The 127,828-nt window shown below is 38.1% G+C and overlaps 7 protein-coding genes across 8 annotated transcripts; 2 read left to right on the top strand and 5 right to left on the bottom strand.

The window, feature by feature from the left end:
• Positions 1–14,803: 14,803 nt before the first annotated feature.
• On the top strand, positions 14,804–16,116 carry LOC115631281 (ras-related and estrogen-regulated growth inhibitor). Its single transcript, XM_030527995.1, has 5 exons — positions 14,804–14,912; positions 14,989–15,125; positions 15,185–15,343; positions 15,417–15,569; positions 15,643–16,116. The coding sequence occupies exons 1-5, from the start codon at positions 14,804–14,806 to the stop codon at positions 16,069–16,071; spliced, it is 987 nt and encodes a 328-aa protein (XP_030383855.1). The 3' UTR covers positions 16,072–16,116.
• A 57-nt stretch (positions 16,117–16,173) lies between these two features.
• Positions 16,174–21,404, bottom strand: LOC115630936 (armadillo repeat-containing protein gudu). The gene is made up of 4 exons (XM_030527504.1): positions 21,313–21,404; positions 17,936–18,615; positions 16,505–17,756; positions 16,174–16,434 (listed from the first exon to the last, which is right to left on the bottom strand). The coding sequence occupies exons 2-4, from the start codon at positions 18,544–18,546 to the stop codon at positions 16,294–16,296; spliced, it is 2,004 nt and encodes a 667-aa protein (XP_030383364.1). The 5' UTR covers positions 18,547–18,615; positions 21,313–21,404; the 3' UTR covers positions 16,174–16,293.
• Positions 19,676–24,130, top strand: LOC115630938 (MTOR-associated protein MEAK7). Its single transcript, XM_030527505.1, has 6 exons — positions 19,676–20,076; positions 20,895–21,119; positions 21,825–22,140; positions 22,215–22,588; positions 22,650–22,847; positions 23,636–24,130. The coding sequence occupies exons 1-6, from the start codon at positions 19,951–19,953 to the stop codon at positions 23,735–23,737; spliced, it is 1,341 nt and encodes a 446-aa protein (XP_030383365.1). The 5' UTR covers positions 19,676–19,950; the 3' UTR covers positions 23,738–24,130.
• On the bottom strand, positions 24,113–32,173 carry LOC115630935 (neither inactivation nor afterpotential protein C). Of its 2 annotated transcripts, XM_030527502.1 has the most exons (14): positions 32,041–32,173; positions 29,923–30,271; positions 29,007–29,870; positions 28,007–28,944; positions 27,475–27,767; positions 27,148–27,419; positions 26,793–27,088; positions 26,576–26,725; positions 26,411–26,508; positions 26,285–26,332; positions 25,443–25,630; positions 24,969–25,384; positions 24,610–24,892; positions 24,185–24,553 (listed from the first exon to the last, which is right to left on the bottom strand). In XM_030527502.1, exons 2-14 carry the CDS (start codon positions 30,205–30,207, stop codon positions 24,185–24,187), a joined length of 4,500 nt encoding a protein of 1,499 aa, XP_030383362.1. In that variant the 5' UTR covers positions 30,208–30,271; positions 32,041–32,173. The 2 variants fall into 2 exon arrangements, with proteins under 2 accessions (XP_030383363.1, XP_030383362.1); XM_030527503.1 differs by lacking the exon at positions 32,041–32,173 and having other exon boundaries at positions 24,113–24,553; positions 29,923–30,207.
• A 747-nt stretch (positions 32,174–32,920) lies between these two features.
• LOC115631280 (protein Wnt-10b) lies at positions 32,921–61,058 on the bottom strand. The gene is made up of 7 exons (XM_030527994.1): positions 60,937–61,058; positions 60,705–60,812; positions 47,636–47,783; positions 47,501–47,579; positions 36,627–37,009; positions 35,131–35,575; positions 32,921–33,108 (listed from the first exon to the last, which is right to left on the bottom strand). The coding sequence occupies exons 1-7, from the start codon at positions 61,056–61,058 to the stop codon at positions 32,921–32,923; spliced, it is 1,473 nt and encodes a 490-aa protein (XP_030383854.1).
• On the bottom strand, positions 48,842–49,514 carry LOC115631818. The gene is made up of 2 exons (XM_030528655.1): positions 49,504–49,514; positions 48,842–49,444 (listed from the first exon to the last, which is right to left on the bottom strand). Exon 2 carries the CDS (start codon positions 49,349–49,351, stop codon positions 48,893–48,895), a length of 459 nt encoding a protein of 152 aa, XP_030384515.1. The 5' UTR covers positions 49,352–49,444; positions 49,504–49,514; the 3' UTR covers positions 48,842–48,892.
• A 22,460-nt stretch (positions 61,059–83,518) lies between the features above and the next one.
• On the bottom strand, positions 83,519–107,342 carry LOC115631777 (protein Wnt-6). Its single transcript, XM_030528612.1, has 4 exons — positions 106,691–107,342; positions 87,830–88,050; positions 85,317–85,792; positions 83,519–84,184 (listed from the first exon to the last, which is right to left on the bottom strand). Exons 1-4 carry the CDS (start codon positions 106,750–106,752, stop codon positions 83,723–83,725), a joined length of 1,221 nt encoding a protein of 406 aa, XP_030384472.1. The 5' UTR covers positions 106,753–107,342; the 3' UTR covers positions 83,519–83,722.
• Between the last annotated feature and the right edge of the window lie 20,486 nt (positions 107,343–127,828).

The following is a 127,828-nucleotide window of genomic DNA, read 5'->3' as shown; positions in this document are numbered from 1 at the left end:
AGTAAGATAAAATTAATAAATAAAATTAAAAAAATCATTTAATTCCGTATGATGTTATGTTGACAGGCTAACAACAATATTTGGTAATTGTTCTTAATTTTGACTAATTTGTGAATGAATTTTAAAAATCTGCGTATGTGAAGGTTTTCTAGGGTTTTACATATCAGTTTATCTTCTATACCTAATCTACAAAAAAAAGTTAGATAAATTAAGTAAATCCTTTGAGAACTACTATAACTTGCATTTATGTTTAGCACGCGATCAATATCGGACAATTTTTTTCATATATACGGCTTTATGTAGTCGCTCAGGAATTGTTTTCTTAGCTTTTTTATAATTACAAACAAAACCTGGTTGTTAACTTTAACAGGCCATTGATGTGGCCAAGCATTAAATAATTAAATCAGTTTTAGAAACCCTTCTTTGTTTTGCTACTTAAACTCATTTTAATTGTTAAATTACATTTGCAATTGTCGCTGCTTGAATCGCAATTAGCACAGGCTTTAGTGTTAAGCTTGGGGCAAATCAGTTAATAAAACCGCAATAACAAATGTCTAGCCTTATTCCAGATCCCAGAGTTGGTGAGGCACGTGGGCGGGCGAGGAAATAAGTGGGCGTTGTGTACCTTTTGGCACCGAAAGAGCAACTTACTTTGGACCGCATTGATGCGTAAACAACGTAAATGCAAAGTGACGACGACAGCGAAAACATTAACAACAACAACAAAAACAAGCAGAGGCCCAACAGGACACGCTCTGGCAAAAGTTGACCTGCGGGCGTTGGTGGCTGTGGGTGGATGGCCCAGAACACTATTCGAAAGCGTTTGGGGCTGGGCGGTGGTCGGTAGTCGGGGTTTTGGGACCAACCGAGTGGAATGAATGCACGCGCAGAGCGCCAAAATTAATGCCAGGATAACCTGCTGCCAAGTCGAGTCGGGCCAAGTCAGGAGCGTTGAGGAGCATGGCGCGGCGACTGCTGCCGTCAGGCCGCTGTCACAAGTAATTAGTTGGCGACAGAGAGCAGAGTGCGTGTTGTTACCAAAACCAGTCCAGCCATTCAAGACCCCCTAGGCCACCCAACCACAAGAATTGGCGCCTAACATAGTTGTCAACAGGTTGTTACGGCATTTGTTTGCTGTTGTTTACGCGAATGCGTGCATATACATACTTGTATAAGTAACCCAACAGTGGGTGGGGTAAATATATGCATAAATCAATAGCTTAGGAATATCTTAATTTGTTAATTGGTTGCTACCTCAATTGTTCTGGAATGTTCGCAAAAATATGTAAAATATTTAAGCATAAAATCCCAAATCCTTTACATGCACTTCGATCATAAAAGTCCCTAATTTCAAGACGTTTTAAAGCGGAGGTCCACTGCTGCTTCTGTTAAAGAAGAGAGCTCTGAAAACTTCTATAGGGGACTAAAGCGGTGAATAATAGTAAAAATTATAAATATTATTTCCAAACTGAATTATATTTTTTTTTTTCTAAGTTATGGTAAAGGTGCATTTTATTTAGCAGGGTCTTTGAATGATAACATTTGAGGTAAACTCTTGATGGCTTATTTTCATTATTTTTAGCTAAATAATATTAATTTAAAGCCCTCAAAACTTAAACAATATTGGTAATTCAACCTTATCTCAAAGTACCTTTTTTTAAGAATTTATAGTACCGTGACAATTATTGAAGATCAAATTTGAATTTGAATAACATAACAAAATAATATAAATTAGGAAGTAAGAATTACCTTAAAGTCTATAATTATATTATATTTTAATAAAAGAGGAGCTGCTCTTGTTTATTTTTCAAATTTAGAACAAGGGAGAATAGTTGCTTTCATTTAAATAACTTGACCAAAAATGGTTCCTTTAAAAATATTAATATAAACTTATAAAAACTTTATAAATAACAGTTATTTTAGTATCTCTAGTACGATTATGTAAATTAAAATGCTTTATAACAACTTTAATAAATAATTAAGAGCTATTATTTATTATTACGTTAAAATGATTAATTAAATCATTCATTTCCTTTAGCAAGTTCCTTAACTGCTAATTCGTTTGAAAGAATACAAAAACTTGGTTAGAATTTCGCACGAAGATATACAATAATTTAGCCTCCAAACGAATTTTAAATATAACATTTTTTTACTAAACATACAAAGACCCTAATTTTAGCTCACTTGAGAGTCTAACTTTCCACTGCCTTCATATCGATTTCAACTCATCAATGGACAGCAATCAATGAGATATGTCACCATACTTTTGTGTTGCAGAGTATGGCGGTATATATTAATGTAAGGTATTTGTTTGCTGTGTGTGTGATGTGTGTTTATAGAGCTGTAAAGTCTAAATGTGTGCTTGTGTGTGTGTACTCGTATGTTTGACGCGGCAGTGGCCATTAGATAGAAAAAGGTTGTGTCTCTCTTGCCAATTACATGGCAAATATTTATTATGAAATTTCTATGTTAATGTTAAGTGAAGGTCAGTCACAGCCACAGTAGAGTCAGTGATGCTAGAATACACCACCACCACCACCACCACGCCAACCATCCGAACTTACTGTATCCGTAAATGAATCCGACAGCACCAATTAATTCAAAATGTTGCTAGTGACATGTTGCTGGCAACATTGGCACATGCTGCGCGCAATACAAACTGTTGCTGCCAATGTTGCTATGGCCAGTGCTCAAGCGTTGTTTTTGTTGTACAGCACATTTTATTCGTTTGTTTCGACGTGAGCGCAACGGACGCGCACGCAACTTTTTTTCAACCGTGTAACGTACATTTTGTGCAATATTCGTGTTGCGCGTAAGAGTAGTAGTTGCTGTTGTTTTTGTTGCTGTTTATTGCTGTCGTTTTTGTAACGTGGGCGTGAACTTCCGCGAACTCTTTTGCATCTTACAACTACAAGTGGATATAAACATACACACACACACACACACACACGCACGAACACATATGTGTGTGTGTCGTGAGTGCCGTGACACTTTGTGGGACTTGGGGTCGCTATCGTCCTCGTACCCGTCCTCGCCCTCGTCCTCGTCCTCGAATCGAAAAGCGATTCTTGTCAGATTTACTCGTGTGTCGTGCATTCGTCGTGAGTGCCATTGTGTTGCTGTTGCTGCTGTTGTTGTTGTTGTTGTTGCTGTTATTGCTGCCGCTTGTTGCGAATTTTCATTATTGTTTTACAATGGCCTGTACGCCGATACGTCGCAATAAACACGCATAGACAGAACAATTCAGGCAGCAGGTCCAACAACAAAGGACCACCGGCCGACCAGTTCAACTTAATACATACAAGTACAAGTATACTACAAAGTATAAAAGCATAACTCCTGTGTGCCTTTGGCTTAATACCAGCCCGGAACGTGTACGTGGCGCTTCAATCGCTCATCGGCTTAGTTGGCTGATTATCTGTTCGCAATTAATAATACGATAAATAATAAATAATTACACGGCTTTGTGCTGCAAACGGTGCGTATACTTAATGCCACTTACTTACCATTCATTTGTGTGTGGTGCTTAACACCGAATACAAATAATTAAATAATATAGTTAATTGGCAAATTTATAGTTATTATAGAAACATAAACAAGAGCATTTCGTGCGTAAACAAATCATAAATAACATTATTTTTCCTTCGCCCTGTGCGTGTGTACGAATATAGTATGTGTGTGTGTGTTTTGAAAACTCAATTTGTAAACAATTATGAATTCACAAATGGATGTAGAGAAGGGGTTAACGGCACTGCACGGACACTGAATAATTGCAGGGAATACAGAGAAACCGAACCTTCAATTCAATGCTCAAAAATTGAATTAAACAGCAATGAATTGAAAAGCAATCAGTTTTATCAAATCAGAAATGAGAAATACCGAGAAAAGCAATTAGGAGTGAGAATTGACGAATCGCAGCAATTTATTTAGTTGATTTGTAGCTTAACAATTATTTTCAATTCATTTGGAAATACATTATTTTTTCCTTTGAAATATGTTGTAGTTTTTTAATTAAATAAATCAATGGCTTGTACAATTTTAATATTTTGCATCTAAAAAGAACAAGAGAACGAGTATATTAGATCAGCATGACAAGGCGAGTCGATTTAGCCATGTCTGTTTGACTAGATCTGAGAGACTCACAAAATTGCACAGATGTTATTTCTGATTTTTAATAACTCTGTTTGTAGGAACTAGATATCAGAGACTATGCCTTAAATGTGTACGCAATACAAGTGTATTTCAAAATAAATCTCCTTTCCTTTCGTTCCATAATTCCAATACTGGCACTTCCTGTTAGATTAGATTCGGTTAGGTTCAATTTCCAAAGAATGAATAAGCGATCAAAACTTTTCAGTTTTTTATAATTTTGTTTATTGCTTAGCTTTTTTAAATTTATTGATTTTAAAAATTGTTTAAATTATTCTGTATAGATTGCACTTATTTTATGTTGTGTGTACATTTTATTTATATAGTGGACATACATATCATAAGTTTATCAAAAACTTGTTTGTTAATTTTCCTACATTCTTTAAACATTGTTATTGTTTCTTTTATCTGCATTTTTCTCAGTGCAGTGGCTTCTTTTTCTGCCCAAAATGTGGTGCGTGCATTTGATAGGTCTGTGAAATTGTTGGCCAAACTGTTCTCGCAGCTTCCCATTTTCTTAGTCTTTTGGACTAGCCTCGGGGCATACGGATTCCATTTGGTACGACGCCTCTGCAACGCTCAAGTTCTCTGTTTATAATAATACTCGAACAGTATATAGCTATTTGTATGTGTTATAAAGTTTTCAAGTGGCCTTGGTCAGCTGCTACATCATAATTTAAGTTAATACTACCATGTATATATGTATACTAGTATGTCTGGTTGCGGCCAGCAAGTTGGTTGGCTTTCTTTTATTTGCTAATCATACCAATTAGTCTTGATTGTTTATGCCGCTTCCTGAAATGTTTTTCATTCACACATTTGACTTTGAAAACAGCGCGAAATCGAAAGAACATATAGTGAGTAGAAAACATTTACAAAACATTTAGAGGTGCTTTTGCGTTTTGCTGGTTGTACATTTTTGATTTGTTTGATAAATTTTTAAATTTGGCAGGAAGGTCAACACAAACATACACACGCACTTTCTATTCTGGTCTCGTGAAAAGTGAATTTTTTGGCTTGCAAAAAGTCATCCGCTCAACAAATTTAAGTGAACAACTTAGCGTTTGGCGCGTGCCTCCGCAAATGTTTGCGCAAAACTTCCAACATCAACACAATACGAATAATGGCGATAAGTCTGCGCCAACACCCGCCCACACCCACCATTCACCATTCACCATCCTCTGCCATTAAGTTACTAGTTAATAGCAGACAGTTCAGAGCACACAGACAGAAAATGACACCCACAACAAGTCGATGGAGACTTTTCTGTGTATATGTGTGTTTGGTGAGGGGAGGGGGGCTGCGGGGTGCGAGTGTCTATTGTTGACGTTGTGGTAGCTGCCGGCTTTAACGTGCGGTGTTTATTATTAAGCCACAAACAAAAGCGTTTTACTGCCTTGCAACGACCGCAGAAGTAGACGGCGTTGACGCCAGCATCGATGTGTCGATGAAAATATAAAAATATCATTGGTTGCGTCGCAGCAAAATACCCTCGATTGTTTTTTATGTGCAACTAATGTGTTCCTTCGTGGTTTGTAAAAAAATGTCGACGGTTACGACCATTCTCTAATTCTTAACACTGTTTACGAAAGATCCACAAAGGTGATTACATCGCCACCCACACTCTTCGCTATCTGTTTACGAAATATTCCACAATATAATTAAATCGTGACCCATTCTTAACACCATGCGACATTTTTTTACCACAGTCTACGAAAAGTGATTAAATCCCACACCCACACATCGCAGTGACCACCATTTTATATTTCTAAGCACTGTTTACAAAACATCCTTCAAGGCAATTAAATCGTGACGCACCATTTTATTGACTGTTGACCATTAATGTATGTATGTAGGTATGTGGTCCTTTTCTTAAGCCAGGAAACATGCACAAGTATAGTTAAGCGATGGTCATAGCTCATTTAATTTCATGTACAAATAAATTTGAATCGAAGACGAATATAATATGCTCCTCATTTATTATCAGAAAATTCATTGCATAAATTTCAATACCTTAGTTAGGAATACATATATATAATAGGAATGTAAAGTCCAAAAACTCACGGTTTGACCATTCGATAGGCCTTAAAAACAGTTCGATACGACAACAAACTTCTCATCAAACTTCTATTACGACTTCATAAGTTAGTCCCCAAGGAAAAACTACATTTCAAACATAATTCTGTAAATCGATTTAATAAAATAATAATTATAGTATAAACGATAGTTACTTCAGAGAATCTTAAACTAGAGAACTTTTGCAAATTTAAGACCTTCCTCGATTGTCTCTAAACCTCAATCTTGAATCCATGTACGTCTACAAACATTTCTGGAAAAGCTGAGAGATGGTTTGAAATAGTTCCTCCATTGCTTAAAGTCTTAGCTCACCCTGATATGTTTTTCGTTTGCCAAAAGTTCAATATGATAATACTGTTTGCCTATAAGGAGGAAGTAAAATATAGTGTTCCAAGACCAAGGCTAAAGGTCTTTAATTTGGAACGATTTTGGTTTTATTCCACTTCGCAAAAGAGGGTCTTAGGTCACATATATCGACTATATTGTCATGCCTAAGTCATCTGACATTCCTAAAAATAATCACACCTACTCTGCGGGAACTCTGTGGGTCTACTTAAAATATTCTTTGCTAATCTGCTGGTATTTCCTTTCATGGTAAATAATGCATACCTAGGCCAGATAGAGACCGATGTTCTATATACTATATTTTGAGTTCAGTTACAAATTAGGTTCAGTTAATCAATTCTTATACATTTCCATCTACTTCTTTTATATGAATTTCTGCTTGTTTCAAAAATAAGTTATCCAAAGTATTAATTTATTTTAAAAATTTTATTATAAAACCGATAACTCCTTAATGATGAGCATATATAAGATTATGTTATAAATATTATTATTATTATTGTTATAATATTGATTGAAATATATCCAACTAATACGAGATTTATCGTACTGCAATTGTGAAATATCGAATTTTAAATCCTACTACAAGTGGTCGAAATGGAAGCTCGAAGGCTTTAACTTTGAAGAGTTTATAATACCCCCAAATTGTTTTGATAGGCTCGGTAACTTTTAACGTACCTCAAATGACCTCCCTTTTATATTGTCCCATTCCCTGATACTTTTGAATATTACAGAGATACCCCCACCCTTGCAATTAACTGTTCAAATTGTAGGTTCATGACTGTTCTGCCTAACACAATATTCCTTTTCCCCTAAATTGTAGGGTATGCCGAAAAAAAACGATACGGCATAATTTATTGTTCTTTGAGCATATTTATGAGTGTCGCCATCCGTCCACGCGTCCCTTTGCCATACACGAGTACGAGGGCTGCTGTGGCAGTTTATGGCACGCCGATCGTAAATACATAACGAAAGTTATTAAAATTTTGCATTACACATACGACATGTGCGCCAAGTCGCAAGTGCTATGAAATTTTCAGTGCTCGGCAAATGTAAACAAGCATAAGTACACTGCTTTATTGAAATTGAAAATTGAAATGCGTTTTTCCGCACGTGCACCAAAAATTATCAATAAATGTGGCATGTTTCTCATAATGAACTAAGAAAAGTGATTCAAATTGGGGGGTAAAATGACAAATTGATAATGGAAGTAAAAAGGAGCAAAAAAAGAAAACAGAAATAGAAAATATAAATATCAAAATTTGTAATAATTATTCACGGCTTAGAAAATATAAATATGAAAATTTGTAATAATTATTCACGGCTTAGAGAATATAAATATCAAAATGTTTAAACATTTTTCACAGAATTTGTTCACCAATTTAACTCAAAACGCAAACTTTTCATCATTGTTTTTTTAAAACGACACCAGTCTGTCTAATCGGTTGAATAAATTCTTATAACAATTTCCAACAATAAAAGTCATAACAATCCTCAGCAAGCATGTAATATTATATCTAGCCATTGGCAAGCCCTTAACAAGAAGCATTCAGACAAATATTTCAAACACCACTTGCCAAGTATTTGTTGCCACAAAAACGATGCCAAAGATTCCCCCAACACTTTACCACAAAAGCGGCTCTTTGGCGGCCCTTCAACATACCTCGTTTATGTCGCAATTCCAAATAAGTGGGCAGCCGGCAGCAATTCCAATTATAGACACCTCCGACTCCAGCTGAAAAAATTACAATTATAATGCCTGAATTGTGCCTATGCCGATGCTTCATTACTCTTGCCAGACAACACGTGGATGGATTGCAATTGAAATATTAATATTTATTTTTACTTTGTTTGGCATTTTTCAGTTTTGTTTTTTTGCTCAGCAACGGCAAACAAATTTCTTTCTTTGTCGTACTCTTGCTCCCAAACTCATTCAAGGTCTGGTGAAAAAGTTCAGACTGTCCGTGGTTACAGAGTCCGTAGCAGTAGTATTGGTCTGTGGGTATGTACTATGTGTGGGTGTGTGTGATGGGGCAGCAAATAAGCTGCCACTTCTTGCCTCTTACGTGTGCGCATCAAAACAAATGCGAATGCGACGCGCCGTCTAACAATTTCGCATTTTCAATTTCAGGGACAGCAACAGCTACAGCAACAACAAAACCAATGGCAACAGTTGTGCTTTATTGTTGTTGCTGCTGCTGCTGCTGCTGCCGTTGTTTGTGTTTTTGTTTTGCATTGTCAGGGCAAAGTTAATGTTAACTCGCTGTTCAATTGTCGATGGTTGTTGGTAATGAAATGACAAGCAAATATGCGATGGCGATGATGATGATGATGGCGTTGGTGATGGTGCTGGTGCTGGTTGTGGCAATGGCAATGGCAATGGGGTGGGCATTGGCGAAGGGCAACAACAAGTTACTACACACACACACACACACACCCATACATGCCCGCTCGAATGAGAGCGCACGTCGCCAAGTGCTGCGCTTCCCATGACCTTAACCAAAGTGGAATTGGCACCATGACTACCCACACAATTGGCTTAGCTTGTTGTTGCTGCTGCTGCTTCTGCTTCTGCTTCTGTTGCGCCACACTCTGGTCATTTGGGCGCGTGCCGTAGCTTATTTGGTCAAAACGACGCATTTGATACGCACTTCTTCTGGGTTTGAGTTTTGAAACAGCATCTCCCCGTCAATCAACGAAACCCAACAACATCAATGGGGGCCACACACGCGGTTCTAACTCAATTTAGATCCGATTGCCCTGTAAGTGTGTGTGTCTGTGTGTTTATATATCGTCGCATTGTCACGCAGCACGCAATATTGTTTTGATAAGCATAGAGTCCTCCACAAATTGTAACAACAACAGCCCCCGAAACCGGGGCACAAGTTTCCGTTTTTTTTTTCTCTCTATGACTTCCCCAAATCAATGTCAGTCCAATGGTCCAAGCGCCTTATCATGGTAACCTAAATACTACAGCAATTCTGTGTAACGTTATTAGACAATATTAGGGTAGTTCATAGGTATATATATATATATATATATATATATATATATATATATATATATATATAAATTATTATACGAGTTAGCTGAGTGAATATTTGAAAGACAATTAATGCAGGCTTTTCTTATCATATTATTTATATCAAGAAACAACTACTTGAAGTCGTGTGCGAAAAATCTCCTTATATAGGAATTCATATTCAAAATGTTTGATCTAACTTAATCACAACCATCATGACCGAACGCACGATTGAACAAATTCAATGCTACCATATAATTTAATAATTGTCCTGCTTAGGTCTGTCCTTAAATCGAGTCGTAGTGGAATTTTGCTGAAGTAAAGGAAAGATGAGCTACACTGCCTTATTCTTCGACTTTGACTCTCTGAGTTCTAGGGAAATTCTGTTTAAAATATTCCGAGTAGACAGCTTTGACTCTAATTTCAAATCCTTTGAGTTGTACAGGAATTCTGTTTAAGATACCTACTAAAAAAGTATGGGAGATTTGGACTTAATTAGCTCTTCAAATTTCATGAGATATGTTTTTGTAACTTAAAAACAAGTTAAAAGGATTGTTTATTCATTTTTTCAATTAAATAATTTTAGAAGCTTCGGGCCAAAATTGTTCATAGGGTGTTAGAAGAATTTGGTTTAAGTGAAAGAAGATTCAAGCTTCAATATTGCTCTTCAAAAATCGTTAAATTCGTTTTTCTTTTCAAATAACTTTGATAATGCAGAATTGTGTTATGAGAAACAAATGACATATGTATTTAACTTTCTTCAAATTATAATTCATATTTTAAAGATTTATTCACTAAGAGAAAGCAATTACTATTTCAAACTACAACATAAGTGTTTTATAGCCACAGTTTCTGTTGAAATCCACATTTTCTGCTGAAATAAAAATAATATTGTTTGTAGAAAATTCGTTTGTTTCCCTTTATAATGGCTATTTTAAATTGTTATCAATAGATTATCAATAGATCAATTCCATTATTCAATCAATTATTCACTTCGTTTCCATATGAGCTGCACTGTAGGTAGCATTCCCTAAATGTAAGCTGTTTTGTGTTGATTTTTCTTTATATTATTCCTCTTGTTAATAGTAATGGAAAACATTTTTCTCTGTAATATGGCCAAGGTTCTTTTCCTTACATTAGGTATAAAATCTGAGACATGAGAATCATTCCTGTCAAGTAAAAGCAAATAATTCAAAATATTTAATGTAAGCAAACGTTTTTGTTATTGTTGCCGAGTCTATGATTCAGTTGCTCAAATAATGATTGATTAATCAAAATTGTGATGGGATTTTTAATGCGTATATGAATATGTTCAACAAATTTTAACGAAATACAAATAGAATCGACTGTAAAATAATCTGTTTGTATTTTAAACATTGCTATTAACTACAATTTTGTTTGTTTATTTTGAATACTAAATAAAATGTATCTATGATCTAAAATCAAAAACAAGTTGTTTTATAGGCTCTCTCATTAATCCTACTTGCACCGGTTTTTTGTAATTGAAGGAGTTCTTAAGCTAGGTCTGTAAATTTGAATGATTAAGGTATGAAATGTAGATATTGCACATACAAGCAAAAGTATTAAGCTCTAGTACAATTACAGTAATGTTATATTCCTTTTAAAATTTTAATTTTCAACTTCATTTAACTACAAATATTTCCAAAGGAATTCAATTACATTGCGATGTTCCATTATTGGTTCATCATCAACTGGAATTCGGCAATGTTATTAATTACGCTTCGCACAGACTGAGATCGAAGTGAAGCACTTTCTTTATTGCTCAGTATTGTATTCTAAGCAATACAATTTGAGTCGCTCAATTAAGCATCCAACTCTCTCCCTCTGGGCCACTGCGTTATTGTTGCCTTTGAACAGCCCGTCCCCGTTCTTGCCCATATTTGTGTGTTTGTGTACACATTTCACTTCTGAGAACTCATTAGTGTGCGATGCTTCTCCTGCCATATACTTCTGTAGTACTACTATGCCTCTACACCCCATTCCATTCTCTCGGACGCGCACCTTGACTACAAAACTTTCTGCGCAGAAAAAAAAACGCACAAAAGGCTCCGGTAGTGGAATTAAATTCTGTGTTGCCTACTTTTAGGCGCGTGCGAAAATCCAAACCCGCAGCGTGTGTTGCCGATGCAGATCTCTCGAAAAGTGTAAGCAAGCGTTGGCATAATTAAATAGAAATTAGCGCGCCACATAAACCTTTCCGATACTGCTGCTGTTGTTGTTGTTGTTATTGGTCCATCCTGCGCCGGCTAATGAGATTAAAAGTGTCTATGGAAGCTGCTGCCAAGGCAGCCAGAGCTGCCAAGGCAGCCAGAGCTGCCAAAGCTGGCCACAATAACGTGCTCTAAACTCCAAGTGCCACTTGATGCACATAAAATCAGAGCTCCTCATCATGTATTACACATACTCGCACATAATGCCACTCAGTGCGCATCATTAGATTTGGCCAGTGGGGCAAATGAAGGCGCCAGCCAATTGCTTCATTAGGCACGCACAATGTTGCCATAGTTGCTCGTCCAACATCTCCTCCACATCTCCTTCAAACAGATTATAATATCTTTTTGTCTATCTACGTGTATACGTTTTAAATCCAACTAATTAAAATCTACGCACTGCGCATCAAGCAAACATAATGTAAAGTCTGGCGACAGTCTCCGCTCTGGCATAATCAAGATTCAGGCACCTGCCTTCAGCGCAGGTGATGAATATTTATCGTGGCATCTGGCAAATCTGCTAGATGTATGCATAGATGCTAACTTTTTAATACACTCAGGCAAACAAGTTTAAAGTCTTTAATTGTTTAAAAGACAAAGCTGTTAAAGGGATGCCCTTCACTTATTGATCGCTGTGGGCAGCACAAAAAACGCTTCAAAGAAAATTTCCTGGTTACCAAAGATGCCAAGCATTTGATAACAAGCGAGAATGAAGCGGATAAGAAAAACAAACTGAGGACAGGCGCAAAGAAATTTAATTACAGTGTCTTGATTGCTATAAATAGGGAGTCTCACAAAAGGGAAAAGAGAATTTAAGTGCTCTATAAAGGGCAGCTAGTTCTCCTTTACGGCTTATAATTCTATTTATTCCTAACTCTGGCTTTTTGGCTATGTAAGTAGTATATCAGAGCACTCGTTGTCCACTTTTATTTGCTATAAAAATCTGGCCCTTTTCACATTGAGTACAGTAAGGAAGTAAGGCTATTGTTGTGCCCGAAATGAATAGAATTTGTTTTTCCGAGTGTAGTCTTACAAGTGTAAATGACGCTAAGGCTTATGCGTAATTCTCGAGCAGGAGGAGGTGGGCCACACGTGTCGTTGAACTGCTCGAGCGTAATATTTGTTTACAAGTCTACTCTGAGCACACAGACACAAATATATGGGCGTATTGTGGCGGCACCCATATCAAGAGCGCCTCAGTGGCATTCCTGGTAAAGTGACTGACAGCTCGAAGGACAAAACTGGAGGAGTAGTACTCGTAGAGCTGTGGCGATATGTACTTGTATGTAGCTGTTGCCGGCACTCAAGTGATAATTGATGTTTTATTGTATTTATTTAAAGCGAATTGTTTCTAAATGTGCTGACAATTGTCAAGGCGTGGCGCCCACGTATCCTGCTGCTGGCGACCCTGGCATTGGCGAGGCATGCCGTGTTTTGCTTTTGATGGCCACCGACGACGTTGTCGACTACAAAGGCGATGAAAACGACGACGCAAAAAGTGTCCAATAAATGTTTCATAGTCATCGCAGTCGTTTTTGTTGCAGACATTGTTGACCTTATTAATGGCACACATACATATATGTATGTGCACACACAAACATACATATCTTTAGAGCCATATATAGAACCCGCACACATGGCTGTAAAAAGCAGTCGCCATCTTTTGGGTAACTTTTTTTTTCCTGCTTCTGCTTTTATCGGCAAAGCACAGTGAAGCGACACACCCACTTTTTGTATTTTTCTTAAAACTTTTAGTTCTTCATCTTTGCCGTACATCTTACCAGTTTTGCTTTACCTTAAGGTCATGCCTAACTTGAAATTGGAACTTAGCTTTCTTTATAGCTTTATTATTGTTTCGCTAAAGCTACTAATAATATTTTCTGTTCATACAAAGTCAGAAAAATTTTGATTATTATTTATATTTCTTGGGAACAAGATAAAAACTTCCCCATTCAAAATAATACCCTATTATGAAATTGTTTATAGCGTATTGAAAGATTTTAATACTTCCAATCTAATAATTGAAAAAATTATTAGAGGTAGGAATAATTTCAGGCTATAAAACTGTTTTTTTTTTTTTGAATAGAAGAAAGAAAAGAAAAGAAAAGAATACACAAGGTTTTAAAATAATAACTTAAATTTGTTTTCTCATAAACAAATAATTTTGCTTTTAATAATTTTACTTTTTACTTATGACTTTTTTTTATAATAATTATTCATATTATTTATTTGTTGATTTATTGTGTTGTACTTTATTATATTAAACAATTTGCTTCCTTCTTATAACAATTATAATATTTTATCTTAAGGCTAATTATGTATATTAATTTATTGTTTATCTATCTTGTTTTAATTATTTTATTCTTTATCTATTTTAATTTAATTCATTTATTGCACTTTTCATATATATTTGATTTAATTTTTATATTTTTATATTTCTTTAAAATTGTTTTTCTTAGTTATATTATATTAGTTATATTATATAAGTTACATTCATTTATTAAATTAGTATTTTTTAAATACAATTATTTGTATGAATTATTCTGTATATTGAAGATCTAAGTATTATTACTTTTTATTTAATTTATTTGGCTCATTTTATTTATTTCGTATTTAATTTTATTAGTTTATTCATTATCATATAGTTGTATTAGTTCTATTGCTTAAAAGCAGACTTAATATTTTTTTGCCTGTTTCACAAGACTGCAACCACTGTACGACTCTGAAAGATATGCAATATTGCTGCGCTAAGCAGAAGGAGTCGAGTTGGCAGCTATTGTTGTAAACAGGCGCATCTAAAGTGGGATCGTTATTATTTCGGTTTTGACACGGGTTATGGTTTAGCTGCAACAGCAAAGGTTACTTTGGGTTAAGGATATGCAAAACAGAGTTTTCCTTTTCATAAAGTTACTTAGTTATTCGGGCGAGACGAATTGACGAATTTAGCAACTTGAACCTTTTATTCACTCAACAGCGGGCCGCCATGAATGCCACATCGCCCAAGTCGTCGCTGGTTAAACTGGGTCTGCACACCAGCAAACAGAAGGCCCTTAAGGTGATGGTGCTGGGTCAGAGCGGCGTGGGAAAAACGGGTAAAGCATATAAGCCGGCATGCCTTCAAACTGACTTAAGCAGCCTCTCAATGAATGAACCATTCTGATTCCTTAGCCATGGTTGTGCGTTTCATAACACGTCGCTTTATCGGCGAGTACGATCCGAATCTGGAGAAGATCTACACCTGCCACACCACACTGGACAAGGAGCAGGTTCAATTTGACATTTTGGACGCCAATGGACAGCTTCACGTAAGTCTGGATATAATATGTTATCTTGAAACTACTCAGCACACTATTTGTCTGTTTAGGAGCTGGATGGCGTTAGCTTGGAGGCTAACATACGTTGGGCAGATGCCTTCATACTTATGTATTCCATAACGGATAAGTGCTCCTTCGATGAGTGCAGTCGGCTGAAGTTTCTGATCAACTATAACAAACGACGGCGCAAGTTGGGCTCCACAAGCAAGGTGAGTATCTATGGACTGTTATCTAACTAGCTACATAGTACGAAAGTCCTATTCTATCAAGTTTTTTTCACAGGACTGCACATTGGACATACCCGTCATATTGGTGGGCAACAAGACAGATCAGCCCGGCGATCGCATGGTTAGCTTAGAGGAGGGGCAGCGCAGGTTTCGAGAGCTTTCCTGCGCCTGCTTCCATGAGATCTCAGTGCGTGAGAGCGTCGATCAGGTGGGTACAGTAATTGGAACCTCACATATAATATACGATCAAAATTAACACGCTCTCTATATGGCCTTTTCAGGTGCAGTCCGTCTTTCGTGATGTCTTTCGGTTTTGGCGCGTCTTCACCAAATTTCCCAAACTTAAACGTTCCACCAGCGATGTGGCGCATGCCACAGATGGGGTACTGACACCAGACTCGGGCTCCTGTTCCTTCTACGACTCTGGTTCGCTGGGAATCGGACGGCGTTCGTTCCTAGTGATCGGTGGCACCTGTGTAGAGGAGAACAGCGATCACACCGAGTCCACAGATGAAATAGCAAGCAGCAGTCTGAGCAGTTCGCGCAGCGACATTGAAGCGCCCTTTCGAAATCGTGCCTCCACAGATGGCACTTTATTGTCACGTCCAAGAAGATGGCGTTACCCGCCGCCAGGTTGTCTATTGCCGCACACAAATCGGGTTGAGCGACGCATGAGCATCTCAACACGGGGCAGCAATGCCAGCTATTGAAGCATCGGGGGGTGATGGGATAGTTGGATAGATGGGTTGGGCCAGTCCAGGGGTTAGTTAGTGCAATTTATGTAGCGCCATATATAAATATAAATGTATAGCTAGATGTTTTCAAACAATCCGATTACGTTTATTTGCACGTGCAACAATTTGAACAAGAAACACCAAACTTTCTTAATGATGGGGGGATGATGAAAGGCCGACCGACCCAGCAACTGGCGTCTAGTCCTCGTCAATCTTAAGCATGTACTCCTCAGCACGCAGCGCCAGTTCGCGTATGTTCCGCAGACAACCAGCAGCAGCCAACTGCAGGTCCTTGTTGGTGGAGCCGACGCACTCGAGAAGGAAGGGCACAACGCCGCTCTGTGGGTGGAGAGAGAGATGGGTATAAAGCATGAAATGGCATACCCAGATTCTACCTTAGAAGTCTTACCTGGTGCATGGTGATACAATTTTGTGGATCCATAGATAACTTCTCCAGTGCCATAGCCGTGCTGCGATGCACCATTGGATCATCGCTGGTCATGTAAGTGACAATGGGGGTAACAGTGCGGAGGCGACCCAGCTCTTCGGTATTGTTACCAAAGGTGGCACAGGCAGCCACAGCAGCGGCCAAATTCTGCCGGAGCAGGTCGTCGGTGGTGTTAACCAAATCAGCCAGTTTATAGATGACACGCAGATCGGTGAGAATTGCTAGATTGGTTTGATCGATGGCTATAGTGGCAATGGCTGCACACACCGAGGATAGAACCATCATATCCTTAGACTTGAGGAGGCCCACCACAAGTTCCATGGCACCCACTAGACTGCGTACCAGCTCCGCCGATTCGCGGGCATTCTTCACGCACGGACAAATGGCATAGGCAGCGTAGGCCTGCACGCGAGTATTGTTGTTCTTGAGCAGAGACCAGACTAGGCGCACTGCATCCAAATCCTCTAAGACGCGCATGCTTTCCGGATCTTCAGCACACTCTTTGATCGCCTTGGCCAAGTTCTCGAGCAGTGGTGCGTGCGAGGAGTTGAGCAATGAGACCATAGATGGCAATCCATTGGCCTGACGCAGTGCCTCACGATTGTTCTGGAAGCGTACGCATTCGGAGAGTGCGCCCGTTACGTTGGTTAGCACCTCATCGCACTCATCATTGAGCAGGGCCACCAAATGATTGACTGTACGAAGGGAATCGAACTGCTTGACATTCAAATCCGACATGGCACACATCCAGATGGCACCAGTAGCCCCACGCAGCAGCGGTTTATTATCGCGTGACGCCTTATCCTTGATGATGGTGACCAGCGGCTCCAAGCCGTTCGCTTCACGCACCAAATCGCGTGTGGTATTGTCGAAGGCACACTTGTATATGGCCGTGCTGCCCTGCGTCTTCAGGTCCGTGTTCTCTGATGCTAGGTGCAGCACAATGTCGGCTATCATGCCCTCCGTAGTAATGGCTAGCTGGAACTTAGGCTCCGATGCGCATTTCTGCACCGTGCCCATTATCGGAATGACCACATCGATGTGCACGGACTTGAGGAGACGTGCCATGAGCGGCACAATGCCACTCTTCCGCATCTGCTCCATGTTGTGCTTCGAATCGGCCAAGGTCCATAGAGCACGGGCGCCAGCGCGTGCCATATCCAATGATTCTCTTTCCTCGCTAGCAAGTAGTTCCCGTGGAGTTTGTAAAATGCTGGAGAGAGAAGCAAAGTGAACAGGTATAATGGGTTGGAATATTTCCAATCCTAAGGAGGATATGCGGGCTCTGAGGAGTCGAAAGAGTCCGCAAGATTCTTAGTCAATCAGTTCTTGGAAAGTTGCCAAACTTTTAGAGGTAATTAGAAGCCTTTCTGCCAACTCTCCCCCACTTACTTTAACTTAATATCCAAAAGATCCACCAACTTGGGTATACCTCCACAGGTACGCACATATTTTCTAGCTAAGCGCACTTTGCTAACATTGGACAGCGTCTCGGCCGCCATGGTCTTCAGGTCCTTCATGGAAGAGTTGAGGACATCCACTATCAAGGGTACGCCATCGAGATCAACAATCGTCTTGCGTATGTCAATGTTCAGTGAGATCTCGGCGAGCACGCTGAGTGCGCCCAGACAGCACTTGGTATCGTTGCACTCCAAGATGTTCACCAGCACATCGAGGCCGCCAATGTCCTGTATGGCAAACTGATTGATTTGCGTGCGCAAATCATAGTCCTTCAAGCAGCACAGCGATACTATTGTGGCCGTCTGATTGCCCGCCTTGATGTACTTCACCAGCTTCTGTATGTTGTAATAGTCGGCTGGTATTTCGGCGGCTCGTGCCACCTCTTTCCAGCGATCTTCTTCATCAGTGGAGGACTCAACCTCTGTGGTATCCGAGTCTTCAGCAACCACTTGGCGTTTGTCTCGATAGAAGCGATTGGGACAGGAGCCACATTGCTCGCGTTTTTTGCCGACTTGAGTCTTAGATGTAGCGCTGCTAATCATCTTTCAGTCCCTGTACTATATTTATCTCTTTTTTTATGTCCTTTTTTTGAATGGTTCTAGCGCGTTGAGCTTTTGTGTGTAGGAATTTATTTTGTGTTTCCAATGTATAGGAATTTGAATTTGAAGTCATTAATCGATAAATAACAACTGTTGCTGGGCAACGAGTGTACAAAAAAAAATAAGAGTATTGTGCAGGTCGGTTCCATAACAACATCTTTAAAAAAGGTAAACAATCGGTTGAGCTTATCAAGCTCCTTGAAAGAATAGAGCTAGAAGGTCAATTAGCTTTCAAACGACTACTATAATAATTTTTATAATAATATAAAAAATGTTATACAGAAATATTATTTTATTTTACTATGTAAAGGAGGCTGGTTGAATTCAATTTAAAATCAATTTAAAACCATTAGATATGTGCCTCTCATATAATTAATGGCTTTTATATATATTTTGAATGAAATTTAATGCATTTTTTTAATTCATATGCTCTCTAAACCATTTTTTATAATTTAAATATATATTTTTTATTTTTGTGAAAAGGAAATATAAATGAAAAAGAAACGATTAATATTGTTACCAAAACTTTTTTTGCTTAAATCAGCATTTGATAATGTTATGCAGCTAAAAAAATATGTATGATTGAAACTTATTTACAGACAGCGATTACTGCACTGTTTAAAACATTTTCGTAAACACTTTTCTAAACAGATCTGAACAGCTCAAAAGATATTTCTTCACTCCATTATCCAGTGTGATAGTTGAAATTAGACAGTGTTCGACTTGTAGACAAAGTAAGTGGCGATTCAATGTAAGTATGTAATGCTTTTCAATCGAAAGAAGACGCAGCTGCCAACATAAAATATAAAAAAGGTAGTGAATTAAAGTTTATAGTAAGAAACAATCTCTTATCTTTAAACATGTTTGTTTTCCAATTTGAAAAGCAGTTTGTTTTGATTTAAAACGTTTCCGTTACTTAGAGGTGATAGCATTTACGCAGTAATCGCACAAAAACATCGCATGTCGCGAGCTATCGATAACAACATTGGCGGCATATCGATGTGCTACAGCTTCCACCACTACATACATCAAAAACAACAGCGAATTGCGTTACAACCGAAAGGGAAAAGATAGTGGAAATCAGCGATCACAGCAGGAAATAAATATAATCCAAGTACTGAGTACCAGTCAGCTGCAAGTGCAGTTATATGCCGCCCAGGCGACGGCTGCTGCAATAAAGCGGCGGCGGCAGTCAGTCGAACAGCGACTGCTCACGTGTGTGTTTGTGCATTAGTGTGCGTGTGTTGTGTTTTCGTTTTCAATTTTCTTGCGAGAGTCGCGTCGTCATTAAGCCGCTGAACATTCAAACTCGAAGGCAACGAAAAATTCGGCGGTCAGTCATTTAAAATGGGAAACTCGAACGGTAAAAGGGAGTCGGACTTGTATACGGCTGAGGAGCTGCGAATGTTGGAGGCTGCCTACAAAAATGCATCTGGCGGTGCATTGGAAAAGCTGAATGCAGAACGTTTGGTGGTAAGTTGAAGGACGGCCACAGCTGCAATGGCATCTACATATGTATATGTATGTATGTATGTATGTACATGTGTGTATGTTCATAAGCAAGTGCTTGGGGTAAAGGGTATTGAAAATCAATGCGTTTGCCTGCATGCTACGGTCACAAGGTCAAGGCCAATTGGCCGCTATCATAAAAGTCACTTGACTTGGCCGCAAACAGCACAACGTGCCACGCATGATTAATGCACGTCCGAGCATTTCTTCATATCTACATACATATGTATACTACTTGTATATGTACATATATATGTATATAAAGTACAAATACATTATATGTTTTTTATATTGCCAACAACTATAGGACAAGGTATATCTATTTGGCTTATACTGATAATTGATAACTCACGCGTTTGCGTTTATGAGGCCTGCTGTTTTATCAACTCGCCTAACTTTTGTTTGCCGTGCGCTTTCGCGGCTCTTTCCTATTTGTTTGGTTAATTTAGTCACTTACTAATGAACATGACGTTGCTGTGATTTAGTTCGTGCGCGTTCGCGTTTGCGTCCAATTAATTTCAATTTGGATTAGAGACAATCCACACACTAGAATTGAATTAAAGTAAACAATCGACTTTGTAAATGAGAGTGGGAATGGGAATGTGCCGTCGCAGCACATTTTTCTTTTGGGGGGGTTTTCGGGCCGGGCTGACTAATCAAATTCTGCCTGTCAGTCAGGCTGAGTTTAAAAATAAAACGAATGGGCTCGCATCTCATGTTCATGTTCATGTGCTGTGGCCTTTATTAATGCGCACAAACATTTTGTTTATAATTGGAAACAGGAAGCATGGTCTCAAACAATAGAACGCTCGCTGGCAGAGAGCACGGCACAGTTTTTGTTTATGGCCCCAAAGCCGGGACATCCTTGCGTCAACATACAAGTGAGAAAATTTGCTGAGCCCTATTATATTATGGAGCGCGGCACGATTGATATGAAGATGCATATGCTGTTGTCATCAATAGAGCGTGTCGGACCGGATAACTTTAATACTAAACAATTGGAACAGGTGAGATATGCATAATAACCTTATACTAAGTATATTGGAAGCTCTTCAGGGAAACCGCTTCGTTATTATTCAAATTAAATCAATATCTTGAACACTTGTTACATCTTCTGAGTGGAATGTTGACTATGACAAATTTAATATTCAAGAATTTTAAAGAAGCGAATTGAAAGAGTTTATTAAACTATATACTTACCATCGAACTGTCGGCCTAATACTAAGTTTTATCAGTAAGTTATTGGCGCCGTTCTATTAGATAGTTATGTCCAAAAACCTTAAGTACTTTAAAATAAATCTATCGATAGAAAGCATTGCATTTTTAGAGTTCTTTCATTAAGTTTCCTTAAGTCTTTGCTTCGACTTTCATTATATAAATCATATGTGTTCTGTTAAGACTCTTCTTGCCAAATCTATGAAACCCACTAAATCTTCCACATTGGAGATTTATAAAATCTTCCACACTTTACCTAAAATGTCTGTCAAAAACAATACCAGCTTATCAAAATTCTCAAACAAACACAGATAATAAATAACATGACGTTTTTCGCCCTGATACTCAGCTCATACAATGTCTGAGCAAATTTGAGATAAGCAGTTGGTGTTGGTTTTCTATAGCGGATTCTTCATAATGACAAATAAATGTCACTTTATCAACTTTGATTGCAGCTATTGTTATCTGAAACTCATTAAAATGTTCTCAATTTTCAGTACATCTATTCAGTTATCAAGAGCTATGTACACCTGGAGTCCACATCAAAGGGCTCAAACATTAAGGACTGGCAGGATTTGGGCTTTATTAGCACAGAGCGTTCGGCATGCACGCTTGCGAAGGGCTTGCTGCGTAATCTGGGCAAAGATCTGGAGCACACCATGCGTGGTGAGACACTGGAACGTTGGCTCCATTTGACACCACAATTTTTGCAAATATGGCGGGAAGTATTCGTGCAGTTGTATGCACGTCATGGTGGCAGCAAACGCACACATTTTAAGGAAATGGAAATTCCCATACTACCGCAGTTGTGTGGTGAGTGCAGACGACGCGAGACGACTCACAGCTGTGTTTGCTAATTTAATTATGATTTTATTGTGCTCCCGCAGATGCCCCGGTAAGCAGTCATTACAGGCCGATCATCGAATTGCCGCACGTGCTTTTCGTTAATGCCCAGCTGCCACGTGAGCTGCGGCACAAGTGGCGTTTCCTCTTCTCATCGAAAATCAATGGTGAAAGTTTCTCGACTATGTTGGGCAAGATCATGGATAAGGGACCAACGCTCTTCTTTATCGAGGATGAGGATCAGTACATATTTGGCGGCTATGCTCCGGAGTCGTGGGCATTAAAGCCTCAATTTGGTGGCGATGATAGCTCCGTTTTGTATACGCTAAGTCCGGCAATGCGTTGTTTCAATGCCACGGGCTACAACGACCATTATCAGTATCTGAATTTAAATCAGCAAACAATGCCGAATGGCCTGGTATGTACAACAAATAATTATTCATTCAAGTGCACTAATATTACTTTTTATTATTGCGTAGGGTATGGGCGGTCAGTTTGAATTCTGGGGCCTATGGATCGATTGCATGTTCGGCGACGGCCAAAGTGTTGAGAGCTGTACCACATATCGCGACTACGTGCAGCTAAGTAAACGAAAGCAATTCAAAATACGTAACTTGGAGGTTTGGGCCGCCGGTGATTTGCCGGTGAAGACTGAAGACCAAGATGGCGATGGCCAGGTGAGTAATAATTAATGTTGTAAGCGGAAATGAGATTATTTCATGGTTTATAAACATATCATAAAAAATTGGATAGTTCTTGTTTGAGTCTTTGAAAAGCAGTTTGCGTAAATCTAATATAACTTTATCAGTAGTGGCTTCTAAAAACTTAGTAGATATCCATACTTAATAGTTTTAGTATATATATATAAGATTCGAAGAAGCATACTTCTTCTTTTCTACAATACAAATCAGGAATTGTAACGGTTTTAATTCGTTTTGAAAAACTGCATGCTACTGTACACCCAAAATAAAGAAAAATGTAGAGATTATATTAAAAATATATTCAATAGAAAAGTAATGGTTTAAGAATTATAAAATTATATAATATAAAAAGAGATGTTTCCTAGTCTGAAGAAAATTGGATTAAAATAGTGTGACATAACTAAAAACATTTCGATAAAATTTTAAATTTTTGGTTACAAAATATATTTCGTTTTTGGCATTTTCAACATTCTTGAAGGTAACATTGCAGAACAACTTTATAATATCGATGAAAACAGAACTTAAAAAACAAAATACAAATTAATTATAAAGTTTTGTGTAAAATAAAGTATTCTTTCTTAGGGTTGCTCTTTCATTATGGGCTTTTTAATAAAAAATATTTTGAAACCATGACTATTTTAGCTCGATAAGTTACACTAGTCTTCAATGCTTTAAATATATTAAGTCTTTAAGTTTGCAAGCCTTCCAAATTTGCTTAAACATTTCACTAATATTACAAATTTCTTTTCCTTCTATCTGTGCAGAAACGCTCTGTGTTGGACAATGTGGAGGAGCGAGCGATGCTCGAAATAGCTGGCAAAAAAATGCACTCGGAAGGACTGCGTGAACCAGGCATGGATGATTGATATTGTCTTACACTCAATGAACGCTTAAAGCAGTTTTATCATATTCAAGAACTTATAAACTTACGCCTGATATTCATGGGCAGCTAGAATTTAAAACCTAATTCAAATTAACTCTTCCCCCAATTTATCAAAAGCAATGTTCTCGATGCGTGGAACAACAAAGTATTTGTTATGTGAAAAACTCCATTCCTATATAAAACTTACTTAGATTATAATGTTTATACACACCCACATATATGTATTGGTATAGTTTATGTAATACTGAGAGTATTCTTGTTGCGTTTAGGACTACAGTGAGGCGTATAAATATATAGTAATATTAATTTAATGTTAACTCGCAACTTTTTCGTGCGCCAATAAATCGCAAAGTCGCAATTGTTTGCTGAACTACAATTTTATTGCTTATCTTTAAACTAATGCCAACAATTACAATATGTTTTAATTGATTTAAATGTCTACGGCATAACCGGAAAGCGTAACGCCAGGCGCAATTTCCTCCTCTACATAGGAGCCAGCCTCCTCAAAGGAACGGGCATTGTTATCTTCAAAGCTGCGCCCCACCGATGCGGGCGCCTGTCGTAGCGCCGGCGCACGTTGGCCGAAATTGCGAGCTACGCCATAATTGCCAGCGTTGGAGGAGCCACCCTGATCGTCATATCGCCGGCCCGTGGAACGTAGCTTGGGCGCCTGAAATGTGTGCTGTTCGGTGTCCGAATCATTGCGGTTGTGGAAGTCATAAGTGCTGCTCTCGGCGCCACGTTGATAGTTCGTCTTGCGCAGCATGGCCTTAAAGTTAAACGGTGGGTCCTCAGAGCTCTGGAAGGAAGGAGAGTCAGATAATGTTTTGGGTAAGTTGAATGCAGCCTGCTTACATCGTCCTCATTGCGTCGCGCCATGTTCTGCAGCTCACGCACCGGATCCGAAGGCGGATAAGAGGAGCGCTGTTGATAATTTGGCTGCTGATAGTTGCGCTGCTGACTGGGATTATTGCGATAGGCGTTGGAAGACGGCATGGGTGGTGGAGGCGGCGGTGCGGCATACCCCTTGAGTGAATTGCGACGCGAACCGGGACGATGCGACCAAGGGCTGCTGGTGTAATTGTTGTAGCTGTTGTAGGCGTTATTGTAGGCGTTCATGTTCATTTGCATCTGATTTCTGTGGATGGATCAAATGGGTTAGTCCCTATCGACTCTACTTATAGATCCTGATCAGCCTGAGCAGCATTTCTCACCTTTTCAGCTGCTGCGGATCACGGAAGAAGCCCTGGTTATAGATGTTGTCGCTCTCCCCCATGCGGTCCCAGTTAGTCTGGCAGGCCTGCTCCTTTTTATAGGCATTGTATGTCATCAAGCACGATGTCATGGATGGGTTGCGTTGCAATGGACTGTCCCAGGGTTCATCGTCCTCGGTTTGTGACAAGAGCAAGTGATTGGGAAATGTTTGTCGCGATATGGAATTGGCTGGATCTACCATATATTGCGTATCATAGAATGGAATCTGGTCCAAGCGGAATGGCATCTTCTTCATCGGCACAGGAAGTGGTCCGAGCTGGGATGAGTTCACTTCCCGCATGTTGATGCGTTCAAATGGCACCGCGCGTGTGCATTTGTTCAGGCCGGCCACCATGCGTTGGTTGTAGATGTGGACCTGAAATTGGAAGAGTAGTAGATGGTAGAGGTGGCTTTAGAACTGGCATGGGACTTACCTGTTGCGACAAGTTGACAAAGTCTTGGAAGCGGGCCGCTCGGTAGTGCAGCAGCACTTGAAACAACGACTTTGCGCGCCACTTCTTCGCGAATGGTCGTATAAAGTCCCTCGTGTTCTCGTTCAGCTGTCCGGTCTTTTCGTTGACTAGGGGCGGCATGCGCACCTTATCGCGAAAGCCACGGAAAGCTGTAAGGCAAGAGGAACAGAAAGGGAGTGTGTTAGTCTCTGTACTGCTCTAACCGACTGCCTGTGTGCGGACGAATCGCGGTCGGGGCATTGTACCGAACACATAAAAACGATGTCTCCTTAATTTAATTAAATTTTCATTTATTTTCTATGCAGCACTTATAATTCATCTCTGTCAAGGGTTCCCTCCCCTTCTCATGTACGTGGCGTGCTATAAGCCGATTGCGAATAGTTTCAACCGTGTAGGCCCGTTTCGCAAGAGGGGGGCTCGGACTGTACTGCTGTACTGCTACTGCATGACGCTAAGCTGCTTAAGTTGTTCTTGTGGTTGGACGAGACCAATGGGCTACACCCTGGGAAGCTCACTATACGAGTATGTGTAAACGTAGGTCTTGGTTACTTTGATATTTTATTGGTAGTAGCTTCTTTATACGTATATAGGCATAGTATGTTAATATAGAATAGTAGGTAGTGCTTTAGTTCTTTAGTTCTCATCGTCGACCGATGCCTGCTCGATTTTCGATATGCGCACAGCAGCTAGTGCCTCGTCTTTGCGCGCCTCCAGAAACATTTCCTCAACCTCAGATGCCGTCTCGCTTATATCGATTTGCTCCTCATCGTACTCTTTAAGTTTATCTACTTGGGATTTTTTACCTTTTTGGATTTTCGCCGCAGCCTCATCATGTCCGGCCTTTTTGCCCACTGAATGAAAATATGAAAGATTTTGAGATCAGACTGGGATGTTCGATGGATAGTGCGATCTAAGTGGTGGCGACTTACGCTTGAAGACTTTGCCGCCCTTAACCCGCTTGCGTGCGAGCAAAGCACGCATCATGGACTGCACTTTTATGACTTTTTTCACCTGCAGCTCGTACAATCTTAAAACACAGACAATTTTGTGGATCAGTGAAGGGCGGGGGGGATTTGGCAGGCAGCTTATCTTACCTTGCTAAGAACTCATCGTTATAGTAACGTAGAAATACTTTGGTCTTGCCCAAAGCCCAACCCTCCATTTTGAGGCGTAAGAAGAGCAAACGACAATTGTCCTTCGTCATTTCCACGGTTTCGTCAAAGTCGAAGGCTAGGAATTGGTAGCTGAGCAAGTAAATAGAAGGAAATTAGTTAGAGAGTCCGTAGAACTTTCTGAAACTGAGTTACCCACCGCTTCAGAAACTCTTCGAAGGGCAGACGCGTAGAATAGCCGCGCTGTCGTGCAATCACCGTATCCAGGACGCCGAGGGCTTTCATTTGCTGCTGCACCACATCGGCGTGGAAGGCGCGTGGCTTGTACTCCAGATCGGCCCGTATACAGCGAACGAAGTGGACGCCCAGATTGTTATCCTGGATGTTCTGGCTGAGCGTTTTGAGGAGCGTCAAGCAGGTGAAGCGGAAATTGGCAGCCAGGGTACGTAGATTGTTTACTTGTGAAATGCAACCGGCGCTTAGTGTATTAAGTGCCTTTAAGAGTTTGGATTATAGGAAGATATAGAAATGGAAATCTAAGGCCTTGGACTCACATATGACTTGCGTTCAGTTTCATCCTTATGCTGCACAGCTTCAAATGGCATGGTGAGATTGCCAGCCTTTGTCAACTGGTTGGTAAACATTAACATAATGCTCTCGTCCAGAGAGGAACGGAAGGTCTCGATCATTTCCGGTGGCACGAAGTCACGATTGATGTCTGTGAAGGCGCGTGTGTCGTAAATGATCCGACCCGTGTAGTGAGCCACGGATAACTCGGTGGCAGTGTGCTTTTTCACGAACTGGCTGTGCTTTTCAGCAACGCGATCTAACAGTGAGAGAGTTGAGAGATCTGGCATGTGCTTCAAATGCTCAATACACACCCATGATCAAGTCCTGATCCTGGCACGAACGCGAAGCATCGTCAATTATGTAAAATAGCCCATCTGGCTTAGTCAATAGATTGTCCAGAGCTGTCTTGTTATCATAGAAATTCAAATTGATGCTATCAATGTCCTCGGCCTCCATTTCCAACATTTCGCTTATGAAAATGCGCTGATTATAATGATATTGCATTTGCTCGTTCAGGGTGTTGATCATCAACTGCTCCAGACCATTGTGATGGAAGCATTCGAACCCATACATGTCATGGATGACAATGGTATTAGTATCCCCACTAGAAGGAACATTGATAGATTAAAGATTAGAAAGCTACAAGATCGCAAAGTCTACTTTGCTTAGAGAGGAATGGTAAGGAAAGGTTGGAGTGTAACTTACAAAAGGGGTAGAGGGTCGTTGATGGTCTTAGAAGAGGAATCTAAAAGAAATCTTCAAAGGCATGAACAGTAATGAATGAGTGGAATAAAGGATTCCTAAAAAGGTTTTTGGGAAAAGTGTTATTGGAATGTGACTTACAAAACGGCGCGTGGGAAGGACATGTTCATATTGATCCTATTGATGATGAAGTCAACTAGGCGTGAGAAGAGAGTGGAAGCTACGGCATCGCGTGCATCACGTGCTTCTTCCGATGTGTACTGGCGACGCTCTGCAATGCCCCCCTTAACCATAATAAAGTTGGTCAAGGACCACATAAACTTTTTCTCATCGACCCGCAAGAGCTCCGCAATGCGCGAAACAATATCCGTATTCTCCACTTCAGCATATTTTCCCAATGACCGGAAGCGTATGTTGCCAATGTTTAAGATGGCTGCTAGAACTTTACGGACCGTCTCCAACTGCTTGTGATTGAAGTCCAGATCGCGCAAAATACCCTCGAATTCTCGGAAACGTTCCACGTTGCCATCGGGATCGTCGCGACGGTACTTGAGCTTTGTGGGCGGTACATCTGGCGGGATGCGTAGATAGCGATAGCTACGATCCGACTTCAGATTATATTCCTTAAGCAAATTCTCGTGATTCATGTAGTCGTAGAAATAGTAGAATATGTGGAAATTGTGCTGGCTGCCATCCGTGGTGGCCACACGCAGTTTCTCGAGCATGTACATATTGAAAACAGCGCCACTCATCTTGCCCGTTTTGCCAAACGTCAGATAGTACTGCAATACACAGCGCGTGGAGTCGTTATTCACGGGGGTGCCCGCGTTCACCATCATAAGTATAGCCCTAATGGAGCTCTCAACACGACTGGTGGCTCCACGATTGCCCGCACCCAAGTAGCACAGATGCTTGATCATCAGGCGGACGTTAGTCGACTTGCCCGAGTAGCTTTCGCCCGAGAAGACAATGTGCTGGGGCGCGTGATGATGCAGCATGTCCTGGTAGGCGATGTCAGCCACCGTGAATATATGTGGCTGATTCTCCGAACGCGACTTAAACTTATACTTGGCATGGAACTGTGTCCGGAGAAAAGATAAATTAATACCCTATATACTCGTATGTAGCTACAAGTACTTACTTCTTCGGTATACTCCTCGCTGAGGTCATTCGAGTTGAGTGAGAGCAAAATATCTCCAATGAAACTATACGAACCGCCCAAGGCCATGCGATTCCTTAACGAGTCCAAAATGGTCTCGTCCACAGGATTCTCCAGAGCAGCCAAGTCCTCTGGGTACATGCGTTCCGGTTTCTCCTCGAAGCGCTTAATATAGCCACGATCCACAAACACCTCTGGCTCCTTGTACAGGGATTTAACATCGCGAGATAGCTCGAGCATTTCGGATAGGTCTGATTTCATCTCATCCTCGTTCTCAATGAGTTCGGTAAGGAATGGATGCTCGACCATTTCCACCATCATTGGACGATTTTCGGCATTCTTCTCCAGACACTCCGCAATGAAGTCGTTTATCTGCTGGGACCAGTTCGTGGGACGCGTTAGAGTGGGTGGGGGATTGCGCACGATTTGGAACATGGCGCGAGTGGGATGCATGTCGGCAAATGGTGGCTTGCCATCGGCCAACTCAATGGTTGTGATGCCCAAGGCCCAAACGTCGGCACGCACGGTTATGTCCGGCTCGCGTGCCTCCATGGCCGTGACCACCTCGGGAGCCATCCAGCAGGGCGAGCCAATGCAAGTGCCACGCTTGCCCAGCGTCGAGTCCACTTGCCTGGACAGACCGAAGTCGCAGAGCTTCACACGTCCGTTCTTCGTAAGCAGAATGTTGTCGCCGCGTATGTCACGATGCAGGACATGATTGCGGTTCAGCTCGATGGCTGCACGGCAAGTCTCGCGTATTATATAGGCGATGTGCTCCTCACGCATCCTGCGATCCAATTTCAACAACTTATTGACCATATCCACGGCTGTGCCGCCAGCGCAATACTGTAAGCAACAGTTGTTAGTCCTGAAACTGTAATTTGTGCTCAATACCTACCTCCATGACGAACCAGATCTCATCGGGCCCATTAGGCTTGCTCAGCTTGTAGACGCCATAGAATTCCGGTAGATTCGGATGCGCACAGTAGTCGCGCAGCGTGCGATACTCCTCTTCAATGGACACCTGATGCTCCTCATCGTAGTGCTGTATCTTCAGCGCCACTATGCGATCATTCTCCAACTCCTTGGCCCGAAACACCTTGGCGTTCACACCCTGCGCTATCTCCTCATAGATCTCGAACTTTTCCGTCGGATCCGGCAATTGCGAGTAGGGTAGATACATGTTGACTTACGTGCTTAACTTGGCCGTTCCTTCTACGAGTAGTCTTCGTTGGTTCGAAAATGTTCTGCAGTTGAATGCGCCAGTTATGTAAAAGGTAAGAGGGTGGCAAGAGGGGGCTAAGACTAGCAAGTGGCGTTGTTCGTGGTTGGCTGAGCTTAGTTGATGCTGCTGCAAATTGCATTAGTGTCTAGTTGCGTAAGGCAGCGCGAATATTGGAAGCTCTGCAAGTGCTAAGAATACTTGTATATGGGCCAGTACAGGGACAGGGTTGGTCGCGCTCTCGGGGCAAGTCAAGTGGAATTGGAATTTGTGACACCGCCAATTGGTATTTGCGGTAACACTAGGTGCCACTGCGGTTATATAAGTCTCGAAAATTCGAAAACAATCAAATCTAGTGCACTAATGGAAAAAGAAATTGAGTGGCTCAGAGAAGCAGGACCTTAAGTTAAGGCATGTAAGATATTGCATTTTGTCAGATCTAAAAGCAATTATTTAAATGTTTGGAAAGAAGAAGTTGTAAGGACTATAAATATTTTCTGACCGTTCATTGTCAGCTCATCAAGAGAGAACGATTTATAGTTATTTATCGAATTATTTCGACGCTATATAAGTATGATGTGTCTTTTTGAAAATAAGTTTTTCTTTTGTTATTCTTGGCTGTTTCTTGCTATGCCTGCAATTCATTAATGGAGCGTTGTTTCTTACCCTGACCTATACGGACCAGTCTTGTGGGTGTATACATTTATATTTTAATTAGTACTGATCTACTTATATGGATTAGTGTTGGAACCTTAGAAAAAATTGTGATTTATGGCAATACCTATCCTATGGAATTTTATAAAAATGCTTGATGTTTATAAAGTTTTATTTTAAATATATTTATAATACCTTTTAAAATGTTTATTCTGCAACATAATTCTTCGCCGATTTAGATATCGTTTAAATTAAAAACTTTGCTTACAATAAAATGAACATAAATTAGTCGTGTTTGTAAAGTAAAATATTTAATAGTCAAGTTAAAAATTGATTTAAAAAAAATGAAATTTGAAGAAAATTAGCTTTAAAATGCGAAAATTGCTTTATTCCTTAAACAATCATTTTCGCTCTGCTTAGAACTTAAATAATTGCTGATTCTAGGGGTAGTGTCTTAATACCTTTAACTACATATCGCCTCGACTTTCTAATGGCTAAAGAAATCATTGCCATCAAGCCATAATTTGTTGAAGGCAATCATAATCATATCAGTATATCTGATCCTAGATTTTGTAATGAGAGAAATGAAGTAATGTTCTAATATATTCGAATACGTAGCGACCTATCTTACATACAAGAAATAAATAAGAAATATATTAAATTCGGTTTTAGTATAGCTACTTGTTTTAGTAATAGTTTCGGTCCTGTTTCGACCATAGTTACTGTACCACAAATCTTTGTCTGAGTAAATTAAAAATATGATGTACGTACCTACAGTTTAAATATTTAAGACGAGCAGACAATTTGTAAAATTTCCCTTGAGCATTCTTTAATGAAATACAGTATTCTTCTGCTGCAAAAATTTGGGAATTTAGTTCATCGCCTTAGACTAAAGAATCATTTCAGAAGGGTGGAATAGTTTGGAAAGATGTTGCCAACAGTTCCCCAAAGACTTATCTGACACAGCATTTCCTTTCGAAGTGTTTCTTTGAATGCTACCAACATTTCGCTTAGTGCTTAGCCATGTCAATTGAAATTTGTGGACACTGACCTATGACACTCACAACTTGACACGATTTAGAAGCACGAGGCACCAACATTTAGCACACACCACCAAAATATTGTCCTTTTGTGACAGACCTTTTGCTCTCCAGTAATTTGGTTGGGGACCTTTTGTTCAAATGTTTTGATGGGTTTTCCAAAATTGTCCGAACCGATCGCACCACATGCAGCACGTAGCGCTGCAGAAAGCCAACTGAAAGTTTATCAAATGCGCTCAGTGGCTTTTTACTGAACACGGGAAGCCCTGCAAACGCGCCAAGGCATTATTCGACGACGAGTCACTTCTTGGACACTGGGACAGGCCGAGACTGAGAGCTGCGAGTGTGGCTCGTTCTGTGCACCTTGGCGCCTATTTAGACACAATCGCAATCTAATTGAATTAACAGCTCAGCGGGCAGCGCGACATTCACGTGCAATGAGCAACAGAAGCGGCAAGTAAACAAATAAAGAGACGCAATTAAATATGTTAGACTAAGTGGGTGGGGCTGGGTGGAGGTAGGGGGGGGGGGGGGGTCTAAGAGTGAAAGTCAGCTGATTGACAGACTAGTTACATATCGTATTATGCTTTGTATTTACAAAATATATATGCAAGTATTCAAATGTTAATTTCCAAATAGCATAGTTGTTATAAATCTAATACTAAACACAAAATGTACAAATGAATTAATAGGGTAGACATGCTCCGAGACCTTTAGAGGAATACTGGAATAATACTATAATACTATATATAATTAATTGCAATACTTATATAAAACTGATTAACTTATTCGGCTATTGCAGAAAATTCTCATTAATCTGTTCCTTGCCTGCCACAACTAGCCTAGTTCGTATTAGTTAAAACAAATTCGCGTCATTTTCTTTATTAAATTTTCATATTATTGCAGTTTTTTTTAAATATTGCTGTGCCTGCTGCCGATGTTGTGTTCTGAGGGGCAGAAGTCTTTTGCTGAGTCTGCATTCAGTTGCAAACATTAATCCATTCCTCGACGTGGCATTCCTCGCACTCCACACTGCAGCACCATCGAAATTTACAACGACAACGTTCGGCTCGACGCTCCTTCACTTGGCTATGGCCACGCCCACAGCAGAGGGAGGAGCAGCCATCGCTGGTGGTGGTATTGCGATTGCACTTTCGACCGACAGTTCCTGGAAAACAAATGTTAATAGTTATTATTATTTGTCGATGCTTGAAAATAATACATTCATTTCATAATGCTTCTATTACATATTTTGAAGAATATTGTTATTAACTATAATGTTAATTATCTATTATATAATATTAATATTATTATTACTCCTTTGGCCAAATTGTATTGGCTAGTGTTTGTAAGCCACAACGTGCTTTTGAACTTTCATATTTATGCAAAGTGTAACAAGCAGTAGAAGGCCTTGAAAGAATCGATTTAGCGCTGTCTGTCTCTCTATCCGTCTGTCTGTATAAACACCTAGATCTCACAGCCTATACATTTTTGTACTACTTAACTTTATCTGAAAATCCTAACCATAAGCCAAACTATACAATTCTGCCCAACTTTCCAATGCCAAGAACATCCCAATGCGCTTGCAGGGTTCACAAAAATGTTTATCTGCAATTTCAAAGCCGTCGTTGTATTAATTATTAATTGTATTATTAATTAAAATTCTGCGCACTAAACTAAATTAAATGGTAATAACGATTTCAGCAAATCTCTATACTTTATTTTAGTTGATATGTATTATTATTTTAATATAAGAACATGCTCTTCAGCTGCATGTTAATTTTCAATTGTTTTATTACCAGAAAATATTAATTTGTAATAAATTTCGGTTTTAATTGGTTTTTGTATTGGATCAATAAAATAAATTAATTGTTTTTAGTTATGTTACTTTATAATATGCATATATTTTAATGCTGAACTGTTTACAATTTAAACTAAAAATAGTTTATTAACGATTTTAGTTTAATTTTAATTTGTCTTAAGCTACACATTCGAGTATAAATAAAATAGATGATTGGGCAATTGTTGAGGCAATATGAATTGTGTGAACTGAAATATCTTTGGTCTCTTAGAATAATACTTTGAGTTTTCCTACAATGCTTTCCTTTATTGTTGTTTTGAATTTTTGAATCTATATACTTTATAATCTCAATATATCTTTGTCTGATCGCAAGAAGTCTCATAAAGTTTCGTGCGGTTTCAAAGAATTTTTGAATAGTGTCTCAACTCAGTAGAACGGCTGAATTAATTTTGAGCATTCCTAACTCTATTAAAATGCTCTGGAGTAGCTGGGAAATTCTTAAACCTTAAACCCATTTGAAAATCTAAATTTTCAAGAATGTCGTGTGTGTCATGTAAATCCTTTAAGCCTTTAGCCATTTGATGAGATGAAATAAGTTTAGCAACAATAACTAATTTTAAATTAATGTTTTGTTTAGTTCCATTCGTAGCATGGATGATAAAGAAGAAGATCGTCTAGCTTTAATTGCTAATTTAAATGGTTGCCTTGTTCGAGCTACTATTTATAAAACAATTTGCATTGTCCATTTCAGTTCTCGAGGTGTACATGTTGAGGCTATTAAAAAGCCATAAATAAACAATTAAATTAAACTTTCAGCAAAGTATCATAATTGTTAGACGGTAATTGCCGCACTTAATTGCCGCCATTTGTCTAGACATGGAGCATGAATCAAGCGTCAGTTTTGTGGGCTGCTCGGGGCGTGACATGAGTCGCGGTAGTCACTAACGATTAATTATAAATTTGCCTCGTAATTAACACTTTAAACTGGCTGAGCAGCTAGCAAATGTGTCAACAACAGCAACAACAACAGCCACGGCAGCAGTGGCAATAAAAACAAAAGCAAATGCGAGTGGTAGCAGCAAAATGGCCAACGAAAATTGCAATTGGCAGTTAGACGAGACGTGCCCGTGTCGAGCGCATGCGCAGCTGTTGCTGACTGGAGGCTTCATGTTGTTGCTGTTGTTGTTGCTTTGTGAGTTATGTGGCATGTTTGGAGCGCAGTTGTTGGGTATCTTACAATAAATTGTTGTTATTAATTTGCATTCGTGATTTATACATTCAGACGCAAATTGCAAATCAAAATTATGGCCAGCAAGTGTCAATAAATCATTTTTAATTAGCCAACAACTTGGCAATATACTATAATGTTCTACCACTCGTACTACTTACCCTGTATATCGGCGACCAGATCGCGCTCACAAAAATTTGGCGAGCGCTGGTAGTAGAAGAGCGATGTCTCCAATTTGCGCGCCAGACGCGCCGCATTTTTATCCGAACTGGGCTTTCGATTGCGCGTTCGTTCCAAATCCAAATCGCGCATGGCATCGCCAGCCAATGCGCCCACACCGCCACCCATATCGATGATGTCCACATCATCGGAATTGGAGCCGCCACTGCCTCCATTCGATTTCTTATTGCGCGCCCGCTTCAGCACCACAACTGGCTCCCCATTGCCCAGATTCGATTGATCCACCAGTATAGCCTTGCGGAACTGATGCTTCAACACCTTGCCGACGGTGTGAAAGTCGGGCGCCGATTTCCAACAGGTCTTCAGCTGACAGCTGCCCGACATGCCGTGGCACTTGCAGCGGAACTCCATATTGTTCGAGACGGCCTGAAAGTCAAGGAAAAATTACGCGCTAGGTTCAATTTGTTGATTCGATTATATTATTGATTTAAATGCTGGCAAAATGGCTAACTGGCCAATACTAATATTTCTGATACAACTACTTAACTAAAGCTAATGTAAGTACAGGGTGCGCCATCTTTTAAGTCGGTATGTAAATATTGAATAACTTTGTCATTAGTGAACCGATTGACTTGACTAGACCAGTTTTCAAAAATTAGTCTGAAGAAATTGTACAGATTAAATAAAAATATCTCATACTTGAAAATCGGTTGTTTATTTTCAAAAATATTCAATGTTTACATACCGACATAAAAGATGGCGCACCCTGTATAGACCAGTAGGAAAGTAATACTAATACTAATATATCTGATACAACTACTTAACTAAAGCTCAGCTAACTAAAGCCAAGTAAGAAAGGAATACTAATATATCTGATACAACTATTTAACTAAAGCTAAGCTATAATTAGCTTAGTTAGCCAAGTACAAAAGGAAGCTCAGATAACATGTAATAATGTCTCTTTAAATTAAATCGTTTCTAAAGGCTTAGCTGATCTGTGGTTGGTTTCTTCTTTTTTAACACTAGTTAAAACATCATTTTTTGTAGTGTTGTATGCTATTTTAGTTCTAGTTAGGCTACTATCCCGTAGGCATCCCATCTAACGATAATGCAGAAACTGCAGACAGCCATGAGCACCTCCTTTCTGAGTGTCCAGCTTAGAGCAGACTCTTTCTGCAATCCTTTCTAGACGACCTCGCCGATACAACAAACCTGGAGATCGCCAAGTAGATTAACAGCTAAAAGCCCATTGCTTTAAATGACCTCACATTATCACTTTTTGGCTTAAGAGTAAATCTATAATGCTTCAGCTATAGCTACCTAACCTATATTGTTCTAGTTCTAGCATTGTCTCTATCCAGCAACATAAACTGCACAAAAAAATTATTTATTTTTAAATTACACCCTTCAAAGTTAGCAAACATTTTAATGATGTCTTAAATATGTATGTTCTTATTCCCCGCACTTTCTCACTTACCACACGTCCCGCATGATTGTTATGCAAATTGATTTTCGACTGTATATCGCCGGCCTTTTCGCGACAGTCCAAAAACAATTTCGAGTACTCGACACCAAAGTCCATGTTGTGCGAACAGCCGCCCCATTTCCAGCGACTTGCTATTTTGGAGCGCTCGTACTTCTTCTCCTCCTCGGGCGTCAGTATTTGGTTTGTCTCCAGATACTGCAGAAATTGTTTCTTCTCCTTGTCCAGTGATTGGCGCAAATTCTTGTTCAGCGTCTTGCGATTGATGGTCGGATCACAGCCGCAGGACATCAAACGACCTTGGCTGCAGGCGCGCGCTACGCTGTGGGCCACGCCAGCCGCCGATATGGCGAAGGCAAAGGCGCTCTCACGGTAGCCTGCAATGTGTGTGATACAAACAAAGTTTATACAAAATACAAATACGAAATAAATTTGCTCCTGGGACATTCCAACTATCGAACTACGTCCGGCACACAGTGCCAAGTTATGCGGCGTTTTATTTTGACGCTGCATTTTATTAACGCGGTCTTTGAACGGCACAGGGGAATAGTTTGTCGGCCAGGCTTTGACATGCAAGCACACTAGCACTAGGAAAGTGTTATGGGCCATAAGCCAAGCCCCAATTGTCGTCAAATGCCAGGCTACTGGCGGGTGTGTGCGCCACAGTGGGCAGATTTATATATTTAATGTTTAAATCATGTTGTAAATCATTTAATTTTAAATTGTTTGATATATGATTCTGGCTGGCACTTCAAGCGGAACTAAACACAGTTATTACCAACCTAGAATTATTTAATTATATTTATTTAAAATAGAAAAAGTACAATTTTGTAAATATAAAATTTCACCTAGAAATTGCTGTGAAATTAATTTATTAATTCAGTTCCTCAACAACAATAAATCTCAGGCGGGTAAACGGAAATTCAATTTAATTTTTTTTTACTAAAAATATTATTATAATCTTGTCGTGACTGCAGCGTCGAACCACAAACGAAACGAGACGTTTTAAATTAAAACCATAAAGATAATGATATAACGTATAAGAAAAACAATATGGCAGCATCTTAAAAAAGGACAAGCTGGCAACTCAAAATGAGGAAGAAGGGGAGTTGAGTACGCATGTTTTAAAAATGAGAGCTGCCTAAACAAAAATTAAAGTGTTACAAAACTTAAAGCATAAAGTAAGCAAAACAATAAAGAACCCAAAGCTTTTTATTCACCATTACATTACCAACCTAAGTTTGGAGACCGTATACCTCCACACTAGTAGCACAGCCCTTATAGCTTTATTCAAAAGGAGGCAAGAATTTTGTGGTAGCAGTAAATAGTGGCGGTTTGGCAGGCTGATTATATAGTTAAATAATAAATAAAAAAATAAAATAAAAAATAAAAAAAATTAAATAATAAATAAAATAATAATAAATAATGAAAAGCTTCACAAGACTTGGCTAGTTTTCATGCTTTTTTGTCTATTTCCTTAAATATTTGTGAGCTCATGTGGAAGTAATTGAAGCAAGAAATTGTAACTTTTCTTAACTTTTAACATCGTGGAAAATTTGTTCGCAGCACTCACATACATAAGCTATTTCAGTATGGATTAACATAATTTGTTGCTGTACAATCATACTTTTTAACATTTGGTGGAATAAATATGTGCACACAGTGCACATTCAGCAAACCTATAATAAACTTTCAAGTCCAGAGGCTAAGCTTCAATCTTTGCCGCCATGATTATAAATCAAGCCTTAAAAACAACACTTAATGAAGCAAAATTGTAGACATTATGGAGGCAAACACACCTACACCCACACCCACACCCACCCTGGGCGGTCAATTGCAAATGCCGGCAATCGGCAATCAACAATCGGCGATTGGCGATCAGCAATCATTTCGATCTGATGCTTATGCAACAACTGTCAAACGGCTGTCAGATATTGACGTTAATCATAGCTGACATATGCTGGCAACGACAAAACGTCAGCATCAGCGTCAGCGTCAAATACGTAGTTGCTGTCAATTCATTCGCATGTGTAGCATTGAATGACCAAAGTGGGCAACATTTGTCAATCGGCTGGGAGCGATTGACATGCAAATTGTCAGCGCCACTTTGCATATGAAAAGCCAAAGCTGGCCCCCAACTCCAGCTGATCGTGCGGAGACAAATGCGCGACAGTACATATGTCAAAGTGACAGGCGTGCATCATCATCATCCTCATCAGCATCAACATCAACATCGGCAGTGGCAGCAGCAGCAGCACCAGCAGCAGCAGCTTGAAGGCAAGCGAGTGCTACAGCTGTCAAACAATCAGTCACCCAGTCAGTCAGTCAAGCACTCAGGATGCGCTCGAATGCAAATGTCAATGTTGCGACAACTTGTCGAACGCGCGCGCCTCCAGTGATGTATTTGGGCAGCGATTGCAGTGGCAATGCCAATGGTTGTCCGCCTGCAATGCAAAAGTGTAGTGGTCGCGTTTGATGAACGATCAAGACGCCATCAATCAAGGCATCAACGAGCAGCAACGAGCGAGCAGCAGCAACATCAGCAGCAGCAGCAACAACAGCCATAACAACATCCGATGGCCAGCAGTGCTGCCGCCAACAAGCCAAGTTAAGAGCACGAGCAGAGCCGCTCAAACTTGTCGTCATTCAACCCTGCCCAATATTGGCAGCAGCTTGATTTATTCACGCATTGTTTCCACCCGTTCAGGCCTGGCCATTTGCAAATCCAAATCACATCATTGCTCCGAGTGTGCGCCCAACTTACATTTGACGATAGAGATGCACGAATCTGTGATTTTCATTTCACAGCCAATCATGGTGGCAATGTTTTCCTATTCAAGTGATTGTAAAAACTTTCACAATTTATGACTATTTTAAATATTAATTATGCCATAAATACAAGTATACACGAATTCTGTCTTTAAACGGTCTATTTTTAAACGGTTTGAAAATTAAAAAATTGCATTTATATTTCTTTAGAGATAAGGAACCAACACCTGTTTTGAATATGTTTCTGGAACCAATCTACCGTGTAAAAACAGAATTAGGTATAATGTTATTTTAATTAAAACTAATAAAGCTAGTTTTCTCCAACAACAAAACCTATTTTCAAAGTCTACCTGAAAAATCACATAACTACTTGTATGTCATGAATATGACATATTTCAAAGAAATCGAATAACGTTACTATACTAAAGTATAGTTTTTTTTTCACCAAAAACTACTCACCAAAGCTGTCTTCTAAAATATAATTAATTTGTATGCTAAAAACTAAAACTTGATTGGGGATCGTTGCTACTGATCTGACCTACAATTTAATTCAATAGAGCTGCTTATATGTAGGGAATATTTCCCAACTAGGTGTACATATAAATGGAAAATTATTGTTTATCAAGTAAATATTAAATACAAAAAGTGTACTAATAGGTTTTAATATTCGTCTATTGATGTTATTAAAATACTTTGAAAATAGCTTAATCTTTTAAAATTTAAAGGACTTTCTTGGTTTTTCTGAAACAAATACTCAATTAAAGGTATTCGATCTAAAATTAAATACTCTTTTACATTTGGTTTAGGTTTATAAATTTGGCGCTACAGTGCGTATGAATAATATATTGTAACACTATATAAAAAGAGTCATCTTTTTATTGTAATTATTTCAATTAATAACCTATAAATAATAATTACTTAATCTGCAGAAAAATGAAATAAAGTTATTTGTTTTCGCAACTAAAGATAAAAAGACTCATCTTTTTATTGTAATTATTTCAATTAATACCCTAGTTTTAATTTTTTGATTATAGCTAAAGTGTATGGTTAGACATGATAATACTAATAAATTTATTTATTTTTTTATTCTAATAAACGCTTTTTAGAAAAATTAATTTTATTAAAGCCCGAATTTTTGGCAGAATTTTGTCACACAGGGTGCAATGTTTTGGAATTAATGCTGAAAAGCTTTAATAATAAATGCAAAGCAAAAGAGACAAGTAATGGATTAAAGGATAAATAAATTTTAATTAAACTTCTCCAATAGTGCTGAAATGCTGCTTTGATGGCAGTTTAATATTTCAAGTTTTGTCATGAGGTTTTTCAGATACGAAACACAAACGCGCACAAACGAAGTTATAATAAAGTTAATTTAAGTGACAACAATCTGCTGGTATTATAATGTCTTTATTTTATCGGTTCTAACATATTCGTCGAGAATCAGCGATGATTACAATCATTATTTCCAAGCCATGCCTTTTTGGTTTATTGCTCAACTAACAACGATTTAACACACGTTTTCTTAATCGAACTTCCTATCTTCTTAATGAAAGCAGTTTTTAACCATTTTTTTTGTTTATTTATGCCAGTTAAATATGTCTGCTTATAATGCTTTAATTCTTACTCTAATAGTCCCTAATGGGCACTCTAGAATTTATTTAAAGTAATATACATTTCGTTTTTCGAAAACCTATGCTAATATTACTAACTTTGGAAGTTGTTGAAAAAAAGAAACTTTAATCAACACGTAATGAAAATTGGCCAAAACAAACATTAGTTATAATCATTGTGTAGCCTTCTTTATGTCGGAGTGTCTTTCAGGCTTGATGCTGCAGTTTGTGTATAAACTTTTATTATACAAGTTTTAATTTTATTTTCATGAAATAGCTTTGTTTTCGTTAGCCTGTAACAGCTTGTAGGCCCCTCCCTTTGGTGGCAGATAGCACAGTTCCTATGAAATGTCAAAATTTGGGGCCACTCTGCTGAGCTGGTTGAGGTAGGTCTGAGCGTTGATTTGGAGATTTTTGAAATACTGCTTATTGGGGGAAAAAGTCACGGACATGTGCATGTAATTATTGCTCATCTCTAATTGAGAATGCCTTGGGGCCTGGTGACTGTCAGGGGCTGCTGCTGCTGAGTGCGCATAAATTGGCGAACCGACTGGCCGGCCGGCCGGCTGGCCGAGCGACCTGTCTCTTGTGTTGCAATCCCAAGTAATTGTTTGCGACATACGTCGCTCGCTTGTTGTCACATGCATTTGCTTGAAGAGATCGCAGTCGCAGTCTCAGTTGCGATAAAGGTCGATCGTCGACGTGGCTCTCGATGATCGCCAATCGTACGTAATCCTTTTACTACTTTTGTGCACGGCTGCTGATCTTAGCCAGGCAGCCAGCCAGCCAGCCAGCGTTCCCCAGCCTCACTTGATTGACAATAATGCATGGCGAAGTAGCGGCAGCAATAACAACAACAACAAACGGTGACTACAACGTGGTCGACGACCACGACGACGAGTTCCATAAGTTATAGTAGATGTATGCAAAATAGTTGACCTGTCCATGCGCCGTTCGATTGTCAGTCATTGTGCCTCTCGACTTGATTTGTTTCGTTTCACTTGGCCGATGTTTGTTGCTGGTGCCTGCCAGCCAGACAGCCAGCCAGACAGTCACCCAGTCAGCCAGTCAGCCTGCCAGCCTGGGCTGCCCTTATAAGTCGAGTTGTTGTTGTTGTTGTTGGCTGTCAATATTGACTCTCGTTATGTGCAGTTCAGTTCGGTGTTTCCTTCCTTATTTAATGGACGCACGAACGAACGAACCAACGAACCAACGAACGGGCGAACGGGCGGTTGACAAACAGACAGGCGTGCAGACAGTAGGACGCACGGACGGACAGACTGGACCCACAGACATGTCACTGACATAAGCTTGGGTTTACCATATTGGTGCACCGCTGAAGGCTAGTCGTTGAGTTACTTGGAAGTGCTGGTATGCATTTGGAGATTTATGGTTTGGCATTGTTTTTTCCCAGTGCCGCTGTTAACTTTAACCCTGTCACAAGTTTGAGCAATTTTTGGATTGGACAACATTCTGTGCACTTGACGGCAAAATGAGAATAATGGCTTAATGCCACATGCATTCATCGTACACAGCTTACAACATTCAAGAACTTGCTCTGGAACTGTACGATGCATGTTCTTATGGCAAAGTATAAACAATTAATAATTAAATGAAATAAATAATGAAATAGGACTAAACTCCTAGTTGAAGGTGTATTTGTATTTTTCCACAAGTTTAATTTAATTTAATGTAAATAATAACAGTATAATTAAAGTTTTACATTAAAAAAATGATTATTAAGGTTTATAACTAATTGAAAAGTAATTGTAGACCATTTTGATAGTTCGAAATTTTCCATTTTAATTACTCATTAGGTGGAAATAAAACATAAATACAATTAAGAGCAGCATACTTTTAGGGTGACATCATCGGTTTTGTTATCGCTTATAATTAAAAGCAGTTTTAACCCAAAATTATAAAAAAATAACCAATTCAGAGTTTGATTCCGATGTTTCTATTAAAGCTCTTAAAAATACTAAAATAATGAGTGGACACATTTTCTTGATCTACACAAAAATACAAACTTTTTGTTTGTAAATCCAGAAAGAGTTTTAAAATGGAAATGTATTCTTTATCCCCCCCAATAAGGCCCAGCTAAATTGTCTAATTAAAATGCAATTAAACATTTGGAAAGTAAATATTGTTGTTGAAGAGCAGGAAGTTAAAAGCAACTTCGGCTTAACAAACATTTATTTGCTCACATTTGACAGTGTTAGTCCAATAACTGAAATAATGGTATTAGGTCTTTTTGTAAGGTCTAATAACGTCTCTGGCTACCCTCTGCTGTGAGTCGGGGTATAGCTAGCCGTTTGGCAAATAAAATTCCCCCACCAAGTCGGATTCGCTTTTAGATATTTTTGTAATTTCTATACGCTTTTTATTCTTCAGTTTTAATTTATTGTCATGACGGTTTTCTTCAGTTTTTTACATCGACAGCTCTGTTTGTCGTTGAAATAAGTAAATAAAATAAATAAAAATAAAATAAAGTATTTTAGAATTTCAATTTGCCCCTCAAAATATTTATTCATGCCAAAATTCGTAATTATAGAGGATGCAGTCGAAAAAATTCGTAACTGGATCATAAACAGCCACAGTTTTCAGTGGAAGTCATGAAAAGAGTATTATACTATATACATACTATATACTGTATCTGCAAGTAAATGTTTCCTTGAATCTTTATCGATTCATTAAAGGCCGAGATATAGAATTCTAGTCTTAACATAGTCCTTTCTATTTCCTAATAAGTTTCAAGTTTCGAATATGAGTTCCACACTTCTTGAGATAAAGACATATGTATATAAAAATAAAAAAATAACTTAAATTTAATGAGATTTCTGATAAATTCTGATAAATTTTAATCAGCCTAACATTTCGGCTGATCCTCATTTGGCGGAGTTTTGAATTTATGCAAATTTCACTTGTTTTCGGCCTCATTTGGGCCATAATCACATCGCCTGGTCAACAATGTTCAGAACGATGTTGCTGTTGGCATTATTATTGTTGTTGTTGTTGTTGCTGCTGCTGCTGTCGACATTCACGTCTGCATGGCTCCCAAGCCGTTTGTCTCTCCTGAAATGTCTCCGCTGTCGCTTTGCTGTACGTTGTCAGCGACCGCGGCAGCATCCGTCAACTGAGATAACAATTTTTTAAATTGAAATTGAATGAAGTGGCTTGCTTACAATATAATTTATACGAGAATGCAAATAAATTACGCCGTACTCCGATCACGCTGACCATTGCCGAACCGTCAGCCTTTCCCTTTTACTTGCCTACTGGTTCCTCCTTGACATTGTCTGTCGTCGTTGTCTTCCCTTCCAGTTCCCTTATTCATATGTGTGTGTGTGTGTGTGTGTGTGTTTGGATTCACATTGAAATTTGTGAGAAATCTTTTGTACAGTGCTGCGAGTATATCGTTTGCATCTCATTGGATGCCGCCATTTTGCCATTTGCTCTGAGGCCATTGTTTGCATTCTTACAGCGATTGTATGATGCATAATTTAGCTAATGAAGCCTATGGGAACACGGCGTATAAGTCCAAGGATTCTCAAGGACATAAACCAGATGAGCAGTGCCAGTGCATTGAGAGCTGACATTAACTGCTGCCCGAATTGAACTGCATTGAACTTGATACTCACAGACAAATTCCTGACTTCCACTTTCGTGAATTACTTTCAGTAATAATGGTAATTTAGATTTCTGATTAGTGGCTAATGATTTTGCCTGATGATTGCTGTAACATGTGATTGTGATTAGTAAAACGGACAATCACAAAAAGGCAATTTGAAAGATAGTGTAATTGCTTCACCCTTTTTTCTGAATTCAAATAAAATGTTTACTTTTTACCAATCAGACACTTAATTAGCAATCGTTATACAATAACAACAAATTGATAATAGACATTTAGAAATGTGAAAATTGTTTTAAGAGATACGATACGAAAATTCTATAACGACTGAGTTTTTTATGAATGCGGTAAGTAGCTATCAAGATGAATTAACTCAGCCATCTAGAAATCCCTTTATTTTTTTTGCAACTAGTAGCTTCTAAGAAGTTGACTAAAAGGTTAAGTGTTTATTGAATACAGTTTCCAGACCGGCAACACATAGGAACTGAGAAGTTTAGAAATAATATTTTTCTTGAAATTTAATTACAAATTCTTCCTGAAAATGTTAAGAGGGCGAGGATATACTGGCCTAGTTCTATATGTTTTTTTTTTTGTTTCAATTTAGTAGAAAATTTTTGTAAAGAAAACTGTTTTATTCTTAAAGGTATAGGGTTCGTAATTGATTGGAGCTTATAGTTAATTTTTTATTTAGCATAAATTTCTATTTTCAAATATCCTCTTTAATCTACACAATCGAAAGGGAGTTAAATACTTTATTTCCAAATCAATGATACATCGATTTTAATTGAACAATAAAGTCTGCAAAGCTGTGTTCTGATATTTTTGTACATTTTAATTAAAGAGTAGAAGAAATAATTAATAATTATGATCATTTAAATGTTGTGCAGTTGCATAAGTTGACGAAATAACTTTGCCAAATTGTACAGATTTTTATTCTAGAAATTACTTGACTTGATTTATCCCTATCATACTATATACATAAATATAGGGATATATATACATATGGATGTATATTCTTTTCTCATCGGTCGAAACCTGTTTTGAATTTGTGATAAAAATGGAATTTGGAATTCTATAAAAAACGCTCAGATATTTGCGCCTAATAGAGTTGGTGTAATTTTTTAAGCAAACTTAAGTTGTTTTCTAATAGCACTAATTTTGGAAAGCTAATTGATTTTACATTGTATCTAAAGATGATATGAATGGTGCTTTTATAGCATAAAGCACGGATTGAAACTTGATAGCGGTATACGTTTATTTTAACAGAACAAATTGCACAATAAATTATTTCAACGTATTCAATAATTATTTTTTAGAGTGTGGTTCAATTGGAGGAGACCCTTTTTATACCCTGTACCCGTAGGGTAAAAAGGGTATATTAGGTTTGTGCAAAGTATGTAACATACAGAAGGAAGCATCTCCGACCCCATAAAGTATATATATTCTTGATCAGCATGACGAGAGAAATCGATCTAGACATGTCCGTCCGTCTGTCCGTCCGTCTGTCCGTCTGTCCGTCTGGATGAACGCGAGGATCTCAGAAACTATAAAAGCTAGAATAACCAAAGTTGGCATCCAGATTCTCCTAGGTCCGAGTAAGGACGAGTTTATTTAATTTTTTGGAATTTTTCCCCCCTTCCCCCGCTACAGAATTTCGTCAATACCGTCCACATTTCAAATGCTACCTAAACCAAACTTTGCACACATAATTAATATATAATTGTCTACTGTTGTATAAAATTTTATTCAATTCGGTCAATTCTAAGAAAAGTTATTAGCAAAACAAATTCTCGCCAGTACAACCTCCCCAAACTGCAGCAACAAGTTCGCTCTTCTTCTTCCTCTTTTTGCTGCTGCTATGGGCGCATATAACTCAGTGACGGAAGTTTACATGGGTACAGGGTATTACACTGTCGGGCTTGCTCGACTGTAGCGTTCTCTCTTGTTTTTTGCAACATTTATGCTATTTTAGCGTTTATTGTACACATTCCATCTTGCATGGAATTAGGATACCTAAAACCAGTTAAATTTTCGACTCAAGTATTGAAATTATAGTTACAAAACAAATCATTGTATGGCGTTGCTATTTCCGCTGATTCATCAACACTCATTAGGTAGCAGTACTACGAGTCTGTAGTTGCCAGATTGAATGCACAATCGAGGCTTGTGATGATCACAATTACCGCTAGCTGAGAACAAAGGCGTCTTAGAAAGCGGCAACTGTTTTGTGTGGAGAAGCACTCCCATTGACAAGATCATAAGGCACACGCCGGCATACAACAAGCGAACATGTAATACAATGCCCGAGCCAGGCATATAGATATCAAAGTTGAATTTCGGACTGCCGCCCAAAGTGCACAAAGCTGTGACAAACGGCGGGCCCAGAACAAGCCCACAACACTCTTACTTGGCTTAGAAATTTGATCCGTGCAGTGGAACTGGACCGTTGCTACTCCACTCCCGAGTAGCATTAGACATTAGAAGGCCTCGAGTGCTGCTGCTGCTGCTGCTGGGCATGGCGTGTCTAATAATGCGCCGGCTAATAGCTTTGGACTTTGCGAACAGCACTTGGCTGCAATTTTAATTAGACTTCGACTTTTTGCCTAGCGGTTTGCGTGTGGGCCGCAGCCGTCGTTACTCGCAGCCACCATCGGGCAACCGCAAACTCGTTGACAGTTGTTGTGGTTGATGTGGTTGCTGTGGCTCATGTGGTTGCTGTGGCTATAAACCGATTTTGCTTGCGTGAAAGCTGAGCCACGCTCAGTTGCTCTTACTGGACATTTTAGTGTCAACTTAATGGCTTTTGGCAACGCTACTTGGTTTTTAGGTTTACGGCCTGGGAAAGCTGCACACTCACTCACCTTTCTTGAGCAGATTGGAGGCATGCGGATTGCGACTCTTTGTGCTGAGCGACGAGCAATTCCAGCGATGCCATTGAAACTGCAAAGAATAGGAATAAGCCTCTCACCATCTTCCAGATGACAGTCGTCCCTCACCTGTATCTGGCACTCGCGTATGGCCATGTCCAGACCCTCCAAGGCGGCGGCAGTCACATCACTGGCTTTGTAGCACAACTCCAGCTGATCTTTGGTCAGACCAGGCACCGAACGACAAGTGGCGCGTCCATCAGGCAATCCATAGAGCCTGAAACAGGGGAGAGATCATATTAAATGCAATACATTTTTTGTAGAGAATGGAAATTGGAAACTGGCATGCGAAAATTGAAAAGTTGAATGAACGTTCATTGTGGAAACGTGGCGATTTATTTCTTAACTTAGTGTCTTTTTAGCCCGATACGACTTATTTAACGCGTCGGAAAAATACGTTTTCTGGAGCTCTGTAAGTTACGGCGATAGCCCCCTCATTCGACATTCCGGCACGTGACTTTTTCAACAACAACTTTGAAAACAAAAGGAAGTCTAGCTCAAGATCTAGGTGATTAAGCAAACGGCGTTACAGAAAAACTCTTACAGGGGGGAGTGGGGCGGTGCTTCAAAAAAATAAAATATGCTTTGGTGTCTCTAGCTTTTATAGTCTCTGAAATCTAGACAGATAGACAAGATTACTCGATCAAGAATTTATATACTGTACCTTCCAGATACAGCGTATAAAAAGACGAATTCAGTTTGTTTTGAATTGATTCTTAGTCCAAAAAAAAATCCCTAGAACTGTTTTATTTATTTGTCTTATATTATATTATTTTTTATTATTATGAATCGGCCTGCGGATTTAGGCCATAACATAATATTTTGTAACGTTGCTCTGGCCCGGGTATACTCGTCGGCCAGAGTCGCTGCAAAATTCTTGGTTTGGTCCCCCAGAAATAAAGCGAGCCCGCAGTTACCACTCAAATAGGATGATTTATCTTTTATTTCAAAAATCTCAACATAGGAGGATGCGCTTCAATGCGCGTTCGTTTCCCTCCCCAACAGAACTAACTCCAAAAAATCTCTTCAACTTCCAACTACTTACACCTACTTAAAAACTACTCATCGCATTGATATACGGGACAAAAACTTTACATAGTTTCTGAAACCTATTTTCTAGCTGTAAATTGGCAAAAGGAAAACAATTGCAATATGAATTTATTAAATAAGTTAAGCAAGTTGGTAACAAGTTGGAGTTTTTGTTCAGAATTGAAATTGTTCTGCTGGAAGACCGGATTGTTTATGCCAATAAAAAACACTACAACATTTTTAAACTAATGTATGGAATAGTTATATTTAGTTAAATTATTTTTTTTTACATATTGATCAAAAGTTATTCCTGAAGCTCATGAATCTCTGAAACACCGGATCACGCCGAGTAAAGTCCGTGGTGTCCACATAGTTCTGCAGAGCCTCAAAGAAGTTGTCTTCGAGCGTCACAGCTTCCGGACTGATCTTGGACTTCATTATATGGGAGCCCTCGACAAATTTCTCGTAGAACTCATCTTCCTCCTCTGCGAAGCTCTGCGCCACGCCCAACAGACCCAACCTGCTCATGCCAATGGTTTGAGATTCGGTCTCTCGGCGGTCCAATATCGAGCGCAATCTGTCGAAAAGGTCCTGCAGTTCATAGACATATTCCATTTTTTGTCGCGTAGTGCCCTTCTCTAGTATGGGATTGGCGCGATCGATATAGGCCTGAAGAGCAGCAGTACTGGGTCCGCGGGCTGCCGCGGGCACATTTCTCACCACAGTCTCTACAAATTGCACATTAATGGCCATCATATTCTCAGCCTTTATGTTTAGCAAATGGTCCACGTATTCATAGAACTGAACAATGATTTCATCGTCGGATTGCGGAAAGGCGCTTAATTGGCTCTATATATAGAGTTAATAGCTGGATGTCATTAAATGAGTCTGAAGAGATCGGAACTTACCAGCGTAGCTAGAATTGTCAGCAGCAAGTAAAACATTTTCAAGAACTGAAGATTGTGGCACAGCTTTTTTGTTTTATATACCAAGTAGACATCATAGAGTACGACCAGCAAGGCATATTTATATTTGTAAAGATTGTGTAAGTGCAGATAGTAGATCGATAAGATATTGTTACATTTTGGAAATATAAGGGTATATTGGTTTGTGCAACACACAGAAGAATGCATCTGCGAACCTATAAGGTATATATATTCTTACTGAATATGAGTCATATGATTTTTTTCTTAGTTATTATATAATTACTAATGCCGACCTTAAAGAAATGTTTCAAAAGCTTTCCATCTAGGCCAGGATTACTGAAATGCCACCTGTAAGAATATGACTTGTATCTGTGCTGATCAAGCTAGCTTTAAAATAACTGTTGATCAGAATATTTAGTTTTGATTTAACAAATGCTGAGCTTTTGTCCACATCTTTAAAACAATTTCAAAGGTTTCATTTATGTCAATCCGTGTTTTGTTTCATTCTGTAAGTCATAACTCTCTCTCTCTCTCTTTCTCTCTCTGTTCTATCAAAATTATTCTTTATAATTATCTTCGGGGAAATCTCTGGCCACATACTGCTGCGAGTTGGGGCATAGCTTGCCGGACTGGCATTTTAAAATTCCCCCTCCGGGTTGGAGATTTCCCTCTTTTTCTTTTCGTCTCTCTCTTTCCACCTTTCTCTTTTTCTGCTTCTCTATTTCTCTATCTCTCTTTTCTTCTTTCTTTTTCTCTTTTTTTCTCTTTCTCGTTCTACTTCGTACTTTTTCTAAGTAGTTGTTAAATAGAATTAATTTTTCACCTTTATCTACTTTTTGTATAGTTTTTTGGGTCTTTAATGTCTCTGACCACATATGGCTGTGAATCGGGGCATAGCTGGCCAACTGACAAATAAAATTCCCCCATTCATTGTACAGCTTTGTGTTAGGCTTTCTTATCTTTTAAGTTTAGTTTAAATTGTTATATTAAGTTTTATAATGTAATCGACAGTATTATTGCTGATATTCTGAATAAAAATAAAAATAAAATAACGAAAAACCTTGAACTCTTAGATAAAAGTACATAGATCTGTATACACATGTAATCAAAATTAATTTATTTGCTGACCCATGCTGCAATTCGCTGATATATTTTGTCGCCTGGTATTTCAAATGTTTGCTAAACGAAATTTGATTGCTGGCCGTAGACGGTCGAGACCACAGCAAGCAATTAAATTGAGTCAGCACGAAAAAAATCCATTAGCCTTGGACGGCAAAAACCGCAAGCGGAGCAAAAAGCAGAAAAAATTGCTTAGCAACTAATTTAATTTAATTTATTTGTGTGAAATTTAATTTACCTTTTCGCAGATCTAATCAAATAAGCAGTCAGTCGGACAAATTTTCGACTACTGTGGCACAGCCAAATGAACTTTTTGTGGTTATAAATCTGAGTGGGGTGAGTCTTGAGTCTGAGTCAGTCAGATTAGAAGTGGCCAAAAACGAGAGGAGCAGCTAAGAGATTGCCCCGCTTACTTGCCTGTTTTCTGCAAGAGCTCGATTTGAACTCATTTAGAGCGCGCCATGGCATTCAAGGTCAGGCGAGGTGTTGATCTTGCGCCACAGATAGGCTGCCGACTGCCTGCCAGAGACGAAGACGGCTGGCTCTGGCGATGGATCTGATGATGGGACGTGTGGAAACGACGCCGTTCATGGCACACATTTTGAGTGGTGGTGTCAGTTGACGTTCAACAACTTCATCAAGTTGGCTCGTAGACGACTGCCAACCTCAACATCGTTGCCACATCGTACGATATCGCCGCTTAGCGCGTACGATCTACAACACGCAGCACGCTGCTGCTGTCGTCTTCTCTTTCTTCATCATCAACTTAATCATCCACATCCACATCATCATCATCTTCATGTTCATGTTCATCTTCAACCATGCTTCGCTTCCATGCACAACATGGCGTATACGTGTCGCGATCTCAAGTGGCGCTCTTTTGTAAATATGTACATTTTGACTTTGTTCATCTTAACCCTCTGCAGATGCCCAGCTCACTCACTACCACTCTCTGGGGTTAATTGTGGCACGTCGCATATAAAATACTCAAAAGTTGAAACGTGCCATTTTCACACACGTTTCGTGCATTTGCATTTCAGCGCATCATTGGCATCATTTGTATGCCATTCACATCGCCGACAGCCACAGATAGTGCTGCCGGGGCATGCAAACGACTGCCGGCTCCAGTACTGGATACTGCAGATAATTATGATGATCCCTAAGCAGTTTCGTTATGCAGTCAGCAACCAGCAGCTGCTGCCTTTGTTGCCGCTCTCGATCCTGTTGGCGCACTCTTGGCGGCACTCAGAGAAGGTAATGGGGCGTGGGTTGTTGTCGGACAAGTGTAACATTATAGAGTCATGTATAAGCTCGCCGATTTGGGTTTGTTAACAACATTTAGACAAGCTCAATGCCTTTCTAAAAAATGGGGAATGCCCTTACAAAACTATAAGTACCAAAAACTTTTGTAATTCTGTAACTATCCTCCACATTCTTTAAGACGAGCTTACTTTTCTAAAATAGTTGCCACGAAGAAACCCAAAAATACATAATTCTATTACAATCTCGTAATGAACATGTACATTTTTGTTACTAAGAGTGCTGGTTGCTATTACAGCTATAAGATATAGTGCTTTGATTTTGATGAGACATCAAGAGTTTGGTGAGCTTCAATAATAACTTTCAGAACTTTTCCTACTTCGAGCGATTTTTTGAACGAGATATATCAAGAAATAGTTCCGCTAATTATGGCTTTTTATAAGACAAATACAGTTTTCCTAGCTGTTATGGCTTATAAGTTATTTATGTTTATCCAAACAGATTGACATGTCAAGTCCTTATTTATGATCAGCCTTCCTTACGTAAATTAAATCGGATAATCCTATTTCAAGTATTACTTTATGTTACTTAAAACAATTCTTACAAATAAATTTATGATCAGATTTGTTTTAAGTCTATAAAAACTGAGATAGACGAGCAAAAGACTGTAAGACAAAATCTATAACTAGAGGCAGAAAAATACATTATCTACACTTTAAAATCTATACATCTATCTATACATTATCTATCTTTAAAATGTTAAAGTATGCAAACAGTATTTGTTTAACTAAAGGTACAGTCAAAATACAAATACTTTGCGCACAAAATTCGTATTATTTTACAAGTAGGAATTCAAAACTGAATTTGAAGGAATTTCTAAATGAAACCTATATTTTAGTATATTTGTACAAATTGTTTAAGTTTTCGTAAACACAAGATATATAGGTATAATTTGACAAATTGATGTGCAAATAATTTAAAAAAATTTTAATTAAAATGTGGTTTTCTCAAATTTCAAAAAGAGTTATATTTATACATTTTTCAAACTTACGGCGAACCAAACTCATTCTTTGGGCAATATCTACCAAATCTACTGAATTACAAAATACAATTGGGAGCTTAAGATATATGTAACAAATATATATATAACAAATATACATTGTATTTGAAGTATGAGTTATGATAAATGTAAAAAAATAGAATCTTGTGTACCTTAATCCTGTAACACTGTATTGAAGTTCTTTTGAAAATTAACAAAAAATTTACTGTGTTAACAGATTAAATTCATTTTCACAGTTTCAAGAAAATATATTTGTAAATTTTACCAATTTCTAGCGCCAACACACTTAAAACTATGAAAGCTATCATTTCTTGTCAGAAAGTAACTTTCAAAATAGCATTTTAAGGGGGGATTTTTGACATTTTCTGAGTTTAAATAAATTGCAACATATTCATTTATTTATAGCTTACTTAGTTTTACAACAATTTCCTGTCATTTTAGATTATTCTATTCGTCCATGAATAAAATTTGAAAGCTTGCATTTCGTTGACTCATATAGTTGCCTCCTCAGAAAATAAAAGCCAACTACGTATAATTAACGTTGCGTGCTTGATTCGCATTAATCTTGGCTCTCGCTTTTGTCCAAAATATTTTGCTTATTTCATTAACAAAATGAAATATTTTTAAAATTTACTCAATTACACAACAGCTGGCTGCAGAGTATGGAAATGCGAGTCTCTGGTCTGCTGGCGGCGCGTCTATCGATTTGCCTAACAACCGCCACCGGCACCCTGTATGGTCGCGTCGCTTCAGATCAAAGGCATTCCTAGCTATGGCTATGGCTATGGCTATGGCTGCGGCTGTGGCCCCAGCCTGGCAAGCAGGAATGTCTCGAAAAGATTTGCCAACATAGTCAACCCATGAGCTGTTTGTGTGTTGTGTTGTGTTGGTTTGTGTGTGGGAAACATTGTGAAACATTTCTAGCTACAAATACATATTGAAACATGCTGGAATATTCAGTATAGAGCATGCATTGTATTGTATTGTGAGTTCGCAAATCCTTGATTTATGCGTGGGCTACTGTTTGACACACAGACAGATGGACAGACGGACAGACAGACAGGCGGGCAGGCGGGCAGCAGTTAAAGTCAGGACTGAGTGGCGACGATGGCGGCGCCTATTAAAGCTTCAATCTTTTTATGGCGTTTCAATAGAAAGAATACCCCGGTTTGCGACCTCACACTGGAGCGTGAGAAAACAGCCAACAATATTGTATATTCGCTGAAATTATTAAAATGAGAATTTTAAAATCTTTGTGCGCTTCAAGCTGGGCGCTTTAAATGGATGCGGTTAGTCCGGCGGCTTTTATCTTGCCAGAAAAGGGAGGCAACACTTTTGCGCCTGATAAGCGGCAGCCACTCGGAGCTGAAGTCGTTGTTGGCAACATTTTAAAGCCAGCAGATCGATAAATTTTATAAGCGATCAATTGCGCTGCTATCGCATCGCGTGAAATACGCACGATGTCGATGTCGATGTCTGTCTCAGTTGCCGTGCCGTTCTGGACCAGAGCCGGACACATGACTCAGCGGCAGCGGCAGCGTCTTCTGGTCTTCTGCTTATCAGTTTTATTGAATTTTTTGTATTTTAGTTTTCCCCTTCTTCTTCTTATTTTGTTGCTTTATAAAGCTGTTAACAAAATGTGCATCAGTTTAAATTCTTTATCTGGCTGGGGCAGACGGGCAACTCAGATACTTGGCATTGCATATCGGGCAACCAATTAAAATGCATTTTGCGCCAAGTTTTCAAAACAGCTCTTTAAATTGCAGTTTTGTTCGTTGATTTCGACCGGACGATAGCCAACAATACTTGTATGTGTGAGTGTGTATTGAGTGCTTGTTGCGGTTGGCTTGAATGGTCGTCTCTTGCCTCTTAAATGTTGTTGTTGTAGACCGTTCAACGTTAAGACTTGAGTGGTTGTTTAAGTCCGAGTATGCCAAGATTGGGAATAGAGAACCAGCTATCTGATGAGAATTACTTGTCTGACAATGCTGATGAAAGTGATGAGAGTATGTGCTGGACATACTTACCTATAAACACCATGTGGCGTTTGTTATTTACAGCTGTCGGCACTATCTTTGGATGGGTGTTGATATTTAGAAATACCAAGTTAAGGATTGGCTGTTCAGTCTATTCGAGTTGCTAACTGCTTTTGGCGTTTTCTTTGCCGATTTAATAGGTTGTTAGAATCTAGTGTGGATTTTTTTTAAATACTGCTAGTGGGATGCTATTTACTTGGCACTGTTCTTGTGTTTAGAATAAATGGTTGCTCTTTATTTAGTTACTTGGCTTACTAATTTCACAAAAGGAATAGCTTAGCTATATTTACTAAGAATTTTTTCAATTTAAATAAACAACTTTTTAGTTCCTGTTCCTATAAGTTGTTTTCAATCACATATTTATTAAAGGACTCTATCTTTTGGATTCCCATGCCAACCTTATGAGAATATATTGAAGCCAGTATCAGGACGCATCGTCTGCGACTCTGAGGTAATGCCATTGAAGAGAGCTAATTTCCATTTCTTGTTTCCAATTTTCTTCACAATTCACGTGCATCTTGAAACGTTAATGCCCAGAATTACATTTTTGGGTAAGAGAAAAAAATAGTTTATTTTGGGATGCTATCGGCAAGCTTATGGCTCCCCGAAATTATTATTTTTTATTTTGTAATTATATTGAGCTAAGACGGTCCATGGCAACTGAGTCCTCCATGACAATACTGCACCATATTTTTTCCCATTGGCAGAAGCTGAGAGAAGCCAAGCTAATAAATGGGGGATTCTAAAAAAAAATCAACTAACAATACGATCCGTGGGCTGTTTTTTGATTAATTGTCTTGGGCGCTTGAGTTACACAAAAAAACAGCTAAGTTCGATATGCTCTTTAAATTGTCGAAATAGAATTCGCTTAGTTAGCTTTTGAAATAACACATAAGAAAAAAATAATCTAGGACCAAAAGAGCAAAAAAGCTGCTGGGAAGCAGACAGTTGCAGAGGCTCAAGTATAAATATATATATTAGGTTTTGTAAGATATATACAAGTATATGTAAATGGCAACTGTACATATCTATACGAATGTACGAGGCCACGCGCGTATTCTAAAACAAGTAGAGAAGCTAAAGTCGGGTGTTCCGACTTTGAAATACTCTGTACATATGTGAAGAATAATCATAGAAAGTAAAAAAATTAAGAAAATAATACAATTTTAAACTGGAATAGAAAACAATGTTAATCTAAGTTTGCAGTTTACAAGTATAAATTCCAAATTCCATTTACTGTGAAGAAATAATTTTGTTAAAGCCACCTACACCTATTTCCACCAACTACTTAATAAACTTCCTTATTTAATTAAGCTAATGCCACAACTTACTCAGTCTAGTTAAACAAATTGCATTTCACTTCCACCAATTCACAATTCTGCCATATCAGTTAAGCAGTTGGTAACAGCCTTAAACTGTCTGCTGACACTGCCCCGTTCACTTAGCCATGCGAGCTGCTTCTGCCCGTCAGTTCTGGGACAAATTTACACATTCAGGCTTTATCTGTCGTATCGTCTAATGTATCGCAAGGTGAGTGCTGTAAGTTGCAATTAAAAATTGGCAAGGCAACTTTCAGTTGCATGCCAGCTGCCAGTTGCCAGTTGCCAGCATTCCCAACCGTGCCAGCTGCTATCAACGCTACAAATATCATACCAAAAATCATTTGACTACCAATCAAAGGGGCTTATCGCCAGCTCTGGCAGATAAGACGAAATCGTTGCGAGATCTTTAAAAGGAAACAAATTTAACAGGCAATTAAAGACAAGGTGAGCAGCGAGGAGTGCAGAGTGTGTATGAGCGAGAGAGAGAGAGAGAGAGAGAGAGAGGGGGCGACTGCCAAAGTAGCAACTGGGCGCACATAAATATCGGAGGCAAGTGAGCTCGTTGCGCATACGCCATGTTGTGCACACATTGCCACATGGCCACTTCGTCGTGTGGCAAGTCGGGCGTGCAGGCGTGAAATTTGCGAATGAAGTAACACTTCAAAGTTGCAATCATGTATGGCTATGTATGTGTGCTATATAATAAGCAATTGTGTGTGTGTGTGTGTGTGTTGTGGTGCACCCAATTAGGTTGCTGCACATTATGCAGTGCACTTGCTGCCTGTGCTGCAGCGCTCGCTTCATTTGCATTTCAAACGAAAATTGTGGCACCGCAGGGAAACACACCTACTTTAACGTCCAAGCGCCGCAGTGCATGCTTTTCTTCATATGCAGATGCACTGAAAGAAAATCAGTTTCCAAGAGCATTTTCAGATTTGGTTCGAAAAGAATGGCAATCGTTTTTGAAAGAACTTTGTACCATTTTGCTGAAGAGATGCGGCTAAGAAATTTTTTGCAGCTGATTGAATACACGGCGTAGCTTATTGTTTATAAGTTTTTAACATTTTTCGAATTGGCTTAATCATTTTACTTTCTTGACTTTCCTTCTTCTCTTACCTACTATGTTTATTTTGTCAGGATTAAAAAGGTTAGAGAATTGTTGGGGGAAGATAGAGAAAATGCTGTCCCTGAAGGAAAATAAATAGGCCATCACAAATTGCAGAAGCAAAGAAATTTGAAAATGAATGTTTCTTAATTTGATTAAAAATATTGGCTGATTTGTTTATTTCTTGATTAATTTATTTTCTGCATTATTTCCATATATAGAATTTGTTTAAATATTTAATTGTAAATTTGTAATTTTATAGAAAAATTATTGTCCCTAAAAGAAAATAAAAAGGCCGTCAGCAATTGCAGAAGCAATAAAATCTGAAAATGAACGTTTCTTAATTTTATTAAAAATATTGGCTGATTTGTTTATTCTTTGATTAATTTATTTTCTATATTATTTCCATATATAGTATGTATTTATGGATGTATTTGTGTATTAATTTAAGGCGATACAAAGAACTTTTGTACAAATTGTAATTCTTAATTTTATAAATTTATACTGGGCTGCAAAATAAAATAAAATAATATTCATTATGTTTGCTTGTTAATTTTTCAAATAATTCGCTTTCTTTGATGATAAGTTGTGGAGTTTCATATTAAAAAAAAAAAGACTCATGAATATTTGTAATTGGTTTAGACAGGAGCAAACGAAAGGTATAGTTTTTGATTTGGATGGGACTGATTAATATTGCAATAAATCACTCAGTAAACCAGTTGTTCTTTAAATTGTTAGGTAGTTTGTCAAAAAGATAAAATTACGAGTTAAGTTCCATTTAGAAACTCTGTCACTAGCTATTCATTTCAATTATAGGTCTTAGTGTCTCTTTAAACGACTGGAATATTTCTCACAGTGCAGTTGCATCACAAATGCTTGTATGTGTGTGTGTGTGCCTCATTATGCGCTGCAATTATGACGTTGCAACTACGCAGGAGGACAGCAACTGCAACGTATAACGTACTACAATGCTGATGACGACGACGATGACGACGTTGACGATGTTGACGACGAATTGCAGGCTGCACTTCAGCTTGCATTTTGTTGTTGCTGTGTCGTTGTCGTTGTCGTTGTTGCTGTTGCTGTTGCATTTTCTGGTGCATGCCGCTGAGCACATCGTCTCGAGTTGATTGCTGCAGTGCTTGGTGCGCCTTTTGCCGTTGTTCCTGTTATTGTTGTTGTTGTTGTCGTGTTGTCAACAAGCAAAAAAGTATGTTGACAACCCCGTAGCAGCAACAACAATCTACCTATAAGATTAACAAGCTCCAACTACTAGGCGAGGCAGCCAGTCAACCAGTCAGCCGTGTGCAAGGCACGCCTGGCCCGCCTCGACCGCCTGGACACCAGGGACGGAGGCACCGAGGAGCGGAGGGACGGAGGGACGGAGAGACAACGTTGCATTTCGCTCGTTGCCGTCTCGCTTTGCTCTGCTTGACTGCGCACGGATTGACAGGCATTATAAAACTTGAGTGCTTGCGACCACCCTGCAATTGAAATCGGCTCAATTGTGCGCAGTTTGTTGGTAGTGTGCTCCACAACAACAACAACAACAACAACAGCAACCACTAGACAACGGCATGGAAGCCTCTACACCATCGCTTGGAAAGTGTTACCAAAATGGCGTAACAAACTTGTAGAGTTGGCATTTAAAGCAATGGGATTCGTTGAAATCAGACAACGATTTAAGTAAGTTAATCAAACGAAACAATGTTATATTAAAATTCAAAGATTCTCCTGACATTTGTTTAGGATGTTAATTACAATAATGCGTTATTTGCGCAAATAGAACTATAGCGATTAATTGTGGTAATTGAATTGGTATTTATATTCTTAATTATAAACAGGATTGGGTACACATAGTTGAAAACCATTTGTTGTTAAAATAAATCTCTCCAAACACAATAATATCTTACTACGACTATGACTCTTTAAGGATCATTATATGTGATTAGGCAACTATAGTCACAGAAGGACTGTAAGTTCAGATGTTCGATACATTAAACTTGAAAAAGCTGCCTTAATAATAAATAGATTTCAAATATTTTATCAAAATAAGAAAAAGAAAATAAGCATTGAATAATTAAATTCTAAACACATTTAAATTAAAAGTTTTAATAGTTCTTTAAACAATTCTGTTAGGAAAATATGAATTCTAAATGTTTGCATATTTGTATATGTTATTTTTTTTGTTTAACTCTGAATGAATTATATTTTTTACAAAATAAGAAAAGATTTTTAATGATTCCAATTAGAATACAAAATGCAACAGTTAATGGTAATCAAATGAAAGCAAATTATAAATGAAAAATAATATTTGCTTCGAAGTAATTGATTAGTTGGATTAATTGATGAATTGGATCCGAATAGGATACAAAAAATCCGTCAGAAATTTGAAAATCGATGATGATTAGGAGAACGCAGCTATTAATTGAGAATTGTTTTAAAGGAAGTGCTCTTTTAACAATTGTTTCTAAAGCCTCTAAGTGAGCTTTGTATAAGTAGAGCTGAAGTAATATTATTATCTGAGCACAAAATGTAGACTAATGTTAAATGTTGTTAAAGTAACAATTTAGAAACTGTCCATATTTTATTTTAACTCATTTGAAGAAGTGCTCTTTTGAAGAAACTTTGTTTTCAATACTTCTCCAAAGTTTGGGAAACTCTTCCTAGATGTGAAGTGAAGTCGTTCTTCAAAACTCAACGTTGTTTGTTTGAACTAATTTTTGAGTAAAATGTAAATAAACCTCTTTTTATTCGATACTTATTCAATGTGTAACAAGAGAGCTCTAGCCAGATCTGATGGAAAGCCGTTGTCCACAAGTTAACTCTTAACATATGTATGTGTGTAGATGAATAGCCAAGTGCCCTCCCATTGTTTTTAGGCTAATTATGTGCAGCCTTAGGCTTAGATCAATATTAATTATGTCAACACCTTCTGTTGACAGCGATTTCTGCCAAGACAACACAAAGACAGCCCCCAGCAACTATGTAAAACATCAGAGGTAGGCAGGCAGGCAGGCAGGCCGGCAACAACAACAACAGTCAGGGTGATTAATCTGTTGTCACAACAACAACGTAAAGTGCTGCTGCTGCTGGTGGTGTTGTTGTTGCCGTTTAATTAATTAACTTGTGCCGACAACATAGACGACTCGTGTAAAGCCTGCCTGCCCGCTGTTGGCTGGTTGTTGCTGGCTGGTTGGGTTAATTTGTTGACAGGCCATTTACACATTTGAGTCTTGAAATTGTGATGGATTTGTCTGTGCCATCAACTTAACACTTACCAGCGTGTGCAGCAGGCCAAGATAATCACAACAATTAAATGCAAATGAAAGCGCAGGCTGCGTGGCGGCTTCCCCACTGAGCTGGTGACAGTGTTGCTGTTGCTGCCTCTTCTTGTTGGTTGTTGCTGCGGTTGCTGCTGTTGCTGGTGTTGCTGGTGTTGCTGGTCGGCCGTTGCAGGTTTCACTTGCCACACACACATCGCTGTGCTTTGATTTGCATAAATTTTCATACAATTGAAGCAAACTTTTTAATTGCTCAACATCTTCATTTGCAGCAAATCTGTTGCCCTCTTCACTGTGACTTGCAGTGCGACTTGATGAGTTGAGAAGCTCAGGCCAAGCCACAGCAGACATTTTGCAGCACACATTGAAACGGAGGATTGGCCTACCAATTGGCACTTTAAACTAATTTTAATTCTTAATTTCTATTCAATTTTTACTACTGTTGTTGTGCATTTTAGAAGCATTGAAGAGTATTGAACATGAGTATTCTTGTTTTATTTTTTAAACAACGACCGTGATTTTCACAAAATTTGCAGTTTTTGCAAATATAATGAATTTCAATTTTTAGTTATTTCATAAGTTGTTGGTTATTGTAAGCATATTTCGTATTTAAATTCATTGTTGGGGAAACAAATTATTATTATTAAAGAAAAATTAAGTTTAAATATTTATTTAAATTTTTTTGTTTTATTTTGAAAATTGTACTTTTTAATAAATATAATATGCATAAGTTTTATAGTCTTTAATACTTTATTTATTTTTTTGAATTTATTGTTTTTTATATTGCCGTTATTATTTGTGATTTCTTCTTTTCAATTTGAGAAATATAATATCGTCTTTAATAATCTATTTATTTTTGAATTTATTGTTTTTATATATCCAATTTTATTTGTGATTTGTTGCTTTTCAATTTGTTTAATCTGTGTTATATTTTGCGATTTTAAGAGGTGTGGTGGCTTAAACATTTAGTGCTATTATTAACTGTCCTTGACTGTTTTCGGTTAAGTTCTCAAATTTAAGCCAAATTGTCTTATTTCTTCAATTATATTGCGTGTTAAGTTATAAATAACTCCAACATAGCTATATTATAGAGCGTATATTTATATTCTTTACTGCTTCCAGCTTTTATAGTTTTATACATTTTTCATTGCATTTTATATATTATTAAGTATATATGATTAAATGTTATGATTTGTAAAATAATGTTAACAAAATTCAATTTATTTCTTCAGGCTTTTATAAACATTTTCTCTTCATTTATTGTTTTAAACAATGTCTTTGAAAGTTTTACCATTCAAGTCTTTAGAACTTATTTTTTTTGTTTTATGCACTTTTTTGTTGCTGTTTTTTTTACAAACCCGACAGCGGTTTTCTCCGTTTGATGACAAAGCTTTGGAGGCTGCGATCGCAACACCATAAGCGTTGCCCACACGGCCTAGGTCTTGACGCTCAGCTCACCAACACACTCGGTACTGGCTACTGGCAACTTTTTGCTATAATAGGTTTTTGTAGAATAGTTATTTTTATCGCTTTTGTTGTTTGTGTTTTGTGTTTTACAATCGCTTCAACCTGTCTTGGGCCATGGGCTTGCCAATGAACGCTGCTTTGATTGGCTTGCGATATTTTTCACTCTTTTATGGGCCCAGGCTTAAATGTTTCTTTGTCTTGCACGAACTTTGCTTCTGGGCGGCTTGGCTTTTTCTTAATGGCACGCTGCACTTTATTTTTTAAATGTTGTTTCTAAGGTCTGTTGAGTTTTGTGTAGGCTTTCAGCACAGCTTGCCGCTGTAAAGGCGATTTCGAAATTATAGACATTGGGAAAATGTAACTTTTCAAAGAAAAATAAAAAAAGTGAAAAATTGTTATAATTTACAAAGAGTGTTCCGCAGATATATATATTTTCAAAAAACAAAAAAAACTTGAAAGGCAATTAATACAACATTTTGAAGTATTTCTTGTTGTTGACATGCCTGTACTAAAGGCTTTTTTCAAAATATGGACAAATAAAGTTTATAAGGCAGTTCCTGAATTATTGGTACTCGTGTATTAGCTCGTGCCGACATTTATTTTCTGATACAAAAATATACTTTATAGACGCAAAGACAACTAATTAGCTAAAAGTGGTAATTCATAATAGCTTTATTTGGTTGGGGGATTATTTTGATATTATTAAACGGATTGTTGCTGTAAATTATTTTCAAAAAATTAGAAAAATAAATAAATTCTATTTGATGTTATACACGCGTCTGAATAAACGAAATAATTCTCAACTAAGTATCCTTGCTAGTCCAAGAAAATGCCAAATTTATTACAAAATTATCTTTTCAATTAAAATAATTTTAATCCTGCTTATAATAGATATCAACGAATAAATCCTGCTCTTACTATATAGCAGATTCTGTTAAGGAAAACAGTTAAGTATAATAATTTGACTAGCTTATAAATTTAAAAGAAGCCCAAAATGTTTTTAACCTTTAAAATGTTTTTTTATTGTTTAAATATAATATGATTTATGAAATTTATTTAATTTTTGACTATTTATGTTTCATTAAAAGTTTTCCATTGAAATGTTTATTTTATTATATATTCGCTTCAATTTTTAATTAATTTAGGTTTAGTGACACATTTTCAGCACAACTTTTATGTAAAAATCGTATTTGAATTGCAATTAATTTGAACGCTTTTAATATCCAGTTAGCTGGCAAACAAAAATCGCACGGAAGACACAGGACACGAACGTCCTAACGCCGAAACGCGTCGAGCAACTATGAAGCGAGAGCCGAGCCTGCGAGTCTCTAAATGCAAATTTAAATCAAAAATTGAAACAGAAGCCGTTGCGTCCTGTCGGCTTTGGTAGCTCTATGTGTGTGTGTGTGTGTGAGATATCCTTGCAGCAGCACACGATGGCAGTCGGTAATCGTGTTGTCGTTGTTGTTGTTGCTGTTGTCAATGGCTGAATGCCGCTATGCGCGTGCCTTGACTCGTCTATCCTTTATCGTCCTTGCTGGGCGTTGAGGGTGGCTGCGCAGCGACTGGCTGGCGAAAGTACATCAAAGGCCAGCACACACACACACACACAGGCACACATTGGGGCAGGCTGCATCACATGAGAGAATTTGTTCAATCGCTCCCGCTTCCGCTCCACTTCATTGACTCTTGTTGTTATATTTGCGGCCTAATTAACACATCAAGCAATGTAAAAATGCATTTCAATTACAAGTATTAAAGATTTTTTACAAACACACACACACACACACACACACACACACCCTTCACACCTGCTCTGCTGCGGCCACCCAACGCTTGTTTAAATCTTTTTTAAAGACAAAAATATGGAACTGATTAAGTGGCTTCCTTGTTATTGTTGTTGCTGTTGTTGTTGCTGGTGCCGCCACACAGACACACAGATACAAGGACACACGACCAAGTGGCACTTGGTCTGAACATCAAAGGGTTAAGCGCTTAGAGGGCAGCAACAACAACAAAAGTGAAACTGGTGCAGGCGGTGGCGCAACGGCGGCAACGGCGGCGTCTTCTCTTCAAGGACTCCAATTATTGCATTCGTCGCTTTGTTGTTGCTGTTGTTGCCTTTGAAATATGCTAATTTACTTTGCGGCTGCTTCTTCAACGATGCCGGCAGCGGCAACGGCGGCGGCGTCGGCGACCTTATAAAAACAAAGAACAAGGCAATTGATTCGGGTCTACTTTCTAGTTTGTGTCTATATATGTGTGTGTATATATATATATTCCTATATGAGTGTATATGTGTGTGTGTGTGTGTGGTTGTCTTGGCATTACAAATATGGGTCGCTTATGTGAATTTCTTTTCTGTTCTTTTGTTCAGGAGTGCCTATTTTATTTTGCGTCTTATTTGTTGTTGGCTGTGAACTTAACCCTCTTTGACTTTTCACTTGTTACACACTTCAAAGGGAAAGCCAAGACGACCACTTGTTGCCAGCTGTTTAGAAAATGGCGGCACAGGACATGCAACATATGCGATTCTATGCGCTGTTGATGGGCGCCAAACAGCTGTTGCTTCATAAGAGCCAATCAGCAAAGTGGGCGAAATTGTTGAGCTGCAAGCAAGTTGGAACGAACTAGAAAATAGAAATATCTTAAGCTTAAATATGTGGCATATCTGTTATTCTATCTGAGATAAAAGTCGACAAACTTCAGTTCGCTCAAAAATATTTTATTTTATTTACTATTATTTATTGGCAGTACTTGGCCTTAAGGACCTACTTTACAGGCTGAAGCTGTACAGTTTAGGGCCAAAGATATTACCCCACTTACTTTGTTTAGTTTTTGTTAAGACAGCAGAGCATAAACAAGGCTATAAAAAAATGTCAATATACTGCAATGTTTAATAATAGAGAGAAAGCAAACAGAATAGGACATCAATGTGCTTATTTGTTTCTTGATAGTTTTAAAACTGATTGTACATTGCACATTTTTTCCGCGCTTTATGCTTCATTTATAATAATCATTTCCAGCTGCTGTCAGATCTGCTCCCGCTTTCCTTTCGAAAGGGCTTTTTTTTTTTTGGCCATCTCCAGCATCTATCTTGTTTGCTTATTCATTGAAACTAAAAAAAGTACTTTTAGTTGATTCTAAGTTTCTCTTCTCTGGTAAGTTTTTCTTTTTATTTGGAAAATGTGCTTTTAAAATATGTGGTCTACTTACGCCTGCGACTGCTTTTGCCATATAATGAACATTTTTATCTGTAATTTATTTATTTATTATTATTATTTCCTAGTGCGACAAGAAAAAAATTCTTATAAAGTGATGCACTAGTCACAAGAAACATACAATTTTCATTGAACAAATTCAAGACGGTTTCATTAATCCACTTAACCTATTTTATAAAATTGGAGTTAAATCTAGAAGGCTATTTCATGTTGCAGACACGGATCAAGGCCTGTTGGAGGAGCAGAACAGTTTCTGAAACTCTCGCATTCACACTCTCGAAAGCAGCGCCCAGCCACAACAGCAACAACAACAACAACAGCATAACCACAACAATTTTGTCCACTCCACCGCATGCAATTGCCATGAATCACCTGGTCGGTGCGGTCCAGCAGTGGTTGAGGCTCTGACTGTGGTTGTGGTTGAGACCGAGACTGAGGCCTGGCCATGCACATCCATCAATGTGCCGTTGACATTTGCCGGCCCGTTGACAAGAATTGTCACAATAAACAATACAGCGACAGCAATAACAACAACAGTGCCGTTGAGAGGACGACACGCGACGTGGGAATGTGTTATAATGAGCGATGAGGAGAGGGGAGGGGAAGGGATTGGGAGAGCCTGATTAGTTTGGTAAGTGGCGAAGAAGAGTGCGCATAAATTACGGAAAGGATTAACAGGCATTGCAATGGGCAGCAGGATCAGGAGCCGGACGAACAGACAAGCCAGCTGGATAGCTGAACACTGCATAGGGTTGTTGTTGTTTTGGTTGCCCCGGCATGAAAAATGTTCAGTGAACTGTAAGCGGCCGGGGGAAGGGCCTGGGCTTGAGCATGGGCACGAGCATGTCGAAATTAAAATCAGATCAATTTCACTGATATTAACATACATATGTATATATACATACATACATATATGTATATATTGCCATAAAATGAGTAAAGCAAGTGCTGCTGATGCCTACGAGGGGTTGTTTGTTGTTGGTTGTTGGTTGTTGATTGCTCTTGTTGTCTGTCCTTCTCCGTTGCCTGTTTGTTTCCTCTCGTTGTAATTAAGCAGTTTTAATTTTTTCTCATTTTGCTTTTCACTGTTCAGGGTTGAGGGTTGCTTCATGGTTCCGCCACTATTACATGACAGTTATGTGATAATTTTAAATATAAATAAAAATACAATGCACCTTCGGCAAGTATAACGGAAACTGAAACAAATCAAAAGCGTCCAAAGCTTTTTAAATCATAAATATTACAATGCATAGTGTAATGAATTAAATGGCGCTGGAAAAGGGAAAGTTATTATAAGAAGACCCAGTTAGTAGAGTATCGAAATGGCATTGTAAGTCTATAAAGTATTGCAATTGTAAGGGTATACAAATGAAGGTGGGAAGCGCAATGGAAAGTTCGTATAGTGTTAAAATAAAATTGAATGCTATGAATGAAAGATATCTAGTGTTCACAAAAATAATTATAATATCACAATAATAATTATAGTGATTCGATTGAAAAAATATATAAAGCCTTCTAGCGTTCCAATTAAAAAATTCTGTCCTAGGATTCTGGCTTTTTTCCATTATTTTTCCATTTCTTTTTCCTTTTTGTATTATAAGCTGTGGATTAATAATATAAGAAGAAGAAGTCCTTAAACATTACTAAGAAATTTAGTTTCTTAAGTAATTTTAATCAAATGGGGGTATATCTCAGCAGGGTGGCATGTATTTCATTATTAGTACGGTCTTTAGGTTCAGGTTCCAAGGTAGGATCAAGTCTTAGGAATAGATGTTATACCTATGGCTTTAATATTTGTTTTGCCTTTCTTTGAAGCGACAGCTTACCAACTAAACAAAATTTTAAAATATTAATGAAACTAATAATAAATTAATTTTGAAAAATGAGCCGCAAGAAACACAACATAATATTCCACAAAATTCTCAAAAACACCGAAAAAACACACACACTTATATAACTTAATTACTGAAAGGTTCTTCTGTATAACAAAGCCATTTCCACACCCACAAACGCTTCGTATGCTCATCGATTTCAGGTGCGATTTCAAACCACAACAAATTGCTACCTTCTCGGATATAATTTGTGCTCATTAAATGTACAAAATAAGCAGAGAAGGACGGAGAATGGCAAGAACGGCGAGCATGGCTTCAAAATGGCGTTGTCCAGGGTTACCGGCAATAATAATTTGCCATAATTTAGTTAATTTTGATGGCGCACAAAAACGATTTTAATTAACTACGCAACGTTCATAAATCTTGGGATGAGAAATGCGCGAAGACATTTCAAAATGACGCAAATTTTCGCCAAATATTTGACAGAAGTAAGAAATAAAAATAAAAATTAAGCGAAAATTAATCGAAATAATTTAAAGCGCTGCCAGCGCTACCAACTGCAACTCCAGCTCCAACTCCTCTCTCAGATACAAATACAACCATGGGGCATTGCAGGCATAACTCGCTGCATATCTGACCAAAGTGGCACAAGGCAAAGGGTCTGGGCAGGGTCGATGTTGCTGTTGTTGTTGCTGCTGCTGTTCCTGTGTATGGGAAAAATTCCTTTTGCTCCAATCAGCGCACACAGCTTGCGCAGTTGCTTTGACAAGGAAAAGAAATCAGTTCAACAGTCCAGAGGTTGCTTATCTGAGAGCCCTGTGTATGAGTTTCTGTTTGTATTCTCATTTGTACTCCTTTTTTCGGCTCTGGCCAAGTGTGGGAAAATTTTTCAATTTTAATTGCACGCATGTAGTTGGCGCTGCTAAATTTTAAAGCCATTGCCACTTTTAAAGCGATTCTTCGGCCCACCTACAATTTTGCGCCCAACTCTGGATGCTGGAGAGTTGAGCCGTGGGGGATGTTGGGTGGCTGGGGGCTGGGGGGCTGGGGCGGCCACAAAGCGTCTGCATGCGCGGCATTCCAAGAGAGCAGAGCACTGTCTATGGAAATTCCTGAAAAAGCAGCAGCCCGGCTCTGGCACGCCAACAATGTCTGTCTAAACTATGCGGCAGACTGTGAAGCAGCAGCAACAACAACAATGCTGGCGGTCTGTGCGGTTAGAGCCAAGTTTAACTTTACACTGTGGTCCCGATTCTGTACGAACGCAAGCACTCGGATAACCCAGCATTATGCCATCGCTAGTCTAGTTTTGAGAATTGCATATATTTTCCGTTAAATAAAGTTTGTAGTTAATGTTATGAAGGAAAGAATTACAAATCAGGGATTGCTATTTTAAAATAAACTAAAGGACATCAAAACTGTCGTCTCGAAGTAGTTAAGTCTAGTGCAGATCTGTCCTGCATCTTTATTTAAAACTAATAAGTGACTTATCTTTGGATTGATATATAGACATGATAGACATGAATGTCGAAAAAGGTAGCATATTTTTTTCGTGTATATAAAGTATCAGATCAACATGGGAAATTAAAATAAATAAGTCGTTGACTTAAGACTATCGACTTACGATTATAATGTAGTATAAACGAGTATAATATCATACCTTAAGAATATTTCAGACTATTGTTATTATAGTAAATAGCTGATAAATCAAATAAATGTTAGTTTAAAAAAAAAATAAAATAAAGGCTGTGACTATGAAGGGTAGTCTGTGAAGAATTGACTGATTGGCTTTAAATTTATAAGAAGTTTTGAAATTGAAAGAATGTTCAAATCGCTTCAAGTGGTATTCGGATATTGTATGCAGTATTCTGATACTTACGACCTATCGATTGGCAAGACTTAAAATTAATAAAAAAAAATCAGAAAATTAAAGCATTTCTGCAACTATTAGCTTAAAATAAATAGGTGATTGGAATGTTATGTTAGGAAAAATATATATGTATAAGTATACTAGCGTCCTGCCCCTGGTTCGCACGGGTATTTTTATAAAAATTTTAAAAATTATACTATATACTATACAATTATATTATATATGGTATAACACCCTTAACACACATACACCCTTCTTTTTGCTATGAGTTACTAAGAAGGAGTACAATTTATTTTGAATATTATTATTTTAATGATTTTTTGTTCGTTTTTAGATTCTTTGTTATTCTTTATTAGGTCAGAGGTTCTCTGTAAAATATATTTGCTGTTTTATTTTGTGGTAGCAAAACAAATTGATTTTCAGGAGCTCCGACCCGTGATAGGTCAACAAAATGGGACTACCGGAAATTGAAGCCACATAAAAGATCAAATGGGATCCTCGGTATCCCCGGTATCCTCGTTATATGAGCTGGTTGACCAGTTGCTGGGCTGTTGATAATAGTTGCTACACTTAAATTGTCCTGCACTTCCTGTAGCTTCCCAACAGTGAAAGAATCCATTAAATCGGTCCACTAGATTCGGAGCCTTTTCAATTCAAACAAACAAATCTTTCCTCTTTATAATATTAGTATAGTAGTAGTGTTTAGAGTCTTCAATTGCTTAATTACTTTTTTTACTTTATCTTACAATACATTGCCAAAAAGTTTGTTAATTTTTTTCCGAAATAGAACTCACGTTCTGTCCATTGTTCATTGGAACTCCCTTTTGCTGGGCTTCTTGGGGCGCTTTTGCGCAAATTACAATTAAAAATTGTTTCAAGTGGTTTACAAACCGCACGCACATGCCAGCGACCAGTCAGAAAAAACAGCAACAGCAACAACAACAAAAGGTAGCAGCAGCAACAACAACAACAACAACAGCGGCAGCAGCAGCTTATGGCAAAATGAAAGTTCAAGTGCAACACTCGTGAGCTCAAGCAGCCATCTTTGTTTTTGGACGGCCAGCCAACCAGAAGTTGAGTGAGTGAGTGAGTGTCCATCAACAACAGCAGCAGCAGCCCCATCATCATCTTTATTATTATCAGCATCAACAGCATCAACAGCATCATCATCATCATCTTAGCTGATGCTTATGACGAATGCAATGGCCAACAAGTTGCTGGCAACAGTTGGTGTGGCTGCAGTTTGGCCAGCAATTTGGCGCAAATTGTTGCAGTTGTTCATCAGCCACATAAAAAATAAACCAGAGATGCTGTTGCCGCATTCTCATTGGAGCCCAGCAATCATGCATGGGAAGTTGGACGGACGGACAGACACAGTTATTTTAAGAGGCAAGTCAGAGATTCGGACTTGTTCTTTTTTCCTTTTAGATTTGTTGTCAGTTGTGCAGAGCTTCATTGTATTTTGTGCAGCCTGTCTGAACTGGAATTTTCGCTTTTTTCAGTTTGCCTTTTTTTTTTTGTGCATCCTTCATCTACATTCTTCATTTTGTGTGCTTAGGAAATTGTGTGGATTAGTGCGCATGTGCGGGAAATTCGCAAAATGAATGCACCATGTGGGTGGAGCCAACACAAATGAACGCGGCGCGAGCTTGCAGAGCTTTGGAAAGCTTGCAAGCGCGCAAAAGCTGCGTTTAAGGATGCGGGCATGGCGTTGCCAGATAGCGGGCAAACAAATCATATTGTGAAGCATAAATCATTGTAAATGCACAGCACTCAATACCTTCTACTGCCTTCTACACATACTCGTACGGGTCCGAATGTTGTCCTCGCGCACGCGCACAGCTTATGAAAATTATGAAAGATTTACATTAATAATTCTTACAAAAGCCACACATAAATACCCGGGCATGGGCACGGGCACGGGCACGTACCCATACCCAGACAATCCCAAGCAAGTCTCTGCGCAAACACAATAACCATTTTTATTAAGCGACAATCAGCGCGCGCGCGCGATCTCCAGCTTCACGACCATCGCCTCGTCCAGCTGCAACTAAAGGAAAATCAACAACAACAGCAACAACAAGAACAAGCAGAACCGAGACTGTGAGTAAGTTGTTGGATCTGGACCCAGGGCCCAGCGTCGGGAACAGAGACTGCCCGCTGCGCATGCGTGCGGGGCTGTTGCATGCAAATGGAATCACTTTATTAAACAGCTTACATAATTCATGTGCTGCACATTTAATTTAAGGTCATCAGGCGTGCGGAGGAGACTCGGCTGGGTCCTCGACTTGGGCCTGCAGTGTTGGGCCCCATAATGAAAAAGTCTGTGTAATAATTTTTAAATGTTTGTAAAAATAGGTGTAGACAAGTTGGAATTTATTATGGCGCGCCAATTGGCGTCCGTTGTGGACTGTAGACTTAAGCATTGACAGCGACTGCTGGGTGGTGGTAGCCGGCAAATTTTTAAAGCAAATTATATGCTCAGAAAACGATAATTATGCTAAATTTGTTTTCCATACGAGTATCATATACATACTAGTTACTCAAAAATATATTACCCCAGAGCTTTGAGGAAGCATATTCAACATTTTTACATATTAAGCAAGTTCTTTAATATGTTTTTCCTAGAGATTTATTTAGTGAATAGAAATTTCACATCTACTCTAATCGACCAAGGGAGGCCTCGACTTTTCCCTATTAAAAGACCACTTTATTTTTCATTTTATTTCTTTTTCTTACTAATAAACATTCAGATTATTGACCTTACCAATGCAACTTTATATATGTTTAAGGAGCATTTCCGCACGAGGAATTCTAACCAGTTTAATTGATTTTTAAAGTAATGAAAAGTTTAATAAATTGAACATTCAAACTTATTTCACAAACATATTTAAATTTATTCATATTTTCAGTCCCAAAAAACGAAAAACAATAAATGCATAAAATTGGTTTAAAAATGCATTATCCTGCAATGCAAACAAAAACTCTATAATTTAAATGTTACAGAAATAATCTAAACAAGACTTGCGAAGATATGGAGCTTGCTTTCATCTCTCACTGAACCAATAACCTAAATTGGTTAGAAAGGGCTTGGGAATAATAGCAAGAGTTTGTAAAGGGATACCAAAAGACCCTAAGGAAATACTTACATATCATCACCAACATATAGTATACTATATATATACTACACTATATCATCACCAACATATAGTATACTATATATATACTACACTATATATGAAACATCAGAGCTTGAGGACCATTTGTGTGGCCTTGGCTAAGAGATGAACGAGAAGTTCCAGTCCTGCTCTCACTCGAGTGTATTTTTTGAGGATTGTTAGTTTAATTATAACTGATCCACTTTCGCTCATATTTGAACTGTTAAAGCTTTCAAAAACTACTGGCTTATCCAAATGGGTGGATATACTGAAAACATATTAGTTCAACGTTTTTGCTTTCATTATGCTTTCCGTAGTGAGTCCATTAGGTATATCCATAGGTTCGAAATATTCCGACATTCCTTAGCAAACCAATATTACAAAAGACATACAAAGTTTTCACTCGTCTTATATTACTTTTACAAATCCTATTAGGAATATTAATCCCTTTGGTCATCAATTTTTTTGTTAAACTTAATATTAATATTAATATTACGCCTGCAAACAATATTTATCCAATTTTAATTTACATACGGATTACAAGTATAGTATGAGAAGAGCTTACAAGATATTGAAAAATACATTTTCGAAATGAGTTTTCATTGCTTGTCTTAAAAAGAACCTCTACTTGTTATGCATGATGCATCAAAAGTTCAGTCACTTACTTACTTGCCTGCTGCCCACCATGACTGCATTAAAAATCAACTTAATTTCACTGCCCATGGGGTCAGTTTTATGGAAACATGCCAAAAAAAAAAGAGGGGAAAAAAACAACAGCCCAGAGCATAAGCATCAGCAGCAAAGGCAAAAGCAACAGCAACAGAAAGTTATGAAGACCTCCAAAGTGGCGAAACACGAAATGGCAACAAAAATCATATTTTCACAGGCGCTTGGCGTTTGCGCAGAACTTCGCACTTGAGCAGGAATTGGAATCGGAATCGCTGCTGGGTTGTCGGTTGGTCGGGGAGCCGGAGAGACGGAGAGCTGGAGAGGCGTCGATTGCCCAGACAGGCATTCAGGAACTCAGAAACTCAGGCACTCAGGCAGTCAGTCAGTCAGGGAGCGAGCGAGCGAGTCTTTGCCCAAACATACGCAATTATGTGTTTTTTTATTAACTCTGCCTTATATTCCTGGTTGTGTAAGAGTCCGCGCGTGCATGTGTGGGGCAGTTCGGGAGGTCTGCACACGCACTCTCTATATAATCTTAACACATGCAGCGTTTTTGGGATTTTGGGCTCTTTGTTTTGGCACTGCAAAATTTGCCTTCATCTTAATAACTTCATTTAGCTTAGACGCTGTCTGTGGCCTGACTAAGAAAGAGCCCGACTCTGAGTGCTGTCCCAGTCTCAGCGAGTATTAATTAGTGCGGTAGTCCTTTGTGGCAGGCTCAACGACTATTGTGCATGATTTAGACATAAAGACGTTGATTGATGACCCAGAACTCTACATGAGCTGGAATTGATGCACTGTGCTATTAAGTTTTTGAAAGCTTTATAACTTTACTTCATATACAAATCGTATGTTGAGTTGTTTTGCAGCTACTGGTATATCAGGCTGCCCAATATACGCTGTTCGAGCCTTACCTGGTTTGCTATTATTTCTTACGCAACTGAACTTTAAGCAGTTTCCGCAAAAGTCCCATCTTCGTGAAGGAATTGCTTTCCATAGAGCAAATCTTCTCCCTGTAAACCAAACTATTTGTATACAAAATACCACAGACTTGTCTTTCGTGAGAGAGAACAAACAAACCTCCGGCGCGGAATTATATATCCGGATATGTATATATCCGCCCATAGCAGAAGCACAAATATGAAGAGGAAGATAATGCTGTGATGAAAAATAGTTAGTTTCGGCTAAACAAGTGCAGCCATTTAAGATTTTATTGCGTGAGGGACTAAAATTTAAATAAAGGGAAATTATTAGCACTGATAGCTCCGTTTCAATAAGATCAATTCCGAATTAGAGATGAGCAGAGATAAATAAAAGCCGTACTTATGTTTAAAACTTAAGGGGCTTGCTTTGCTCAGTGCCAGTAAAAAGTACCTCAAACAGAAGGCAAACAGTTCTTTGAGCATTATTTATGAAGTACATTAATAATACTATTGCCAGAATATAATAGAGAGGCGACTGTTGAGACCTTCAGACCAAGCGATATTAAATCGTTTATTCTAGCATCATAATATTAAACAGAGTTAAAACTTTTCAGAGCAAGAGTTAAGCGAAGTTCTGAGCTGAACAGTGTTAGAGCTTAACAGCATTAACCCCTAATCGATTAAATTGCCATCAAGTCCTGTGGTACAGAATATTGTAACATAACTATGTTAAGAGCTTTACAGTTTAAAGGCGTAACGGGGCTTAACAGTGTTAGAGATTAGCAGCGTTGAGCCTTAATCGATTAAATTGCAATCAAGCAAGGCTCTGTATTACAGAAGTAGAGTAATTGCTAGCAACATAACTATGTTAAGTCTTAAGAGTTTCACAGTTTAAGGGTGTAACAGGGCTTAACAGTGTTAGAGCTTAGCAGCGTTAACCCTTAATCGATTAAATTGCAATCAAGCAAGGCTCTGTATTACAGAAATAGAGTAATTGCTAGCAACATAACTATGTTAAGTCTTAAGAGTTTAAGGGCGTAACAGGGCTTAACAGTGTTAGAGCTTAGCAGCGTTGAGCCTTGATCGATTAAATTGCAATCAAGCAAGGCTCTGTATTATAGAAGTAGAGTAATTGCTAGCAACATAACTATGTTAAGTCTTAAGAGCTTCACAGTTTAAGGGTGTAACAGGGCTTAACAGTGTTAGAGCTTAGCAGCGTTAACCCTTAATCGATTAAATTGCAATCAAGCAAGGCTCTGTATTACAGAAATAGAGTAATTGCTAGCAACATAACTATGTTAAGTCTTAAGAGTTTCACAGTTTAAGGGCGTAACAGGGCTTAACAGTGTTAGAGCTTAGCAGCGTTAACCCTTAATCGATTAAATTGCAATCAAGCAAGGCTTTGTATTACAGAACTAGAGTAATTGTAAGTATTTCTGGCAACATAAGCTATGTTAAGTCCTAAAGCGTTACAGTTTAACAGCATTACAGGGCTTAACAGTGTTAGAGAGCGACATTTAACAGCGTCTTACCTTAACCAATGGAACTGTAATCATGTAATTGTTGTAATTTATTTTCAGCATAATATTATAACAAATCGTTTTGTTGCTATTCTTCAATGATGTGTATTTTAATTGTGATAGAATAACTATTTTCTGTACATACCTGCCAACAGACTTTGCATTGCCGAGCCCCTTGGCGAGGCACTCGCATTACAACTCAAATTAGCACCTTTAGGAGGCCGCATGAATACAAATACACGCCACATGCAACAATTAAACAATTCATTTATCTTAATTTGTCTGCAATTTTTTCTCTCGCCCTCTCTGCGCCTCTGCCTGCTGCCTTCTGCATTATCAGGCAATACGTCTGTGTCGACATCTGTGTCTGCCGCATGTGGCATGAGTGTGTGCCTGTGTTTGTGGCTGTGTCTGTGGGCATTGTGAGTTGGTAAAAAATTTGAAATTAATTGCTGCGCCTTTGCTCCTTGGCCTGGCCAACCAAAGAGTCGACGTCCTCGTCGTCGTCGTCATCTCTGGCCTTTTACGCCCTGCTGCCTTTCCGCATTTTGGGTATTTTTTTTCTGCTGTGTCATAATCTTCACACCCATAATGTGCACAAGGATATCTCGATCTCATGGATCTCAGTCAGTCAGTCAGTTAGTCAGTCAGTCACACAGTCGCTCTCTCTCTCTCTGTGTCTGTGGTATTGGCATTGGCTGGGGTGATGATCTTTGGCTGTAATCTTTTAATAATTTAAGCCAATTCGGCGTAAACCGTTAAAGGCGCTGCCTGCCTCCTCGCTTCATTGCCGCTCCCTCTGCGGTTGCTGCTCTACTGCTCTGCCGCTCTGTTCTGCGGTTGCTGTGTTAATATTTGTTCATGATGATCGGCTTTTAAAGATGGCCCGGCAGACAGAGTTAATGTTGAGAAAACCCTAATTACCGCATTAAGGTGTCAAAATGATGCGCATCTTCGCTTTGGCGCGGTATCCTCGCACCGTCTGCGTTGCAACAATGTGGCAAATTTAATGAATATGTCAAGTAGTCAGCGTTTTGTGCTCCAATGCTTTGTCTGCCTATAGCTCTCGGTGATAAATCGGCCGAGTGTGCAAGGCCCAAAGTGATGAACTGGCAGCTGGTTGGTTGGCCATTCGAGCTGTTGCTGAAACATTTCAACACGTCATTCAACAATAGAGCTCACTTTAAAGAACATGTTTTCCTTTTATTTAATTTAATATGTATGTATGTATATGTATAGTGTAAAACAGAATTGCATATGATGATTCATCAAGGGGTGGCATCGGCCCCTTTTATATCCAAGACCACATCGACGCGATTTTTATATTTCGTGTAGAAGTCATTCCTTACCGTGTCCCCTCCAGCATAGCAACCGCCATTGCAGTTGCAGCCAAATATGTTGCACTTTCCCCTGCCACAAAATGGGGTGGGCACCTTCGTCTGGCCGCAGAGCTTCGTGTAGCAAAAGCTCATGTAGGACGCACCGCCTGGAAATGATTTGCAAGGATGTTTCGTTTTAAAATATATCTTCGTCGATCTGCAGCACTCGGAGTGCACAGAGGATGCCAACAGGCAGATTCCCAACAGGAGCAGTAGATAATGCATTTTAAACTGTTTCAAATGTATTATTTATTGCCCATTTTGTGTTGAAAATGGTTTTACATAATCTGTGTTGAAGCAATATCTTTAAGCGTACAAAATGGATTCTTTGTAGCCGATTTTATCAGTCATGCTGGATGGTTGAATTCTATTTGTAAAATGTATTTAAAGCATGCCTTGAATAATGGTTTTATATACTCGTACTCGTATACTAAAGAAAACGACACTACAAAAAATAATCTGGCATTACTTTAAAAAGTAATTAGTAAGGGTATTTGGAACTATTTTACAATATCTATATTTTTACACGTTTTTCCATACATTCTGAGCCCTAAAAATACTTACCAAAAATTAATACAAGCTGGCACGTCCTGGCCTGCGCTAATTTGTGTTCTTTGCCTACAGGGTTCAAGATACTCTAACCAACTAAATTATTTTGTTTATTCTTAGAAAAGAGACTTCAATTGATGGACATTACAGCATAAAATTTATTAACTTCTAACCACTTCGAAATGTGAAAAAATTCATGGTTAAAAAAACAATTATTAATCAATCTCAGGTAAAACTATTTTTTTTATTTATTTATTAAATGTTCCCAGGGGATGTGAAATCGCGATAAAAATATTGTTTATTGAAAGAAAAATATTAAACCAACCATCTTGTAAATCATAAAATAATATTTTAAAATTAATTTTTTTTAGTATAAATATCTATATATATATTATTATAGAACATACTTTAAAATTCAATTGTTAAGGATTGTAAGAAGTGCAAAAAAAATGTTGTCAAGGTACAAGGTTTTGAAATAAATTCTTCATTTATTTTTAATTAACTTGAAAGAATTTAGAATAAAATTGTAATACTAAGATTGGATAAATAATTACTTCTATTATTTGTGTGTATTTTTGAAATAAATTGGTATGCACGTATATTGCTTATTTATTTATCAACTTTTTTATTTCATTTTGTTCGTGCAGAAATAAAAATGAAAACCATCCTTGGGTTCGTAATGCGCAGCAACGAACCAACCAACTAACTAACTTAGAGACTAACCGAGCAAACTATTGAGTGGCCGGCCCTTTTTGCCACATTCTTTCATTCTTCTACGCTCGCTCGTTCGTGTGTATTTTATTTTAGTCGTTTATTCTGCCGGGACGGAGACTGGGCCTGCTGCCTGCTGCCTGGTCCAGTCGAATGGATCCAATCGGTCGCTCGCCTGTTTGGTCTTCAGTTTGTCGGTCGGTCGTTCGTTCCATTTTAATAACATTAATTAAGGTGTTGCCTTCGTTGGTGTTCTTCACGCCTTTCCTTACAAATTACGCAGGAATTTCATGTTTCAGGTTTTGTTTCTGCTGCTGCTGCTGCCGCTGCTGCCTTCCCTCGGTCGGCTGTTCTCTTAATAGTTGTTGTTCTTGTTGTTATTCTTGTTGCAGCGCCCGGCTGTTGTTCTTCAAAGACGCCTGCCACATGCAATTTGGCTAAAATTGTTTGCTGCGTTTATTTTCACTTTGCCAGCGATCGAAATGATAGGCAATGTTGTTTCTCCCGCTTGCTTGCTTGCTTGTTCATTCATTACGTTGCCGATACTGATGCCGATCTTCTCTATATCTCAGTATAGCGTATAGTCAGACGACTGTATGTAGGTGCAGGCAGTTTGAAAATTAAGCCATTAGTTAGCCATAAAATGCACAAAAATATACTTTTCGGACAGTGTTCTGCAGCGACTATATGAGTATCTAGATTATTATCAGGCGCCATTTTAAGCGCCACATTAAACAGCGCCGCGCCCGCATGCGCCATATAGCCACAGAAAATGTCGAGCGCATAAAAATGCATTTTTATTAACATAAAAGCCACATTTATTGGACAATCGGAAAGAAGAAGAAATTGAGGCTGTGGCTGTGGCTGCGGTTGCGGCAGCGGCTGTGAGAGAATTCCAACACAGAAGTTCCGTATCACACGTCATTTAATTTGTAGCACGGCTCTCCCTCCAAGGTCAGTGCGGGGTCAATGGCAGCGGCACGCACTACCAACGGCTCAGTGGCTAGGAAAGACCGACAGACAGACAGTTGGGAGTAAGTGAGAGAGAGAGAGAGAGAGAGTTTGTTAGATGGATGACTAATAAGCGTCGCCACAATTAATTGAAATCCACTGATATGCATCTGCCGAATGGCTTCAGATACAAGCAAATCTCATTAACGCGCCCAAGATAAAGCCACTGTATGATATGGCCCAGAGAGTCGGCCGCATTCTTGCCAGTATTCCAGCTCAGACAGCCACAGCCACAGCCACAGCCACAGCCATAGCCAGAGTATTTCACATACATTTTGTTCAGTCAAGTGTACCCTCCTCGGTGGCGATGCGACGGTGGCATTGGCGCTCAAATCGGCCTTTTATTTGGTTTTCTTTTTTGAATAGCTCCCCAAAAGATACGGGCATTGTGGCTTATAAATGCATGCAGATACAGTTTTGGAGTCAAGCGGTTTGCATTTGTACGTGTGTACGATAAATAAAATGAATGCGATTGTTAATTAGTTGTTTTTGTTGGAGCTCAAGTCGGTGTTGTTGTTTCTTATCATGGCATGAGCTTGTCTCTTCTCTTAAGCCAAATCGAGCAGATCAGCCGATCAGCAGTAGGCAATGGAATGGAATTTTGTGGCTCGCAGATGGCAGCTAGGGATTAACCATTACACTTAGCAGCTTTCATTCAGCAAGCAAATTAAAATATGCCATATAACAGGACTGATATATGTTTTTATTATACTGCATGTAAACTGTATCCGTGTGTATTTGTTTTCCAAAAATTCCACAAGAGTGCGATTAACGACGATAAATTGGGGCACATTTCATTTGCTTCAACCATATGACTAATTGTCTCCAATTCAAGTAATTACTTAACATAAATCTAAAATAGAAATATGCGCCTAGACTCGGAAAGTTTACGAATATATCGCAATGGGTTACGACCGAAGCTCAGCAGCAGAAATGGAACAGCCTGCAAAATTGAAAGTAAAGGGGAAATCATTCTTAGTCGGACAACTTATCGGTCGCTTCAAGAATGACCGAATAATGTGCAAATTAGTTATAATGGAGCTGCAACTAACAACCCATAGGATGTTCTGGATCTTCAGAGTATAAAGATTGATATCTTTTTGCGTTTGATTGGACAGTAGACTTACGGGAGGATTAAACTTTAACATTCCTTTCCGTGTAATAATGTATGTTGTAACAGCTTGGCAGTAGTTTTAGGCGCTGTTTTGTGGCTAATGCACTAATTATAACGAATTTTTGTAGCAACCATAAACATTTCAGTTCATCTCCAGCTTTCCTACTATATTCATTTTTCCCATTTTTGATTGAAATTTCATTTTATAGGATCTTTTTGCTGAACTATAACTGGAACATGTTGACTCAACACTGTAATATTCCGGCGTGGTTCTTACGAATCCAACGAACAATACATAAATATAAGTATTTTATTCCACATAGTTGATATTACACTCTTATTTTTGTGGTGAAACATTATGAGGCCTATATTGTGATAAATATAAAATCTGAATTGCATCATTATCATAATACCCCACCTGGTATGATAAATATAATCCGCAGGATATTATTATGTATACGGGCCAATCGACTGATGGGGCCCCCGTAATATCCTCAATAAAAATTCATTGCCTAAGCATTTATGCTGGATACTGAACTAACAATTGAATAACTGTGAGGCTTGTCCATTCCATAAATTCTAGTCGCTCCTCAATAAAAATTCATTACCTAAGCATTTATGCTGGATACTGAACTAAGAATTGAATACCCGCGAGGCTTGTCCATTCCATAAATTCTAGTCTTTCAAAATGCCTCAAGGGCACCGCATCAAAAATATTGAAATTGTTCGAAAAATGGAGAGTGGACAGGAGATCAAAGTGAACTCTTGGATTTTTAGCAACATTATTAGCTTTACAATCTGGACTACCTACTCCGGTTGCCTTTTCATGGGACTCGGTCGGCTTAGATTCGACTACGAAAGATATAAATTAGTTTTGGCAGAGCCACTACGGACTTTTCGAATAATTTCCTGGCTTTTGAGGGTCATTGCGATCCTAATTGACTACCCATATATTTTTGTAGTCATGCAATATATGTACTGGAGACTTGCTGAGAGCATTCCGGAACTTGCAGACTATGGGACATTATTTGGAACCACAATGTTTATTGTCACAGTCTGGCAGTATTTTCGTTTGTTAATTTTGGCTAAAAACAAAAACTACAACAAACTCCTGATAGTGACTATCAATAATTTAGTCGAACTTCACCGAGATGTTTGCGAATGTTTTGGCGACAATCATTTTGAGTGTGAGACACATATTCTGTTTATCTCTGTATTGAAAAGTGGAGCCACCTTTCTCCAAATCTACAACTCAGTATTGAATATACAACCCAAAATAATCATGTTCCAAACGATAATATTCGACATGTTCTACTCTGCCTATTTTGCTTACCAACTCCTTCTAATGGCGTGGTATAAAGCGTTTCAAGGTTTTGTCAATCAATATTTGGACTTGCTGCAGAGTGGACGAGTTCCGGGTCTACGTATGCGTAAAACTCTTCTAGAGACTTATAGTATTCACACACGCATAAATAAAGAGCACCGCAATGTGGTTCTTCTCTGGCTACCCATCTCTACTGTTCTTTTTACCGCCATAATTGGCTTAACATATGATTTATCTGATGTGGCGTACACTGTTCTGTTTGAAAATAAAAAGAGTAGAACAGATCGATGGATATATGTTGTGCATAATGGGCTAGGTTCTTGTACTGCTCCTCTCCTGAAAATCCTTCTTATTGGACTGTGCAACGATCGGATTGTCGAACTGAATAAGCGTTTCATGGACACTATTTTTCTGATCGAGTTGCTGCATTTGCAAATGAAAGCCGCATATTTCTCCAGGCTCCTGAGAAGCAAAGTAAGTGGTGATAATAACTGATAACTCTCTAAAGTCATCTCTTTTGTAGAACACTTGTCTCGGACTGCAATAGCTTGTGCAACCTATAAGAAATTACATATGGACTTGGGGATATACCTGTGATCGAAAATTCGTATTGCTGTTCGCTTGGTCCGCCATTTTGAATTCAGTATCGAATCTGCAACTTTTTGAATCCGGTAACAATAGATTCTTTTAGACTAAAACAAGTGGAAATGCTAAAGTCGGGTGAAATACTCTTTACATATATATGCGTAAAAAAATGAACATGTACCTGCTTCGGGATTAAAAGTCATGTTGCTTCAGAAAAAAAAACTTCCACGCTTAGTATAGGACATCTGTGAGCAAAATTAAATATCTAGAGAATATATATTCTTGGCGGGCTCTGCCACGCCTCCCGAAACCTAATATACTATACTTCTATACCTTTTAATTACTGAATATAAAAATCTGAAAAAATGGTTCGATTTAAGATATTCGAATGTATATATATGACTAGCTTTCTGCGCATTTATCCCGGACTTTATTTATTTTGTTGTTTAAAACCAATTAACAGTTGAACCTGAAAGGAAATCTTGTTTGCCAATTTTTATTTCTAATTTAGCAGCATTCACTATGCTTATTTGTATCTCTGCAGAATTAATATTTGTGTAGCAATTAAACTGCCTTTTATATGGCTTTGCTGGTCTATAAAACCATTCAATAGAGTCCATCAAAGTGTCACAAAATTTTTATTTGGGTTTCTTTACGACAATTTAAACGTTTCTTGGCTTAGGTTTTTTTTACGAGTTTCGGGTTGCCTTTGTCATATACGAGTATATTTTAATTATCTGCATTTGGCGACATCTATTTGATTTTGAAAATTATGCATTCAAATCGAAACTAGAATCATTTGGCAATTGCTTGTGTGGACTGAAATTTATGCGCACAAGCAATTCAGTTTTCATTTTCATGTTGTTTAAATGCCTTTTTGTTGCTGTTTAGGCAAATTTTTGTAGATGTTTATCTCGTGTCGACAACAATAAAATTGTGTTAATTTATGGGAAAGTATTGCTGCTCTCGTATACCTGCATGTACGGGTATCTCTCGGGTAGATGCGTGCCACTGATAGCGAGCGGCTTTAAGCGCCAATCCAACTCAGACATCTGTAAGATATCGAGAATAATAAGCGCCGGTCGCAGTCCATGAATGGGGGACTGGGGACTGATGGCTGAACTTGTTTCTCAGCCGCTTGTTTTTGTGTCTTCATTAAATTACGTTTAATCATTTATGCAGATTTCAATCAATGAGCGGAGAGTCAGTCAGCCAGCCAGACGGCCATCGATGCGATTTGAGATACATTTCCGTTTTGCATAAAGCTTGTTGCCATTTGAATTTCAATTTGTTGCAATTAATTAGTTTTTGGAGTCAGTCTGTCGTTGCTGTCTGCCCGATAATAAAAGTGAAGCTTCAGATATTTATCTATTCATGAATACAATAAACAATAGATGTTTTTGTTTTTTCTGAGCGTGTTCTTTTTTGTTCGTTTTTTTTTTGTTTGTATATTTTTATTACAACTATTTACAGCTTAAATGGTTAAGATCGCTATGCTATATACAAACTGCTAAGATACTTTCGATAATACTTAAGAATGGACTGCAGCAAAACGTTGTTTGTTACTGTGGTTATCACGCGAAATGGAAAGCTTTCAATGTTCATGACTACTACGACTACTCCTAAGTGGTTCCTTTCTTATTCTTCCGCTTCTCCCCCCCGATCTCCGATCCTGGTGGTGTCTAGAGGCACGTGTTGACCTCCCGATGTTCGATACACTTCTCGCAGGTCACCTCACAGCACCATTTGAAGACGCACTTGCAGTTGGTCGACTCGGGCACCACCCGATGTTTGTGGCCGCGACTGCAGCACAACAGATCGCAGCTATCGGCCCCCGTCGATGTGGCATTACATTCCCGATCCTGAGTGCCCAGGGCGCCTGTTTTCGGGTTGGGCGTGCAGAAGTCTGGGGAATCATCAGCATAGACCAGTTGGTATTTGTTCGCCTGCTTGGTGTGTGGCGTGTCGGGCATGAAGCTGTTGCCATCGTTCCGCAGGGCCACCTTCCGGGCATTGTCGTATCTGTCGCGCAGACGTCCTGCCACCTCGCGAAACGGTGGCATCTTCAGCCAGCAGGTTTTGACCGTGCAGGAGCCGGAGAGGCCGTGACACTTGCACTCCAGTCTCATGGCGTCCCGAATGGCCTGCAAGAAAGGAGCAGAGAGTTGTAAAAAGTTGAAAACAATTAAAATGAAACCAACTTAAGACTTTTAATGTTAAATTAGCTTTGAATTTTTAACACGCAGTTGTCAACACGTAGAAGAATCAAGCCTCTTTCTAGGTCTATCTATCTATCCATCTATCTATCTATCTATCTATCTATCTATCTATCTATCTATCTATCTATCTACCTACCTATCTATATATCTATCTATCTACCTACCTATCTATATATCTATCTATCTATTTATCTATCTACCTACCTACCTATCTATCTATCTATCTATCTATCTATCTATCTATCTATCTATCTATCTATCTATCTATCTATCTATCTATCTATCTATCTATCTATCTATCTATCTATCTACCTATCCATTTATCTACCTTTCTATTTATGGTGTTCTCTTTGATAATTTTATAGATCATGCAGATACTTTCTTCTTCTTTACAGTGATTTCCTCAATTAGTTATTTGATGCAATAATTTTTAATTTTCCAAAATCAATTTCTAAAGCCAATTTTAAGTTCTCATATCTAGCTTTTGATGCTATATCTTAATTGTATCTTCAATTTAAAAACTGTAATTTAATCGGAATTCTCTAAAAAAAAATGTTGTTTTTGCCCAGATGTCCTATTCATGTGGAGTATAATAATTATTTGTTACTAATCACTTAGCGCTTGTGCATTTCAAACATAAGGAGGTGTCCTATGTAAATGGCCAGGAGTGTATAATAAGATCTTAGTTATGCGTTCATATACATACAATAGTAAGTAACTGGCCTTTATTTAAAGGCTAAACAGCAGGTGAGAAATGGAATAGAAGGCACAGCATAGAGTCTTTTGAGAAACGGAGAAACTCTTCCTATGTTCCTTAACTACTTTATAAATACATTTGGGTTATAATGAATATACGTCTTAAAGTCTAAACTAATTATTTTACAATACGATCTTCACAAATTGTATTGGAAAACTAAACAGTTAATGAGCTTAAAGCAAAACCTAGAGACCACATTTCAAGCATAACTAAAAACTAAATTTTCTAAGTAATTGAAAATACTTGTATTTGAAACATATTTTAACAGCTAATTTTCTCTATATACATCCATTTTCCTACCAGTCGTCCCGCATTGTTGTTGTGCAGCTTGACCAGCGTTCCCAAATCGCTGCGTCGCTGTCGCTGCTTAGCATCCAGGAAGGCGCGCGAGTGTCGCAGGCCGAAGTTCACATTATCGCTGCAGCCGCCCCACTCCCATTCGCCCGAGGGGAACTTAATGTTATCCCAGAATTTGCGACGGCCACGTTTGCCGCCGCCATTTGCTCGATTTCTGAGCCTGCCCATCGCTGTGCTGCCTGCTGTGCTATTCGGAGGATGCTGTTGTGGTTGCTGGCGCAGCAGCGCCGCCTGCTGTTGGCGCTCAAGCGCCGCTTCCGCCGTTGCTGCGTTCACCATTTGGGGCTGGCCGCCATTGCGTCGCATGTGGGATTTGTCGCAGGAGCACTCGACCAGCTGGCCCATGGTGCAGGCCTTGGTCACTGCATAGGTAACACCTGCCGCTGTGATGGCATTCACAAAGCCCGTTTCGCGGGAGTCTGTCGAGGAAGAGTTACAAAGGTATTTAAAACACAAAGTCAATAAAAAAAACGAAAATTGTTCCCTATTTAAAATGTGAAAGTATGTTTATGGTTCAGCAAGTTTTTAGTACGTTTGTAGAACTTCTAATAAAAGCTTTTATTTTTATTCGTTCCATCAGGTGTCCAATTTTTGTTCAGCTCATATATTTAAGCTAAATAATTATACAAAATTCTTCACTTCTTCTTATGACTCAGAACCTCTCAGACAAGTCTATGTCCATTCGTTTCGTACTGCTGATCATATACTTGTATGTTATGTACCCATGATATGAGTCTGGCATGCATCTTTTTGATTGTTTTAGTGTTAAAAGGTACTATTGTGAAGCAGTAGGAAATTACCAACTAGCTTTAGATTCAGATTAAGGAGGAGGAAACAAAGTCTGCTGTAGAGGAAGGAATTGGATTTAACTGAAAAGCCAATTTGGCGATCAACCTGCTGGACAATAGCGAACGGACCAGGAGGCTGCTCAGGACCTATCGTCTGGACCTCCACAGAGACTAGCCGGATACTACAACCTCATCATACATGAAATAAATCAATTGTCAAGTTTATATAACCAATTTAATAATTATACACGTTGGACAGTTTTAAATAAAAACACGCTGCTAATACAAAAAGAAAAAAAAAACTGTGTTAATTTACAATCCAGACCTTGAGCCTCCTAAGCAATCACACAGATTCTCAATAGGTGGCTTCTTAGTGCAACTTCCAATAACTCTTTCAAACACTACACATTTTTCATTAAAAGGAGTAGCTCTCAAAAAAAAAGAAGAAAAGCCCTTTAAAACAGCAGAAACAATGAAGGAAGTCGATGAAATATTTTTTCACAATAATTGCATTTAATCGTTATCTTTAAACTTGAAGTGAGCCCCGATTATGGGGACAGTGAGAACGAGTTGTTGTCATACATGTCGTATGATTGATTTAAATACGTAGCTTATTAATTTGTCATCTTGTTCGCTGATATCGCACCACAATGATTTATGAACACACATTGTCAACGCAATACAACGCAACGCAACATGCAAATTAATGCCGTGCCCATTTAAATAGCTCTCGGGGCGATTTAATTGCCGTCAGTCACGTTCAATGGAAATCGAAAGCGCGGTTTCAGTCACAGTCGCAATCAAAATCGCCAGTCAGTCAGCCAGCCACCATTTACATATGTTTGTAATGCTCGTGTCGTGTAATGCTCGCGCATTTTATCAGCACTTAGTTGGCCGCCAAGCGGTCTGTATGTGTATATGTATTTGTCGTCTGACAGGTGATATGTCTTGGAACAGCCTTCCAAAATAAAATAAGAGGGGGGAGAGAGAGAGAGAAACAGAATGGATTGTCGTCTCATTAGTTGCTCGCATTTACTCATCGACTGACAAGTTGACAGTCGAGGGAAAGCCGCGGCTGCGAGTGCGATTTAAGCGAATCTGTTGGATTTATGGCTTATAATTTGGTACTCGTATGTGTTTTGCTTGCGCATTGTTGTCATTAAGCAGGCCGAGTCTGACATTCCACACAGTCAGTCAGACAGTCAGGCAGTCAGGCATTCAGTTAGAGGGACAGTCAGACACGACACGCCTTGCACTTTTCGCCTTGGTGCGCATTTTCTTCCTTTTTGCGCCTTTTTCGGGCAATAATTTATTAAAATTGACAGCTTTGTAGGCTCATTGCAGGCGCTATTCATCAGCAGCTCAACATTTTTATTATGCAACTTGATGGATGATGCGGTTGCCGTCCCCACGACACTTGCGACGACACTGTAATTAGGCAGCAATGCACTTTTCTGCACTCCTGCCACACTCTCAAGGCACAAAAGTGTTGACAGGCCGCCTTCCATGCTGCATAATAAAGCAGCAACATTTGCCATTTGCCGTTTGCCATTTTGGCTTGGCTTTTGTCAAGCGCAATTCCATATGCAAATTTTTGTTAGCCACTTGCTACTGCCAACACCACCAGCGCCACCAGCACCACCATTACAAGTGCCACTTGCCACTTACCGCGCATTAAAATTTTCCTCATGCTCTTGCGCAGCACTGTGCAGTTCCAGCGACGATTACGAAATTGATATTCGCATTCTCGGAAGCCCAGACTGATGCCATTGATTATCTCTTTGAGTAGAGCGGAATCATGCCGGCAGATTTCGGCCAACTTGCCACGCAGACGACGTGTCTTTTTGCACATTAGATTTGGATCGAGTAAGATGTTTGTGCCCTCGGCCCTGCAACAACAAAAAGAAGTAAAGGTGGCTATAGTGTGTGGGTTGTTCAAATAGATATAAAGATTATAGTTACTGTTGACTTTATGTCGTTCTGTGAACTCAAAAGAAGGATATATTTACAAAAAATCATTTTTAGAGCATTTGGAAAGCTACCTTCCGACTGATAGAGACTTATAAATACTTATGGTTTTATACCCAAGTCCGCAAAATAGATTTTTCCTTCGACTCTTTATTAAAACTAGGAGCTATCTCTCTAGCTTATGGCCATTGTTCAATCAATTGTACTTTTTTTGTTCCAAGCAATTGTTTTCTCTATATTTAATGCTTATAATAGTGTGTGGGTTGTTTAAATAGATATAAAGCCTATAGTTACTGTTTACTTAATGCTGTTTTGTGAACTCAAAAAAGGATGTATTTTAAAAAAATCTTTTTTCTAAGCATTTGGAAAGCTACCTACAATTATCGCTGAACCTTCCGACTGATGCAGACTTATACTTATGGTCCTCCTTCGACTCTTTATTTAAAACTAGGAGCTCCCTCTCTAACTTATGGCCATTGTTCAATCAATTGTACTTTTTCTATTCTAAGAAATTGTTCATCCTATATTTAATGCCTATAATAATCACAAACCGTTTCGTGTAAAGCAACAATTTTCCAATTTAAAATTAAAATTCGAGCTGTAAATATTATTTGGTTGCAACATATTTTCAAAAATTCAAAATAAAATAAATATTTATATCGAAATTAGTATTTCTTTATAAGTAGAAATGTTTATTTAGTTCTCAAAGAAATGCTTAAGATTTGACTTAATTTTCTTATACTTTTTTTGGGGCTTTAAATTTATTTTAGTTCTTTCTATACAGTTTTATTTTTACTTTAATGTGTTTTCCCCTTGCCACATAAATAAGCTGTGGATTTAAGTCCAGAAAATAAATAAACTTGTTCACTGAAATCGCAAAATAAATAATTATCTCTTAATGTAACTGAGGAGTGATTAAAAGTTGGCGCCTTCTTGGACACCATTCAGGAGGCAAGTTCATTAAAAATAGTTTGCTATATTTTTGCAAAAACAGCAACAACAACAACAACAACAAAGTTTATTTGCACAAGTCGAGCAACAAAAATACACACAGGCTGGCTGTAGAGTAGGTTGAACTAATTTTCAATCAGTCAGCCGGCATACGCGGCGTATACGCGATGGCAAGCAGTTAACGCCATGGCTGCAGCCACAGAGCCCGTCCCCACCCTGTTGGGCATCCCACTCGGACAGAGCTCAGATATACACACAATAGGCCCGATTGTTTGTTATTGCAAGCGAAGCTGCGGCGGCGGTCAATAAAATTGGAAGCATACAAACATACTATATATGTAAGTATGTGCTCGTATATAAAGATACTTATAAGCAGATAGGCGTTTGTAGTATAGACGAGTGTTTTCATTTCGTTTTTTGTTGTTGTTAGCAATTTTCCGATCGATGCAATTTTTGCAATTTTCGTTTTCATTTTTAATGCCATTTCGCTCGAGCGGCGTTAAAATTTAATTTAGGTGGAAAATTAATAATTACCCAACAATGTGGGTGCAGTTGAGCATGCGTCGTTCTTCCAGCGTCCGGCCCTCTTCCGCCCTCTCCCTCCGTCCCCTCACCCGGCATGTGTCAGCCACCACTTGGTGGCTGGGGATTGTGGCGTGGAAATTGTTTTCGTGCGCGCCTTTGCGCTGATTTATGTTTTTCCATTTAAGATTTATGACTTTTTAATAGCTCGATTGTTCTTACAGAGTTTCGCATTTTGCATTTCGCATTCGCGTGAAATTTGCTCGTGAACTTTGTGCAATTAAAGTTTACTCTACAGGCATACTTTCCTACTCATATACATACTCATACTTATATATGTATGTATGTGGGCACATGTGTGGTGGTTTTTGTTTGTTGTTGGGGTAAATGAAAGCGTAAAGTGTTTTATAGACTTGTCGGCTACCGATGATGAGATTGCCGTGGAGATTGTGTGATTAATGAGTAGTCTATCGACTGGTCGGTATATTTCCTAGGAATTCGCGCTATTTAAGGCACTCAATAGAATGAATTCACATTGTTCCTATGCTGAGTCATGGCCAGACAAATGGTAAAGTGATACAATTGGCAATTCAAATAGAGCTCTAAATGACAAAAAAACACGCATAGATGTAGAAAATAGTAAGAAAATAGGCAATTAGTGGCAGAGACAATTAAGCAGGCGGTCATATTTTAAAATAGTTGAGTTATGGCTGAGTTATATCTGATACACATGAGAAGATATTGACCTGACCCAGCAATAATGTCAAAAAAAATTGATTAAAAAGCAGTCTACTCCAAACATTATAAATAAGCTACATATTATGATGAAATAACCCAGACTAGTTGAAATTCGATCTGCCTTCAAAAAATGTAATCAGAATCGCATGATAAAGAAAGCTATCAACAGAGAGGCAAATATTTTGAACACAAACTTTGAAATCTTTTAATGAAGCTCATGGTCTTTCAGTTACAATGTTAAAACCATTCCATTAAAAACGACATTTTACTACTGCATTTTTAATTAGTTTTGGGCTTCGTGCTCATATTTTGCTAAACTTCATAACTTAATAAATTCGTGAAATTTAATTGGGCCTTTCTACAAAAAACATGATCATTTTTTAAAAGAATTTGGGCTTAGAAGTACCTTTCTTTTTGCCATAACTTAATATGTGTCAAAACTTTGTAATTTTTTTTATATAAGTACATAAATATATAAGAGTTTATTTTATATACAAGTATACATATATTTATATTTTTTATAATTTTTGAATTATAAGATTTTTTAAATGAATAATTTTTTTTATAGTTTTGTAAGTACATGCAAAATTTTGTATAATTTTAAAAGTTTTTGAATATTTACTTGTGAATATTTTTGCATATTTTTATATATATTTGTTCATATTATGTTATTTAACTATATTTTTTGTGGAAGTTTTTTTTAGAAGTTGAACAAATGTGCTTATAAATGTTGTTAGATACTCAGTTATGGACTTTTCTAATTTTCCAAATTTGTGCTGCTTTTTTGCTTAGAAATGTTGGACTTGTGATGGAAACTTTTAATTTTAAGTCTCAAAGAACAGTAAGTGGTTATTTAAATAATCTGAATGGAATTAAGAATATCAAGATTTCTGTAATGAATAGAAGAAAGGATCAACATTATTTGTTTAAATAGTTTCTTCTATATTAGTAGCACTTCTTCTTTCATTTGCAAAGTTATTCAACTAACAACTTTTTCAAAACTTAGCAACCAAAAGTTGCTAAGTTAGAACAAAGAAGTCTATTTTTTTTCCTTGAACAACATGAGAAGACGAAACTATCAGCGTCTGTTTGTCCGCATGAGCTTTAATTAGAAAACAAAATCTTAGCAGATTAGTTGCAGATTATCCCCTATCTGGAAATATTTTTGAGTTCTAAGTATAAAATAAAGAACTCTTCTTCATAGATATTCTCTGCCTCGAAAGCTTGCCCGAGGAGGACGCTCTTTGCATGAAAACTCTATACAACTTCCATGGGACCACCACTAAAGTATCTTCAATATATCTGTATATATGTATATGCTTCCATGCCCATTGCTGTTGCCCACCTGGTGTTTGCGCAGCAGCGGCGCACTTCAGCCAACAACAGCAACAACAAAAAATAAGATACCATACAAAAGATTATGACAACTTAATAGCTACAAAATAAAAAACAAATAGAGCAGCCTGCCAGCTAGCCAGCCAGCCAGCACACACGCACAACACTTAGCTGGTGGTGTTGCTCCTCATAAGTACTAACAAAAATATTAACTTCAACAACAACAGCAACAACAACAACAACGAAGCAATGCTTGGCCGCCAAAAGTCAAACAGCAGAATTGATAGACGCGCTTGTAAACAAAGTAAAACAATTGAAGTTCAGATGCTGTGATGACGATGACGATGATGATGATGACGATGATGATGAGGATGTTGATGATGACGGCTCTCTTGTTGCTGCTGCCAATGCTGCCGATGCTGATGCTGTTGCTGTTGCTGTTGATGACTGGAGAGATCTAAAGAACTCAAACACCTTTCAAGCGTGCAGTCCGCGTAACCACACAAGTTGCCAGCCAACAACAGCAACAACAGCAGCAACAGCAGCAACAACAACAACAACAGCAGCATTTGGTTAAGCGGAAAATAGCCAGCGTGCGATCGCAAAGACCGATCCAAGCAGCAACGTTCGACACTTTTTGGTTTTGGTTTTGAAGTTGAAGTTTGGTTGGCAGCAGAAGCATCAGCAACAGCAGCGGCAGCAGCAGCGGCAGCGGCAGCATTGGCAGCATCGGCAGCAGCCTCGGTTGGCGGCAACTTGAAAAGAGCAACAACTTGAAGCGGGCAGGCAGGCCAACAGTCGGGCTGCTGGCGAGAGGCAGGCAGGCAACACACTTGGCCAACAAAGTCGACGTATCTTTATTTTGCTTTCACACACCACGCATCATTCCAAACAGAACTCCAACCAAATACATACATACATATATATGAGGTGTGTATGTGTGAGTGCGTGGTGTTGGTGTCGTTATGGGCCTCAATGGATTTTCAGTGATTTTTTGCTTTGATCAAAGTGCCCGTTTATAGCAGCGTGCTGGTGGCAGTGGTTTATCAGCCATCCAGCCAGCCAGCCAGCCAGCCATCCAGCTTGGTAGCTGCAACTGACAAGTGGTTGAAATTTCCCAGCCTGCGGTGTGGGTTTCTATGTAAATAGACAGACCATGGCCACAAGCGTTTGATTATTGACTCATTTTCGTGAGTCGCCAAATAGCGGCATGTCTTGCTTTCTTTTAACTGTTTGAGAGCATCAGGGTGACCAGAAGAGTTTTGAAGAATTTGAAAGAATTTTTTGTGCAAAATATCAGAGATTCTATAACTTATATAGAATGAGATTCGAATCCACTAAAATGAAAGGCACGCTTTTGATAAATACTATACAAATAAAGACAGACTCATTCCAGCCTGAAATTAATGCAAAATTAATTAATATATTGAAGGCACTAAATAAAGCTTTGCATGCTTTTAAAATGGTTCATCATAATTTTGATTTTAGGAATAGAATATTTCTTGATTGAGAACTATTTGTAGTTTGAAGTCTTTCTAGGGAATTAATTGCTCTTAGTGCCAAATTTGCCAGACAGCCCAGGTTTTTAAAGAACGTTTACCCAGATACTGGCTTCGTTTCCGAACAAGTGTAGTCGAAGGTTTGGTTTTCTTCTGAAGAATAAATAAATAAATAAATCATTATCCAATCCAATGGGCTTTTTTACTTATTTAATTCAATGAAATTTTAAACATACTACTTGTAAATGCAACATTTTTTGATTTAAGGCCCAGTTCTAAAACTGCTAAGTCCTTTCTCATGCATTTCTTTATTTTCGACTTTGAGGCTATCAGATTAATGGCTAATGGCTAAAAGGTAACAAATACCGAGCGAGTATAAATATCAATATCAAGCGAGTATAAAGAAATACTGTCTTGACTGCCAGGAGCTCATTAAATAATATATACTTATAATAATAATAAAATAATAATAAACAATATCTTAATGATGCTATGGTCCAGGCATAAGTCCATTTAGAATCAAAGACTACTGCAGTATATGTTTATCATAGTTTTAGTTATGTTCTTGCTTTTGTGAGTTTTCCATTTTATGCTTAGCTGAACTCAAGTAGTCATCTGTTTCTGCTTTCTAATATACTTGTATTGCGATATCTAAGGGCTTTCATCTTGAGGAGCAGCTAGTCCCTGGCGGCTAAACATAAATATTTGATTATTATTTTAACCAATAAAGTAGCAAATATTTCATATAAATAATTGATTAAGTTGGCATTTTTATATGCATTTTTTTATTCGTTACATAAAAACATTGACAGTGCTCTTGAAGCTCCTGTATTTTGTTAGCGAATATCTATTTTAATAACAAAGCATATATAAATATATCTATTAGGATTTTTTTGGTCACCTTACAGCTGACTGCCTGGTTCTCTGTCTGTCTGTCTGCCTGTCTGTCCAGCTGCCTGCTTTGCACAGCACTTAGTGCAAACAAATCAACGACTTAAACCACTTGTCAACATGCGAGCCAAAGTATTTAAACAAAACGTTGACAACTGAATGAATGGCCGGCTGCCTGTTCGCCTGATCACTCGGTCTTTTGGTCGTTACCCGTTTAGTGGTGGTGCTGGTGGTGGTGCTGGTGGTGGTGCTTGTGGTGGTGCTGGTGGTGTGCGCACAAGTCGATTGTTGTTGTGGCTGGTCAGTTTTCAATTTACGCGCACAAATATTTGTCCACGGAATGCCTCGGCGCAAGTGTTGATATTTTGTGCATACATATATGTATGTAGAAGCAGCAGCTCCAGCGTTTGATGTGGGCGGCGGCGTTGACAATTGATTAGCCACCTGCCCTGCCCTGCCCTGGCCTGGCCTGCCCTGGCTGGCCCGCCTTAGAGCAGCATTTGGCAGCTAGCAGTAGCCGGCGGCGCTCGAAAAGGTGTTGACATGAGTTACGGCTGCTGCCTGGGTGGGAGCTGGGGCTGAAGCTGGAGCTGGAGCTGGAGCCGCACCTTGGCCGAAGCGGCAACTTGTGTGGCACAGCTGGCACCGTTTCGTTGGGTGGGCGTCGACGCACACGCCGCATTTTGGCACCTTTTTTGGTGTTTGTCATTGGCCGCGAACACCAACTACCAACTGCCGACTACCGAGCGGGCAACACCTTTTTTGTGGCCAGCAAATTAGCAAATTAACATGTCAACTATTCTCGTACATACTTATATGCATAGGCGCCGTCGCTCATGAATATTTATGAGCGCTGTTTATTAAATGGAATCTGCTGCCTGCCTGCCTGCCTGTCTGTCTGCCTGTCTGCCTGCCTGCCTACGAGCAGCTTTGTACATCCTTTGAGCTGTGTTCAGTGTTTCGAGCGTCATGTTTTGCTTTCCCAGGCTCACAGGCATGCGCATGTCCAATTGCTCAGGAAAAAACTTGGCTAATAATTCAGCCATATTTACTATTTGGCTGGCCTTTGTCATTTGTTTAACAAGCCCGAGAGCCAGAGACATGGCCATGATGCGCGCTGACAAAGACAACATCAATCTTGGGCCGCACCAAGCTCAGACGCGCAAATTGCGACAACGTTTAACTTAATTATGGCTAAAATAGGCGTAGCCGCATTGTGCCATGTCCAAGGTACCAAGGCATCCAGCCAGAAAGGCAGCCAGCCAGAAAGGCACCAAGTGTGCTTAATCACGTGGATGCGGTTGGACAGCAGCACCATCGAGGTGATTGACTTGTCGAAGAGGTCAGCCAGGGTCCAGCAAAAGGGCGAATTCGGGAAGGGAATGTTTCAAATGCAACCCAGCTAAAGAGGCCCTCCTATGCTATTTAATCAGTTTTATTTTCGTGAACTTACTCGATTTAAATCGAATTAAATTCGATTAATGACTAAATAAAAAACTTATATAATTTATAAAAAAAATGCGAGACAAGCATAATCTTATGAAAGGAGAGATCTTCTAAAACTTTAATGTTTTGAGATCGTTCAAGTCTTGACAGTCGGACACATATAGGTTCAAAGTGCAGATAAAAATTTGCAAACCTATAATAATATGAAAGTTTATGGTTTTCAATAAATATCTTTAGATTAAAGCCTTTTTAATTTCACTTTTATTTAATTTATACACTAGAATTTGTGATTTTGTGATTCCATAAGTATAGTTATTAACAACAAGAGATCAGGTTATAAGACCTTTACTACTTAAAATGATATATAAAGTATTTTTTAACATTTATGGGACAACTTCTAGACTGTAACAAAAGCGGGGGAAATTTTCTATAAAAACCGATGGGGGCCACTTCCTTATAAGTCAAACACAGCAGAGGGTTTGCATTGAAGAAGAACTGTTATTTGAACTCCAAGCGTAAATCTATAATCCACATATAACATATAACAAACAATAGGGCGAACGAGAATCCACCAAACCATTATAAATTGTGATATTGCTTGCACACGTCTGCCCGTTTCTAATAAATACTCTTTGAATTATCTCGTTTTTAATATTTTTGCTCAAATATCTATAAAAAATTCGTAATAATCTTAAAGGTGCAAGGGCGCCAAAGATCAATTCAAGCACAATCCCAGATACATTTTGTTAGTTTATAAAATCAAACCCATGTTTAAAAATACTTTTTACTACGCCTTTTTCTGTATGCAACATACATTCGAACTAAACTACGCTTTTTCCGTTTGGCATTTCGGAGACTTGAAATTGCAGATAGGAAACGGCATTTAGAAAAGCGGAGCAAATGAAAAGCATTACGAATTTCCGATCAAAAGTATATTCCCAAGTCCATATATAATTTCTTAAAGGTTGTACCAGCTGCTGCAGTCCCATACGTGTGTTCTACAAACAATAAATGTGATCTTAGTAGCTTATAGAAATCCAGTTATTGATCATACCACCTACTTGGCATTTCAGGATTCTCGAGAAATATGCGGCTTTCCTTTGCAAATGCAGCAACTCGATTCGAAAAATAATTCGCATGAAGCGCTTATTCAGTTCGACAATCCGATCGTTGCACAGTCCAATAAGAAGGATTTTGAGAATAGGTGCAATACAGAAACCAAGCCTATCTTGTGCGACATATATCCAGCGATCTGTTATAGTCGTATTTTCCGTCTTATTAAACATCACAGCGTACTCCAAATCCCCTAAATCGTTTGTTAAGTTCAGCATGCTGGTGAAAAGAATTGTAGAGACGGGTAGCCAGAGAAGAACCACATTGCGGTGCTCTTCATTTATGCGTGCGTAGATTCTACAAATCTCGAGAAGTTTTCGCCGCATACGTAGAGCCGGAACTCGTCCACTCTGCAGCAAGTCCAAGTAATGATTGACAAAGCCTTGAAGCGCTTTATGCCACGCCATTAGGAGGAGTTGGTGAGCAAAATAGGCAGAGTAGAACATGTCGAATATCAGCGTCTTCACGAGGATTATTCTTGGTTCTGTGTTCAACATGAAGTTGTAGATTTGGAGCAAGGTGACCCCACTGTTCAATACAGATGTAAACAGAATCTGTGTCTCGCATTCAAAATGTTTGGGGCCAAAGGACTTTCTTATATTCCGGTGAAGTTCGACTAAATGATTGACAGTCGCTATCAGGAGTTTATTGAAATTGGTGCTTTGGGCCAAAATCAACATTTGAAAATACTGCCAGACTGTGACCGTATATCTTGTCATTTTAAATAACGCATCATAGGTTGAAAGTCCCGGAAAATTCGTTGTAAATCTGGAGTACACGTATAACATGACTAGCATAAGAGACTTTACATCCCATAGGACCACACCGAGTCTGAGAAGCCAGGAAATTATACAATTAGTCCATAGTTGCTCGGTCGGAACTAATTTTAATCCTTTGAAGTCGTATCTGAACCGACCGAGAACCACGAAACGACAACTGATGTAGGTACTCCAGATTGTAATGCTAAGGAAGCAGTTAAAGATCCAAGAATTTACCTTCTTCTTCTTCTTCCTACTATTCTTTATTCGAACAAGTTCGATATTTTCGATGCGATGCCTTCGAGGCATTTTGAAAGACTAATGATAATACTATAGAATGGAAATGCCGCATAGTCATTCAATTATCGTTAGTTGTCAGCACAAATGCTAAGCAAATTTATTCTTATTGAATACATTAGATACGCATTATGGAAAAGCCTCGTTAATCGATTGGTTTGCACGCCTAATATATTCTATATAATGTACAGAGTACTTCAATCTACTTCAATCCCATGTCCCTGGAATCAAAAAGTTGCAGGTTCGAAACTGAATTTATAATGGCGGACCAAACGAAAAGCAATACGAATTTCCGATCGCAGGTATATTCCCAAGTCCATATATAATTTCTTATAGGTTGTACAAGCTGTTGCAGTCGGAGACAAGTGTTCTACAAAAGTATAAAGTAAAGTATATAAATATATACTTTAGTAGCGCTTCTAGAAAGTTATTTACGAATCAACCCACTTACTTTGCTTCTCAGGAGTCTGGAGAAATATGCGGCTTTCATTTGCAGATGCAGTAACTCGATCAGGAAAATATTGTCCATGAAACGCTTATTTAGTTCAACAATACGATCGTTGCAAAGTCCAATAAGAAGGATTTTGAGGAGAGGAGCGATACAAGTGCCAAGTCTAATAAAAACGACATATATCCATAGATCTCTTCCGCTCTTATTATTGTCAATGATGACAGTGTACTCCAAATTAGACAAATCATATGATAAATTAATTATGTTGGTGAAAATAACAGTAGAGACGGGTAGCCAGAGAAGAACCACATTGCGGTGCTCTTCATTTATGCGTGTGTGGATTCTATAAATCTCGAGAAGTTTTCGCCGCATACGTAGAGCCGGAACTCGTCCATTCTGCAGCAAGTCCAAGTAATGATTGACAAAGCCTTGAAGCGTTTTATGCCACGCCATTAGGAGGAGTTGGTGAGCAAAATAGGCAGAGTAGAACATGTCGAATATTATCGTTTGGAATATGATTATTTTGGGTTGTATATTCAATACTGAGTTGTAGATTTGGAGAAAGGTGGCTCCACTTTTCAATACAGAGATAAACAGAATATGTGTCTCACACTCAAAATGATTGTCGCCAAAACATTCGCAAACATCTCGGTGAAGTTCGACTAAATTATTGACAGTCGCTATCAGGAGTTCGTTGTATTTTTTGTTTTGAGCCAAAATCAACAAACGAAAATACTGCCAGACTGTGACAATAAACAGTGTCATGTCAAATATCACCTTATATTCTCCAAGTATCGGATTAATCATCCTATATATGCAAAACATATATATCATGGCTATCGTAATATATGGGTAGTCAAATAGAACAGCACCGATCCTGAAAAACCAAGAAATTATTCGAATAGTCCTTAGTGGCTCTGCCAAAACTAATTTGCATCTTTTGTAGTCGTATCTGAACCGACAGAGTCCCATGAAACGACAACCGGAGTAGGTAGTCCAGATTGTAAAACTAATGATGTTGCTAAAAATCCAAGAGTTCACTTTGTTCTTCGCCCCGCTTTCCATTTCAATATTAGTGATACGGTGCTCTTGAGGCATTTTGTAAGACTAGAATTTATGGAATGGACTAGCCTCACAGTTATTCAATTGTTAGTTCAGTATCCAGCATAAATGATTTATTAATTTTTATTGAGGAGTGACTAGAATTTATGGAATGGACTAGCCTCACAGTTATTACATTGTTAGTTCAGTATTCAGCAAAATGCGTAGATAATTAATTTTTATTGAGGAGTGGTTAGAATTTATGGAATGGACTAGCCTCACAGTTATTCAATTGTTAGTTCAGTATCCAGCATAAATGCTTAGGTAATTAATTTTTATTTAGGATCTTACGGGGGGCCCATCAGTCGATTGGTCTGTACACATAATAATATCCTACGACACATATTTATCATACCGGGCTGGGTTATTATGATAATGATAATGCAATTCTGTTGTAATATTTGTGACAATAAAGACCTCATAATGTTTCTCCACAAAGAGCATAAAAGCCTTCGTATTATGTACTACATATAGTTCGTTGGATTCATAAGAATCAGACCAGAGAAGTACAATAGTGAGTATATACATCTGATTCCACGCATAGTTCGGTTTATAATATTTCTGATAATAAAATATAATTATGATAAAAATAAATCAGAAGTTTTCGAATAACTATTGACTGTTGTTGAGGCATCAAAAAAAACCTACTAAGCTCATAAAGCGAATGCCGATAGCTTGTTGTCTGTGGAACCATCTGTGGGATTGTTTCGCTTTTAGTGACTGCATAATATTGCCGTGCCAATTAATGTTGCCTAACAAGTTCAAAGTGTTGATTGTTGCCAAGCAACTTGAACGTGAACCACTTTCCTTGCCCTGCAAGCTGCCAAAAGGCAAATAAAGATGCTGCTTTCTCTTGCCCCCGAGCTGTCAACACAAATCGCAAACTACAAGTACTACTCGTACTATATGTCCCAGCCCGATCGATTGTACGAGTACGAGTACGGGTATGTGTGTCAGTGGCCCAGCTGACGGGGCAGCGTCTTTTGCATTTGACGAGCAGCATAATCAAGTCATCTGCTCGCACAATTTGGCAATTGGCCGAGTTGCCGAGACGTGGCCTGCTGCGCTGTGCTGCGCTGCGCTGCTCAGAGCTGCTGCTCTTCGCCTGTTAGCCAAAATATTGGGGGTGTACTGGTAGTTGTTGCAGCTCGTAAACTATAATGATGATATTTTAGTTCCACTTGCCTGTGCCAATTTTCACTGCGCTGTGCTCCACTGACACACCTTAAAAAACGCGACTCCCGACAACGCGGCGTATACAAAATGCTGTTCATACACTGAGAATATTTAAGTTATTTGAAAGAGGAATCGCGTTACAAACACACTCCTAATTATAACTGTTAAGCTGAAGAAACTTATAAATGGCCATAAGTCTTTCATAATTGTAGTATTTATGTTTTAATACTTTTAAAAGACTGTAAAAGTTAATATTAATAATTATAACAATACTTAGATTCCTCTTCAAGCACTTTGGGGCCTGTTCTTTTTTTTCCAGTTCTATAAAGTTTTAGAGTAACTTAATAACTTTTATATATTTTCCTCCTATGTCGACAATCATATGTTTGTTCACATAAATAAATAAATAAATAAGTAAATAAATAAATAAATAAATAAATAAATAAGTAAATAAATAAATAAGTAAATAAATAAATGAAAATAATTGTATAATGTTCTCATTTCTGACAAAAGATTGGATTTAAGTAGAATTTAAATGTTTAATGTTTGTTAGTTAACAATGTTAACAATTTTGAAATATTTTCGAAAATTAATTTATTTACATTTTGAGAAAAGACAGTTAGGTTCTCATCATCAAGTTTTATCAATATACAAGTATGTATGCTTTTTCAGCATCTGCCACTTTCAATTTTTCTTTTCATCCAAGAAGAACTGCCTTGGTATTTAATTTACAAACAGAAATATAAATAAAAAATCGGTTTAGTTCCACCTCTTCACTCATTCGGAGAGGAACACAGTTCTGATTATAGATTTATTAAAATTGTTCACTAACTTTTATCTTAATTAACTGTCACTACGAATACGTCTTGGTCGCCAATTCAAATGCATTGCATTGGAAAATATTTGTAAATTTTTTGAAAAGTGTATCACCATCTATGCTGAGGAATAACAAACTCTCATCAACTGGCACGCCATGCATGTTACACAGCTTGAGACTAAGTGCCCGCATGCTGCTGCTGCTGTTGTTGTTGTTGTTGTTCTAGCTGCTTAACCCATTAAAGCCCGCACAGTTTTAATTGCCATTTCGCATGCTGATTTATGTCAGCGCTGCGTGAGTGCCAAAAAAAGGAGAGGAAAATAAAGCGAAAAAGCAAAAAGCATTTGCAACTTTTAGCGCAGACAAGACAATGAATGAATGAATGCACAGCTGAGCGAATGAATGAATGAGTGAATGTGTAAAGGTCTATGCCAATAATGAATGAAAACAGGAAGCTGACCCAAAATAGACCAAACAGCCCAGTACGCGTACAGCTGTAAATGTCACTCGCCTTCTGCCTTGAACCCCTCGTTCTGACGGCGGAAATGAGCTCATTTAATCAGAAATCAAATTGAAGATCATAAATTTGAGCATTTCATCATTAGATTTGTATTCTTACTGTTGATGATGCGACCGTGTTTGGGTTTCTCAGTCCACTAGCCATGTTTTTAATTAAATTCCAGACAGATCAGCACATTCGTTGCTGCTCGATCGAAATAATTGTAAGTTGCGCTGTAATTGGCCGCCGGCTAAGGGTTGGGGCTGGGTTGGGGATGTGCTGGGGCTGTAAATGATGGGCTCGTCAGTGGAATTTCCATTCATATACTCGTACAATATATCCAGCACATCGATGTCTACGTCTGGTCATTGATTATGATCTCAAACGCTGACGATGAGCATTTGATTGAAGTGCATTCGGCTGGAAAAACACACCGAGACGAGCCAATTCGTTTGCAGAATAGATGGATCTGTGAGTCGGAATTGTTGCGGAATTTATAAATGAGAAGGGAATGCATTGTCGGTTCAAAAATGTGCAATATGATTTTTTCAACATTGTGAATCATCTTGTACTGCAATCGATAGTAGTTGTGTGTGGACTTTATTTTATTGGAGTGATCAAATAAAGGTAAACAAATACTTTTGTAAAAAAGTTAATTATTCGTTTATAAAAAACACAAATTAAATATAAATAAAGACATAAATATTCTGTAAATATTCCAGGTAGCTCCTGCTTTTAAAAGGAACTGCTTCTAACTCTTTTAAGACATCATTATTTAAAGTCCTACGTCTTAAGCCTTTTTACTCCTATAAAAAAGCTAAATATTCGTTTGTAAGAAATGCAAATAAATTTAAAAAAGAAGACATAAATATTTTGGATATGCGCAATAGTGTGTATTAGCAATAACTCTTCTTCCATATTTTTTGTTTAAAGCTGGTTTTAAAACAAACTGCTTCTTAGGGGATCTTTAGGGGATCATCATTTTAAGTCCTTTGTCTTTATTTTTTTTACTCCAAAAAAAGCTAAATATTCGCTTGTAAGTAATGCAAAAAAATATAAATAAAGAAGACTTAAATATTCTTGATATGCATAATAAAACAGACAATAGATACAGCCATGTAGCTCTTTTCTAATCTTAAGCCAACACAATAGCCATAACTTGTGCTTCATAATTTGTTTGAAGCTGCTTTTAAATGGAATTGCTTCTAACTCTTTTAAGAGATCATTATGTAAAGTGTAAAGTTTTTTGCACTACTGTAAAAAAGCTAAATATTCGTTATAATTTAAATAAAGAAGACATAAATCAAGAATATCTTGATATGCACAATAAGGCAGACAAACGAATGAGCCATGTAGCTCTTCGGCCAACACATTAGCGATATATCTTGCTCCATAATTTGTTTGAGAGATCATGTTAAGAGATCATTATTGAATGTCCTAAGTTTTAAGTCTTTTTACTCCTATAAAAAAAGCTAATTATACGTTTGTAAGAAATGCAAATAGATATAAATAAAGTTGATATAAATATTTTGGATATGCACAATAGAATATGTAGCTCTTTTCTACTCATAACCCTAGCTCCATAATTTGTTTGCTTTTAAAACCAACTGCTTCTGACTTCTTTGGGAGATCTTAGATCTTAAAAAGTTAAGAAGTTGGTTCAGCATTTGTTGCATTGCATTAAAAGCTTCACTTCCTTCCACTTTGGTCACACCTGTCCCAGCACACACTTTGGTCACACTTGTCGCGGCGAGTATCTCTCGTCACGGCCTGCTTAGCAAATAGTCTGCGCCCTTGAGCCGCCACAGATGAAGCGTAAAAATGGCGCACTCGACGCCATTCGAGGCATTAGAGGCATTAGAGGCTGGCGACATCAAAAGGGGCGACTGCCACCGTTGAACTTGAGCTTTAATTATTTAATTAATTTATTGTGAAAAGCTGCAATTGAATTTTAATGCAATCGCTGGCGTTGGTGCTGACGTGTGCAAATTGTCGTCAGAGCATGGAATTTACACACACACACAGACAGCCACACCCACTACCAGCCGCTAAACACCCCAAGAGGAAGGTGGGGGCGACTTATGCTGGCAGCTCGGGCCATTTCCTTCTCAGCGCGCCTGTTTAATGTTGCAGGTGGCCTGTTTTTCGCTTTTCTTCTACGAGCATTTCGAAAATGAAAAGCCGCCGCGCCCAGTTGCACACAACTCAAATAAAAATAAAATTAATGAAAAAGTTTGTTCTTTTATTCGATTCGTATTCGTACGCGTCCGTCTGCCGTGGACGTGGATGTGGATGTGGACGTGGGCGTGGGCGCTGCCAATCGTCATGCAGTCTGTGCCAAGAGCCACGCGACCACCCCACACAGGCCCACCGAACCACCGGTTCACCCAGTGGCCCAGCTCCCTAGTCCCAGATCTCAGATTTTAGATTTTAGATGCTCACCATTTGACAAATGTGGCAGCCAAATGCGAGGCATTGCAGTTTTCGTTGCCTCTGACAGCGACAATTTCTCTACTTTGTGTTGGCATCGCCGGGGGCGTGGGTGGGACTGGTTGGGGCACAAGATTCATTGATGCCACTTTGGTGGCAACTATTTTGGCAAAGTGCATAACTTATGTTTCTTCTAGCCAGCGGTCTGCAATCTGCGGTCTGTGGCGGTTTGTGGTCTCTGCCCTGCCCTGCCACTTGTCTTTCTATTTGATGTTTGTCGTCCTCTACGACTGATGTTTATTTATTTATCTTAGCCGCTACTCGCTCGCAATTTCGCGCATAAATTCAAACGCCATCGCCTCTTTGGTCAGTCTCTGAAAGTCTCTAGTGTTGTTGTTGTTGTTGTTCTGTTTTGCCTTTTTTGTTTATTTTGGCGCGGCTACTTGTATTTTTGGTGCTCGACTCCCTCGGCTCTGCCAGATGACATTTCGCCCAAAAAATTATGATAGAAAGAGCAAAAAAAGTTGCCATGTAATTAAATCTAAATCAAACGTCACATTCTGAAGGTCCCATGCTGACGACAGCCGATGTTGGATGTTGGATGTTGGGATCTCTGCGGTTCTTTCGTTCGCTTGATTGGTTTCTGCTGCTGCCTTTGATTTTCACTTTGGCTTTTGGATCACCTCATAATTTATTTTGAGCAGTGCAGTTTTTTCGAACCGGAAGTGGCTGCACTATCAATTCGAATTGCCATTTTTAGCGGGTGTAATGGGTTTCTTGGCATTGAAATTGAACTGTGTGTCTGTCTACTTTGTTGTGTAATTGAAGGTGCATGTTCCCCATATTTAATTAATGATGTGTGTGGTTAGTGCCAATTCGACTAGCACTTAATAGAGTATTTCCGACTGTCAAGCTCATGCTTTTTGTGCTACTCTCTGTTAGTCAAACGACGATATTCCTTTCAAATGAGATCTTCTTTAAACTTTTAACGCAATAACTGTAAAACTTTGTTTTGAAACAATCGCATTGAGAATAAGTTAAGACATTTGTTGCATAAGCTTAGGCGTTGCAGCACCCAAGATCAAAAAGAATCGTTTTGTTATTTTACAAAAATTATAGAATAAGCCTTAATTAATAAGAATTAATTAATAATGTGTAGAGAACCAGTTTTTAAGTCAAACAGGTGGGCAGAAGGTACACTAAATTTATTTTATTCATATGGAAATGACGCCTAATATTTTTAAGGTCAGGTAGGTCTACTGCTTTTTTGCATATTATTTCAAATACTCTATTTAAAATGCATCTAAGATGTTGCAAAACAAACGCTGCAATTTGTGGGAAGAAAATTGGTGCTGCCAGCAAAATATAAGAACTACCCAAGGCTGCAGCATTCAAACATCCAAAGCTATTCGCTTTAAATCAAAGCATCCCCCTTCGCAATGATTTGGTTTCTATGGACTATGCTTATTTAGTTTATTTCGATTTGTGATTATTGTTTGCCCATTTTGACAATCAAGTGTGGAGTAAAAAATCGAACAAAAATTAAAATTGCCGAAAGGTATTGTCCGTTAAGCATATCGATATACTTTGGGTGACAAATATAAAGCAGGTATTATATCAGTGCAGCATAGCTAGCCACATGGCTGTTAAAACTGGAATTAATATATATGCCTGTTTAAAAAAAACAATTAAAATTAATGAAAATATTTAAAACTAGTTACTGGTATGCATTTAAGATATATCAGCAATCACAATCCTTTCTTGAAACCTTCTTTATAGATATTGTTTAGATATTATTTAGAATTTTTAACAGATTTTAATATCATAGAAACTATTCAGCAATTGCTAACCAAAATGAAATAGTGTTCACTATATATGAACTATCACTATTATTTGCGAATTCATCTTTGAGCCATCTGAGTGGAAAATATAAATTATAAGTGTCTACAAGTGTCCGTTTAGAATGTCAAGATTATTTAAAGTAATTTCAGCTTTCTAAAGAAAAGGCATTATTTTAAATGCGCCAAGGCTACTTAAAGCTCTTTAAGTATGTATAAGGCCTATTTAATTGAAATATCAAGGTTTCAGATGCTGCAGCTAGCTAATAACATTGAAAATATTAAGAAACTAAATGTAAATACGAGTATATGCTAGAAATTTCTGTGATTATTTAATTCCTAAACTAACATAAGCTTGACTGAATGGAGGCTTTAAGTTTAAGTTCTGCGGTATCGGGTCTTTTGTGGTTTCCCTTTTAATCAACCTTTGTGAATGGCTTCCTTCACTTACATTTCTAACTTTCTAAGAGCAATCTTGAAACCGAATTAAGCACACACTGAAAGGCTTCTCCTATTATATAGTTTATATTATCACAGTAAATATAATTTATTGGTCACTCAAGAAACTCTAGATTAGACAACAGTATGTTTCATTGACTTGTTAACTCGTTCTTAAAACTCCATCGTCTTCTTAAATTAGGAATCCTCTATCATATTTACTTAGGAATAGGGATCTCGCATCTCGAATCTCGAACTTACCAACCGAATCCAGTCATTGGCATTGCAAATATCAAGATTGCAATTACCATGAATAACCGCATATCGCTTCGCAGCCGCAAGCACAACACAACACAAACAAATGTGCTCGCTCGCTCTACTCAACAATTCAGTTCAGTTCAGTTAAGGTTCGGGTTCGGGTTCAGTTACAGGTAGTTAAGCTTTTTTATTGCCGGGTATTACGTTGATTTGCTCATACAAATTTTCGGGCAGAAGTCAACAACAAAAATGCGACGGTAACGGGCACGAACAAAGTTTTGACGAGCGAATAAATCAGGCAACAAGCCGTTTCGTGTTGGACCTCAGTAGATGTCAGATGGCAGAAATTTGTTTAACTGCACTGCACTGAGGGCATTACGGAATGCCCCAAAAACTGGCGATGATGACGAAGCGACGCGCACCTGACGATCTCTGACGATCTCCGACGATAGCGTCCACATTGCGCACACAATTCTTGATCTTGATCTAGCGGCTCTTTTTCACTTTTTCGCGTATTGTTTAAATTTGGTTTGTTTGCAATTTGTTTTTTGTTGTTGTATTTTGTTGTTGTTTTTCAATTTGTTGCTGCGTGCGTTCAAATTCGTACGCACAGGGAGAAAGCTGCCGGCGTACTGAGACGCGTGCGAGGAGCGATCAAATGCAGGAGCTTCAGCTCCAGACTCCGCCAACACACAAGAACGAGAACAAAACACAAAACACAAACAAAGATAAACAGAAATAAATAAAAAATGAGGGCAAAAGGAGCTGCGCAACAAAATGTTGATCCGGGCCCGGCCAGAAGGGGCTGCAACCTGAACCTGGGCCTGAACTCGGGGCTTCGAGTGGCGTAAAAAATGAAATTAAACGCGCGCGCTTTAATCAACTCGACTTTGTCTGCTCAGCTTAGCCGGGCCTTAACCGGGTCTTTACTTTAGCTCAGGTTGTTGTTGTTGTTGTTATTGTTATTGTTGTTGTTGTGGTGTGGTGGTTGCTTCGCTTTGGCGCATCCTTTGCCAGTTTTTCCCATGTTACCGCCTGGGAACATGTACCGCAAAATCACACGCGCTTCTGTCCGTCTTGTGTCCGCTCGGTTGCGTTCGCGTTTCGCGTTTGCCCGCGCTATGTTTGTCCAACGCGCTGAACAGCTCTTCGCATTCTGCATGTGTGTGAAAATTGTGGCGAAAATTTGCGTTTTGTTGTTGCCGTCTATAGTTTTTGAGTTTTGAGTTTTTCACATTCGAGCGCTCGCGAAAAACGCTCGGCACGCGAAATAAGTAGCAGAAGATAAAACAGAAAGCAAAAAAACTGACTAATCTGCGTCCGCATCCGCGTCTGTTCTCTGCGTTCGACATCCACATCCACATCGGGCGAATGCCGGCTATGAATGGACGTTGGCTTCTCTGTCTGATTCTGATACGTCGTAGTCTTCTTCGTCGACGTCGTCGCCGTCGTCGTCGTCGTCGTCGTCGTATCTCTGGCCTGACTTTCTGCTCAGCTCTGCTCGGCTCTGTTCCGTTCTGCTCTGCTCTGCTGCTCTTCTTGTTGCCGCCGTTGTTATGATTGTTTTTATTGTTGTTGTTGTTGCTGCTGTTGTTGTAGTGCCGTTGGCCGATCTGTTTAGAAGCGTGAAAATTTATTTCACTCATGCGCGTTGCGTGCGCTCAAAAGTTCTGGCCGCTCCTCGCCTGCGTCGACATCGACGTCGACGACGACGCCGACGACGTTCTCGTTGTCGCTGTTGTTTTGTTGATTTTTGAGATATTTTCTAATGTATCTGTAGATATGTGCGATATGTGTGCACGCACAGTTGCCCCAATATGTATTTGAACTGCTCGAAATTGGCATCATCGGTGTTTTTCTACAACATTACGATATATTTTACAAAATGTTTCCATGCTAAGCCAAACAATCTGATGTTGATCTGATCTGCTGATTCATTTCTCCATTTATTAGATATCTCAAACTCAAAATTGAGGCGAAGGCTGTGTTCTTCAAAGATCGACTAGCACCATCCTATGGATTATTAACTGTATTTGGGGGTTATTTGTAAAAAAGTTATAAGCTTAATAAATGTGTGATGTAAATATGTATAAGAAATACGTGTAATATGGTAGTTGAAAAGGAAAAAGAGATTTGAGTGGAAGTTAACTTCATGTATTTGATGTTTGTCTGTCTCCATACGATGCTTTCGGTTATCTCCAATGTTTAAAGCTTATTAAACAGCTTTTAAAAGAAACAAATGCAACTTTCATTGCGATGAGCCGTTTTTAAAAAAAAAACATCGGGTCTTTAAATGTCATTTAGAGATGAAATAGGATTTCAAGATGATAATTAAATGATGCCTTTAATGGGGAGCTCAAAATTTCGAAAAATTTAAGAGATTGTTGCTGTATTAAAAGATCTTTGCAGGCTCATCGATAAGCATATTTCATATTTATTTTAGCTTATTTATTTATTTTTAAAATGCTATAGTTCCTTGAAATGAATCGAAGCCTCTCAAAATTGAATATCGCAACACTTCAGCGTAGACCGACACGACATATTATGAATTTTACAAATCAATAGATTTTGCAAATCAATCAATATTCATTTAGAGTATTTTAAATATGATATGACTTAAAACATTTAAGCTGTTTTTTTTTGTTACATTTTTGCAATCATTATAATATTAATTAATCAAATTATTTCTCGAAAGGAATGTTCTACTAACGGGACTTATAAGTACCTGATAAACGAACATATTCCATAAGCATTTAATACTAGTCTGATTTGAGAAATAACTGTTAGTCAGCAAAAGCGAAGATACAATAAATAATAAATAAAAATGTATATATTATTGAAAAAAGGTATTGTTAAGTTTTAAGGACAAATACAAGCATGCATAAGCACTTAATACTAGTCTGATTTGAGAAGTAAATGTTAAAGTTAACTGTTTGAAAAAGCGAAGATACAATAAATAATAAATAAAAATTTATATATTATTGAAAAAAGGTATTGTCATACTATTAGTCGAAATAGCAATAAAGCAACTATACTCATTGACTTCGAATTATGGATTATGGGTACTATTTGATTTAATTATTTTTCTTAAAGAAAAACTATTATGAAGCTTAATGTTACTTTCCTAACTTTCTTCATTAGTTTGTCTACAAGGAATTTATGCGTACATGCCTGATATACTTTTGGCGGATACTGTTAACCTTTATACCGCCTCCACTTTCATATTCCTCTCGATTTCCGTTTCTCCGCCACGCCCCCGCACTCTGGGCACACGCGAATTGTTTACACGCGACAAACTTGTCAAATTTTTATGCCAGCGCGCTTGTGCGTGTGTGTGTGATGTATCTACTTGTATGTGTGTGTGTGAGTGCCGGTGATAAAACCCAAAAAAGGTTACCGACTTTATACGTTGGCCTAGGCTCGAGTTCGAGTTCGAGTTCGTGTCCAAACTGCAGCTCGAATTAAAGTCGCGACACGCGCAGGTAACAAGCTTGTGCTTTGATTGCTGGCCCCATACCTCGTGAGGCACTTTGAACCACTGTCCCACTGGCTATTTGTCCCATTGTATCGTCAGTTGGACTGACTGCTTTGCATACCCACGTACACGTTATAATTTCGTATCTGAGCGGCTAATCATTGTCAAATACCATAAAACAGATCTCGTCGAGCTGAAGCAGCAGCTACCAAAAGCTTAGTAAGTAAGCACTAAGTGGAGCCGCGGGAGGGCCAGCAGGAGCGGCGGAGGAAGCGGCAGCGGCAGTGGCGTGCTAATCTCGTGCTGCCGATGCTCCCGAGGCAGCCGAGGCTGCTGTTGAGGCGTAGCTGTTGTGTATTGTTGTTGTTTGCCCAGCGAGTGACAGAAGGAAGGCGCCCCCCCCCCCCACTACCCTTCCGTTTTCATAGCTTCAGGTGCACTTGGAGAAAAAGTGGGGCTACAATTACGGCAGTAAATGTAAAAATGCTGATTTAAATAGAGGCATGTTAATATCTTTGCCAAGTCGTTCTAAGGCATTTCCTATTTGGAATATGTTTTTAAAAAGTATTATTGGCAACTACCTGTCTAGAGCAAATAAATCCGATTCGTATTAAAAATAGCATTCGCGTAGGGTACACATTTCGAGTTTGCTGCCTATGACCCATATAAGTGTACTGTTTTTCTAAAAAAAATTCAAAATCAAAAATAATTTATTTCAGTTGTGTGGTTTTCCTGTATCGTATAATTAACAGCGACCGTACTTATATCAAAACGGCTTGTAAAAATCAGCCAGTCATTTGAGTTAGGAGAAAATATTTAGGATCTCGTATAATTAATACGTTAATTACGAAAAAAGAAACTTGATTTATCAAATCTTAAGTTGAAAAAAGAACTTTTGATTTAACAAATTTCAAGTTGTATAATTATTTATTTACATTTAGTTAAGTTAAGTTAAGTTTTTTGAACCGATTGACCGATTATGGTTATAAAACAATTACAAATACATAAAGACAAAGTGTCCTGTTAGCTAAATATAATGCTTACACTTAAATAGATAAAAGTTTAATATTTGTTCGAACTACTTTTTACTATATCTGGACTATGGCCTGTTAGCTAAATATATTGCTTAAATAGAACACTTCTACTATTTACCATATCTGGACTACATAAACATATCTTTAAATTTCAGCAAAATTTCGCCCCCAAAGAAGGCAGTTCAATTATAATTAAATTTAAAATAAAAGGTCGTGGTGAAATAATTTCAAAACGTTTTCTTTTTAATTAATTTCGAATAATTTTCAATTAATTACTGAACCATCTGAGTAACTTCGAAATTTTTAAGTTAATTTAATCATTTAATTTCTGCAAAATTTCTCCCCCAAGGAAGGCAGTTCAGTTATAATTAAATTGAAAATAAAAGGTCGTGGTGAAATAATTTCAAAACGTTTTCTCTTCAATTATTTTTAATTTCGATTAAATTGCAATTAACTACTGATCCATCTGAGCAACTGAGAAACTTTTTTCTGAGGGTCTTAGGGGGTTCTATAGATTGCGTTTTTTAATTGAAACATGCTTCCCGATAGTGCTTTGCAGTAAAATCGATTGCTGATTTAAGTGGCCTTCTTTTAGTGGAAAGACTTGCTCAAATACAATATTAGTCTTCACTATTTTAGCGGAACTTGTGTTTAATAGTACTAACACTTCTGGCATCAAAATTATGAAGGACTTACTTGAACTCTCTTCTATCAGTCTTGTTTTTCCATATTTTATTCACTGCTTTGCAGGGCACTTTTCTGCAAGCTTGTCAGCTAGAATGCTTCCTACAATTCAGTTATTTACATAAAACTTGATTCTGGCATTGATTGTTGCTTGACTCGACTTGACTTCGACTCCTGAGCTTAAGTCCACTGTTTTTCTCTCACTGTTGCCGTCTCGTCACGTTGATTTTCGCTGCCAACTTTTTAAGCGACCCACCCAGGCGGCGTTAGAACTTCGCTCGAACCAGCATACGGATATTCAAATACATACTCGCACACACATCCATGGCTACATACTTATATGGGCTAATAGTTTTGTGGATGTGTGTTTGTTGTTGCTTGGCCTTTCTGTTTGTTTATACATTTCAAAGATATTTTTCGTTGAATTTCGTGAGTGGATTTTATTTGGTTTTTTTTTTAAGTTTTTTTTTGTTTCTCAGATTCGTTTATTTCGTATATATAGTGTGTGGTATTTATGGTTTATGACCCTTGTACTGTGATTGCTCCTGAAAGGCGCCCACGTAATGCGTGTGTGTCTGTTTGTTTAATAATTTAGACTAATGAAGCGATCACGCCATTTTACAATTGAGTTTTTATTTTGTGACCCACTGTGCGTGCTGAGCGGGCTTGCTGTACGCGTACGAGCATGCCTGTCTGGCTATAAACTTCACAAGTTGTCAAAATGTTTGCCAAGAACTCAGACCCAAATGCTTGCAACTCATTTCAGGTTATCTGCGCGCGTCACTTGCCACGCCGTTAACACATTTCCAACACTGACGTGTTGTTGTTGCTGTGGCTGTTGTTGTTTTCTTTTTTTGTTTTTCTTTTTTGTTCGTTTATGGCCAAACTCGTTGACGGCGCTGATTCAACAAATAAACAAAAAGGCAAGTTGTGGGCAGGCAGGCAGCAGCCAAGCGAATATGTCTATTAAATGGAAATAGACACTGACGAGTTGATGAAAAGCTTACGCTTTTCACGATTTCCCAAAACAAAAAAAAAAAAAAGTTCAGTGCTTAAAAAACAATAAAAACCAAATCACGCGCAATTTCGGGCGCATGATTAACGACTGCCAACGCCAACGATTACGATTGCGAAATGGCATAAACAATACAGAGCTGCCTCGAAATAGTGCTGCTGTTGTTGTTGTTGTTGTTGCTGCAGCAGCAATGATGATGATGATGCTGCTGCTGCTGCTGCATGGCTTCAATCAAAATCAACTGTCAAACGGTTGATTGTTGACTCTGATGCTGTCGTTGCAACTTCACCTGCTCCCTCAAATATGGCCGCCGCAAGCTGCAAGGCCGACGCAATCGAATAACAACAATAGCAATAACATGAACAACAACAACAACAACAATGGCATTGCCAACGCATTTCTTCGCACTATCAATGGATCATAAAAATTTTATGATCTACGCAAGCATACGAGTATGCAGCAGCAGCAACAACAACAACAACAAAAACAACAACAATTCGTTTAAGTGCCTTTTCGTCGTAATTCTTCTTAAACTCAAAGTCAGCTAAAATAAGCCAGCAGCGCATGTCAGAGAGTAATACCGATGGAGTGGGATTGTGCCAGGGAGAGGGTACATATGTGGGGGTGTATGTATTCGTATAAGTATCTGTATATATTTTTTGGGTAGCTCTAGAGTTTTTTGTTTTCTGCCGTTGCTGCGTTCGGGGAAACAATTTCTGTGTTGTGCCACAACTCAAATGAAGAACAACAAACAGAACAGAAACGTCATGTTAGGGGCTATTAACGTAATTGTAATTGTAATTGGAAAATGGCATTGCCCAAGTGGAGCAATGCACTGCCATGTGTGCGCTAACTAAAGACTGATATAGATATTGAAAATAATATACCAGTCTATTAGTAAGTCAATAAAAAGTTATGACTTCATATACTTGGTAGAAATATAGAACAAATGTGGAGGGGAAGACTTCTAATTGAGCTGTAAAATTAGGAAATAATATATTTCAGATACGATAAGTGGATAGAAAGCTAATTGGATAGCATCTATTAGGTAGATAGAAAGTTGGATAGCTTGAGAAATATTACTTATATTTCAGATACGATAGGTGGATAGAAAGCTAAATAGATATCATCTATTTAGGGAGAAAGACAGATGAATATCTAGAAAAATATTTCTTATTAAAAAAATATATATGTATTTAGTTGTTTAAAGCTTTTGCTAGACTGCACAGGCGATTTTATGAGGGATAATAAAGTAAAACTTTCTATAAAAAGATTCGAAAATATCACTCCAGGCTTCAAATTCAAAGTTATTGAAATTTAATGTCCTTCAATTAAATTGAAATTTAATAAAGCAATCAATGTACAGTCGGCAGTGGATAGGGGTGTTATTTATAATGATAGCTTACTTACGCGTTAATCAAGAATATTCCAAGGATAGTTCCAATAATTTCCATAAAAACTAAGAATTCCTTTACTAAAAATAATGTTGTTATAAACTTCACTGAAATATGAGCTAATGTGGTTAAACGGTGGCTCGAGGCTTGTTAGCGATGAAAACGGGTCGAGACTCTCCATATCAGATCACTTTATTCTACATATTTCTTTTATGGAAACGATATGCTTTACAATAGCTTTTATAACAGAAACCGGTTTATTTCTACAGATATAAAAAATGAGACTATTGTAGGCAAATCAGCTGCCAATAGTGAAAAATGATTTCTTATGAAAAGTAAGTAGGGCTTATACTCGTATTATAGTTCCAGACCCATGACACAAGACATGGATTAAGTTCTTGTAAGCCCCATGAAGGCGTAGTTTCAGCGCAATTTTGTAGTTTTGTTTTGCTAGCTCTCAAGAATAGTATCATCTCATTTAAATAATCCTTTAGTAAGAATACAATATTAAAGGGGTAGCCCTTTGTCACTCTCTCGCTTCCCTTATAATCAAATGAGTCACGCTTATTGTACTCGTATCTCTCAATGGATTATGGATCCATTGGATTAGCATAAGCTTTCCCAAATGTTCCAGATACATGTTCAGTTTGTTGCGCAATTGCCTTCTCCCTTAAATCCAGACACACACAGATGCCTAGGCCCTATGACGAGCGCCCCAACCCGCTGTTGACGCAGTTCACGACGCTACTGGCTGGCTTTTGGGCTGTATTGTAATTAAAAACGCATAAAATCGAAACAACAAAGTAGTTCGCTTCAAAACAAAAGCAAAAACAATAACAAACATGGGAATGGAAATGAAACGCAGCAGCCATGTACAGAGGGCAGTACAAAATATCTTTATGCCTCATTTTTACGCAATGTTCTTCATAATTCAATTGTTTTTATTGTCTGCGCGCCGACACACAGCGGCTGTAAAGTTTTATTAATTTAATTGGATTTTTAGTTGGATGTAATTAACATAACTCTGAAGCTTACCCGATCCGATTCACTCCGATCTGCTACCACAGCTTCATGTCTCCCGCGCTCGGCCATAGACAGTGTCTAACCTACAAACACACACACAAATTATTTTAGCTGGACAACAGGAAATGATTTTTAGAAACGCCATCAGTGAGTTTATATATTATTTTTATTTACTCGTATATACTTTTTACCACCTATTGTTACTCGAAATAATTATAAAGAAATACACAAACAAAAGCAAGTGTGGCTTAGGGATGAGCATTTGTGGAACTTTAACGGCAGCTGGAGAGAGGAGCTTTATTTATTTACTAAAAATTTATGTTGCTAAGTCTAGTTGTTATAATAATCAGAAATAGATCATCTCCATACTAATACTGCTAATACTGCTAACAAATGTTCCATTAGAATAAAGAATTTTCTGAATGATAATTTGTTCAGAATACAGTAGTAATACAAATTTTCGTGATGTTTTAAAAATTTATTAAGCTTTTCATCTTCATTATATATATTAGATACTAGATAAGAGTTCAAACTAGCAGTGTTTTCTTGTTTCCTTTAATCACAATTATGAGTTGAGCTCTATTCTCTGGGAACGATTTTATTACGTAAGTGTTATTATTTGAAAGCTTCTTAATTTTGTTGTCCGAATTTTTTTTTAATTTTCTACAAAATACTTGTATTTATTAATTTTAATTGATTTTCATATCAATTTTTAAACAATTTTTATGTGAATTTAAAGGTAACAGACATGTATTTTAAATATTTTGCTTATATTTTTTGTAATTAAATTAATTTGTAAATTTGTAATTAGTATATTCCAACAATTTAGAATCTATATTCTACCTTCTCTGAAAACTCGAAAAGTATTAATCTTAATATTATACTCTTCTAATTAATTATTTGGTATACAAGTATTGTAAGTCCGTTTTTCTATTATTATTTGCAATTTTAAATACTTGTAGATTTTAAAAAACAAACTTACCTAAAAATATATTAGATTAATTTATTTAGTTGGACTTTTAAAAATGTAGCATTCGTATAGAAAGAACTCTATTGCCTGATAGTCGTGAGTGGCTCGCTTGCTTGAATCGCTCATCTCTAGTGCGTGCCAACTTTTTCTTTTTTGGGTTTTTTACGAGCTTTTTGCGCAGCGATCCAGTTGATTTAGTAGGCAGCAGCCAAAGACTGAGTCTCAGTGTTGACAGGCGTGTTGAAACACGCACAGTCAGCGGCGTGGTAAAAGAGATTTATGCTCATTTTGTGAGTCGCTCGCTGCTCCGGGCGGGAGGGGTACGGGTAGGGGTAGGGTAGTGCTGGGTAGAGCAGGGAGCCCTCAAGTTCAAGTCGACTCGACTCGACTACTCTATGAAATGATTTCGACATGATTTTTACGAACTACAATAAATTTACGAAGCTTACACAATATACTCGCACATGCAGTAGAAGAAAGCCAAATTTGAGGCCAAAGCTATGGAGAATGAAGTCGAAGCTGGCGAAAAGTGCCAGAGTTTAATTAAGCCAGTCAGCCAAGTCGGCCAAAAGCGACTCAACATAAATTGCTCTTAGTGTTTGTAGTGCTGTTGTTGTTGTTGTTGTTGGGCGATCAAAAACAAAAGGCCGCAAATTTCAGGACCACCATCACGCATTCGAATCGCTTCGTCTCGGATCGGATTGGATCGGATCGGATCGACTGGGTAGCTTTTAATTTGCAGAACAGGTTACGCCTGCGTTCGTGTGTCCATGCCAGGCTGCGGATTAAGCGATTAAACAAATTAAAACAAATTACTTTTTTGCACCCACCACAGCGGTCTCTTGGCTATAAAATTTACAAAAAGCAAAAAAACAAAATAAAGAAACATATGCAGGCCTTGGCTGCATGCTTGGCCGAATTTAAAAATGTCACGGATATCTTTAGCTTAAAATTGTTGTCTTTTCTTAATTTTTTATCGGTACATAAATTTGTTTAAATCAAGCCTTTCATTGCTTAATCCAGCACCTCATGGCGAAATTATGACAAGTGTGCTTGGGCCTGCCGTTTATGTTTTCCCAGTTCGTTAATTTTTGAGGGGAATGCTTTCCGGCTTGGCTGCTGGCACAATTTGGCCGCAAATTATGATGCCTAAATGGCCATTATAATTATTGTTAATGCTTTGTTTAGCATTAGTGGGCAGTGGTAGTGTGTGTAGTTTGTCTGTTGAAAAATTTATTTTAATATTTATGCACTGAAGTTCATTAAAATGCAGAATTTATGGCGCTCATTGCACGGCCATACTTGTATCTGAATAAAGGAATTTCAAAAGCAACTCACAAATTTATTGCAACTTTGGCGCTTGCTTGGCAATTGTTAAGAAATGCTCGTGTACTCTACTCGTGCGAGTATGGTTGATATTGCGTATACGCCATGTCAGTTTATGGCATTATATGCTCGCGTGTGTGCTCAAAATATTGCCCATACGCCGTGTGTGCGTGTTTGAGGCACTTTTCGCTAAGAAAATCTATTAAACAAGTATTTATTGGCTTAAAATAAATATTTAAGTCGAAGGTAAATATTATTCCCAGAACTTTCCAAGGTACTCGTAGTTTCTGCGGTTCATTTTATGCTTTTCGAATGCATTTATTTATTTATGTCGATATCGAAAGTGAGAAGATTACGCCGGAAATGGGTTTTGCTAGAAAATGTTAATGGTTTTTTGCGGAATATTGTATTTGGTTTCTTATGATCATAAAATGAATTTTGAATGTGCGAGTATGTGATAATATTTCGCTTTCTTCTACTTATTACACTGAATACTTCTCATGTAGAGCGGAAATGCCCAAAAAATTAAATGCTGAAATGAAAACAATGCTTTTGTTGTTTTAATTATTAATTGAGAAGTGGGCAGAAATAGTTTTAGATTCATTCAGTTCTTTAAATTTGAGTATAAACGGGAAACATGTAGTTAAAATGGATTTTCTAATAGGCTACATTTGCTTTAAAGAAATAAAAATACGCATTAATGAGTGCAGCTAAAATTTATTTAAACAAATATGCCTATTTAATCAGCGCAACAGAGCAACATCTGGCAACCGAAGATACTGTCTAGAATGTTTTGGCGGAAATTAATTATAGTAAGCCAAATTTTCAAATCAAAAGTTAAACCTGCTTAAAAATTTGTAGGGTTTGAAGTAATTTTTTTAGAAAAGGATTCGATGACGGCAGCATAGACTCTTTGGTAATGAATTCAAATATTTTGCATGCATTTGAAATCATGAATAATAAATAATCAGAATATAACAATAATATCACATAATTACAAAATGGAAGCAAATATTAAAAAAACTAAATATTAAATTTATTACAAGCTCCTAATGCAACGACCAATTTAATATTCATTTAATTGTATTAGTAATTAATTAATTATTAATTAATTATTATATATTAATTATTAATTGTATAATAATGCAGATAAAATGTGTAAAGAAAACGTCTGAGAAATCAAAAATAGACAATATTTTTGGGACAATTCCAAATGATAAAAATTATTAATACTTGTATTTTTGATAATTCTGAAAAGGCAGATACTTTTGATAACTTTCTTTGGAACTAATACAGTTTTAAAACTTGAAATGTAGTCTCTATTTTGACTTACTTTGCTTAGTGTTAGTTAGTTAGTTATTTTTTAATTAGTTTTCTTTCTTTAAGAAGTTAAAATAAAAAGACTGGATAGTTGCATCTCCCGCTTTTTGGACAGTTCTCTGCATACAGTTTTTCATTGTTGAGCCCATCAAATGATTTGTGGAATAATTGTTTTATTCAAGAATATATACTTCATGTTAAACTTCAAATCAAAAACTTCTTTATGAATGTGAAACGTTTAGAGATACTACACAGCTGTAATTTTTAACTCAGCATTGCGTTTAACAAATATTTTTATGAAATTAATGTATTTTGTTTTCTTCTTAAACTCTAGTCTGCGCTAACTTAATATTCTTTTTCTGTTCACATCGCTTTAATTTATAATGTTCTGCTCCTACTTAACACAAGAGTGACTAAAAACTGTCCATGGGCTGTTTAAAGCCGTATGAGCTGCTGCTGTTTTTGTTGCGTTATTTTAGTGGTTGTCATTATTGTTGTTGTTGCTGTTCTTGTTGTTCTTCTTGTTGTTGTTGTTGTTGTCAATGGCACTCAACTGAATGCTGAATGCAGGGCATGTGCCGCATGCATTTAACTTTAACATTACAAACCGCAAGCTCATAATATAACAACAGCAAGAACAACAATAACAACAACAGGTTTGGGCCGACCAACAACAAAAGTCGAGTAACCACAAAGTCGCAGGCCACATGACCAGCACAGGACAGAGCCAGAAGATCTACAGAACCGCAGTTCAAGTGCCTTTCAAGTCCCTGGCCGCCCCTGCTCTTGCGGCAAACTGGCGAACGATTCATAATATCATATTTCACTTCCTTCAGGATATCATAAAACTCTTTGGATTGCGTTGCGTTGTCAACATTTATTGAAAAGTCGTGCCGATTTTATAGCCATTTTCACTGGCCCGATCGCCTGAGCGCCAGCCATCCACCCTCCGTCCAGCCGTCCAGCCGTCCCGGCATCCTCAACTGGCCAACTGGCGCAGTTGCCTCTTGACTTGACTTAGTTTTATGGATTTTTATTTCGCAGCTATTTATCTCGCTTAGTTGGTATTTTGGCGTAGATTAAGTGCACTAAATACCCACTAGACTCGACTTGCACAAAACTAAAACGATTTGACTCCCGCAACGTGCGAGTACGAGTCCGAATACTAGTACCGGAGAGCAAAGATGCCGTCGGCCCGCAGACAAGCCACAGACATTGGCGACGACAACGATGGCGATGGGTCTGGAACTGGAACTGGGAAAACGTTTCACTTTGCCAGCGTCGTACGCAAATAGCATAGAGTTGCATTCGTTTATTTATGAGTTAATATACATGAATTATGACATCAAAGGCCCCACAGCAGCGACAGCCGAGCGAGCAGCCCAGGCTAGTCCTCCAGTTCCCTGTTGGCTGTTCGACCGTTTGGCTCTCCAAATCGAAAATGAAATGAACTTGTGCCTTGTTGGTCTTGCTGTTGTTGTTGCTCTTGTTGTTGCTGTTGTTGGGGGCTTGCTGGAGCGGCTCGCCTTTTGGCCCAATTGCCAAAACGTTTGTTTTGACACCGACGGCCCGCGTCTAACGGCCGCTTAATTGAGTTTTTGCAGCAGCCATTGGCTACCCAGCAACAAAAAGGTAATATCTGGACCACACGCAGGTGTGGCCCATGATGTTGCCGCCGTCGAGCTCTACAGCAAACAAAACTGAAATATAAATAAAGCGAAATTTGCAAATTTAACAAGTTTTGGCAACGAATTCGATATACACTTGCCAGTTTCATTTGCCATCATTACTGGTTTCGATTGAAGCCTAAGTGCTAAAGAATTTAGAGCTTGTTTTATCGAACATTGTAATTATTTAAATGTGTTAAGAACAATTCTGAGAGTTCAAAGACATTGAAGACATTTTTGGGAGTACAAAACTGACAGACAGACTGTTTGCATTTGTTATCAAATCAGGAAACTATACTTGTGGTCCGTAAAAAGTCGTTGTATTCTATTCTAGATTTTCTTATGCCACTCCATTATTCGTAATCTAAGAAGAAGTTATCCTGCAAGTATCATAATAAATACCCAACATTAGGATACAAGTAGATCATCATTTTACATCATTATTATTTAATTTCTCAGAAATTTCACAATTTAATTCTCAATGTATTTGAATTTTTTTATCAGATATTTAAAATTACAAATTTATTATTTAATTTATCAGAAATTTCACAATTTAATTCTCGATTTTCCAGCGCTTAGGTGCTTGGTATGAGAATCGCAGAGGAGGGCACTCACAATATTTTTATTTACTTTTTCAGAAATTTCGCAATTTAATTCCACAATATAATTATTTTATTTTATAGGAATTTCACAATTTAATTCTCGCTTAGGTACTTGGTATGAGAATCGCAGAGGAGGGCGCTCACAATATTTTTATTCAATTTATCAGAAATTTCATAATTTAATTCCACAATATTATTATTTAATTTTTCATAAATTTCACTATTTAATTTGACAATATTATTATTTAATTTTTCAGAAATTTCACAATTTAATTCCACAATATTATTATTTAGTTTTTAAGAAATTTCACACTTTAATTCTCGATTTGCCAGCGCTTAGGTACATGGTATGAGAATCGCACAGGAGGGCGGCCGCTATATTTTATTTAATTTACCTGAAATTTCCTTTACAAACTTTAGAAAGTGTCAGAAGGGAAATCGAATATTGTAAATAAACTTATTGTAAGCAAAAATACTGAGCCCATCAAAGTTAAATGAAAATTTGTTGCTTTGAAGAATTATTAATTCAAGATTCGGGGAAACTTCCAATCGATCTCAATCCCATAGAAGCTAGAAAAGAGCAGAAAGAAAGAAAAGCCTATATTAGTGTGCGACAACTTTAGCTATAAACGCCAAGATTTGTAATGGTATTCAATGCTAACCTAAAGATGACTTAAAGCTGGTCAACTTATTCACAAGGTTCCACAATTAATTAGTTACGCAAAATAATTATAAGTTGTAATCTTTATTTATTTATTTCACAAAATCTTGCTTTAATGTTCCATGGTGAAGCACCCCACTCTGAAGTATACCTCCTTGAGTGAGATCGATCTTACTAACTCAGTGGAACAGTTTCTCATACCCTTTCCCTTGCGGAACGTAAAAACTTGCGCCGGAAACTCTACGCCCAGCTAAAGCAATGATTTTTTTACGTGTGTGAGAAAATTGAAGCTACTCGCGATCATAATACCTCCACAGCAGCAGCAGAAGCAACAACAACAACAATAACAAAAGCAGCAACTAAAACTGGCAACTGTAACATTTCGAGCTTGAGAAATATTGGCGCGCGCGACCGCAAAACCTCTTGGCCGGGGTCTCCGAGTCTGGGTTTGGGTCTGGGTCTGGGCCTGGGCCTGGACTGCGTTTCGAACATTTCAGGGCTTTTATTTTCAAATAAAATGGAATATTTTATGACTAAACGTCAGCAGCAACAACGGACAACAATAGCGCAAAGCAACAACACGAGCAACAACAACAAACTATTACCAAAATTTTCGAGCTTCTGTTGGTGAGACGCGCCACGGCTTGTGGCTTGTGGTCGGTCAAGTCCAAGTCCAAGTCCGTTTCTGGCGATCGGCGGCCTTTTGCCTTTTTTGGTGTGATGCGCATCTCATCGTGATGTTGCTGTTACTGTTCTTGTTGTTGTTGTTGTTGCTGTTGTTGTTGCTGGTGCGTGTGGCATGTTGCCATTTGAGTTTTACATGTGTTTGCGGCGCTTTTGAACGCCTGTGCTGCCTGTGCCTCTACAAATACTATATGTCTGACTGAGTGTGTGTGTGTGTGTGTGTGTGGCGCGTTTTGCTCACTTTGGGCCGCAATTAGTTACAGCTGTGTGGCAGCCACAATGGGCATAACGCGAGCTCTTCTTTCTGCATGCGGAAGGAAGTATTAGTCAGTTCAAGGGCATATCGAATGCTTGCTCATACGCCAGTCGCGTGAATTTCGTGAATTTTCAAAATTACCTGTCTGTGAGTCAGCACGGCGCTCGATGACGTCGTTGGTGGGTTGAGGAAGTCGATGGTGACGCATGCGCCCTCGTTTGCTGTAAAAGAGTTCATTTCGAACTAGGAGTATGGCTAAAGAACCTAACTTCTTGGGGCGTAGCTATTTCGACAAAGATGATGGGATGCCAAAAAAGCAGTCATTTAGAAATTCCCTTTACCTCCCATATTTGACAGACAAATATAGACCCTTAATAGTTATGGTAGTTGCTTTTTTAACAAATGATCATTTGTTTTACAATAAAAGCAACATTTAACAAATAAAAATGGTAAGGAAATAAAAAAGTTGGACTGGAATAAAATGTTGTGATAATTATATTTCTTCTAAATGAGATGATTTTTTTTCTTAATTTATTTTAAGCACTTATTCCATTTTTCAAACAAAATGAAGGGTTTATTTCATTTATTGTAGTATCAGCTATAAATAAATAAAAAATAATATAAAAGCTGGACATAAATTCAATAAAAAGTTGTGATAGTTATATTTCTTCTAAATGAGATGATTTTTTTTCTTAATTTATTTTAAGCACTTATTCTATTTTCCAAATAAAATGAAGGGTTTATTTCATTTATTGTAGTATCAGCTATAAATAAATAAAAAATAATATAAAAGTTGGACATAAATTCAATAAAATGTTGTGATAATTATATTTCTTCTAAATCAGATGATTTTTTTCATAATTTATTTTAAGCACTTATTATATTTTCCAAATAAAATGAAGGGTTTATTTCATTTATTGTAGTATCAGCTATAAATAAATAAAAAATAATATAAAAGTTGGACCTAGATTCAATAAACGTTGTGATAGTTATATTTCTTCCAAATGAGATGATTTTTTTTTTTAAATTTATTTTAATCACGATGAGACTGACAGTTTATTTCATTTATTGTAGTATCAGCTATAAATAAATAAAAAATAATAAAAGAGTTGGACATAAATTCAATAAAATGTTGTGATAATTATATTTCTTCTAAATCAGATGATTTTTTTCATAATTTATTTTAAGCACCTAATCTATTTCGCCAAATACAGTAAAGGGCTTCATGCCCGAAGGATAAGACTGACAGTTTATTTCATTCATTTATTATATATATTTATAAAACCGTCTATTTTTTGATGTATCTATGTATATGCTTTAGTGTATAATGCTTTAATTTCAAGCCCAGCTTAGAACTGCTTCGTATTTCTAATAGGACTCTGAAAAAGAAAAAGAAAGTCATATAAAATGCGCTTATCTAAATGGGGATTTCGAGAAAATAGAGAATAAGATGATACTGATTATCAAAATATGATTATCAAATGTGTGATATGGCAAAATTTGAAAAACTGGTATTGTTGTATCAGTCTACTTATACTCATTATGAAGAACTTTCCTTACATCGAAATATTTAAGAAATACCCCCATATGGCGTACTAATATATTTAAGCTTTTCACAGCTTTCTTTTAATTTGATTCTATTGGAATTTTCCCATGACCCTTAGGATCGTGTCAATAGAATCTGATTGTAACGTGGAAATGATGTTTGTTCTCATAACAAACCCAATAAGGACATATCAAATATTTCATTAGGCTTTCAACCATATTCAGATCGAATGATTTATTTAGCGGCCACCCTGTCAGCTTATCCTGCCTACCATTTGGCAGACATTTCCCAGCTACCTGCCACATTGTCTTCCCTCTGTTGGGCCGCTTCAGTTGCCAATTTTATGCTGCCTGCCCATGTCAAGGTCAATACGTAAATGACTTCATTCCGCGATTGACAAAATGCAACAAGTCAATAGCCAAAACTGTTAATGAGAAATGTCAGTTGTCAGTTTTAGTTCAATACGGCAGCAGCGTCTCAGGCTCAGGCTCAGTCTCAGTCTCCGTCTCGACTGTGTCCGGAGTCTGATGTCTTGGGCTTTGAGGGACTTGGCTGCGGCATCAATGCTGGACACATGCAAAGCTCATTTCGCTAATCGCATCAATAAAGCTTATCAAGCTCACGACGACGCAAATTAAAAAAGAACTCAACCTACTCCAGGGTGACTGCCATTGGCATTGCCCGAAAAATGCGCTTAAGCGTGTTGATCGATAAAATTTGCACAGATCAGCGCCAGTTCAGCGAACAAAACGTGGTCACAAAATGAAGTCATCTGGGGCTCGAATGCATTAAGCCATGCAAAAGTTGCCGCCGCCTTGCCGAACCAAAAAAAAAAACAGAACAGAACAGAACTGACTGACGAACGCGCTTTGTCAACGTCAACGATTTCGCGTGTAGTTCGGACCCTAAGCTGGCAGCACTAGGCCCTTTTTATACCCTGTACTTGTAGCGTAATAAGGGTACATTAGGCTTGTGTAAAGTATGTAACAGGCAGAAGGAAGCATCTTCAAACCAATAAAGTGTATGATGGGAAATATCAATCTAAGCATGTTTGGTTGAACGTCTGGTTTTCGTAAATAGATGAGCATACGTTGTCCAAACTTGCCTTGAGGAATATCCTAGTCCCTAGGCAAACCCAGTTTATAGAAGTTTTTCCCCCTGAACAAATAGTCCCCAAGTTTTGTAAAGCTACAACGAAACCTTGCAGAATTAATTTCATCGAATTCGTCTGATTTTAAGAAAACTTATTAGCGAAACAATATCACCCGGGTATTACGCCCTTCTTTCTCTTCTTTTTACTCCGATCGCAGAAGTATGTTTGGGTACACTCTATACTCTAAAATGAGGTATTTTGGGTCCTAACTGTGTAATGCCTAGAAAGAAGATACTCGTTTATGTGAAGCGTATCAATATCTTACCAGCTAAGCTGAAAATTATGAGTTATTCTTTTAAACTGCGACTAAAACGATTTTACCAATATTCTATTGTATTCGTATTTTAAATGAAGACAAAAAACTATCAAGATTAATCCAAGATATTTTCAGAAAATTTTGTTAATACAATGTTGAATTATATAACTTTTAAGAACTTTTAATTTTTCAACTCAAATGAAGACAACAATCCAGATCAAAATTTAATCCAATATATTTTAAGAAAATGGTTTTAACATAATGTTAAATTATATAACGTTTAAAAACTTTCAATTTTTCAACTCAATCTTCATATCACAAGAATTTTATGGCATAATAGCAATTCATAAATAACTTGGAGTTGATTTTATTCGTTTTTTTCTTAAGTTTTTCATTCACAAAAGTCTTGTAAAGACTAGGATCCAATTATATCAAAGAAAGTTATATGCCAAACAGAATCAGCAGCGATCAGTTACTTGTATTTTGAACAAAGGGTGATTAATATGATAAGGAATCAACGGATCTGCAAACAAATTGGGCTTTGAAGTATTTCATGTAATATCTGAACACTGAAAATAATTATGCTACAAACTTTACTTATAATTATATAAAATGCATCTAACTATTTACAGTTACTGTCTTGGTTGTTCTGAACAAAATAGAATTTTTCTTCTGAAAAATTTGAACACAATAATTGAATAACTTTAATTTGAATAAGAACATATCTGTAATTAACATTAGAGAAACAGATAAATGGGATGGAAACGAAAGAAAGATATAATAAGAATAATAAGGTAAAGAGGAATAATAAAAAGACTGCCAAAGAGAGAGCAAATATTTTAAAGAATATATTGAATAAATTAATATTTTCAGCTGCACTTTATTTTCTAAAAGGATGGGTCGCCTATTACTTAGAGCTACGGAATTATGATTATATTTGAGAAAGTAAAGTAATTTGTTCTCTACGGACAGAGGAATCATCAACTCACTTTAAATTAGAGCCATCTATTGAATAAATAACATCTTAATAGACCATTCTATCAGAGAAATCTGAAATCTAAGCAAATAAAACTACTTGATGGGTATGGAACACTTGTGTTCAACCTCCTGCTTTATAACCTTAGTCGATTTGATAAGGCATTTAAGCTTCGACTTATCGGGTGTACGGTTCGTTTGTTTTTCGTTGTTTTTTCCCTTTCGGAGGGCTTGCAAAACGCTCGACAGCTGAGCGACACTAATGCCCCCTGGCAGCTTTGCTGCACAAATTAGCAAAAATGTCGAACGCATGAGTCCGCGGCCGGTTTGGCTCTTTTATTTTAGGTTTGTGTATTGGTGACTCTTTTTTTTGGGCTATCTTTATGATCAGTTGGACAACTTCTATGATTCAGCGGTAGCCAGTTTTTCTGTGTATATTTTTGTGTTCTTTTTTATTTTTGACATGTGAAGCGAACGAAGCGAACGACTTTTGTGTGTGCTTTGCGGTTTTGAAGTCGCATCATAATATTTGTCCGGGGCAGATCTAATCTTTATGCTCAACCCTTGCCCAAATGGTACGGAATATGTCTGCGCATTTTTGACATTTTTATGAGGAAATTGTAATTCAATAGCCGTGCCAGGCCAAAAGCGGGCCGTAATCAAACTGACTGACCACAAACGCAAACCTCATTGCATTTTGTACTAACAATGCAGCTGGACGTTCGTTTTTGTGGTCAATCCGTGGGCATCGGACAAATCAGCGCAAATGGCAAGTGACAAATGTCCGACGAATCGCAAAGCATATAAATTTCAATATTTGTCAAGCCAAAGTGTCACAAATGTTTACCAGTTGGCTGCCCGATCGGGCACGTTGGCTTTGGCGTTGGGTAAACGAAAGGGCAATGCCGACGCCGGCCGGCAGTAGAACAAAGGCCTGGGCGCAGATTACTTAATTTCCAAATTGGTCCTAATTCACGCGCCAGAGTGTGTTAAATTGCCCGACCCCGACTCCGAAGGGTTTGCGATGCGGGGGCGCCGGGCCTCTTGGAAGCAATCAACAACACACACACACATACACAAGAACAGAGATGGCTACATGG

Source organism: Scaptodrosophila lebanonensis, unplaced genomic scaffold, assembly GCF_003285725.1.
Source record: "Scaptodrosophila lebanonensis strain 11010-0011.00,11010-0021.00 unplaced genomic scaffold, SlebRS2 tig00001412-arrow-pilon, whole genome shotgun sequence".
In the NCBI taxonomy this organism is placed as follows: Eukaryota; Metazoa; Arthropoda; class Insecta; order Diptera; family Drosophilidae; genus Scaptodrosophila; species Scaptodrosophila lebanonensis.
This window is presented reverse-complemented; position numbering and strand designations above follow the sequence as displayed.

Excerpts from the sequence above, each read along its gene's own strand:
- LOC115630935 (XM_030527502.1), bottom strand. The coding sequence starts at position 30,207 with ATGTATCTACCCTACTCGCAATTGCCGGATCCGACGGAAAAGTTCGAG. Across the intron at positions 28,945-29,006 it reads GCGAGGAGTATACCGAAGAA|TTCCATGCCAAGTATAAGTT; the intron begins GTAAGTACTTGT and ends CTCCGGACACAG. Across the intron at positions 26,333-26,410 it reads GGGCGGCAAAGTCTTCAAGC|TGGGCAAAAAGGCCGGACAT; the intron begins GTAAGTCGCCAC and ends ATTTTCATTCAG.
- LOC115631777 (XM_030528612.1), bottom strand. The coding sequence starts at position 106,752 with ATGCGGTTATTCATGGTAATTGCAATCTTGATATTTGCAATGCCAATG. Across the intron at positions 85,793-87,829 it reads GAGGAAAATTTTAATGCGCG|ACTCCCGCGAAACGGGCTTT; the intron begins GTAAGTGGCAAG and ends CTTCCTCGACAG. Across the intron at positions 84,185-85,316 it reads ACAACAATGCGGGACGACTG|GCCATTCGGGACGCCATGAG; the intron begins GTAGGAAAATGG and ends CCTTTCTTGCAG.
- LOC115630938 (XM_030527505.1), top strand. The coding sequence starts at position 19,951 with ATGGGAAACTCGAACGGTAAAAGGGAGTCGGACTTGTATACGGCTGAG. Across the intron at positions 20,077-20,894 it reads TGAATGCAGAACGTTTGGTG|GAAGCATGGTCTCAAACAAT; the intron begins GTAAGTTGAAGG and ends AATTGGAAACAG. Across the intron at positions 21,120-21,824 it reads ATACTAAACAATTGGAACAG|TACATCTATTCAGTTATCAA; the intron begins GTGAGATATGCA and ends CTCAATTTTCAG.
- LOC115631280 (XM_030527994.1), bottom strand. The coding sequence starts at position 61,058 with ATGTCTGCTGTGGCTTGGCCTGAGCTTCTCAACTCATCAAGTCGCACT. Across the intron at positions 47,580-47,635 it reads TACGCGAGTGCCAGATACAG|TTTCAATGGCATCGCTGGAA; the intron begins GTGAGGGACGAC and ends TATTCTTTGCAG. Across the intron at positions 35,576-36,626 it reads ACAATCATGCGGGACGTGTG|GCCGTCTCGAACAATATGGA; the intron begins GTAAGTGAGAAA and ends CTTGACTTTCAG.
- LOC115631281 (XM_030527995.1), top strand. The coding sequence starts at position 14,804 with ATGAATGCCACATCGCCCAAGTCGTCGCTGGTTAAACTGGGTCTGCAC. Across the intron at positions 15,126-15,184 it reads ACGCCAATGGACAGCTTCAC|GAGCTGGATGGCGTTAGCTT; the intron begins GTAAGTCTGGAT and ends TTGTCTGTTTAG. Across the intron at positions 15,570-15,642 it reads TGCGTGAGAGCGTCGATCAG|GTGCAGTCCGTCTTTCGTGA; the intron begins GTGGGTACAGTA and ends TGGCCTTTTCAG.
- LOC115631818 (XM_030528655.1), bottom strand. The coding sequence starts at position 49,351 with ATGATGGCCATTAATGTGCAATTTGTAGAGACTGTGGTGAGAAATGTG.
- LOC115630936 (XM_030527504.1), bottom strand. The coding sequence starts at position 18,546 with ATGATTAGCAGCGCTACATCTAAGACTCAAGTCGGCAAAAAACGCGAG. Across the intron at positions 17,757-17,935 it reads CTTTTGGATATTAAGTTAAA|CATTTTACAAACTCCACGGG; the intron begins GTAAGTGGGGGA and ends TTCTCTCTCCAG. Across the intron at positions 16,435-16,504 it reads ATTGTATCACCATGCACCAG|AGCGGCGTTGTGCCCTTCCT; the intron begins GTAAGACTTCTA and ends CTCCACCCACAG.